Source organism: Labrus mixtus, chromosome 14, assembly GCF_963584025.1.
Source record: "Labrus mixtus chromosome 14, fLabMix1.1, whole genome shotgun sequence".
Classification (NCBI taxonomy): Eukaryota; Metazoa; Chordata; class Actinopteri; order Labriformes; family Labridae; genus Labrus; species Labrus mixtus.
The window spans coordinates 10,186,362-10,330,540 of NC_083625.1; the positions used below are offsets into that span (position 1 = coordinate 10,186,362).

General features: G+C 40.4%; 5 protein-coding genes and 1 non-coding gene across 13 annotated transcripts; 3 read left to right on the forward strand and 3 right to left on the reverse strand.

Annotated features, from left to right (window-relative positions):
• The first annotated feature begins 9,521 nt into the window (after positions 1-9,521).
• arfip2b (ADP-ribosylation factor interacting protein 2b) lies at positions 9,522-24,856 on the forward strand. 7 transcript variants are annotated; one of them, XM_061055036.1, is made up of 10 exons: positions 9,522-9,827; positions 11,867-11,977; positions 15,359-15,415; positions 17,034-17,142; positions 18,657-18,713; positions 20,352-20,467; positions 20,633-20,854; positions 20,978-21,135; positions 21,737-21,911; positions 22,029-24,856. In XM_061055036.1, exons 2-10 carry the CDS (start codon positions 11,879-11,881, stop codon positions 22,182-22,184), a joined length of 1,149 nt encoding a protein of 382 aa, XP_060911019.1. In that variant the 5' UTR covers positions 9,522-9,827; positions 11,867-11,878; the 3' UTR covers positions 22,185-24,856. The 7 variants fall into 7 exon arrangements, with proteins under 7 accessions (XP_060911019.1, XP_060911020.1, XP_060911022.1 ...); XM_061055037.1 differs by having other exon boundaries at positions 15,359-15,391; XM_061055039.1 differs by lacking the exon at positions 15,359-15,415.
• A 624-nt stretch (positions 24,857-25,480) lies between these two features.
• fhdc3 (FH2 domain containing 3) lies at positions 25,481-32,688 on the forward strand. The gene is made up of 12 exons (XM_061055025.1): positions 25,481-25,585; positions 26,324-26,858; positions 27,193-27,254; positions 29,463-29,565; positions 29,653-29,738; positions 29,936-30,036; positions 30,115-30,185; positions 30,329-30,436; positions 30,555-30,625; positions 30,792-30,909; positions 31,051-31,215; positions 31,419-32,688. The coding sequence occupies exons 2-12, from the start codon at positions 26,382-26,384 to the stop codon at positions 32,454-32,456; spliced, it is 2,400 nt and encodes a 799-aa protein (XP_060911008.1). The 5' UTR covers positions 25,481-25,585; positions 26,324-26,381; the 3' UTR covers positions 32,457-32,688.
• A 2,313-nt stretch (positions 32,689-35,001) lies between these two features.
• Positions 35,002-35,073, reverse strand: trnaw-cca (transfer RNA tryptophan (anticodon CCA)). Its single transcript has one exon. It is a non-coding gene; the product is annotated as a tRNA-Trp (tRNA).
• A 5,343-nt stretch (positions 35,074-40,416) lies between these two features.
• On the forward strand, positions 40,417-71,824 carry trim3b (tripartite motif containing 3b). 2 transcript variants are annotated; one of them, XM_061055026.1, is made up of 17 exons: positions 40,417-40,623; positions 58,512-58,687; positions 61,373-61,502; positions 62,235-62,345; positions 62,505-62,656; positions 62,888-63,068; positions 63,300-63,401; positions 63,564-63,662; positions 64,081-64,233; positions 64,499-64,877; positions 65,571-65,674; positions 65,773-65,940; positions 66,034-66,202; positions 67,222-67,263; positions 68,045-68,115; positions 68,236-68,376; positions 69,588-71,824. In XM_061055026.1, the coding sequence occupies exons 2-17, from the start codon at positions 58,542-58,544 to the stop codon at positions 69,738-69,740; spliced, it is 2,301 nt and encodes a 766-aa protein (XP_060911009.1). In that variant the 5' UTR covers positions 40,417-40,623; positions 58,512-58,541; the 3' UTR covers positions 69,741-71,824. The 2 variants fall into 2 exon arrangements, with proteins under 2 accessions (XP_060911009.1, XP_060911010.1); XM_061055027.1 differs by lacking the exon at positions 67,222-67,263 and having other exon boundaries at positions 40,418-40,623.
• A 1,560-nt stretch (positions 71,825-73,384) lies between these two features.
• Positions 73,385-79,851, reverse strand: trim47 (tripartite motif containing 47). The gene is made up of 8 exons (XM_061055033.1): positions 79,614-79,851; positions 79,043-79,254; positions 77,645-77,690; positions 77,397-77,492; positions 76,392-76,616; positions 75,761-75,783; positions 75,538-75,659; positions 73,385-75,167 (listed from the first exon to the last, which is right to left on the reverse strand). The coding sequence occupies exons 1-8, from the start codon at positions 79,794-79,796 to the stop codon at positions 74,638-74,640; spliced, it is 1,437 nt and encodes a 478-aa protein (XP_060911016.1). The 5' UTR covers positions 79,797-79,851; the 3' UTR covers positions 73,385-74,637.
• A 778-nt stretch (positions 79,852-80,629) lies between these two features.
• On the reverse strand, positions 80,630-110,751 carry LOC132987975 (FRAS1-related extracellular matrix protein 2-like). Its single transcript, XM_061055014.1, has 21 exons — positions 110,525-110,751; positions 105,966-106,091; positions 104,283-104,534; positions 98,416-98,565; positions 98,075-98,284; positions 96,818-97,015; positions 96,248-96,412; positions 95,832-96,014; positions 94,711-94,841; positions 94,125-94,283; positions 92,353-92,656; positions 90,451-90,582; positions 89,753-90,084; positions 86,007-86,199; positions 85,788-85,910; positions 85,534-85,661; positions 85,286-85,420; positions 85,028-85,154; positions 84,185-84,372; positions 83,907-84,053; positions 80,630-83,396 (listed from the first exon to the last, which is right to left on the reverse strand). Exons 1-21 carry the CDS (start codon positions 110,658-110,660, stop codon positions 82,854-82,856), a joined length of 4,062 nt encoding a protein of 1,353 aa, XP_060910997.1. The 5' UTR covers positions 110,661-110,751; the 3' UTR covers positions 80,630-82,853.
• Positions 110,752-144,179: the final 33,428 nt, after the last annotated feature.

Here is a 144,179-nt window from a genome sequence, read left to right on the forward strand (position 1 = left end):
GCGCTTTGATGTGGTTATTGCCCTGCTTAGTGTGTGTGGGCAGGCCTCTTACTACTGTGTGTGTGGCAGCGTTGAGGTGAGGGGGTACATGCAATCCACTTTTTACTCTGGCAGTGTTTAGATGTCGTGCGTGACCCGGAGTGCACTATAAACCAGCACATTCAGGAACAAATGCAGCTGTAAAACACCAATCTTGGCAACTCAGACAAACACTTCTGATCACAGCTCGCTCATTTGACCACATCTGTTTGTGTGTGTGTGTGTGTGTGTGTGTGTGTGTGTGTGTGTGTGTGTGTGTGTGTGTGTGTGTCCCATTATGCGAATGCACATTGTTTTTAACAAGCTTTAGTGTGTTCTGCCAAGAACAGGTAGCTGATATCAAAAGAAAAATAAACTCAGGAAGCATTAATAATGTCTCTGGCACAAATGGCAACACTGAAAACATTGCAAAAGACTCCATATGAATGAATTATACTTGAGTAGGAGTGTCAAACTACAGTAATATCATGTTCAACATGCATCAATAATAATATTTGTCACATGTGTTATCCATTGACATTGATAAGAAAACTCAGCATCTGACTGCCGGATTAAGCTTCAAAGTAAAATGCAACCTTAAGGCTTAAGGGTTTAGGTTGTATTCTATGATCAGTGTTAGCATCAGATGATTAGGATGACTGATGACCGTCAGATCAAGTTAACCTACAGATGAAAATATGAAACACATTGCACGAGAGTTAATTATTTGCCTAGGAAACAGTAGTTAAAAAAAAAACTGAACTCAATGTCCAACAACCACTCTGGGAGAGCTCCATCTGCATTTCCTTGAATTCTCCAGAGGATGGAGTTTGCTTATGATGTCATATTTAATACATCTGTTGCAGCTGACGAAAGTGTCAAGGAAGACAACTGGATAGTGTTGAAAACTCTTGAAAAAGGAAGGATCATTCTGTTTCACTTTGGTTCAACAGGAACTAGTCTATATAACTTATGTATTAATTAAACATTAGTTAACAAATATCCTTAAGTTAAGGTATTTCATTGGGAAAAAATTCAAATAAGGTTTTGAATTTTGATTTTGCGATATAGAAAAAGAAATAAAATGCCAGAAATCTGCTAAAAAGTCAAGTCTGGCTGATGGTGTTTTGAGCTTCTGCTGCTTAAAAAACAAAAGAGATTTGTCACTTCTCCATGGAAAAAGAAGGAAAGGATATAACACTGCTGTGCTCTGAAGGCTTCTGTGCTAATTTTACAGCTCTACAAAGCAACACACGCTGTACAATAACAGTGGCATGGGATCCTGCAAGGAAAAAGAAAAACCTTGAATGGCAATGACCTGTAATATTTATGCAGGGTGACTCCTGAATGGCTCCCTCACAGCTTCAGACGGCCCTGCAAACCTCATGGCCAGGGCCACTGTTTTTGTTGTCTGTGATGCAGAACAGAAGAACATGACTTTTTTTGTGACATTTTTGGTAGCTGTTGAAAAAGAAAACACCTTCCATTAAAAAGTGACACAACCTTTAAATCTAAATTAGAAAAGTATGTCTGTCTGTTTGTTGTGCTACTTAACAGGAGGTTGTCTTGTGTTAAACAACCACTGAGAGGTCAAATACTCTGGTTTAAAGAGAGGGTGGGGTGTCTCTTCACAATGTAAACACTTAAAAGAGCCCATTAGCAGATTTCTGATTATCTGCAAAGCAAAGGCAGTGGATGTTGGTGTTGTCCCTTGAGATCATTAATCACTGTCATTGGCTCAAGGCCTGGTAGTGACTGGCACATTCATTAAGTCTCCTGAGTAAAATGAGACGAGAGGCACACATGTGAAGTCAGCAGTTGATTCCAAGCAGCTCTAAAAGGCTGTTACTCATCAAAATGATCAGGAAACGTCTTAATCAGCATTTATCCGTTTTTTTTTTAAGATGAGCAAAGCGAAGCGTCTTGTCAGTTTGCAGTGGCTTATGGAAAATCTTCTCTTTGTGTATTCATGTCCTGCAGATATCTATATTTTGCTTTTTTTTTTAAGGGGGGCTTTGGTGCCATCATGAGGGCATATAAGGTACAGAAAGAACCAAAGCTAATTTTCAGTCATTGTTAGTTGATAGGGTTGAAAAAAGCAAGAAATTGCCCACATGGATCTGTGAATCCGTCTGCACGAGACGTTCCCAACATTTGCGTGACTCTTCCAATGATTCAACAGGTGAGTGTGCTCTCTTATGACGGAGTAAGGAAAAACATCCCTTGATTCCAGTAACTAGTTGTTCTATGGCCAAACTTACACTTAATGTGGTCGCTGACTAATGCAGGGATTAAAAACTTTCTCCGTGACTTTCTACAGCCAGGACATTTAAGAGAAAAATATCCGTGTCTCACACTGCTGACTCTGCATTTTCCCTTTAGCTGCAATAAGTGGTCCCATGCCACTGAGAGGGTGGTACTCTACTAATACATTCTATCCCCAAATGTTTTCCATTAAAAGCTCATTAATGTACTGTTTGATACAAAGGGACAGTTTCATTTGATTTTACTGCAAATAAAAATGAAGTTATATCATTGGGGCGGCTTTGGCTCAGTGGTAGAGTCAGTCGCCTCTTGATCGGAATGTTCGAGGTTTGATCCCCAGCTCCTGCAGAACATATTTCCGATGTGTTCTTGGGAAAGACACTCAACCCCAAGCTTCTCCCGCTGCGGCTTATAGATGTGTATGGATTAGTTAATACTGATGGACTCTTTACATAGCAGCCTCTGCCATCAGTGTGTGAATGAGCAAGCGCTCTGAGTAGTCAGAAGACTAGAAAAGCACTTTACAAGCTTAAATCCATTTACATTATTTTTTTTTTACATAAATAACCAACAAAAATGTCTCCAAATGTACACACAATCAAATGAAATATGTAGGACCCAGCATGGACAGCAGTGAAATGTTCTAAAGTAAAGTTTCTTGAGCTTTTGGTGAAAATTAATTAATTTTAAAATTCATGCTTCTGTGGAATAATCTCACCTCTGCTTTAGTATCTTTATGAAAAACATTTTTTTCTTCGAACCACCCAAATTGTTAAACTTTCTTTTTCACATTGGGCACAAAAACAAGACTAATATCCCCCAAAATAAATGTTCTTGAGGCCATCTGTACAGGCTGAATTATATATTTTTTTATTCTTGAATGAAAAATTCTGCTGACATTAATGAATAACTTACAATAAGCATAACTTAATAAGGTTCAGCCACTTGTATTGATCTTAAAATTGACATAATTTCCCTTAGATCTTAGTTTACTTTTTTTTTTTTATCAGTGAAAAAGATAGTGGATCACTTCACCTGACAATAAAAACGTTCTGTTTCTAAGCATCGCATTAAAAAAAAGCAGTCAGTAGTCTTAGTAGTCAGTCAGTAGTCAGTCCCACTTTTTCAACACTATGATGCAAATGCTCTCAAGTATTGTTATCTTTTCCCCTGATTCGTAAAAACACATGTTACTTATGTTACAGTGAAAGTGACTGATTATCATAATGAGAATAAATTGATGATGTCTTGAGTGTGACTGCTGCAGGCTATAACTAGAGTGGACATCACTGTACACTCACACATCTGCAGTAGCAGCAGCTGTGGCTAATTACGTTGCTTGGGATTATAATGTGCACATGTCTGCAAGCTGTAAATCATTTTAATTGTTTTAAGGTATTTAGCATATGAAAGAAGGATTGCAAAAAAACATGCCCACTGGAAAAGACTGGCACAACCCAAGAAACACACAGACAGCTGGAAAATTGGTACCGCATTCATTCACACTTCCATTTGTAAAAAGAAAAATCCAATATGGCATTTCATGCCCCTTCCAAAAAATACCATGAGAGTTTGGCTCCACAACCCTTTGAGCCTCAAATCTGTCCATTAATAAAAATTCTCATTCTTTCCCGGTTTTCCCAACTCCTTCTTCAGACTGACAAACTGCAGAAGCTGTTTCAGTCTCCTCGGCCTGTCAGTGAGTGTAGGATCTCATCCAGCACCGTTAACATTAGTGCATTATTCATAGCTTGTAAAAATGAGAGCAAGAAGCTTGTGCTTTAAGAGCAGATGCTATGTTCAACCATTTAGTACCATTCATCATATTACCAAAATAGAATTGTTCTTTTTCACACACTTAACCCATGAGCTTATGTGAAGCCATTTAAAATGGATTGTTCTCTGCCATGATTCACATATTGTTTATTTGAGTGCAGTTATGTATGTACTGGCTGATGCTTCTTAAATCCACAAATTATTAAATTACTTTGTTTAACAACCTCATCTGACTTTTTCATAATTTCTACCTAGCATGTTTTGTTTTGGTGCATAAACTGATATTAATGATGATGCAACTTTGCCTTGGAGGATGATGTCAACAAAAAACTGCCATTTTATTTTTGCATTGCTCTAATTTAAGGAGGGAATAGATGAGGATTAAAAAAAATGTGTAATTGTAGACCCTTGGAAACATCACCAGCTGTTGTTAATCTTCTGTGTTGTGTTACCATGGCGATACGAGTTCTAAATGATGAGTTCTATGTTGTTGAGTTGTACAATGTTATTGATTATGACATCACAGCATTAAACAGTAAAATCTGTTCCGAAGACTGGAGCTTCAACTCTTTTGGTCTACTTTGGAGTTTGTGGGTTTGAGATAGGCGTGAGAGATAGTTGTGAAAGAGAGTGGTGAGAGAAATTGTTGTATTCAAAGCGTTCGAAAGTTATTTGGTCTTGTTTGTTTGTTTGTTGTTTTGTCCGTGTTGTTCTGTGTTATCCTTTTCTGTATTTTAATACAGAAACAGGTTTATCATGGACTTCATGGAGGGAAGTAGAGGAGTCTACAAGTCGATCAGGGTGCTGTTTGACACACCGATTTATGAACGTGCCAAACAGATCTGTTGGCCCATTCAATCCTTTAAAGTGAAGGTTGCAGTGGTGGCTGAACTGTTAAACCTTCAACAGAAGAAGCAGCTTCCATCTGAGCTTACTGTTGAAGACATGACTGACCTGCTGCTGGAAGAGAGTAAAAAGTCCCTGAGGGTGCAGCTCTGGGAGTTTGAGATGGATGATTTTGACGAAGAGGAGGTGAAGCCTCTTCTCAAGCTGGTGTGGGAGGTTAACACCAGCATGCAGAGGAGAGATGTCGGGTTTCAAGCAAAAAGACTGCTTGACTCTCCAGAGGACATTCCTCCCTCCTATAAACATCAGAAGATCCTCAGCCAGGCACACGAATATGCCAGGATCCTGGTGGAGCAGCAACGGGATCTTCCCATCTCCAAACTGTTGAGCCCACAGGAGGTGGTGCTTGATTTGGTTCCAAGAGTCCTGCAGGGCCTCTGGGTGCCTAAAAAAACCACATCCAGCGACATGCCCTCCCAGAAGCTCTCTGAAATGGCTGTAAGCGTCACCAAAGCTGTTCTGGATGGAGTCTCCACCACCTTAATGTCTACCACTCACCATCAGGTCACCTATTCCCGATCAGAAAGAGAAGATATGGTCCTCTGTATTGAGGGAAGGGTCAGGAAGATGTATCCTCCAGATACTCTGAGGAGGAAGTTGAACAGCTTTGAAGCAGAAGTGTTGAAAGGCATCACAAGTGTTGCAGTGGAACACATCTGTGTGCTATTTGAGCCTCAGACTCACTCTGACATACCTGCTGACGAACTTCCAGCCATCACTGCTGTCCAGGGGTCATTGAATAGAAGCCAGGGTACACAAAGCCCAGCTCTGCCTGTAACCCTGCTTTCTGTAGCTAATGTCACGGCTTCAGTCTTGGAGGGTAAGGTAATGGATGTGAAACCTCTCCAAGAACTAGACTCTGCACACATTGCCCTTCCGTCCTCTTTTTTGACTCCTCAGGATAAAACTGCTTTCCCTCTGAGCAATGCTGAACTTCCTGGCATCATCAGCATGGATGAACAATCACAACAGACAATACCTTGTCCTGAACCAGAGCCTGCAAAGGTGCAACCTCAATCACTTCATGTTACCATGCCCCCTGAAGTATTTGTTAATGCTTCAGTCCTGGGTAGTGAGGTTGTTGATGAGCAGCCCAATCAAGAACCAGAACCAAATATGACTCTCTTCTCTGATTCTCTACCACTTCCTTCAGCCAAAGCAGATGAACCTTCTGCCTTTGAAGAAGAGCCTCGACTAGGCCAGGAATCAAACTCTGCTGAGACACTGTTGCCACTACCTCCTGATACCCTGCCAGCTGAACGTCCAGTTATGATTTCAGTCCTGGGGTGTGAGGTTAATGATGAGCAGCCCAGCCAAGATCAAGAACCTGCTGTGGTGCAAGCTCCAGCGCTTATTGTAAATGATACTGATGAACTCTGCGTAATTGCTGAGGCAAAACTACAAAATCCTTTACCAGACAAGGAACCATACTGCGCTGCTGGGATGTGTTCGCAACTACCTCCTCCTGATACCCAACCAGATGAACCCTCAGTCAAGGTTTCAGTGCTGTGGGGTCAGGTTTGGAAAAAGCAGCCTATCCAAGAAGCCGCCAGTTTGCCTGCCCTGCCACCTATTGTAACCGATGCTGATGCTGACAAAACCTCTGCTGTCACCCAGACTACACAAGAAGAGCCTCCACCAGAGTCTGCTGAGGTACAAACTCAATCACGGCATGTAACCCCAGAAGATGAACCTCCAGTATATATGGTGTCAGTCCTGGGGGGTGAGGTGATAAACAAGCAGCCCAGCAGAAGACCAGCTCTTACAATCTCCAATGGTGTGGTGCAGGAGGAGATCCCAGAGTCTGGAATTCAAAGCTGGTTCGGATGGTTTGGAAAAGCTTTCTACTGCTGCATCAAGCCTGAAAAAGAAGACTGAGAATTCTTCTGTGTGACAGTTACTGTCGTTATATATATCAATAAATATCACAATAATCAATGTGTGGTTCCATTGCAGTCAATTAGCATCAGCCGGTCTCATTTGAAGTTATCATGATGTTGCTTAGACAAAGTGTTAAGAGTAGATGATTATTATAGAACATTAATCGACAGCTAATGTCTAATGTCAGGTTTGGTAAAGTCACCTGTTATTTAATTTACAATAATTTTGTATTATTTATAATGTTTTGTAAAAAGAAATTGCATAATTTACATCTGATCCTTCATGTAAGACCACCTTTAAAAAAAACACGTGTCATACAAAATGCAGCTTTGTATAAGACGACACAGATACGCAGATATTTGGTCAGCAAATGTCAGGGACACACTTGCTGTAAGATCCGAACCTGCGCCTCCATCGGACTCTGCCTCATCAAGGCTCTGGAGCATGGCTAAAGCCTCTGTGGCAGTCATCCTCCTCCTTCCTGACATTTTGTTCTATTCTGTTCTAAATCAGATCCTAATTTACTCTATTCTGCCTTTTCAATGTTGATTAATTCAAATGTATGTCTTCTATTCTTTCTAGCCTATATGGTTTTGGGCGAGTGAGCTTTCTTTCCTCCTTGGCTCCAGCGTTATAAACAATAGTTGCTAGGCAACAGCGATGGGCACCTTCAAGAGCGGGAAAAAGTAGCAAATACTGAAATGATACACTGGCTATAATGCATGCCAATATGACCGCTATGGACTTTTAAGGTAGAAATACTCAAAACTCTTTTGTGTTTTGTGTTTTTGATAAAATAACAATGCTAGAATAAAATATAGACACATTTAGGAAAAGTCATGGTCCTGTAGTAGGTTTTATTTTCAGTAAGTTATTACATTGCAAAATTAAAAAACAGTCAAAATGACTGCCTTGGTTGTTCTAGTGTTAAGTCTGTGTGACTAAAGTTAAATAAAAAATGTAAGTGGTACAGTTGACTGCAACACTTCATACTGAAGTCCTAATAGTTCATATGTTTCACAAAGCAGTACTTTTATAAATTATAGTTAATAGAATGGCATACGCAAAAAAACGAATGTGTGCAAAGCATTTTTATGACAAAGTTTGACATATTTAAGAAAGCCTAGAAACATTGTAGTCCAGCACCTCAATTGATCAAACCTCATCAATTGATCATGTACTCACAGTTACCAAAAGAGGGCAGTATTGTAGCTATTTTTTGCTTAGGCCACAGGCAAGCAGGTTAAGGAAGATTATCACACAAGTGAAGGTGGTGACAAATCATACATTATGATTTAATTCTAGAGACTTGTGCAACCAATGAGCAGGTAGAAAATAAGGGAAGAGAAAACCATACAACAATATAAAATATGTTCTAAAGCATTTCTCCTGTAACTTGCATGACAGGTGCCCAATGTTAGCCCGGTACTGAATCTTTCATTTAGCCTACTGTATGTAAATGAAGCCATACAACTTTGGGGTTGAGGTGAGGTGTTAACTTGTTTGTTCCCACACAATAGATTCATTGTCTTTGTTTAACATCACTAATTGTCCTCTATCTGTGAAGAGGACACTGTGTTATTTGTTGTGTGTTGCAACATGCATTATAGGCCTCATCCAGAAAAATGTAAAACCTTCAAAAATAGTTGAAGGTTTATGTTCACACATTTTGTGATTTACCAAAAAGGCAATGTTATTTGTTTTCTCATAATACCGTTGTAATAAGTCACAAGTACAATTTCATTTAATGTTTCTCTTAGTTACTTCAAAGCACTTATCAACTCAAATCATTATGCTCTAATTATATCATCACAGTTAATTTGGAGTTGCAGCCACAGGGGGCAGGATTTCTTTGAATATTGGACTTCAGCATCCAACCACAGCAGTCAGAATTCCTAGCATTTCTTGGGGAAAATTTGAAAGAACTAATTCAACTTACACTTAACTGAGTTAATGTACAGCCACCAGCTGTGGGATTGGACCAAGAATGGACCTGCAAATCACCTGCAAGATCTTCCCAAAGATGTGCTGTAGTTTATTTGAGGAAAATGTAAGAACTCTCACTCCAATAAAGTGTCAATGTACAAAGTAATCATTCGAATTTTTCACATGGTTAGTTTTAAATATTTTAACGCACTCCATTGAAAAACAATTTTTTGGGGGTAAATTAATTTGGAACTACTACTTTGGAAGGTGGCATGCTTACAAATTATTAGTCACAAAAATGACGAGTATTTATTTGATATGCCTACAGTAAAATCTGTTTTATAAATCAGCCATTAAATGCAGTTAAAATGTTTTAAAAGGTTAAAAAGTTCCAGAAATATATTGCTGACCTAATATTTACACTCTATGATCACAGATAACTAAAAAAAAAACTCTTACATTGTGCCAGATCGTATACAAGTTGTATCCTGCCACTGCATCAAATAGCTCTTTACAAATGTTTCTGCTTTTAAAAAAAAAAAAAAACATCTCTTTGCAGAGACTCTACACAAGAGAGAAAAACAATCGTATTATATATGTAATATGAATATATATCTACAAAAAAAGTTAAACTGGCCTGGCACTTTATCACTTGGTATGATTACAGCAGGATTTGTGTTTGTAACTACAGATCCATCATCTTTCTAATAGAGGATCTTTGGATCGTAGAGCGTCTGCAAAAAATGAATCCGTCGGTGTCGTCAGTTCCGTAAAGCGTTCCTCTCGGCATAATTAAGGAACAGGATAGAGGATTATTTGTGTAGAGACAGAAGAAAAACCTTGTTAGAACAAGACTTTAAATTGACATGACATACAGGTATTTGTAGATAATAGCGCTGCGTTGTTTGCCACTTGTGTGTTTTATCCTGGGACGGACAAAAAGGCAAACCAGTCTCCAGCCGCGCGTGTATTGGGATGCACTGCCGCTAGCTTGATATTAGCTCGCTCGCTAGCTTCCAGATCAGCTCTGTTTTCACGACGGGACCAAGTACACCGTAAGTCACCCCGTTTCAAAACGATAATAAAGCATTATGTATTGGAAAACGAGTTTGAATCTTGCACAGTTAATATTAGCTTTATTTCCACTGTAAGCTTGCTGTTATTATTTGTAGTTTTTTTTTTTTTTTTAACCATCATCTTCTTAACATGTGAACTAAACGCAGGCCGTATTTATTTCCACCGTCAATAAAACTGCGTCAATATAATGCCAATTCTTAATAGATAGCGATTATGTGCTTTTATTTTTTTCAGAACTGACACTATGTTTGACTTATTGAACCCACCATATGTCTGCATGTCTGGAAAAACATGCACCTGTGCAGGTGCACCTGTCCTGGCGGTCGGGATATTTAGAAATTGCGCCGCCAGTCTCTTAGTACTTCTTTATTGTCAATGGTACTTTGTAACCTGGAAGCCTTAATAGAATCATTTGGTTATTTATTACGTTTACCGTAATTGAATATACGAGCTCAACCCGTTTCCATTTAACTATTTAAATTTGTTTTTTTTCAACTAATAAGGAAAGGTTATGAGGCTTTAAACATTCCCAACATTTGACATAGAAGTTGGTGTAAGAACTGCAGAAAAGTCAACAGAGACGTGTCATTCCTCAGGAAATGGACAGGCCATGGCATTTAAAATGAAACGCCCAGTTAAGCAAATGTAAACAAACTGTTCTCGTCTCTCCCATCAAACAACATCTATAATGTCTGTGCCAGCAGGTGATCTGACTGCCACTAACCTGCCATGTTACAGTCAGCTATACATGGCAGAAAATCTCACTAGGACACCAAGCTTTTTTTTATGTTAACTAATCCAAATGTTTGCCCTGGGTTAACTTTCATAATTCATATTCACACTCATTAATAGTTAAATGCTTCATAAGCGTTGTTTCCTGTAAATCCTGTCAGCCTCCCTGTTTTCCATTGGTGCTATGAATTAACGCAAATACATTTTAAATTGTATTATTTGTAAGCCTAGTATAGAGTAGTGATCTTCAAAGATTACATATCCTAAGTGTTTAACTTGTAGTCAAAACATGGCACGACCAGATTACATTTTGAGACAAATACAATTGGGAAATATATCATGTTTGTTAATCTTTTGGCAGCTACTAACTTTAATGTGCTAAATCTTAATATTTAATCCCGACCGCTGTTAAGTGGAAGCTAGTTGTTCTCCATCTGAAACGGAGAAAATCAATGCACCACCAAACACCCACAAGTTTGTACTCAATCGTATGCTGAGCTGTGGGCTTCCGTTTATCTCTTTGTGTGGAGCTTACAGGCTGAAGTTTTCCAGGTGTTTGGTTTACCAGGAATAACGATTGCATTTGCTGCCACGTTGAACCTCAACAAGTGTCTTTAAGGTCCTCAAATTGGCTTTGATTTTGTGGCTGTGTCTCTCACACACATATTGCAATACACACAAATTGGCCATTAGTGTTTGTAGGAGTGAATTCAGTAGGATGTGAATTCATTATTCCAACCCAAGCCAAAAATAGGGTCGATATTGCTTCTTGTCCAGCATTATTTTTTCATATGTTATCATGCATACTTGATGAGACTGAAAGAGGTGATTATACAGTATGTAGCATGAAAAATCACTTTGACCTCTTACAACATTGTCTGACTTGATATTTATGATGTAAACCATTTTGCAGCCTCCTCTCTAGTCTTTGTTTTTTTTGCAAAGTGAGTGCTGTCACAGTCCAGTCCTGTAATTGAGCTGCAGAGAAGAGTGGCCACTTCAACACAGCTCATTGTAGTGGGGGCTTGTGTGTTTGGGGCTTTCATAGGTCTGCTGTATTTATGTCTTGCCCTTTGAAAATCACCTCCTCCCTTGTGAGCAGCCATTATATTCCCATCTGCCTAATGATTTGGCTGTTTTGACTACGTTCTTTTGTCTTTCCTGTTCAAAGTAGCATTTAGGCCTCGCTGTTTTTCCATCTGTAACTTTTTCCCTTTATTTACGTGAAGCCATTTCTGTTAAAACCCATGCTTTATCTCTCTTTATCTCTGTTTCTTTCTAACAGATACAGTGCACTATGACAGACAGCATTATGAGTAAAGCTGCCACAATGGAGATTCCTATCAACAGTAATGGCGACACAGGAACACTACCAGAAGACGACAGCCTTGAACAGGTGGGTCAGTGTGTAACAATTTGAGACTCTCCTGTGTAGTTGTTGTTCACCTATTTTAGGACAATGACACCAAGGTCCTGACAGATAACTTGTATCTCAAAAACAGTAGAGTACATTTAATACTCTTGCTATAATTCTTATTAATTTGCTCTTGCATATTTCATCTAATTTTTAAATTGTTTAAGAAATCCTATCCATGCTAAAACATTTTTGGCCCTTGATAATTGTTGGCGATGATGCGATTTTGCGGTCTGTAAAAAGAATACATTTGTTTATAGTCATACTATTCATTTTTGTTAAGTTGCTAATTTTCTATTGGTTTAAATAATTATTTTATTTTTCAGTTAAAGTGTAAGCTCAAGTATATCTTCTGCGTCATCCGACCGCACAAGTCTATCGGCATGAGTTTTTCTCGAGGAAACATTAGCTTGATAATGTATTCAGTCATGCAGTGCTATCTTTGAAAGTCAAATCATTCACGTGAGAGTGCACAAAGACAATGAAACCTACATCTTTAAGCCAACTATCCGTCTGTCCTTCACAAATCTTGAAAGACCAGTCATCTGATTGACTTTACACTTGGTGTTTTTTTTTTTTCTGATGGAGTTCAGTGAGGAGTGTGAACTCGCGCTTTCTGCGTCCAAGCAACAGGGCCGCCCATCCTAATAGGTCCTCCTCTGTCAGCCACTGCACTGGCTCTTCTTAGTTAATACAGTTGTCAGTCTTGAACACTGGCTGTGTGAATGCAGCCAGTCAGCCACTTCATTTTATTCGTTCAATTTATGTATGTGTGTTCATTTACTCAGTACAAAAATATCAATCACAGTCTCTTTCTCTGAATTTGAATATTTTCCTCTGCCTGGGTAGATCTTTTACTCCAGTATGTTTTACCTGTCATAGACTCTAAGATCTGTCTGCTTAGTGACAGCTGTGGGGAGATTTCCTCCTGGGAAATCAGGTGTTTGAGACCAGCTGTCTCCATGGGAACCAGTTGTTCTCTTTAACAGCTCCTGTGGCCACATGTTCAGTGTTGCAGACACATCTAATGTGTATTTCATTAACCATATTACTATGTGTCAAAAAATTGCATTCTTTCTTACTATTCTAAGTATGATGTCACACTGTCTATAAAGTCCGTCCCAAATTCATTGTATGCAATTTTGAGCATGTGTGAAGCGCCCGGCTGTTAACTAGATTGGCCCTATTTTTTAGTATGTGACAGGAGCTCAATGATCGTTCTCCTCTGAATACAAAAGTTACAAATAAAAGTTTGCCCTAGCCTACAGCAATAGGTTTTATATGTGATCAAATAATATTAAAATAACTACATAGTTGTAAATGTAATACAGCTAAGGAATGTATAATGTGGTTAGATTCTATATACAGCCTGACAACCTGATAGCCTGGTGCTAGCTTATTCAAAGAAGCTTGGACTGGAAGTCCTTAAGTTAGAATGGGGTTTTGTACAAAGCCTACTGTATGTGTTCAGCAGGAACGCCACCTGAAGGGAGAGAACTACATCAGTAAGTTCAGCCTTGATGTAGTTCTCGCCCTCCAGGTGTTACCTGATCATTTGCAGAAGCTCGTTCGGCCTCATTTGAAGTCAAAGACGCTATGTTGCTATCACTCTAAGTAGTGTTATAGTCAGAGTCAGTTAGAATGAAGTAACATCAGAGTCGCAGGGTAAAATAGGTAGAACAGGTTCTTGCGTCCAAAGGCACACCTTGTTGCACAAACAGACTGAAGATCCTGGAAGAAGCACGGGCAGTTAACTTGGTATTTGCTCACCAAACTTGAAGTGGCTTCGTCACAGTAGTGAAGAAAAGCCTGCCTTCTCACGAAACTATCAAGATGTAGCAAGTGTCTAACCATTGGGTTTTTTCTTCCTCTGTTAAAAATGTTCATGGATATGAAGTGTTTATCTGCACTGTTTGGTGCTGGATATTAACCAGTTGTCATAGCAACTCCGCAATTAGTCTGAAAGTGGCTGTGCTTTGTCCTTGGGTGAAAGCCCTGTGAAACCAGATTGGTATCTGCCACGCAGCGTTTTTAGTTTAAGCTGCAGCAGTCTGTCTCATTTATGTGGAGATGAAGATTGGCTGATTTAGAAGGAGCAGAAATGTGGTTTTAGATGTCGTGGCTGTGCTCTTGTGTCAGGGCAGGGATGGTGACTGACGGCTTTGCAGTTACAGACAAAGGACTGACTGCAAGCAACATCCTGGCAAAGAATAAGATGCATCACAGTAGCTCTCTGGTTCAACAGCATTTAAAGATGTGCCATTACTTATAGTTTCTCAGAGGTGTGCTTTTAATTTAGAAATACCCCAATCGTGTGGTAAGGATTAAAAAAAGAAACTGCACATTTATTTTGTAAAAAAAAAAGTTGTCTGTGGCATTTTTATGCAGAGCCTCTCTTTTTCAGGGAGTGTCTACAATGCCATAGTTTCCTGTTTTTTTTATGCCATATCTCTATATAAACAGACTAAAAGACCGTAAGCCTCTTACAACTTACTGTTAAGATATGACAGCCACATTATTTCCTGATGACTTAAAGGTGCTGTAGTTTGCTTTATCTCAGGGAACAGGCACTGTGTCAACAAAGTATCCAGGGAGGGATCAGTGTCTACGTCACTTTTCTTCCACATCGAGCAGATGCCACAACACAAGGCTGCAGTTATATATAGACTGAAGCGAAGGAGGAAATGTAGTTGAAGAGGCTGTGTCCTTTTCTTCAGTTCCTGTTTGGTCTAACTATCCATCTTGACACACTTTGAATATTTAAATTATGATGTGATTTAAGAAACTCTAGAAATTAGGCACCGGTGCTAGAATGAATCTTTAAGGTATCGTGTTGAACCTCACATGACCAAAAAAATGAACTACTTAAATAGAAAATTGTCTTTCCTAGAAGGTTTTGTGTTTGTGTGGATGATTTTGTGTGTGCGCACAGTTCCTTCTTGATTTATTTTCTTTAATCTTAATGTCCCTTTTGATGTTTGCTCATGTCTTGTTAAATGATACGTTTATATTTTTTTCTGTTGAATTGGAACCCGTTCTTTCTTTGTGCAGACAGTGATGGAATAATATCATGGCAAAGTTGCATGTAGTCCATATCATCACAGATATGGACTACATGATCCACGAAACATGAACCTAATATAAACCAGCTCAATGACCTGACCTGCTCTGATATCACTCATCACTGCTCTCCATTCCCCATCCCTGCTGTCTGTGGACATTACAATGACCTTTTCTTGGAGTTCCTTTGCATCACTCTATCCTGTTTCATAATTTCAGTCATGGATTATTTTTCTTTTTGTCCCTTTTCCTTTTTGTTGTTGTTTTGTGTTCGTCTGTTCTCCCTCTTCCATCTCTGTGCAGGCTGCAAAACTGCAGTGGAGCTTAGATGAGAAGGTAGGGAGCTCCAGAGGCACCAGGGTGAGCAGGCCATTTGTGCATTTGTGTGTATGTGTTAATGATGGTGTGTAGTGCTGCTCAGTGGTTTGACTTTATGTGGCATTAAATTGCCTTGCATCACTTTTGTCGTTTTATAACACAAAATGTCACATATTTCATTTGAATGGCAAACCGCTGTGCAGCGTGACTTGTGCTTTCTGTTAACTTAGCTCCTACTTACACTTGATAGGAGTCTCTAGAAATTAACATGGTTTAGAAGATTTCCTTCAAAAATAATTTCCTTCAAGTAGATTTAGCAACAACAAAGAAACAGTCGGCTAACACTGAAATCTAAACCTTTCATTCTGTTTTCATTTGATTAACATATTTATAGTCTAGATTCTGTGTGCACTTACCTAACATGTGAACATGTTGGAAGGGGCTGGATTAACATCACACTGTCACACTAATAATCATCATATGATACTTTCACTGTAGCGGTGATTTGACTTACCAATGCTTGCTTTATTGATGTTTAAGTCATAATTGAACAATGTTGTTATGTTTCTGCAACAAAGCTAACAGAGCTCTTACAATGACTAAACACCTCATAAGCCTTCACACATTTCAGGTATATTCAGGCAGATTTGTCCTAGTAGATGCTGTTTAACCTCCAACAGCAGCACAGAGCACAGCAAAGTCACTTTTGCTTCCTCTTCTTAGTGTCAATGCACTATTTGTGTTAATGTTTGCACAAAGGAAATGGCTACCTCCCTTTCCATAACTCTTATGTTTCCTTATCACATTCCTACTGAAGAGTCCAAGCCCAAGGTTTCAGGAATCTAAATATCATGCAGCTGTTTACATTTTTACGATAGGCGCTATGGGTCTTTGTTCAGAGTTGAGTCACTGGGTGTGCAGTGTTTGCAGCAAATGATATAAGAGGCTTTCTCCCAGCACAGACAGGAGTCAAATTTAAACCTGTTCGTCTTAGGAACACATATGGCTTGCCTAAGTGAGAAATCTATTCAGGCTAGATTGTCCTTTTTCATAAATCCCTTACATGTTTTTTTTTTCTTAACTTGCTGATGTTTAAGAAGGAAGGCAAACAAAAGAAAGCTGTGAGTTAAATTAAGGAAAACACACAAGATGGATTGTGTGTCTCATAACACCGTTCCCCTCATGATTCAGAGCCTTACTGCAGCCTGTGATTATTTTGGCAGGAAAGAAGAGTTTGCTTGAGCATTTCCTGCTGCATAGATCATTAAGGTCACTGCTTGGGTTTGACTTAAGGTTGATCACAGCTGTGCTGTTGCAGTCTTCTTGCTTGCTCCCATTGTGGCAGGAGATTCAGTCCAAGTCATTAGTTAGGTTGATTATTAACAGGGTTCTTAAGTGCTGTGTTTGCTGTGTAGTTCCCTAAAGTTGGCTAACAGATAAGAGGATGAAGTTAAAGGTTGCTTAAAGATCGTGTACACACTAACCTTCCTAACATAGTAGTGTCTGTCTCCCTCTAGTGACTAGACTTTAACATACATTGTCTACACTGTCTGAATTTAACACTGATGTCATAATCTTCTGTATACGTGTCTCTAACCAAAACCCTCATCCCTCTCTTTGTTGTTGTTGTTCTTTTTTATTTTATATCTGCACTTTGCAGGACTTACAGCAGGTGATGGTATCAGGCCCAAATCTCAACGAGACTAGCATTGTGTCTGGGGGTTATGGAGGAGCTGCAGAGGGTATCATCCCCACCAGCTCAATCAAAGGTACAGATAAATCTCCTCAGTCTCCTCTTGTCTTACCTCCTCAGCTGTTCTGTCACTCTGTCCCATTTTGATTTGTTCTGTTGTCTCTTATTCTGGGAGTTTATTCAGAAGACAATGAGGTATTTGGTTTCTGTGGCTTCCTATCATTTTCCCCAGGAGATTGTGGTGGAAGTAATTTGCAGTGGTTGGGGGTCGATTGCAGTGGTTAATACATAGCCTGCCCTACAGTAAGCCTCCACTGTATCTCAAAATGTGCCTGTGGTCTTTATTACTCAGTGTTGGTGGTTCTATGTTTAGACATGGAAGGAAGCAGAGATGCAGATTGAATTTGATTGATTTAAAAAAAACATTTATGAGCTCTAAAGTGTTTGTTCGAATAGAAATGTATTTTCTGCATTCAGTCCCGAAAAGGATGTTTGAAATAAGATTGTTTTCTTGGGATGTAGACCTCATTTGAGAGTGAATGCAGTAGATAGCCAGGAAAGGTAACATTAGGTTAAATTTTGATTCCATGGGCCCTGAGGGATCCAAGGAAGATCTCTGGGGAGCATGCAGTTTTAACATTGCTGCAGGACGATGCGGTTAAAAGAATCACTGCCGTCCCCAAATTGTTCTTGTGTTAAAAATGAATCGACAAATGATGCAGGAAAGGAGATCAAAGCTCTTAGATTAGATTAGTTTTATTATTTGTTTGTCTGAACACAGTGTTTGTTGGTTTTTCTGAACATTTTACTAGAATTGTCAGAATCTGTTGAGGTGGTTTGGGCATCTGTTAAGGATGCCTCCTGGACGTCTCCCTTTAGAGGTTTTCCAGGCACGCCCAACTGGGAGGAGACCCCGGGGCAGACCCAGAATATGCTGGAGAGATTATATATCTCCTCTAGCCTGGGAACGCCTCGGAATCCCCCAGGAGGAGCTGGAAAGTGTTGCTGGAGAGAGGGAAATCTGGGTTGACTTACTGCGCCTGCTGCCACCGCGATCCAACCTCGGATAAGCGGAAGAAAATGGATGGATGGATGAATGCATGTCAGAATCTGTGCGGGTGTGGAAGGGATTGGACACAATAGGTGCGGGTACAGGCACTAAAGTCAAGCGAGAGTGGGATTAAGAAAACAGTCTGGCCCAGGGCTCTAGAATGCAGTAAAACACCTGTGGTGATATAAACCGGGCTAAAGGTGATAATAGTACCACTGCACTGGGTGAGCTACCCAAGCGCCCCACAGATATATTATTTAACAAAGGAAGCAATGACCACGGCGGTAATGGACAGACTTGATGGACAGATTGATTAAATAACTAAATAAATATTCCGAACTTGTTAATTCCACTGATGTCATTCAGACAATTGGAAAGGACTAGCTCTCCCCAAACAATACAGCTTGCTTTGTTTTGAATTGTCCTAGGCAGCAGTTCAGCAGTTTAACTGAAACCAAGGGAAACGGCAACTCTCTCATTACGACTTATTTGATACCTTTTCTAACATCTTTGTCCCACTCTCTCTCTCTCTCACTCAGGCCCCGCAGTGCGCTACAATGCTGAGTTTAACAAAAGGATCCCAGTTAAAGGATTAGGTGGATTTTTAGCCCTAAGTTTTGTTATTAATGGAGAGCTTGTTTCCAAAATGGGATGTTGTATTGTTGATGAGATGCTGAACAGCCACCATTTAGATAACATTGAGAATCAGTAAGCACGACCTGTGTCTGTTACAACACCAACAAACGTAATTATAATTGATTTTACTTTATTTAAATGCTCATCCTCTCATTGTGCATATCTCATTTTGGAAAGATGCTTTTTTTTTTACACTTTGTCTTCTTTATTCAGCTGGGAAGGATCTCCTCTTTCGCTTTAATCCTTTTATCTACCTCAAATTTTCACTCCATCGGTAGAGAGATGGCAGTACACTTACTTATGGCTGCTGCTCGTCCGGTCGGACATTTGGACTCTCTCTCTATGACAGCACTTCTTTTACAAGTTCTTCTTCTGGTTGGGGTCTATCTTTTTTTCCCCCTGAATTACTCTGATCTCTGAACTTCTGTGTACTAAAGCAGAAACCATCTTCATGCCTGTCAATGTGTCTATTTGTATAAAGAAATTCAGTTTTCATTACAAAAGTAAAATACTACTGCGAGCAAGTTTGTAAAGTGATTGTAAGAAAAGCCCCTTAAATTATCCACTTTGTCATTAGCATACATAGACTTTAAAGAAAGGCTGATCCATTTGTTTTAGTATCGCAGTAATAAGTACTGCTGCAATAACTCAAACTGGCCCCGTCCTCATCATCACCACTCACATGTCTGCATTTTTCACTGAATGTCATGCACTAAATGTTGTCTCTTCATCTTTTTTTCTACTTGTCTGTCCTTTGACCGTTCCCCTCCACATGTCCGTCATCCTACTCTTCTCCATTTTGACGTCCTGCTCTTCTGCTTCCCTTCCCATCCATCTTACTCCTACGTTAACTTTCCCTCTCTGGCATGCTACATCATCACATTAATAATAACTTCTGTCTGATAAACGAAATATCCAACCATTATTTAAAATCCTGACCGTATTGTAAATGCCACCCCACACTCTACCCTATTTTATTGTCACCCTGAACCATTCCTTCATCCAAATCCTCCCACCCAACCATCTGTCCGCTGTCACAGATTTGCGAATGAAGGCCAGGCGAAGTAGTGTTCCTTCATCCAGTTCTTTCCTCTGCCACAAAGCAAGCGAATCAAATGAATACAAAGGTACTGGGGAAACAAAGAGGACGAAGTTCGTCCTATTAGATCTACTTTGAGAATCAGATTGAGCAGTACCCCAAATATTCCTGCTGTCTAAAGTATTTTCAGCCTCTCTCACAGCTTAATATAAATATTATATCTTAAATATTTAGGCTGTTTTAATTGGTATTTCCTCCTTTGCTTTTCCTGCTGTTTACTTCCCACTGAACTTTAACTCCCATACTCATTCTATAATGGTTTAACGGCTTATGGTGATAGAAATCGCTTGTATAATAGCAGACCGATTTGAGAACAGGTTTAGTTTTGCTTTTCCTGAATTCAACTCAGTTTAAATCCCTTTATGAAGTAGTGGATTCTTTATTGGGTCTTATTCTATTAGAACCTTCCATAACCAGTTTGTTTGCTTAACTGTTTATTTGCTTCAATTGTTTTGATTACCATGTTGTTTTATTCATTCATTCGGGTCATATCTCTCAGGTTCCAACATGCACCACAGCAGCAGCAGCTCGTCAATGATGGCTGAAGAAGCGACCCGCGGTGTGGCTGTAGAAAAGCTAGAAACAGTGAAGAAGTGGGGTCTTAACACTTACAAGGTATCTGAGGTTCTGCAAAATGAATACAATTATGACTTAATTATAACATCACAATAACGAGCTACTGGGTGTGTTTTTTTATTGTGTGTCTATTGATGATCTGAAATCAAACATTTTTCCTTGAGTTTAATAGTTTTACTTCTCTGTGGTCCTTCATTGTTTTAGTGCACAAAACAAATGATCTCGGAGCGTTTCGGCCGTGGTTCCCGGACTGTGGACCTGGAGCTGGAGGCCCAGATTGAGGTGCTGAGAGACACTAAAAGGAAATATGAGAATGTGCTGCGATTGGCCAGAGCGCTCACCAACCACTTCTACAACATGGTGCAGACGCAGCACGCGCTGGGAGACACATTCGCTGACCTCAGCCAGAAATCTCCAGAGCTTAGGGTAAGACCTACAAAGTCTTAACTCATGTGTAATGAACAAGATCAGAGGGATGATGTATTTATAGACATTATTTAAAACCATTATCATATCATGTAATAAAAAATATCTTATTTGGCTTTAAAGGATGAATTTGGCTACAATGCAGAGACTCAGAAGTTGTTGTGTAAGAATGGAGAGACTCTTCTTGGTGCCATTAACTTCTTTGTGTCGAGCATCAACACGTTGGTCAACAAGACCATGGAGGACACCCTGATGACCATCAAGATGTATGAAAATGCCAGGTAAGGACATGAAGTTTACTTCTTATTTTTTCCATCAAACACACTGACTAGACTGACCCTTTTTAAAGGAGGATTGACTAAGAGATGTAAACAAAACTTCAACTGAAATGCTGATACTGTAGTGAAGATCACTGTGACTACTTTTCAATGAAGTGTTTGTATAATATTAAATACAAAACATTGCAAGGAATTTGAATGCGTTGATGTGAAAATTAATGGCAGTTTAAAAACACATTCTAATCATTCTAATAAAAGACTAAGATTAATGTTTGATGTTGACATATGAGCATAAAAGTCAAACAACACCCACCTTTTTTCTATTACCAAGATACATTATTTGGTATTATTTTACATGTTTGATTTTTTAACACTTTTTAAAAGTTAACTTGAAAAATGGTTTGACACGTATTGACTGTGTCACTAGTGATGCACAGAAACACGAACAATCAGAAACACAGTTTGTCTGTGGTGGGAAAAAAACTGTTAACGCATTTTTTTGTCTTAAATTGTTGTGCTCATGATAACTTCTATGCGCTTCAACTGATGAGCAGGGTTTTCAAGGCATTTAACACTGTATTCTTTTTTCACCTTTCACAAACAGACTGGAGTTTGATGCCTACCGGTCAGATCTGGAGGAGCTGAGTTTGGGCCCGAGGGACGCTGTGGCCATGGCCCGCATAGATGCTGCTCAGCAACAGTACCAGGTCCAGAAGGACAAGTATGAACGCCTCCGCTCAGATGTCATCATTAAACTCAAGTTCCTGGAAGAGAATAAGGTTAGTGGGCAAAAGAGGGGACACCTTTTTTATTAACTTAAAAATGAAAAAAATCTGACTCCTTTTTTGACCTTAAATGTTGTTTCTTGATTTCCTTATTCTCTCTCTCTCTTTCAGGTGAAGGTGATGCACAAGCAGCTCCTTCTCTTCCATAACGCCATCTCAGCGTACTTTGCTGGCAACCAGGAGCAGCTGGAGCAGACGCTGAAGCAGTTCAACATAAAGTTGAGGCCTCCAGGGGCCGACAAGCCCTCCTGGTTAGAGGAGCAGTGAGCAGCCTTTCTTCTAGACCACCTCCACCTGTTACCTGTTGAAACCCCCTTACTTACAGAGGGAAACACATGCAGATAAATGAGAGGATGACGATGAGCATGTGGCTAGATGATTGGACAGATGAAGGAGGATTGGACTGATGAAATGCAGGGTATTACTGACGAGTGGGCTAAATGCAGCTGGAAACCAAGTGGCCAGATTCATGAACAGTCTGGGGGCTTTTAGTGCCTCTCCCCAAACTTCCTATTTGTCACTCTGAACCTCTTCGAGCTTTGAACCCAGAGAAACCATTCATCTCTACCTTCCCTCCCTCCTAATTAACTCTCCCCCCCCCCCCCCCCCCCCTTCTATCTCAACACTATTTTGCCGTGTGAGCTTGTTTCAGTCACGTTCACAGTCATTACTGTACTCCATGAGTGTTCACAGTGCTCTGAGTTAAACCTCAACCAAACATGTTCTTGTGACCACAGATGGAGAAGAGAAAGGAAAACTGGCGACACAGTTAAAACCTGCTCAGATGTACCAAAACACTACTTCCAAAACTCCTCCAGACATTATCACTCTTCCAGTGTGCCTCCTCATGTAAGAGCTAGTTTACTTAGATTGCGGCCTGCAGGAAGAAAAGTACGATCAGACAAACATTTCAAACCATTAATGAAGGGCATTTGTGCGGTACACTGGAATGGAATGTCTAGAAATCAATCAATGTACATTTCAAATTAAGTAATGTGTCACTTTGAAATAACTGTTATATTTTTGTGTTTAATTATGAGAATATTATTTTATTCTGTTCTTAATTTGACTCTCATCTCTGAAAGTTTATGCTTTTTTTTAGTTCTAGTCAGATGTTTGTCTTGTGCTTAAGAGTGGAGTGCAGTTTACTGTTTAGGCAACATGTGCTGGTGTTTTACACTCCAGGTACCGCAGTGCTTAGTCTGTAGTCATTAGAAATGCTACAGATTTGAAATCGTAGCCGGAAAAATCTGACTCTTTATGCAATGATCATATAAGGAACACTGCCACAGCTTCACAAACTAACACAGGTTTGGGTCTTAAGTTATTTTTTTTAAGCTAATTTAGCCCCCAAAATGGAAAAAAAAAAGCTGTTTATAGGAAGCTTAACCCATGCTACAAGTTCATTGATGATCTGGGTTTCACTGTGAACTGAGGAGACGGTTATCTACTGAAGATAGGTAGGGCTGTTAAGATCCAACAAACTTGAATGGATTGGAATCAATTAATTATTGAATTGTTGCGTGATGACATTGACATGTGTTTTTGTCTTTTTTCATTTGTTTATCTTTTAGAGTTAATAAGGAACATTTCATTGACATCCAGGTTCAAATCTTTCAGTCCTCCTAAAATAATATGCTTGTCTAAGATGATCTTTCTTCACACTGAAGATTATATAGTAGTTGCCTAATATTACTAATCCTAATAATTCAACATCAAATCTTGTAAATGAGTAGTTTGGGAATGGGATAACACTAATAATACATGATTGTTTAGATCTTGTGAAATGTCATCTGAAGATACTGGTAGAACACAATCATCAACACTTGACAATAAGGGGACGGTGTTACCACAGAATATCTCCATGGTACTACCTACGTAATGTTCAATTTAATCATCACTGTTTTTATATGTTTCTGTGTGTTAACCAGGTGGAGTCAACATATTGTACACTGAAATGTATGATTGGTTTTTGCTTTTTTACAAATTACTCAATTTGAGTATGACATAACTGAGTTCAGCAGAAGACACACTTAGGTGAAAACATGCCTCAGGATAACTGTATCTTTAATGGATATCTTTCCAAAAATGATTTTAAATGAACTGATTAAAGAGTGTTAGCGTTTACTAGTGTTGAACATCTGAAGATAAATGAAGATAATCCAGGTCATTGAATGTTCAATCATGCTGAATTGGACTCATGAGAGCATCTGGAAACAGAACGGAGAGCTCTATCAATTCATGAGTTAGTCCTCCTGCTTATTGTCTCCTGTATTTGCATGGCAGGCAGCGTTCCAAAGTACATGTGCAGATATGTGTGAATGCACTGTCGCTCTACTCTTGGCCTTCTGCGTCCTGGTTCGTACATGATGCTTAAAAGTTTCTTGATTTCAAGTTTAAGACTGGCTGACACACTATAGAAGACAATGAAATGAAAATGGATCTCAGAAATTACTGTAATTCTTTGATTTGTTTGACTTGTGTTTATTGGACTTGTATGTACCAGTGTGTAAAATGAGTGTATTTTAATTCCAGCTGAGAAAGTCACTCAGTCACTTGGCTTTACATAGAGCAATGATTTGCCAGTTTGTGGTCCTTTTGACCACCACACAGCAATATAAAAAGAAAAATGTGACTCCTCTTTTCCAAACCTGCTCCTTTGAAATTCACCAAAATATATGGCAATAGGATTTTTTTTTCTTGTTCTGTAGATGTGAAACCTCCAGTTAATTGGAAAAAAAATAACATTTACTTGTGGCATTTAAAGCCACTCTTACTAGTCTAGCCTTTACGTTGTTGCCTAGAGAGAACCAAGATTTATAAAATGAGATATATTGTTTGTGTACAATCAATGTTTTCTAGGCTGAGCTGATGTATTGTACTCAATGAATGACTGCACATAATGATATTTAAGGTGATAAATGAAGTCTTGTCATGGATTGATGTGATTCTCTGCCTTCATTCCTCACTCAGACCTGAAAAGTCCCACCTTAACACCCCCCTCCCCCCCCCAGGGAACAAAATTAAAATACACATTTTCAAATGCTCTTGCTGTATTTTCTTTTGGCACTCTCATCTCATTTGCATTACATTGTAGGTCAATAACCTACTGTTGCTTGCAGACAGAAAAGAACCCATCTGGATCCTAGAATCTAGGGAATATTGTCTCATCTAGTTTAATCCTCCTTTTTGATCATTCAAACAACCAACACGTTTGTATATCCCATTTTTCCTCACTTTTCTACATTTTTGTGTGGTTTTGATAGAAATGTTCACCTGTAAATTTGAGGTTTAGATAATTCCACTTAGTTGTTTTATTGCATATCGATTCGCTGCCCTTTAATATTTAATTTTACCTACCTTTTTACGTGTAGTTGTAAAGTAGAATTCATAAGTCGAAGTCGATATATGAAAACTATCCTTCACCGTATGTGTAGGCTGAAAGTAGCGGGTCGGCCATCGCTCGTCACCTAACAGAAAGTCATTTATTTGGTTACATTTCCCCATTAGGGCGTCACCATACCTGACAAGTGACCTTAACGTGATTGGTTTAGGCGCGCGCTGCACCTGTGACTGCTGCTCGTGAGACAGACCAACATTAGGACGCTGCAGGAGCACGAGGCCATGTCGGAGGAGGTTTTTTTTGACAGCTACATTTTAAAAGCAGGGTGAGTAAAATTAACCTTTGCCGCTTTTGTTGAAAGTTTCGAGTGTATTGAAAGGACGCACATTTTGTCCTGTATGGTTTTTGTGAAGATATCAGTTCTTAGTTTCATGTAACATGTTCTGAAGAGCATTCAGGCATTATGATGTAGCCTAATATTTGTAAGGAGGAAAAAAGATGACTGCATTTTTAGACTACATTTTTCGGCATAGGCTACATTTAACCACTGATGACATGTTTCCGTATAATTAAATCTGATTATTATGAGTTTGCTAGTTGCCAGCTTCCCTTCTCAGAAATGAAACAGCGGCTGCAAACGTTGTAGGACCACATTACAAAGTTAATTTATTAAGTTATTTTTAATATAGCCTATTAAAAAGTATTTGAAGCTTCTGCTTATTTGCTGTGAAGAGTGAATCCTAAAAGATCTTGATTTTCCCAACGATGTTTCGTCTAATGTTGTGGGCTATTCGCATATGGAGGGACCAAATAGGGCTTTTTTGAGGAAATGCTACTCTATAAATTAACAGAAGCAAGAGGTGAAGCTATAGGCTACTGAAAGTTCTTTGAATAGGCTATGTGATAGTTTTATACATCTCAGAAATTTAGGCAATTAGGACAACAACACTGGCTTAGACAACTTTAAATGCGCTTTTGCAAAAATATGATATTAAATATCTTCTGCTAATCGATATTGTCCAGAATAGCTAATACAAATGTAATTTATTCTGTATTTCCTCAGATCTTAGTGGCCAGCAGAAGGACACTTCCTCCCATCATCTTTAAATTTGAGCGATCAAATGGAGGGAGAGCTGATTTTGAAATCTGCCTCTGATGCCAGCTGTTCCTCTCAAAACGCTACATCTCCTGTATCAACTGATGCCCAGGAAGATTCATGTCCCATATCATGTTCTCTGAAGCCTTCCACTATGTGTGTCACCTCTGTATCACCACCACCACCACCCCCACCACCAGCACCTCCACCTCCACCTCCACCTCCTCCTCCTCTTCCCCCAACTTCTCCTTCTCCTTTTGGCTCTCGAAGTGCCCAGCGTCGTTCCATGAAAAAGCTGAACTGGGACACCATCCCCAGCCAGCGGGTCCTGGGCAAACGTAACGTGTGGACAACGATGGGGAGCCAGAGAGACCTCGTGCTGGATATCCAGAGCATAGAGGAGCTGTTTAGTCATGTAGACAAACGGGCCTCAATCCGCAATTCAAGGGTGATGGGTCTAAAGAACAGTGACGGGCTGGACCTCTTTCCTCAGGAGCCTCAGGTGAATAGCAAAGATTGCATTTAGGCCAATTTGGAAACTTTTGCTAGAGAAGTAACTGGTGCAGACCATCCCCAGTGTTTGTGAGCATTCAAACTTAAACAGAATGAAGATAGGGAAGTAAAGAACTCAGTTACAGGAACTACTCTATGAAAGTTCCCCGCTAATTGTGTGATCAATGAGGAACTGCTGAATGCAAACTGTGTTTGGATTCTTCCTCAAATAACTTGTGAGTTATTATGTTGGGTTTGAACTTGTCATTTCGTGTAAATACAGGTGTTCTACGTTGGATATTTTATTTATTGCTAACTATAATTTGCATTTCTTGTCTCTTTAGGTCACAATACTTGACTCCAAAAAGAGTATGAATATTGGGATCTTCCTGAGACATTTCAAGAGGTAAGGATTAGTTCAACCTGAGTAAAAGAGGGAGTTCAGTGGAATGACAGAGTGATTATGAAAGAACACACCAGTGATTCAGATAAACAATGGACTAACAACTGGAACCTAACCCCTCCTCACCATAAAAACATAATTTCATGCAAAACATAGATTCAGAAATAAGAATATCCACACGTAAGTCACGTCCACCAAGTTTTTTCTAACCCATGCTTTATCTCAGCAGACCATATTCAAATAAATGGAAATGCCTTTTTTAAATTAAATTGAACGATATGAAACGATAGTGCTGACGAAGAGTTAGAGCTGAGAATAGAAGACACACCAGGCTACATTTGTAGCCATGTTTTTAGCCAGTTTTTGCCATTAAATGGAAAGTTTTTCTGTGTGTGTAGCAACAGGGACAAAAGTGCATGTTCCTGATCCCACACTCACATGGCTAATTGCGCCTGGTGGAGCCCAATGGAGTGATTCTAGGGTTTTCTGTACATCTCACTGTTGCCTATGTGTACTAAGACATTATTCCAAATATTTTCATCTCAGAGAGACCTGTCATTTTAATTAAGTGTAAGATGTTCCATTTTGGTCCCCTGTGTTTTATGGAGAAAGGAGGAATATGAAGTTTGTGAGCTAGTTAGCCTATGATACTTGAGGCTATTTTGTTAAAGTAAACTGACTTTACGTGAAGAGTATGTGAGTATGATTTTCAGCCTGAGTCGGGTCAAATCCATTTTCATCTGCAATGCCCTAACCCTGATACTTGGTATAGATTTAAGTTGTGGTTTGGTGCCCGACCATCTACTGGCAAAAAACTCTTCTCTGTGCTTATCTTGAATGTTGGCAGCCAATTGTAGAACGACTCTGTTTAGAGATAATGAAGAGTACAACTGTGAAAGCATGAGAGGAGTTTACAAAAAGAGGACCAGGGTAGGGGTCAGTGGTTATTAGTTCCTGTATGCACTTTAAACGTTAACACTACAAACCATATAGTTCCATATAATTGATGTTGGGGAGTGTAAAAATTATTGGAAAGATCAGGTCATAACAATTTCCTTTAAGTCTTTAAGTCTAGCTCCACGTTCATTAAAAACAGTTCACTGGTAAATTGACTTCAGCACTTGTGTGTGTCTGAACCTTATCAAGATGATGTCACTATCAGTCTGACGTTCACTCAGCTCTCACTTTGAATAGCAAATAATTCTCTCTTTATGTGTCGGCAGCTAACTGCAATGATGTTTGCTGTATCATGTTATTCAATTCAAATAACATAAACATATATGTGGTTTTAGCAAAAGTGATGATGCAATTAAAAATAAATTGAAGGTACACACAATACAAATAGCAGTGTTTCATGTAAAGTGTGGCGTGTTGACAGAATACCTCAACCAGTGTCAATATTTGCTTTTCTACTGCAGCAGAGAGAGCTGATTATATTGTTTAATATAATAATATATTATATTGTGTTTTTGTGTCTGAGGAAGCAGATCACTCCATTTACTTTCTGATGTCCATGTTTGCTGAGTTGCATTGTGTCAGCTCCTCCTCCCTGGTTATGTTTGCACTGTAGAGGCTTCCCAACAGCACTTCACTTTTGAAAGAATGACACCAAATGTGAATCTCAAAGTTGGAAAAGGAAGTAGCATGAGCTCGCAGAAAAGAGAGTATAACTCAGAAGTTCATTTACATAAGTTCTTATTTAAAACGGTTAAATTTGAGGTATCTGTACTTTACTTATTTTCTTGTTGCTTTCTACTCGTACTGTGCTGCTTTTCGGATCAAGATCTTGTACTTTTATGACACAAGTATTTAACAGCTAACACTAACAAGTTATGATGGGCCTTTGAACTAACAATGAACGCTAACACTTAAGGACCGCTCAGTTTAGAAATCAATTAATCGTAAATTAATTATGCAACACTCTACAGATATAATATACATATATTATTATTTTTGCTCTTACTGGGTTAATTTTTCTGTGCTTTTTCTTGTCATCAAGTATAATTTTCTTAAATGTATCAATTATCTTTAATTATTTGATCAGTTCTTAATCTATTACCGATTAGTTGGACACTTGTGACCAACTAAAAAAAAAAGGATCAGAATACTTCCTCAGCCAGTATTTAACAAGACATAATGTGTCTGACAAGTCCTGCTGATATCAGGACTGAATGCTGCACTGTTACTGTTGTCTTTTGTCTCCCTCTGCAGGCCAGTTGCAGAGATGGTGCAGGATATTCGTCAAGGGAACTGGCTCAGATTTGGAACAGGAAAACTAATGGAGCTTTGTAAACTGCTGCCAGAAGACGGGGAGGTAACAACGTCCCAATCCCATGTAAGCTATATAAAAAAAATAAAAAAAAATAGTTAGCATACTAATATTGTTGGTGTCAATGAACAGGTGAAGCTGCTGCTATCCTTCAGTGGGAACCTCTCTGTGTTACCTGAAGCTGACCAGTTCATGGTGCAGCTGGTCAAAGTGCCGGGGTGAGTGACCTTCTTTGTGTGCAGATTATTTTAGTCAAAGTTCTACCACATATGCACCGTGGACTTCACATGCAGCACATCATAAGATTAAGGAAACTTGTGTTCATATTTTTGTAATCTCTTGCTCAGTCTCATATAAATGACTTCTCACAGCTGGTGTCTATATTAAAAGGTATGATGATGTGTTCCGTCTGCAGCTATGAGGAACGCCTGAAGGCGATGGTGCTGAGGGAGGAATTCTTTCCTCTAATGGACGAGGTGAAAAACTCTGTTGCTGTCATGACTAAAGGAGCTAATGGTAACAGTCAACACACATGTATACTTTTTTTTTTTTCTCAATTATTTTTGTCTACATGACTTTTTTTTTTCTACTTAGAGCTGTTGGACTGCGATGACCTCCATTCAGTCATTCGGCTGGTCTTAAAAGCTGGGAATTACATGAACGCTGTTGGTATTTTTCTTTAAGAATGATGGTTTTATAAAATCCACTTCTGTAAAATATCTAATGCATTTAAGTTCCCCTTTCAGAATCGTTTTACTCAGTCTTTACTTCACCTCTGAATTGACTATTCATATGATTGATTACACAGGGTGGTTACAGTGCCAATGCCATTGGCTTCAGGATGACCTCTCTCCTCAAGCTGGCAGACACCAAGGCCAACAAGCCGGGCATGAACCTCATGCACTATGTTGCCAAGGTGAGGGAGAGCATTGTGATGAATAGATGGTTTGTATGAAAAAGAATGCTGCCATGCTTTTTCTCTACACCCTATCTTTTTATTTACAATAGCTTCCCTCCTTTACCTCCACCCACAGCAAGCAGAGGAAATCGACGCTGAGTTGCTGACGTTTCCCAGCCAGCTAGAACACATCGGCAAGGCAGCAAGGTCACTAGTTCACTGATAATCTATTGAGTTATTTATCTGAACATGGTTTGGTTTAGATGCTTTCTCATCAGTTTCAGAGTGATATTGATTTCTGTTGGTTTGATTCACTATGAAGTATTGCCTTTAAAAAAAACATCTTTCTAATTTATAAATGTTGCTATGACAGATTTTGTAAAGAGGAGGTCATTTCAGACTATGAGAGAGAAGCCAAGAAGATCAAAGAAGTGAAATTATACAGCAGCAGACATCCTGGCCTCTTACAACAAATGGAGACATTTTTCCTGGTAACTTTGCTGCTTTTTTTAATTGACCTTTTATTGCACAAAGGCACCAAATTGTAAAGCCAATTAACAAAAGCGCCTGTTATGACGTTATACATGTTGGGTTTCTCCTCAATCATTCCTTTTTATGTCGTCATTTCTCAGAGGGCGGAGGCCAAGCTGGCCGATGTTGAGTCCATCGTCCAAGAGCTAAATATTGTGAGCGACCATGTTGCTGAATACTACTGTGAAGACCCTGCTACCTTCAAACTGGAGGAGTGCTGCTCCATCTTTCATTCATTTTGCAAGCGGTTTGAATCAGCGGTACAGGTAAGCATAGAAAGAAATATAATCATACTCATAAGAGCTATGGAATAAACTGTATCACATGTAAACATTAAAGTATTAGTTTGTATGTAAAAATGACACCCTCAATTTTAAAGAAACTTTTGAAGGTTGAATTTTAAGTTCTCCAAATTATTATTAGTCTTATTTGTATCCACTGATTTTTTTTTTTTTTTGCATGTCTGTAGGACAACCGAATGCGAGAAGAAGCAGAGGAGAGGCACAAGCGGAGGGAGAGCGTGCGTTTTGCAGCCAAACGTCGCTCAACTGTGTCCCGCTCCAAACCTGACCCTAAAAACGACGACTCCAGCCTAGAGTCGGTCTTACAGAGCTTCCTCACCACTGTTCCAGAGGGATTGACCAGATGCAGGAAGAAGGAAATGCTGCCCTCAATCAAAGGATCCCCCTCAGCGTGCAGTTCTAAGACAGTTTCACCAGTAAAAAAAACACAAGCTTTGCCCGGCTCTGGACAAGAGCGGCCTGAGAAGAAGCATCCTAAACTGCAGGGAGAGGGGGAGCAACTTCTGGACAACAAAGACGAAGCCGAGAAGATTCGTGAGATTACTCGTAAGGTGCTCCGCTACCAAAACAGCTTTGATGGGGACAGAGTTCAGGGCACTCCTCGACAGTCAGAGAGGCCCAAAGACACAAACGCTTCCCCAAGAACCCCACAATCCAGAGTTAGACACTATTGCTTTGCCAACAATCCAACCTCCCCGTGGACTATCCTGAGCCCTTTAACCTCCTCTCAAGGAAACCCAACCTCACGAAACAGACAAGCTCAACATTGCACAAGACCCTCATCATCAGGTGGAGATGACAAAGACGATGGAGTCTGGGAGAGCAATTCCTCAAACCGTGGTACTCAAACATCTCCATCTGGAGGTTCTGCATCTCTTCCTGAGTGCCCCGATAGGAGAGCTGTGTCACGGGGTCCAATCATCAGGTCGGTTTCTGTTGATGAAACCAAACGCTCTCCAGTATCCCGAATTCGACTGGGGGAACTGTTCCAGAGAAGCACTTCTCAAAGGTCGCACTCCTCTGGATCAAGGACAGAAGTTTTGAGAGAAGCAGGAGGAGACTGTTTATTGCTCGGCAGTAAGACAGACAGTCATGAAGAGGGGCACGTGAGCACCTCTGGGATCAGATCCTTTTTTAGACGCATAGGAGGCAGAAGTAAGCCCGGAGATGTAGACGAACAGCACTTCAAAGGATCATATACTTGAATTTTCTTCTTTTTTTTTTTTAGAGACAGAGAGCAAGCTTTGTTTGTTTGTTTGTTTGTTTTTTCTTTTTAGATTGTCTGTCTTTTTTTTTGGCTTTACACTTTTACCCTTCAGTAGAACCAAGGCAAATAGGGACTTGCTTTGAACTGTATGGGTTTTGATTTTGAGCCAAAAATCCCAACATCTCTTAATATTTTTGTATTTTTGTGTGTAATAAATGATTATTACCTTATTATGGATTATGGCACTTAACAACATTTATTCTGGGTTGCTTTTCAGGTTGATATTTTGCCTCTTTTATCCTGAAATCTTTGAAAGCCTGTTTCTAACATTTTAGACTTCAGTAGAATTTATTCTTCCCGACAATCAGGAGAGGAATCTTGTTAGCTCCGACTGTTGGTACTGATGTAAGGCCCAGAGGAGGACTATGATAGCCAAGCAGAGAGAGAGATGACGCCTGAGCTTCAGTACAAATCAGAACATATTGTAGCCCTTATGGCAAATGTAAGCTAGCACACTTATGTTCACAGATAACTAATGGGTCAAATCATCATCATCATCTTTTTACTGCAAAGCATCATTACAGAGAGGGGTCACTTAAAGTGGTACTCTGACACACATACATTATTACTATCCTGAAGCATGTGATTTGTTAATATTGATCTGTGTGGATGTTTAAGATAAGCGAGAAGAACTTCTGTGAAGTTTCTTGTTTTGTGTGTGATACAAGCAGGACTTAGAGACTCCTGTACTCTGTGTCCCAGCCTTAGTGACGACTATTTTTCCAGTTCTTGCATTTCACTTCATCTATTATTTCTTCTCTCTGCTACCAGCGTAACTGCCTTCTAGCCAGACTGAGGGAGAAGAAAGTCATTTTACCTTCAAGGCCTTTTTCTACTCATGTGGTACTCACAACATGAAAACAACAAAAACAAAGATCAACCGTCAGATTGGTTAATTGAAGTTACATCCAGTTAAAAATCTAAAATTCTTAGCTAATTCAGTAATCACAATAAAGCAATTTGAATAGGACTCTTTGCTGTTGGGTGTAGCCAGCCCCAGTGCCACCACTGTGCCCCCCCCCCCCTCATTTCTCCTCTCAGCAGTAGCTTCGATTTTGTACAGAAAGAGAAGAGACATTCAGCTTTGTTACTTGGGAAACAGGGTTTGTTTACAGCCTTGTATTTGAGCTCGCACAGTGTAATAATACTCTCTTCAACAAGCTACTCAATACAGGCTCCTTCCTGACTGTTCTGTTGTCCTCCCACATCCATCCCTCCCACTGGCCAGCTCTCAATGGGGACATTTTAGCCTGGCATTTAAAAGTAAGGGGCACAAGGGGGCACTTGGAAAAGTGTGGTTTCTTTCGTAGGATTTGGGCTACTTTGTGACAGTGAAATGTTAGGCTTTTCTCTTTGTTTGAAGCATTTAACCTCTCTTTCTTGTAAGTCAAACAAAAAAAACCTTTAAAGTATGTCCTTGTTCACACGCAGAGATAACAATGTGATACTTGGAGCAGAGCGCTGCTGCTGAACACTCACTGACCTGTTTGATGTAAAATGAGAGCTACAGAGCACAAGCAGACCATTGTGATAGAAAGTAGAGTGCTGCTGAGGAGCATCTCATGTGAGTTAGCTCCTGAGGACTCAACATGACCTGTTGTCTCTCTACAGGGCTGTGTTAATCAACTGTGCGCTCGGTGTGTGTGTGTCAGTGAAAGATGAGAGACCGGCTTTAGGAAAGCGAGAAAGGAGGTGCAGTTAGGGAAACTTGGCATGAGTGAGAGAGGGAGGGAGAACTGCAAATTGTATTGTGAGGAAGCATTTAAGCAGAGGGGAGAGGGGAAGAAAACTTCTTAAAGACAGAGAGAAAACATACAGGACAAGAGTAAAGTGTTTTTACAGATGAAAGGAAACACCTGCACTGTGACAATCCAGGATTAACTTCTAACTTGGGAGCTGGCTGCTGGACCGAAAAGGTACATGCATATTCAACATGTTTCCTGAATGCATAATAACAGATTAGCAATGCATATTATTATTTTGTTATCTCATTTCTTAGCTTAGAGTCAACATGTCTTGCAGTGGAGGTCATTTTGAAAGAATTGACTGCTGGAATGTTCCCTGCTTGTTATTATCATGACAAAACATCACAAGGAGGGAACAGTGACAGTTTAATTGTGCTCTAAACTTAATACACCATAGCAGCATATTCGGCATCGAAATGTTTACAAACACAAAACAAGGAGTTTCGGTTTGAAAGGCAAACGGAAAGTGTTTATATTATTTTCCCACAGGCCTACTTTATATATGAACTTGCATTTGTAGCAGATGAAATGGGTGAAATATTGCATAGTCAGAATATTGTTTTGAAATCCAAGTATACCCGTATGTATTGAAAGAAGAGTTCCTCTCTATTTTATTTTGTCTTCATATTTATAAATTCAAGACAGTGCCACATTGATGAAAACTGCCCCTCCTAGTTATCCCCGAAGGTTTTATAGTCGCTCAAAGGCCAGAAAATCTCTTCTCTGGCATTAAATGTATGACCCCGACGTGATTTGAACACGCAACCTTCTGATCTGGAGTCAGACGCGCTACCGTTGCGCCACGAGGTCCTGCAAGAACACCTCAGTTTCCAACGTGAATCTTCTGTAATATGGACTATATGATTCGGTACGGCAAAGTGTCTAGTTGAATCATTTAAAAAAATATATCGATTAAAACATATAAGTAGCCTACATAAAGGCTACCTCTAGCGAGGTGACGTATCTACCAGACCTTATTTAAAGACATTGTAAGTAGCCGATACAATTTTTCCTGGGAACCGTCCAGTCGAAAGTGCCCCCCCCCCTCCTGTTGCTTCTCGAGAGCTAATTTCTGTCAAAAGATGACATCTCCTAACTCCATAACTACGTCATTTTCTCCTGATAAATTCAACTCGACAGGGCCCTGCAGTGTAAAAAAATAAGCCTGCAGAAGGTTTTTTTTGTACCCAGTCAGTCACTAGATGGTGCAATTCAACAAAGTTTAGTTCGTTTCTGACTTCTGGAGTTCAGTTTTCTTAACATGTTGATCACAGAACTACAAAGGCCCTCCATAAAATGACTGGTGGACCTTTTAAAGACTTAAGAAAGATTATCCATGAATACATCTGACTTAAGCATCATGCCTAATTGGTAGAAGAATGACTGGCACAGAGTTTTCCATAATCATATTTATTTTTTCAAAATCAGAGAAGAACTTTGTGAAAATGCTGTTGCTTTATTGTAACAAGAAACAATCGCCAGAATACTTGACACCCCTTTAAATCTGTTATGTCTGTTTATCCAAGCTGTTTCCTGCAAAGGCAAGAAGAGGAGCATCTGGAGAATCTAGGACATCTACGTGCTGAACTCCATCAGTGACCAGTCTGTTCATAACAAAATGGATGGGTAAGTGCACACATACAAAATCTGTTTGTGCATAATTGACGTTGTATTTTGTATGACTAATACCAAAGTAAAACTCCCTGAACTCTTAACATAATCTTTGTTTCTCTCACTATAGAAGACTTTGTTGCCATCAAGGTAACATAAACCAGTGATTATATTTGTCACCTTTAAATAGCATTGCTCAGTGCTGTCATGAGTGTCCTCCCGGCTCCATCTGTAGCCGCTCTGATTAGGATGCATGCTGTTCTCTGTCTGCACTGATGAGCCGGGCTTAAGCATCAGGGAGTTGGAGCAGTGTGGGGAACATTGATTAGCTGGCTAAATGTCACACTGTTGCCAGCAAGGTGAACTGATGGAGATGCTGTCAGTATTTATGTCTTTCCCATACAATTGAGTTATTTTATATATACACCAACGATACATTTCCTTTTCCTTTAAATTTTTTAGTTTGACAAAGATGAAGGCCGGGGGTTCAGTCTGAGCTTTGACTTAGACTTTCAGTGCTGCAGAAAGTCGTCTTATTGAGTTTACAGGGGTCATCTGTTCTTAAGTCAATTGTTAAAGGTCACAGGAGCTTGAGCCTTACTATGGAGGCTCATACTGTGTGCGTGTGCATGTGTTTTCCTGCTGTCAGGGTGTTTTTGTTGAAGTACAAGACGGCTCAAAATACTAAGAATATTGTGTTGTTTAAATGGTTGCTGGGGTTTCATTGAGTTTGCGACCACATTCTCTGTGCATACAGCCTCAGATAAACAAAGACAGCAACTCATTACGCAGTGAGCTACTGGACTGAGCCTGGTAGTGCCCTCCAGGCACACAATAAAGGGCGAGGTCATGGGCACAGTTTAGAAGTGGGATCTCTGTGAGGGGCGGCTGTGGCTCAGTTGTGTCTCTTAACCCTGGAAGGTCTGGTGTTCAATCCCCAGCTCCTGCAGCAACATGTCCGATGTGTCCTTGGGCGAGACACTCAACCCCAAGTTGCTCTCGCTGCTGACGAAGCAAGTGTATGAATGGGATTAGTTACTGATGGTCACTTTACATAGCAGCTTCTACCATCAGTGTGTGAATGGGTAGGTGTGACATGCGGTGTAAAAAGCGCTTTGAGCAGTCAGAAGACTGGAAAAGAGCTGTACAAGCTCAAGTCCTTATACCATATGAGATTTGCTTAACTTAGAACAGAAGATATATTGAAAGCTGTAAAATGTGTGTGTATACGTTAACAGTAAATTCCCCAACTTTCTCAGGAAACTACCACTTTACTTACAAAAATATCATGATATTTTCTCTGTAGATGTTTTTCTATACTGACACTGGGATTTTACGGTAAAACACAAAGAAGATTCCTGTGATAGAATTCTGTAAGTGTTGTAAAACGTCAAGTAATAGCCCGGCTGTTGTACGTTCCCCCGAAATGGCTAAGGGATGAGGGGAGTTACATTAATAATTGAAAATCGAGAATGAAGAAAAAAAGACGGGAATTTAGAAAAACTAACAAATTATTAGTGGATACACAATTTAACTGAAAATAAGATTGTTTTTAAGAATAACTAAATAGAAGCCAAACAGTGATAAAATGAAACACCAACATAAAATCCTATTTAAGACAAGAAACTATTAACTATGTCAACTCCCTTCTTCCCACTGGCCACTGCTTCCTCCTCTCTCCTCTTGTATTGCTGAGTCCCTTGATTTCTAAGTGGCATCAGGTGAGCTCAATCAGCAGCTGTAGGGAGAGAAACAAACACAAAACACACACACACACACACACACACACACACACACACACACACACACACACAACGGCACGTAACACCGGCCTTTTAATAACTGCAGTCTAAGATATTACCCTGCCAATATTTGGGACAGGCTTTAATACCAGACAGTCCTTGTAAATTGTAAATTTACACCAGAAAGAATATCTGTGTAGACTGGGATGAAAAAAAAAAATTTGAAATCACTCATTTGATCTTGACAGCCCGATCTATTCCAACCTGCTGCACTTCTTTTACCCCTTATTTTTACAAACTATTTAAACACCAAATGCATATATATATTTTTTTTTATGGAGACCTGACATTATTTGTCTCAATTTGCAGCATCACCAGGTTGGTAAAAGGGACTGGGCCTTAAATTGGGATGGGCTTCTAGCTGAAATTTTACGCTAAATGTGTGTTTGCAAAATAAAATTACAATGTTGAGGAAAGGTTTTAATCAACCTTAATGTTAATGAAAGCCATATAGAAGATTGTGTCAGACTGCAAGGAATTATACGTAACCTGTTATTTTTCAAAAGACATAATAGAGCACCTTGATGTATTAATGTAGAAATACTCAATTGACAAAAGATTAAACGATTAAAAGATACCCTAAAGATAGACATTACTGTTTTAAACTATGATTTTACAGTAAAATGCAAAGCAGATTCCTACATTTTTTTCAGCATATTGACGTAGAATTACTTCATTGAACTGTAATCGTACAGTACAGTGAACTACCCAGTGAATTACTGTGATTAGCAGAAAAACTCAACTTTTATAAAACTGGCCCTCAGTTTTAAATAAGTCACAACTGCTCTTGTTGCTGTTGGAAACAGAATAAGAAATGTAAAACATCCAGCTTAAACAGCACCCCGCACCCGCACCCCCCCCCCCCCCCCCCACTGCTGCTTTACAGCCAAAGCTCCATTACTTCCTAATTCTTAGGCTACTCTCTCACTGCTAATACCCATCTGACCAAATTCACAAGGGTTTAGCCCCATTTAGAAATCCATCTAAGACATGATCTACCAGTGAACTGAAAGAGCGCTCTTGGGAGTAGAACAAAAAGGATTTTATGGGCACAGATTTTGTGACAGAAAAGATCGTCAAGTAACAGAGCAGTATTTACCGGTTTTAAAAGTATGCTCATAAAGATAAATGAATCAATGGGACGCAAAGAAATACAACAAACTTACACAATAAAATGTATATATTTTTAATCACTTTTATTCATTGCAACATGTAACTTTGTTTAATATCATCCAGAGATGGGCTAGGAAAAGTAGTTGAAATTGCTGATGTGAAGACTTTACCAAATATGAAGCCATGAGTCCCTGAATATAGATTTTTATAAAACTGTATTCTGGCATGAACAGAATAGAATAGAAAATGTGCACAAAGGTAAACAAGACCACCGGTGAAGATATTGATTAATCCACTGTGTATCTGCATCACCTTGTCTGCTTCAGCTATCACATTAAGATGTTGTCCACACAGTCTGCATTCAAATGTAAACCATAGGCTGTAATCGCAAAGATGAAGCATTTGATGATCTTCCTTTTAAAAAAAAAAAATATTTAATGTCCCTTTATAAATTAGAGGTTTGATGAGTAACAGTTCATTAAAATACACCTGATGATTACCTTTTTGTTGAATAAACCTTCCCATTCAGTCTCTAGTAAACACAGGTGATAAATGGTCCCCAATCTTTTTGGTCAAAATAAAGCATGCTGAGTCAAAAGCTTGTCTCTACTTGAAGTTTTTTTTTTTTTTTTTTTACCTGAACATAGACCAGCTTTCATGATTTGCCCGTCAGGGATAAAGAGCTAACTGGACTGGAGAGAGAGAGAGAGAGAGAGAGTATGAGAGAGAGAGAGAGAGTATGAGAGAGAGAGAGAGAGTATGAGAGCGCAGCCATCTGCGTGATCTGCTGCACTGGATGCAGTCTCCATGGCAACATGGTGCTCCCGCAGCAAAATCCTGAGAAGATGGTTTGGTCCCCACCCCCATGCGCATGCACACAGTAGCTACACAGACACACACACACACACATGTGCGAGGATGGTGCTCTTGCATCCCCTATCCATACAGACGCATATTAACACACATAAATATCACAAGCGCCATACCTTCCCTCTCATAATATCTTACTTTTTATGTCTAATTTTAATCCCTTTATTTTAACCCCGCACCCTCAGTCACTTGTCTGCCACTCACTTTCATTCTGGATGTTTTTTTTGACGTCACTCTTTCAGCCATTACTTATCCATTTTAACCTCCACATGCTGCGGGAGCACCAAGTTGCCACTATCCACAGACCATCAATTATCCGAGTTCCCAGCAGGATTTGGTCATTTATCTCTATCATCTTCCCTGCTGTCTCACTTTGTATGTGAAGAGGAAAAAGAGTGCCAAACCTGTAATCATTCCCTACCACACTGACTGACTGACTAGTTCTTTCAAATGAAGCTTCAAATACTTCACTATTTGATAGCCTAGTTTTGCATTTTAGTTTTCTCCTTACACATGATATCAAAAGCAGAGACAGCAAAGGTAAGGGAGAGTGAGGACAAGAATCATAAAAAAAAGGAAAACCTCTGTCTCTTTGTTGCCATCTCCTCTTTACTCTGCTCATCTTGTACACTATTGGACCATCCAGCCCCCTCCCATTTTCACACCAGCCACTCCGGTTGTACAATCTCCCTGTATCTCTTGCCTCCTGTGAGCCCCCCTCTCTCCCTCTCCCTCTCTCTCTCTCCTTTCTATTTCTCCCTCAGTGCTTTCCCTCCTGCTAGCACACACATACATGGCAGTTCCTGATCGCACACACACACGCCCTACTCCTGCCTCCCTCTCTGTGTGAGGTGCTCTTTGCTCTGGCGATGTCGGGTTTGGTGGACGTGTATTGCTCCCTGTGGAGGAGGAGGGCACGCTGAAACTTCCTTGCATCTCTCTGCTCATCTGTCGGGAACCTGCTGTAAGTAAATCTCTACCTTTCATTCCTTTGCACTTTCCCTGCCTCGGTCCTTCATCCTTCACTTTCTCCATCTCGTCCCAGTCTCCCCTACGCAGAGAGTCCTTCTGTCACATTTCCCTCTCTCTCCCACTCCATCCCTCTCTTCTGCATCCCCTCCCTCCCACGTACAGCCTATGTTGTCTATGCAAAACACTACTGCAGGCCATTTGCTGGCCCATGATTGGTTTGGACTGTGCAGCACATAACCTGTAAATATTTGCTTCTTGTGTGTGTGTGAGGCAGACCTGACTGTGGTTATACATGATTGCTGAGACAGGCTGCAGTTATCTGTGCTGGATGGCATGATGTTCCTGTGATTGGAGACTGTCTGACACTCAGAATATTGAAGTGGTGACTTGATGCTGCATGTTTTTAAAAAGCTTTAAACAAACCCTTTTCTCATGAAGGGTGTTAAAACAGCGAGCTCATTGAAGTGCAACAAAAAGTAGCACATTTGTTTAAATGACCCACTACATTTTATTATAATAACTGTCATGTTACTGATATGTGAAAAACCTCCATAAGTCCAGAGTTTTTTATGATATTTTTGTTCAATGTCAGACTACATGCATTATATAGACTGCGCAATTTCTACAACTAGTCAGTCCCAGAAAAAGCCTCCCAGAACTCCCTGGATTTCATCAATAATGCATTGGCATCAAGTTGAAGCAAGACTGCCATTACCGAGTAAAGTTTTGCCGAACTCAGGCAGAGTGGTTGCGCAGTTTAAACCAAACCTCATGCTGTAATCTATATAAACAGTTAATAGTGTCGCAAGCAAAACTTAACATGGTCCCGAGGGCAGGACACTCATGAGAGTCTAAGACAGATGAATCCAGTGACGTGTTGTGTCAGGGATGTTGAACGAGAACGTTTGTTTGAAAAAAAAAAAAGAATAATGCTGAAACAGTGAATCTGTGGGGGCACCTCTGGGTGCTGTGGGGGAAGTGGAGGCTGGAATGTCCAGCTGGCATGAGAGGAATGTCACCGGAGCTACATGGAGGGCTAAGTGTCAGGCGAGGAGAGATGTAGGCTAAACCTCATCACATGCTTTATGATTCATTTAAAGCTGTCAGTACTGTATCTTCTGGGTTTTTTTTTCCAGCTCCCTTTGTACTTAATGGCACACACACCTTTCTGACTTTTTTCTTTAAAGGTGTTGATGTTTGATTTTCCAGAGAAATGTCCTTGTGCTTTGATCGTCAGCTTTTTTTTTTTTTGATGCAGTTTGCTGAATCAGGTCCAGAAAGAGGGACACAAAGATACATTTTTTCTTGCAGACAAATGGGTTTTGTTGTTTTGACACTTCTTATAGACACAAAGAAAAACATTCGGACCTTCAGTTGTTGATTTGCACTTTGAAATGAAGCTGCACCAACAGCTATAACCCTTTCAGTTGTTACAGTTGTAACCTGTGTGCTTGTGTGTGTGTGTGTGTGTGTTTGACTCTTCGTCCTCCTCTCAGACTTGACTCGCTTTAAGGTGACTGTTGTTGCCATGGGTAACAGCAACAGAATCCTCCTCTGCTCTGCATGGTTAGGCAAGTGTTTGTACAAGTTTGATTTTATCTTAAGGTTTTTTTTTTGGAACGTTACTTTGACACGATCAAGTCAAATACTAGAGAAAAGGTCTTTTGACAAACTTCTAATCACTGACAATCTCTAACAAGCTCAGACACTTAGTTTCAGCTTTGTGGAGTCTGAAGTAGAGAAAGTCCTCTGAGTGATGTAACACCTTGAACTGGGACTTTTGTAAGAGTCTGAGCTGCTAAAAAGCTAATACCCGTCACTATGACAGCTAATACAGCACTAGTGCCTTTTTTTATTTCAGTTTTTTTTTTACCCCCAGCAGATATGCATCTCTAACCACCTTCTTCAAACGCCATCGTGATGAGGCTGATAATAAGGTTTCACACTTAACAGTTAGGGAAAGTCAAGAATTCAAAGATTTTATTCTTCCATCAAATCAGCTCCTTTTGCGACATGAAAATTAAAGACAGGATAAAAAGATACATATGTTTGAAATTACATTATAACAACATAAAACAGTATTCAATACCCTTTGATGTACTGTAAGTTTAAAAAGGGATTAAACTCCATATTTATCTTATTTAGTAAGGAGCCCATCTGTGATTTTATGGTTATTATATTTATAGACTTTGTTTGGGGTAATGAACAATGTAATTGGTGAACATAAATAGGTTTTTGTTTTAGGCTGTTTCATAGAGTTTCTAAAGTAGTTGACCTGTAATCGTTGAACTGTTTCTCATTTCATGACTTACTCTTTAACTTTAAAAGTTTGTGCAAACACTTGTGCCACGGCACTGTATAACACAGAATCTGTGTCACAGATCAAACTGTTAAAAAAACTAATGAATAATTAGTCTACTTGATCCAAAGGAGAAAGTGAATTCTTGGTTTTGTCTTTTTGCACTACATGTCTATTTGTTCTTGATCCGGTATCGTCCAATATTGGCCCTGTTGTCAGACATCGACTCATCAGCATATAGTATATAATGTGGTTATAACGTTACATTTCACTTAGCGGATGCTTTTATCCAAAGCAATGTACATCAGAGAGTAAGTACTAATCCATTCATACACCGCCACTGAAGCAGCGGGAGCAATGAGTGTCTTGCCCAAGGACACTTCAGACATGTTGCTCAGCTTGGGATTGAACCCTTCACCTTCCGGTTGAGAGGCAACGACTCTACCAACTGAGATACAGCCGCCTTTCTGAGGTGATGTGGTATGAACGGACTTCAGTTTATACTGATGTTTATTCGTTGTGACAAATCAAGTGAATGCTGGCATCTAGTACACCTAACTACTGATTCATGCAATATGTATTTTATTGGGCAGATTAAGTCTCCTGTGAAACAAATTCTGACTTGTTTCCATTGTCAAACAGAGAAACTATAGACATTGTGGGGGTCTTACTCCTCAAGAAGTCATGAAACAAACAGTTTTCTCAGCGATCGGCTAAATTGTTATTGCAAACATCGGCGTCGGTAAACATCTGTTTTGGTCCTGATTTTCCCAATCGGTGCACCTCTATTGTCTACAGATGCTGAACACAGACTAAAAGCGTGAATCATTGTGATTAAATGTCTGAAGCTATGGGTAAATGCTCATGTGGGAGCTATTAAAGACTTATTTGTTCTTTGCTATAGTTCTTGTAAAATGTGATGTCACTTGTAAGACAAGAGCTGTTAATGTTAACACGGTAACAGCTTTGATTAATCAGAGACCTTAACACATTGATTGATTTTAACACAAAAGAATCATGTCTTTTCTGCTTCATATGCAAACTAACACATGTTTCATTTACTTTAAGCATCCTTTTTTAACAATATTAAAGAACTGTAATGCAGACCTGCAGAGAATGGGAGACCTGTTATCATACCTTGCAGAAGACGGAGGTGCATGATTACGGACTGAAGTGATGAAGCAATATAAATATATATTGTTTGATAGTTAGCATCATGTTCCTCTGCAGTTCTGGGTTATGAAACATCTGTCTCCTCACTGCGCTGCATTCTCTAAAGCACAAATATTTGTCTGAGTGGTCCTGTGTTTGAACCCATAATGCTGTGTAATAGGTGCTTCCGTAGGAGCTGTGGTGTGATGAACTGGATGGCCTTACATACTTTTGCCTGGCCACTTTTCAAAAAGTATTTTAAAATTGGGATTTATGTAATAGTCACAGCACTCTGCTGTAAATAATTACGATGAAATGTTGGCTCCATTGGAAGCACATAGTTTATGCACTTGAGTTCATGTAGAGTTTAAGCATTTGATGGGAACCAATTTCCTCATCAAATGCACAAAATATGATGTGTAAGTTGAAGATCTTAACTGTGCCTGCTGCCCGATAATAATAGATACTGCACAGCTGTGCCAGAAACGTCACCTGTGAAGTCTTGTTTGATTATAAAAACAGTGTGCATGTTTTGGTATGTAGGCATGTATACAATACATTGTGTTGTGTGTGAGGGATAAATATATGTCGGCATGTCTGCTCTTTGACTGTGGGCATTCAGGTCTCCAAAGCATATTCCACTACATTTAGCTATGTATTGTGGGTGGGGGGAGCCATGTGGTGAAAGCTCAGAGACACAGCTGAGAAATGCAGTCATGTCATGTTGGATATATTTAGACAGATCCCTCAGGGGGGTTCAGTAATAGCACAAGCCATATTGTGCCATTTCTTGAGCATTCCATACAGTATCTGCAACAACAAAAAGCCTTTGTTACACAGTAAGGTCAATTTCTAAATGTAGTCAAGAATTTATTTATCCCATGAGGGGCAAAATGCTTTGCGAACAAATGAAAAAAAGAAGAGGATTATAAAGGACTTGAATGTAGTTCTCTTTAAATACACTTGAGTTCATGTGCTTACTGATGTGCTTACATGGTATATGTCATATTTTACTTTGCCAAGAGTGTTTCACAGCAAACTGTCTCTTTTCCATCTAGCCTTGCATTTCTGACCTTTATAGTAATGCACAGATTTGTGTACTGATGCTCCATCATAAACTACAATCCAAAGGTCCAGAGCAGAGGATGTTCTGAATACCAATGGACACCATATACTGTAGCACTGATACTTCCCTGTGTGTACGAGGTGACGCTCTCACTCTGTACAAGTACAACAGAAAGGATTAGTTGCACTCAGTGACCTGTTTGAACAACGCTCCATCGATGTTACTGTGGCCACTGTATTGATAGTAATCCTTGAAGCAGTCATGCGTTGCTTCAGTGCTTCTTCAAGGATGCGTTCTGCCCTTGTATAAGTGCTGCATGTATGTAAAGCAGTACCCAAAATGTTTCTGTTAGCATGAAAAAATTAACCATGAACCTGAATTCTTGCGGTACTCCAGGACGGACATGAGAGAATAAAGGATAGTGTGGTTTTGTGCTGGGAAAATACATTTATGGGTGATTTAAGTTGGTCATAATGTTTCACAAAAGGAAAATGTTAAATGTATTTTAAAGCCAAAATTAGCAGTCAGCATATTTGTTTGTAATAATTTTAGTGGTGCGTTAAATACGAAAGCAAAGCATTAGTCGCAGGGCATTTAATGTCAGAGAAAACATGGTATTGAGTCATTAAGTGTGGATTAAGGATGATGTGTTAGAGCACTTTGTGTCAGGATGCTCCTCTGGGATCAGATTAAAAACACTTGTAATCAGCTTTAAACAAACTTCAGTAAACATAGATATAAAATAAACCCGGTCACCATGCAGTTTAGGAAGTATCTGTGTTTGGGAAATTTCCTGATTTAATATGCTCTGTTATCCTATTGACATGCTCCTGTGCTAATGCTGTGTGCTGCTATAGAGTTGTGCACACCTGTGTGTGTGTGTCTCTGTGTGATAGCGTGCTGGAGTGTGAGCCGTGTGGTAATATGTTGATTCAGGCGGTTCCTGTGACACATTCCTGCCCAGCTTGGCTCAGATCAGACAGGCTGATAATTTTAGCATGCGCTTATGTCAGTGAGGCCCGCTGTGTGTGGACAGCACAGAGAAGGTACCACTTCTCGAACATTTCTGTACTGCATCATCTTTGCCAAAGCACTATGCAGGATAAACATGTGAGTCAGGCCTTGCTTGTTTTTTCTGCAGCAGCTTTGAATGATGGCATCACAAAATGCATGGTCATGACATGCTTCTTTTTTTTCCCTAAAGACGGTGGTTTTTTCCTGCAAAAAAATAAAAAAGTTTCTGCAAAACAGTGCTTTTATTTTTCCCAGCAGGAATGTGCTAAAGGTCACACTTCTAGTTCTTCTGATCCATGTGCAGAGGTTTGCAAATGTGCAATCATAAATCCGCTGAGCAAACGGCACGACGGAACAAATGATGGAAACTCTAATCCCCTTAAGTAAATGACTCACCAGTCTGTAAGTAACACAGGTCATGATACACGTTTATGATTCAATGTCAGGGTTTGTATTCAAGTCTGTGGAAGATGAGAAGATCATGTTGCATGAAGAGAAAACATCTCTTACATCCTACACTGTTTGATTTTGTGTGTTTCTGTGATGTGAAGGGCATGTGAGCAAAGCACCCGTGGCTAAGTGGTATTCTGCTGCTGTTGTGTTTATTCTCTGGATATATGGCTCTTACATAAACCACGTTTTGACCTTCTTTTTTTTTTTTCTACAAGCACTCAGACGACGACAAACATTTCAACTTTCTACGTACCTGCATGGATAAACACTCACACACATACATGGAGGGTCTACTTAGCTGTACCTGAAACATTGTTGTGGGCTCATCTGACACACCATGTGTCGTGGAGCTGTTTATGTTAATATATGTTTAGCTCCAGGCATCTATTCCCTCAGTTATTTAAAGAAACAAATTATTTCAGGATCAGCTCGTTTACCCCATGACACAAGCTCCTCTTTCACTGAAATATCCCCTCTGTTGCATGGGAGAGAGAGTGAAGGATCTGTGCATCATGTAATATTCTCTTTGAATGTATTTGGCTTCAACATATTTAAGCTTTAAAACAAGGATGCGTGTTTAAAGGGTTATAACTGTCCACACAAATTGTTGTGATGTTCTGATAATGGATGTCAATGTCGGTTTAGCATTCATGATTCAGATGAGGGCAGAAAGAATAGGTGGCATTCCCCCCCAGAAATTTCTTGTGGTATCAAGAGGCCGTGACAGGACTGAGAGTGTGCACACTGGCTCTGCAGAGATGTGAAGGAGTCTGTATCTCTCTATCTGAGCTGCTCATGGGTCTGTTTTCTCAGGGCTCAGTGGAGTCGAGCTGCTGTTCTGAAGTCTGCCTTGATGTTATTAATGTCAAGAATATATCTTGATCAAAGTCTGTTTGTAACAGATGAGTACAGTATATGCAGGGAGATAAAACGGTTGGATGACAGCACACGGTCACAGAGACATATTTTGTTTGTGGCTCATTTCATGCATGTATAGTGTTGAAACATTGTTCATATGAATACTACCAAGCAAGTACAAGTAAATGTAGTGTTCTTTCTTAGATTCAGATGTCTGCAGGGTCCACAGTGATGAGCTAACGAGCCTGTTTGTGGTTATTTAAGATCGATAACTGTGATTAGACGGTTAAAACACTTTGTTTCAGCACCACCAACAAGGTTTGCCAACAACAAACTGATTGATTTGCTCTGCTCAGGTGTTAGAAAAAAAACAGATTCCTTGGTCATGTCATGACTTTGTAAAAGTAAATGAACAGCAAGATATAACTATGTGACCACATGTCTCACGGTGTATGCATCAGGGCCCGACCGATATGGGATTCTTGGGGCCAATAACGAAACCGATATTGAGGAGAGAAAAAATCGGATACCAGAAATCCGAGATAGATAGATAGATATAAACTCATAAATAAATTCATTTCGTTGATCCCTCGAATGCAGTTATCAAACAGTTGTTGAGCAGATATTGGTCACTCAACCTGGAAAGTAACTATGCATGTATGTGCATCACCGCTTGACACTCTGGAGCGTGATAATGCTTGTTTAAATCAATCACAGTCTGCTGATGACACCCATACAGTGAACTGCCAGTGCAATGAAACAATACTCACATGAAATGCCATTTGACTGGTGAATACATTTAGTAATATCGGCGGATATCTGCGATACAGATAGTCACTGGAAATGCTAATATAGGCCGATATTATGGGCTGTCTGACTAATCGGTCAGGCTCTGTATCTCATATATTGAACAGACGTATCTTATTCCTGTCAGAGAGAAAGAAGGCAAAAATACTCATCAGATTTGAATCATTTGAAATTCTGTTATAAGACTGACCAAGGCTATCACTGTGCTCTATAGTGTTATTCTTCTTCTGTCTGTTCTCTTCTTATTTCTGCTTTTTGCTCATCCTGCCTTGTACATGCATGTATAACATTTGCTAAAGTTGAATTTGCCTCCTTCCTAATTTAAGTGGCTAACTTAGGACTCACTGCAAAACTCTGCTTGAAAAAAATTTAAATTCAGACTCTTCTGGCCTGTGGGCAGTAAAAAGTGTCGTCTGATTTCACAGAAAATTGGACGTGATGACAGGCATAAAAAGCAACTATATTGAAACTGCCAATCTCACAGAGGGGCTGAATTGCTTATCTTGGCTTCTTTATTCAAATCGGGACTACTTCATCACCAGAAGAAAATCTATAGTTGAAAGTTGAAAGCTATGATAGACAATTAACAGTGGTTATATTTCAGTCAGACAACTCATGTTTGTATTTGTTTAGAATATTGCAGCAGAACATAGTTTGTGTTTGGCCTCTATAGGATCTGACCTCATCTCTTTTCACAGTTTTCATTTACACGCAGAAATTTAAGGAGAGTTGGGATGAAATCTTAAACCTGCAGCTGGGGCCTACAGGTGGATGCTGGGGTGGTGGTGGGTCAGAGCGACAGTACAGTATACTGGCGCAGGTCAGAGCTGGCAATGAAAGAGCAGAGTGAGTGACCAGAAATCATGCAGCCTAAGTAGACCGCTAATTGGAAGGAGGTGTTGTCAGGTGATTGTGGATACTGACGCATGTTAAGTGTGAAATCATTGTGAATACTGACGCATGTTAAGTGTGAAATCATTGTGGATACTGACGCATGTTAAGTGTGAAATCATTGTGGATACTGACGCATGTTAAGTGTGAAATCATTGTGGATACTGACGCATGTTAAGTGTGAAATCATTGCAGCTCGAGTTGACTGCCTGAACTAGCTCGCACGTGTCGCTTCATTTATTAATATACTCTATAAATGACAACAGTTATGAATAAATCAAAAGCTCTGACAAAAAGACTAATGCTGCTTCAGTCCAGCAGTAATTCCTTGGAATCCTTTCATTGACATTGACTGAAATGATTGGATGGCTCACCTGCCTGTCTATCAATGAACCCGCCTACCCGTACTCCCTTTGCCTATTAGCTTAAACTAGATAGATAATGGCACAGTGCAGAGAAAGGCAGTTAGATGTTTAAAGGTGCACTATGGAGTTTTTGTAGATACATTTAAAAGTTGGTTGAAATGTACAGATTATAGGGTATATGTTCATAACTCATATACACAAACTGTCCTCAGAAGAAAATGTGGTCCCTGGAACACTGTTTGAAGATAAAATGCTACGAGAGAAGTGGTGGTCTCCTGGTTGCTTTTTTAGCTCCAAACAGTGTTCCAGGGACCCATTTTGTTCAGAAAATATAGCACTTATGTATTCACTTCTCCATCTTTCAAATCTCACCACCTAATCTACATAGTGCACCTTTAAAGTAAACAACATTGCAATGTGCTTCTCTCCACAATGCTCTCTCATGGACTCATCCCGCTCCATAAGTAAGGTAGTGCATGTTCATGTGTTTGAGGGATTGACTTTGGAATGTTTACAGGGATGAGGTTTGGAAAAAAGCAGTTTATGTTCGGTGTGATTGTCTCGGCTGTGTTTTTTTTTTTCTCCCGCTCATAAACACTGCAAGTGTGCATGGGTATCACCATAACCATGTAAACAAGAGAAACATACAGGGGTTAAGACTACAGCACTTCTGGAAGTGATGGACTTCAAACTTGAACGGACTAAAGAATATAAGGAATAATTACTCCGCTCTTTCCCACGAATGTAAAGAAAACCACTTTGCATAAATATCTTTTACACACCTGCTTTCCCTGAGGCCAGCTGTGGTGTAGACAGCTGTGTGACAGAGCATGCAAAAGGAAGCGTCAGTATATCCATTTCCACCCGTCAATCAATCGCTGATTTGCATGTACAGTAAGCTGCGTGATTACGACCTCTATCTTTTATACATACCCTCTAATGATGCATTTATGACACATTAGCATATGCCATTAAACCACTTTTCAAACACAATACTTATTAGCAATTACGCCAAAGTTATGTAGGTCACTGTACCTGTTTTCCCTCCGTAATTGTACACAAAAACACGCATGCAGGCAGCTGTTAAAAGGCACAGGCTAACCCTGAGGACATGATGGCATTCTTTGGTATGTTAATGCTGCAATAAACTTACATAGATAAGTGTAAAAACACATTTTTAAAAGTCTTTATTATGTGTGTTTCATGTGTTGGAGAGTCATGAAGAATTGTTCAGCATGTAGATCCTTGTCGTGTGTTTCTGACTCATTACTATGCTGGTCATCCGAGGATCCCTGTGTGTGTGTGTGTGTGTGCAGCACGGAGCACGTGCCTGCCAGTGGTGTGAAGGGGATGAGAAGTGATAGCTCTATATATAGAAGTATATGTATGTGCAGGCTTAAGAGTGGACTGTGCAGGAGAATGGAGGCTTGCTGAGCATATCTAACAAGGGTTATACATGCTGCTCTGTGCACGCTATCTATTATCTTTGTGTGTGTTGTTGTTGTTGTTGTACTTATATCTTTGTGAGGACTTTTTCCATGATTGAACCCTCAGTGTGAGCGGGTTGTGCTTGTATTTGATTGGTGTAACCTGAGAAGTTATGGGGGAGATGGCCCTTAGTATGACTCAGATGAAAGCAGCTGACTGCTTAGGTGTCTGTCTGTGTGTGTGTGTGTGTGTGTGTGTGTGTGTGTGTGTGTGTGTGTGTGTGTGTGTGTGTGTGTGTGTGAGAGTGAGGGTGTCATGCCTGGAGCTGTCAGACCCCAACAGCATCACGGTAGCCCTGAGATATGAGGATCGTGCTCAGTTACACGGCAACCTTCTCCTTGTTCATCTTATGTGTATGCGTGTTTTTGTGTGTGTGTGTGTTTCTTGTTCCAAGGTCTTTTCCCCTATTTTCTTTCTCCCTCTCTCGATATTTGCCTTTCCAATCACCTAAAGGAAGACAAAAAGAAACAAAAGGATCCAGACCCAAAACATTAGCAAGACATCAGGTGTGCACCGCTGAGTGTTGTCACGTTTTTAGCTGCAAGCAAGCACAGCAGCACCCTTAACCCTCGTTACTCACTGTCACAAAACCTTTCTTGTCACATTATTTGTCATGTGACATCCACGAGGTACAGAGTAAAAAAATGTAATACCAGCCTGAGGTGCATGTGGATTTTGTGCAGAACATCACTATCATAACTGTAATCTTTCTGCCTCTTACTGGCCCTGAGGCAGAACGGTTTATTTCTGTAGATATTGCACAAGATGCAGACGTAACGACTGTCGTGTTTCTACTGTTGTTCTCGTGCTTAAGCCTTTGGTAATTTGGCATGAATTGAAGTGTGAATACAATGTGTGTATGATGATATAATACAAAGGAGTGTGTCATTATCCTCCCAAAAATCTGTGTGAAAACAAACTATTTGAATTTTTAATTGATAAACCAGGGGCGGATGCACGCTTTTGTAACTGAGGTGGCCCACGTTCTGTCTTATGCAGGGGTGGCCTCAAGTTTTTTGCACACATATGTATGATATGTATCTTTAAAAAGCAACAAAAAAGAGTGGTAACATATCCTCTTATCTCAGTTCTTACATTAGTAAAAAAAAAAAAAAAACAAGTTTAAAGTTCAAAGACACAATTTAAAGTGTAAAGCAAGGGAACTGGGTCACATTGAAATGCAAAGAAATCTACTAGCAGCCTCTTCAAACACAACCTGAATCCCTGAATCCAGAAAATGTCAGCACACACACACATCACTTATTCAGGTGCTGAGTCTTAAAAAAAACCCCAGTAGATATGATGCATGCAGACTCACAATGCTATGGCTCCCAAATATCTACTTATTTATTTGCTATGCATTAAAGAACACCACTTTTCAAGCCCGACTGTGCGCTTCATCAGCTGCTGTGTAAAAAACAGGTTCAGGTGTTATTTATCTAAGGAAATCACGGCGTCCCAACTGTGGGTGTGGACATCAGAGTGGAGCAAATTAGTAATTATGCATGGAAAAAAAAAACCTTACCTTGCTCCAGGAACCTAGAATTAATCAGAATGTAAATATTAGAAAGGTTTCACACATCTATATGTGTACAACAAATCTGTATGTACACATATAGATGTGTGAAACACGTGTTTTTTATACAGCGCCTGATGAAGAGCTCGGTCGTGCTTGAAATGTCGTGTTCTTCGACGCATAACTAATAAGTAATTGTAATAATAATAAAAGTATATCTTTGGGAGCCATAGTGTTGTAAGTCTTTGTGCATCATATCCTGCAGGTAAATAGCCAGTCATTGTTTAGGATTTTTGGGTGGCTGATCATATTTCTAAGGTGGCCCTTGCTCCCACCCGGCAACCCCTAGATCTGCCCATGATATAAACCACATATATCTGGAAGTTTGTATTATTTATTTTTTCCAAAGAAAAAAGGGTCTTTTGCGGAGGAAAACAGCCTTTTTCAAAAGCAAGGGTGTGAACCTTTCGATATCTAGAATGCAATGTAATACTTTAATAACATAGTAATACCCATTAAATTCACTGTACTGATTTCAGGAGACTCATCACGGATGCCACTGGTGGTTCATCTTCCTCTTGTTTAATAACTGCAGGAGTCGTATATTCTGATAAAACTGTTGTTTCAGCAGAAAGCGCAGCAGCAAACCAATAATGCAGTGGGTTGCTCTCTGCAGGGAAGACAGTCGGGTACTAAAGGCTTCCCACGCTGTAGAATTCGTAATTGTACATCAGTCATGTCATAAAACATTGCTCTGTAATTACTTACCGTGTAGCATGAAAACAAGACGTCCCGTTAGAGTGTTTTATCTAAATGCACAGCGATTGTGGAGAGTTTAAACAAGCTTGATCTTTTTTTGGTTATCGAGTATAAAATGATTCACAAATCAAATACTGATATGTTATTCTGTGCCTGATGGCTTTTCATCCTCTCATCTTTTACTTCCTGATAAGGCCACAACAGCAAGTCTGTCCTGTGAGTTTAGGATGATGGGATTTGGGGAAGGTGTGTGTGGGCGTGAGGGAAACGGAGCCGGAAAGAGAGGCTCAATTCTCACAGATTAACTGTAGATTGATGTTTTGGTCAGAGAATCGTCATCCCTGCTCCAGATGCAACTCTGCAGTTTAAGGGATTGCGTCTAAAATAATCCAAATCATAAAAGTCATGTTTCGACTTTAAAATTCAAAACGATATCCCCTTAAAGGGTTTTACTTCACCCTTACATATATGTGTGATTTGATACTGTTACTCTCGATCCAGAAGTAAGAGCCCCGTTTTAAGTTCTTTTTAAAAGGTGACATCATGAATTATGTAACTGCATGGTTTTGTTTGGCTTCACTGCGTGTGTGTGTGTGTGTGTGTGTGTGTGTTTCAGTATGTGTGCACTTGGCAGGCTAAATTATGACATAACTCATCACAACTGTAACTGGAGGCCGGATGATCCAAATGTTTAGCTGTTCGCCCCCCATCAGCTGACGGTTACAAGAAGCTACACGTTACAGATTTGGATTCATACAAAATTTCTCAGCAGATTGCCGCATGCAGTACAACATATTCCTTGGTTAAAGTTATTTCTTCTTTGGACTTTATTTCTTCTTCTTTGATTCAATCTCTACACCAACTCTCTCTGTCCAGCACAAATGTTTGCCCTATGACGCAATCCCTGCTAGTTTAACTTTCCCAGCCAATCAGAGTGCGGCAGTAGGAGGGTCATGCTTGTAAACAACACTGACAGAAGGCGGGACTTTACATTTTTTTACAGTCCCCTCCCTCTGTTGACATCCCTTCCTCAGTGTGGGTGTTGCATGGGAAAGGGGAAAAGCAAGAGAAGGAAAAGGGAAGAGGAAGAGTGGGCAGCAGGGGCGAAAGAGGGGGGATTGAAGTGGGCGTGTGTGAGTCAGGGCGTGTGCTGCTTTTTTTTTTTAAAGTTACACAGAGCTGCCATGGAGCCTACTAGACTGATCTCCTCCTCATTTCTGACAGTAGGTAGTCTTTCTGTTGACTGTGTTTGTGTGTTTGTCCTCATATACATGTTTGTGTACATTCATGAGTGTGGAGTATGAGCTCAGCTGTTGCCAGAGAGGAGTTTGTGTGTTTGTCCAAGCTGTCAGCAACACAACAATTGGTGCAGTACAGGTGCATGAGAGCTCACACTCTTGACTACATTCCTAATTTAACTGTCTCAATGTTCTACTTCCTGCCCTCGTGTTGAACTTGGAAGAAGACGTTTAATTTCCTGTCTTGCCTGCGCACATTTCCCCTGCTTTATTTCCATGTGCGTGTCAAAAGAGATACACACAAGCAGCATGTGAAGCATGAAGCAGAGGTTTCAGTGCTGAACAGGACAAAGAAAACTGTTACTTTTGTGTTCAGTAAAGCCAGCTCTGAATAGACTCATTGTGCGTTAACTCCACGCCTGTGAGCTTTTTTGTCACACACAAATACACTGCACTCATGACTTAAGCAAACACACAAACAATTAGATACACATTCAGCAGCTTAAATCCTGATATTTTGCTGACTTATCCAGGCTAAGGTCAACAGCACCATTACAGCTTTTATTACTGCGCGTATAAGGGCCAGAGGAATTATAGCGCATTTCATTTTGATGGTATTAGCCAGCAGCTCTCTGCAGGATGTGTCCCCTCATACTTCATTTTGTGAAGCTTCCTGCAGTCCTGCCCAGGCTTGGCTTTATCCTGTCCTGCTGCTTTTAACTGCAGAGCCTGAAATCTGTGTCTGCACGTCTTCACTCACTTTTCAAAAACTTTTTTTACACACTTAATTTTAGCCTGTCAGTTAACTGGTCATGGTTACTTTAAAGCATCAAACTAAACGTCATGGCCTACTTTAAGAGTTTAAGTGGGCATGGATGAAGCTGGAGCCAGGTCAGAACACAATCTGTTGAATACCTATACACATGCAGCACTCTCGTATACAGCCACTCATGTGCATGCATGCATGCATGCACGATTGTACTGTGTTGTCACACCATGTATGCATTTTGCAGTATGTCTCCATACTTCATAGTAAAACTTGAGTATGTAAGAGCTTTGACGCATCTGCAAGTTAAAAATGTTGTTTATTATTCTTGAATTTTTTACATCTTTGAATACATTTACATACTGAAAAAAAGATCAGAGTTTCTCAACTCTGTGACTACTGATTTGATTTCATTGCTTTGAGCTGTAATATTCTAGCTGTGTTTGTGTGTGTGTGTGTTTATTTTAGATGTACTGCTCTGTTATTCTATATTGTCTGTGGTGAAGACAATTCAGGGTGGTTTTTAATACTGGTTGGATTTTTAATTGTGACCTATTTAGGAACTGTGGATATAAATAGCGGTATAAGCCAAGTCCTCTACAATAGGTCAAGTGCTAGATAAAATGTTAAATATTCATCACGGTCCCTTTTATAATAAAATATAACAATAAAACATGATTTCCATTCTAATGTTTTGACAAAGCCACAGCCACATCACTCCCCAGTTAGTCCCAAGACCTCTGCTCTTATTTTAGTTCCACTGTCACTGCTTCCCTAACTAAAACATGTGTCTAAATATAGACAGACGTCACTGAAGAAGATATTTGTATCAGTGTGTACTAGTACAGAATGATAATGATGAAGACGTGTGAGAACTGTGCTGAAGTAAACAAGTACATCCTTGGGCTGATCCCTCTTTTGGTTCTACTTGCTATCCCACTTCTTTTCATCTGAATCCGCCAGAGACAACAGGATACTCTTGAAGCGCCGGTTTCACATGCAGGATTATTAGAGAACAATGAATATTTGGATTTAGACCAATGTAGGCTACTTACATTAGCCTGTTTGTAAAGAGAGTGTGAATGAGGCATGTCTTTCCCATGGTAGACAGCTTAAGAAGTGACCTGTACCCTCCCAGTCTGGACTCTCTGTCATTTGATCCTCAGTGTGTGTTTGAGTGTGTGTGTGTGTGTGTGTGTTTGTGTGTGAGACTGTTTGTGTGTGTGTGCAGTGGTCAAACAGCACACAATAGGGCCTGAGCAGAGATGGGACGCAGGGGATTGAGTGCTTTATTAGATGTAGCAGTGACAGATGTGCAGACGGGAGGAGGGGGGGAGGGGGGTTATGTGGGGTTGATGGTTATCAGTGTGTGTGTGTGTGTGTGTGTGTGTGTGTTCTTGCGCATGTGTGTGTGTAAGCCTTCCCAGTGAGTCTGTCATGTTCATAAGTATACAGTGCATGTTGAGGCCGGACATGTTTGTCACTCCTCGCTCATCCCTGCATGTGTATGCGCGGCGTGAGTGTGTGTCTGTGTCTGACACATGAATTAAACATGTGTTGACCTACTGAGAGCATGAGGCTAGAGCCGGTTATCAACACAGAGATAAAAACAGCATACACAGGGTTTATCAAAGGCGCCAAGATTAAGCCATAGGTCAAGTCAGGCCAAGCCCTTATCCAACAATGACATGTAATCACGACTTTTAGTCTCTTTTATGACAAAAAAAAAAAGTGTTTGCTAATGACTTGTATTCTTGTTGGGCTTTCATTACTTAACGCCTGATCTTTCCTCTTTGTTGACACTAATGAGAACACACAAAACTAACACGTTTAACATAGTGTTATCACTGTGCTATGTGAGCAGTGGCTTGCACTGATGAGCGTGAAAATGGGGCCATTTAACAAAACAGCTCTGTTGTGTGTTGCTAGGCAGAATTTATCCATACCTCTCAGCTGTATTTCTGTAAAGCATGAGATCATCAAGAAGCAGATAGCTCCTTTGTTCATGGCCTCATCACCTGGTTATGCTGCTATTTCAAGATGTTTCTTCAATCGATTCAGTGTCTTCTTACCAATGTGTTCAAGCTTCAATTTGATCAGTGCCAGCGTGAGGTTTGTTGTAATATTTCATTTATGAACACAATTTGATACACTGACAGAAGTGTGTTTGAATGAATCTCGATCTGTTACAAAATGAAAGCAACATGACACCGCTTACAGCCACCAAGTTAAAGTTCAAGGTTTATTATACTTTCACTTTAAATCATGATAACTTAATAAAACTGCTGTATTTTTAATTTTCTAGAATATTTGTGGAATATATACAAATTTAAAATGTTCGAGTCTGTCAACTCCCAACCATGTTATTTAATTGATATGTCATTTTTTGGTTTCCCCTTGAGAGTGTGTGCTAGTGTTGTAGCACGCGAAATCGGTCTTGGTCTTGTCTCTGTCTCGGACTGGGTGGACTCTGGTTTTTTAAATCAAGACCGGTCAAGACCACCACTAAAAGAACAAATAACGTCAATTTGTTTGATTATTATTCCCGGTGTTACGGTCTAAGTGAGTGACAAGCCTGCTGCAAACAAGTTGATGACTTTTCATTGATATTTACGGTCTCGGTCTTGCCTCGGTCTTGATCCCTAAATGTCTTGGTCTGGTCTCGGGTATGTCTTGGTCTTGGTCAGTGTGGTCTTGACTACAACACTAGTGTGTGAGTTAAACTCTTCAGGAAAGTGTTTCTTTATTTTGTTTTATTGTTCTGTGGCTTGGAAAGCTTGTTTCAGTGCAGTATTTATTTGTAATACAGCACTCCTTTTTAACCACAGTCTGCACTTGTTGTTATGTCACAAAACCTGTTTTTACTTTTATTTTGCTGCTTTGCATCAGCTTAGAAGCTAATCAAAAATCCAAGCACATGGCCTTGCTGGTTTGTCTATATATGCTGTTGTCTGCACACCGGGGGCTGCTGCATGCTCCTATTTCACACAGTTCTCTTTCAGGCGGATTGGCTGGTATTAGTCCAGATATAACACCATAACAATGGGAATTTATTTTAAATTAATCAAGGAATTAAACAGCTTAGTTCACTTCGGTTCCTGGCACCTCTTGTGCGGGGTTTTGCTGCACATTAGAAGCCCTGAGAGGAAAAGCCTTCCCAGCTAAAATATAAGCAAATATTTATGCATGTATCTTTGTCTCTCTGCAGGATAACGGCTGCCGTCGTGCGTGGCTATAGATGTCCTCTGTCATGGCCAAGCGAGAGGCTGGGAGCACCAGCCCTGTGGTGCGTCAGATAGACAAACAGTTTCTGGTCTGCAGCATCTGTCTGGATCACTACCGCAACCCCAAGGTTCTTCCCTGTCTGCACACCTTCTGTGAAAGGTAAATAACATTTGTGCTCTGCAATGACAACTGCCAGAAGTCCTGATTAACTACACTTCTTTTAAACCAGGCCTTTTCAAGAAGCATCCCACAAAAGGCTGCCTTCACATTAGGCTGGTGTGTCAGCTGTATGATAAATATTACTAAGGTCATGTACATTAAACTGAGCAACTGTGAAATATCTGAACTATATACTGTAGGCAGAACCAACACAGGGCGTACTGTAGATCCTATTCGTGTTATGATTGGCACTCTAAACATGAAAAATGCAACAAAGAGGAAGGAAATACTTGTAATACTGCCCATTTGAAGTTGAATATCCTTGCTAAAGCCCTCATAGACCTTCTACTAAATGTAGCTTTTTCTAGTCATCCATAGAAGGTGGAAAAACCAAAGATATTTACATGGTAGTACTTATCCTCTGGTCCTATCACAGAAGCATTCCTGTCGTGTTTATAAGTTCCCTATAGAGAAGCCTCATCTATTGTAAATCCCTACCCACAATTAAACTCAGAGCACTTCTCATACCGTGTCTGCTGGGAGTGCATTCCTCGGCTTTCGGGACTGTTAAAGAGTCTGAGAAAAAGGCTCATTGTTGGGGAACACATCTACAATGTTTCAATTTACCGTTCCTCAGAAAGATGACACCCCCTCAGGCCGTACTTACAGCGGCCTCTCATGCAGAGGAGGCCTGTGAGACGCCTGTGTTGTTGGTCTGAGTGGGAGGATGGAAATAGAAAAGGGAGGTATCTACTCTGTACCAGAGGATGACTGACTTCATGCTTCAAATTGGTTTACTTCTCAATTCATAATCAGACCAATATTTATTGAATAGTTTTGAATAGCCACACAGAGTGCAGGGTAAATCCTTTTTCCAAGCAGTGTGAGGGGCATTTGCTCACCGGAGGACAATATAATCCCCGGTTTAACTGGAGGGCATGTGATCTGGAGCCCTGCTGAGGTGAACAGATTTTTGTCTGGAGCTGAACATGATGTTGCCGGACAGATGTTGCTAAACCAAATGGGTTGATGCAGTTCGAGGAGGGGGGGGGGGAGGGGGGTTTAGGGCTGAGCTAGGGACCCCATGCTGAGCCTATAGTCTGTTTGGTATGGCCTTGTATCGCTTTTAGTTCTTGTCTCTTTGTGTGATTATCTATCTTTGGGCATGCACAACTGTGTGCTCACAGGTCAGAGAGCAGGATCATGAGTAAGCCCTCTGCTGTATAAATAACCCCAAAATAAATGACTTACACCAAAGGAAGGTGGCTGTTTGCACTCATGATTGGATTTCACTTCAAAAGATGAGTGTGGCAGTTTTCACTCCATGGCCATTTTCCTCTGACATTACACTAACAGTTAGAAGTATAAATACTACTATCTCTGGTTTACACTCCGTTATTAAGAAAAATGCTTTTTACACACAGGCCTGAAATACACACATATACAAACATGGCCTGTGGAAATGCATTAGTGGAGAGATGTCGGAGTGGGGCTTCTACACAGTGCTATGTAGGGAGCATGCCAGAGCTGTTGGGGGGTTTGGTGCCTTGCTCAAGGGCACCACGGCAGTGACCTGGCACCCCTCCAGCTACCAGAGCAACTTCCATATTTTGGGCGAAATGTTGCCAGTCTGTAAGTTAACCATCCGGAGTCTGACAGATGCTATCGCTAAGTGAAAGGGTCTTAATGCTGATTACTGAGCTAACAAATCAATAAGGAGATATGAGACAATTAATAAACAACAACTTGCTAATCAATCAATATTTTGAATCTATTTGACTATTTTTAAACATATTTTTAATGTCAATTCAAGTTAGAATTTTATGCTTGTTCTAATGCTAAAAAAAAGACGAGGATTGATCAGTATTTTATTTTTCACTTTTTTTCTCACATCTTTTTTCAGTAGTTGTTCCTCAACTTGTTGTGTGTCATTGATCCAGCGTCAGAGCATTACAGAGCTTTTGAAAAGCGCTAAGTCGAAATGATATATATATTTTACAGCCCTCTGTTGTTGTGGGGACTTTTGGTTTCCACTGGTCTGTGTGGTGTCGTAAATTTAAGAGAATGCTGTAAACAGTCTGCGACCAGACTTCCTTGTGTACAACAACTGCCCTCAGGATTATTTTAACATTAACAACCACTTTAGTGCCAACAGAAGCTAAAGAAAACATCTGTACATCACTCAGCCGGGCTGTCGGCCAGGAGTGCGGTGCAATCTGCATAATTCAGCTGAAATGCTGACTGTGGGTTTGGTTCGGCTTCAATTCCTTTCACTGTTAAACACATTACCTCCAAAGGTGAAGAAGTAAAACATCCTCAGCCTATCTGCTGAAAAAGTTTGTCTCTTTGAGTCTCTGTTAGGCTAATTGGTTTCTTGAGATTCACTTATTTAAAGAGGAAGTGTGCGTGATTTCTCCAGAGGCTGTTGTTTTGTCGTATCGACTCTGGTTCACACATTTGCTCTATTCATTGTGACACGTTTACTGTTGAGGCAGAGTCACTCCATTATAGTGATAAAGTGACAGCTTTCTCGCTCCCTCCCCTCTGCTGTTTTCCTTTCCTTCTGTTTTCTCCTGTATCATTAAATCTAATATGACTGATATTATTATGCAGAACAATGCTTAGACATGTAGATATTAAACTCTAATTTTGGCTTTCTCTATTTTTTCACTCTCTTTCCTCCAGTTGCCTCCAAAACTACATTCCCCCAGAGTCTCTGACGCTCTCGTGCCCGGTGTGTCGACAGACGTCCATCCTGCCAGAGAAAGGCGTTTGTGCTCTTCAGAACAACTTCTTCATCACTAATCTCATGGAGGTTTGATTGACTTAATTTTTTTTTTTTTTAAACTTCATTTCTGACACAAATGTGTTGTCCAGAAAGATTTTTTTAAGGTGCATCATGGCCGATCATGTGGTTTAAAACAAAGCAACGATGAATCAAAAGGATTACAGACAAGTAATGTGATGTGAGGTCTGTTTCTGTGCTGATGCTTTTCTTAGAGCCACTTTGGGTGTTTAACAAAGGGAGGACATTTTTGTAGCCTGACATCATTCTGGACTGTCCTTTTTTTTTCTTTAAGGGGCTCCTTTTAGGGTTAGTTTCAAAGTTAAGTCTATAAGGTCTTAACACTGACGTTTCCAGAGGTCTTGTAGGGCTGAGGATAAGGGTTAACATCTGAAATTGAGGGAAAGAATGCATTCAACTAAAGGTGATCAAAGGAGAAGAAATAAAAAAAATGTGTGTTTGTGTCCAGAAGAGAAGTCTGCCACAGAAATGATGACCTCAAAAAATAAGCTATACATATACTGTTCCTCCAACGTCCCCAGTTAGTTTGATTTCATTCTTGGCGGAGATCTCTGTTCCTTGTCATTCCCCTACTTTATCAGGATCTTCATTTTCTCTCACCTCTCAATTGTCCATGGTACAGGAAATGCAAAACTGCTCCGTAAATATGTGATAAGACGGTTACAACTTGATGCCAAACAGTACACAACAACACTACACTTTTATTGAAGTCTTTTTTTAATTGAAACTGTGTTCTGTCAGGTTCTTCAACGAGACCCAGAGTGCTCACGGCCTGAGGCCTGCAGTGTCCTTGAGTCAGTCAGCGCTGCAGTCGCAGGGAAGCCCCTCTGTTGCCCAAACCACGAGGGAAAGGTGGGTGATACCTCCTCCCTGTCATCACCTCACCAGAGTTTCCTAATCTCTTCTGTTTTGATTAATTATTAACGATGAACTAAATCAAACTCTTTCCTGCAAAGCCCAGGAAGAGTGAGGGGTCCCTTTTCCCTGACTCGGTTTTGTCTCCCCCTGCAGGTGATGGAGTTCTACTGCGAGTCGTGTGAGACGGCCATGTGTTTGGACTGCACAGAGGCCGAGCACCGGGAGCATGTGACCGTTCCCCTGCGGGACGTTGTAGAACAGCACAAGGCTGCTCTGAAGACGCAGCTGGATGCCATTCACAGCAGGTGGGGGCTTCGTACCTTAATAAAGGTTTCAGAATATTGACATCATGTCACGGGTTTTGGAAGCTTAAGTGTCAAGACTTTTCACCTGAATGGCAGAGTGATAACGTTTTTATGGCTCTCCATCAGATCACATTTTATTTAGGGATTAGTATGGTTTTAATTTTAGGATTTTTTTCATTATGAACTCCTCAAAAAGTTTTATAAGCAAATTTCACATTGTCTCCCCTTCAGGCTCCCTCAGATTACAGCAGCCATTGAGCTGGTGAGTGACATCTCTCGCCAGCTGAATGACAGGAAGATCGAGGCGGTGGCAGAGATCACATGTACATTTGAGGAGCTGGAGCGGGCGCTGAATCAGCGCAAGACAGCCCTTATCACAGACCTGGAGAACATCTGCAGCGCTAAGCAGAAGGTTAGCACTGCTGCACATGTTCACTACACATCATTTGACTTATACTGTGCAGTATTTGCATGCACAGAGGCGCACTTATATCTTTGCAGCCTCATTGTCTAATGTAGTTTGGAAGTTCTGCCACATTCCTGTCGAAACTATTCAGCCTGCTATCTTAATGATTTTGACTCTTCTGCCTTTCCTCTCCTCCCTCTCTTACTCTTCTTGTGTCTTCCACTTTCCCGAGTGCAGGTCCTTCAGGCCCAGCTCTCATCTCTCCTGCAGGGGAAGGATCACATCCAGAGCAGCTGCAGCTTCACAGAGCAGGCTCTCAGCCATGGCAGTGCTACAGAGGTGAGCTGGCAGGTTTTTTTTACTGGAACAAACCAGCTAACAAGCAGGTTACTGTACATCACATTATGGAAATGAGCTAGTAAATGTGTTTGCAACCATCTTTTTAAAGAGGCACTATTGGAAGTAAAGGGTTTAAGACGATATGTGTTTCTGCAAGTACAGGTGTTGCTGGTTCAGAAGCAGATGAGTGAGCGGGTAACAGCGCTGGCCAGACATGACTTCCCAGAGAGGCCGCATCAAAATGCACATCTGGACTGTCAGGTATCCATTGTTGTTTATTTTGAGTCCCACTGTTTATAATGTCTTGGAGGAATTATACAATTTAAATGAAAAATTATACATCTCTGATCAATAATTTATTTCAATATTAATGTCAACTTTTCAAATGTTGTGGAGGTTTTCATTGTAAGCCAAGCCATCTGACAGATTAGTCTTTGATCAGACTTAAGAATCACCTTGATGTATGATTGTTGTGTGACTCTCCTCACAACCTAACCTTTTTTTCAAGGCAGCATGCACTTGGCTTACTTGAGCTTAAAGGGATTACACTGTAGTTGTTCCGTAGAGTTGCACCGTTCAGTTAACAAGAACCGCCCGTGGAAATGGAAAAACTCAAGAGAGCAGAACAGGATTCTGCTGTGTAAAATGTGTTCATGCTACCCGTGGTTTACTTCTCCAGGTGGAGACTGAAGGTTTGCGACGCTCCATCCAGAATCTTGGCGTTCTCCTCACCACAGCCGCTGTGGCTCACACCTCTGTGGCCACAGGAGAGGGCCTCCGACATGCAGCAACTGGACAGCACCACACCGTTACCGTGACAACAAAAGACAAAGTAGAGTCTTAGTTTTCACTTCACATTTGCCATATGTTCACTTTTAATTGTTTTCACTCACATTAGTTGCTCTGTTTTGTTTTTTATTCGAATTCACTATCAATGCTGTTTTCCCTTTTTATTCTCCTTTTATGGTCACATGTTGATTTTTATTATTATCCATCTCATGTCTTTAGAAAGTGCTGGCTTTGCTATGTGTGCATATTGCTTGATCTACAATCGCTTTTGTGTTTTCTCAAGATGAATCATTGACCTCTTTCTGCAGGATGGCGATCTGGTACGGACAGGAAATGCAGTTTTAAAAGCAGAGATAACGTCTGCCGACGGGGGCCGCGCTGCAGAGACAGAGATAGCGGACAATAAGAACGGGACGTATGAAGTGGGCTACACATTGCGTTCGGAGGGGGAGTACTCCTTCTCTCTGTTGCTTTACGGCCAGCCGATACGAGGCAGCCCTTTCCGTCTGCGGGCGGTCAAACCCTCAGATGTGCCACAATCTCCAGATGACGTGAAGAGGAGGGTGAAGTCTCCCAGCGGGACTGGGGGCCACATACGGCAGAAAGCAGTGCGACGGCCTTCCAGCATGTACAGCACCACCAAGAAGAAGGAGAACCCGATAGAGGACGAGCTCATCTACAGAATGGGTAAGACTGATCCGGAACATAAGTACAAAAACTCTTAGTGGAAATGTAGACCTATACTTCTGCAAAATGTCCTCTTTGGGGACAGTCCTATGTCTCTTGGCGTGTTATTTTTACATTAACTGCAAACCCGAAATAAAAACAATGACTTCAAACTTATATATACATATACATACATATAACAAGTTCAAGTGTTACATCAGCAGCCCCTCTGGGCAGCTGCTGTCTCCTCTTCAGGCCAGTATAAACAGTGACAAAGTGAACGGTTTGTGACATGATCGAGGAGTGACATCCAGAAAGTACACTGCATCCACAAACATTCACATGTTGTCAGAGGACAGTTGAAATAAAATAAGGATTTCATCTGGTGGTTTCTACTTATTTAAACCACCTTATAATTTGTATGCTGGAGAACCCCTGTCATTTCCAAATAATGTCATTCCATTACAGTACAACATTCTCAGTGTGAAGGATATCCTAGCATAAGCAGGTCACTTCAAGTCTTTGCAAGTTCAGTTTGAGAAGTGCACTGGCATGAGCGCAGACCTGCATTTACCCTGGAGGTAGACTCCTCTTTTTGATTTGCATTGAAAAATGATCACTATCAGCAACATACAGCACAGCCCCCCTACTATAAGCCATTTACAAGCTATGAGAGACAGGTGAAAATGTCGAGTAAAAGTTTTTTTTTTACAGGTACCCGCGGCAGAGAAAAGGGGGAGTTCACAAACCTGCAAGGAATCTCTGCCACGAGTAATGGCCGAGTGGTGGTTGCAGACAGCAACAACCAGTGCATTCAGGTGAGACACACAAAAGAGGGGAATGCAGAGGAAGATAAATATATCATTTCAGCACTGGGATCAAGACTCAAATTCTGCTCTAATGGAACCACTTACAGGTTTTTACCAACGATGGCCAGTTCAAGATGCGTTTTGGGGTCAGAGGACGTTCTCCTGGGCAGCTGCAGAGACCGACAGGCGTCACTGTGGACATGAATGGTGACATTGTGGTTGCCGACTACGACAATCGATGGGTCAGCATTTTCTCCTCAGATGGCAAGTTTAAGGTAAGAACTCTGGACTCTAAGTTGTTAAACATTGTTTCTACACACTAAGAAGTTGCTCCCCTCTTCAACCCTCTCCGTCTTCCTCCCTCATAGAATAAGATCGGTGCAGGCCGGCTCATGGGTCCTAAGGGCGTGGCTGTAGATAAGAATGGACACATTATCACTGTGGACAACAAAGCCTGCTGTGTCTTCATCTTTCAATCAAATGGAAAACTGGTGACCAAGTTTGGAGGCAGGGGGACGTCTGACAGACAGTTTGCAGGTGAGGAGCCGGCCTCACATGTTTTTTTTTACATTCACAGGAAATCCCCCTTTTTATCTATACCACTATCTGTCAGTGTCAGGTTGGAGATCTGTTGGTGGAGTAATGTTACAGTAATGTCAGATATAAAAGTTAGCATGGGGCAGCCAACAGGAGGAAGAATTGTTAATGTTGTGCAGGTAAAGGCCGTTAAGAAACTCAATGAGAGGAATGAAAAGGACGAATCCCAATCAACATGTGGTGTTGGATAACATGGATGAATTGTTGAACTTATGTATAGTGACGTATGTTGTTGAAAAGTCAAAGAAACAACAAAATACAACCCTAGATTTATGCAAAATGATGTAAATCAGAACTACTTCAAAGAGAGAAAAATAACAAGGTAACACAACAACAACAATACAGACACAAAAACAACGTCACAGGAATGAATATGACCAGAAATGGACACAAACTAAGAACAAGAGGCACTTAGAGTTGCACCTGTCATATCATTATGAGACACTATCCCCACACAGTGATACTGAAGTCCTCGTATGATGTTCAACTTTTTTCAACTTTATTGTCCCAGAGGGGAAATTTGTTTGGATGGTTGGTTGGGGGCCTTCTTCAATATCAGTGCTGGGGGCCCTTACTCTAAAATATTTGCTTTTATCCTGCAGATAAAGTATATATGTAAAGGTCTTCAATATTAGTTTGTAAGTCGCAGCCTGATGCAGAAATTGGTTTGACTTTTGTCCTTTTTACTCATTTTTTTGTTGACAGTTGCAGAAAAAAAAACAATACTTAATGCTTGTGCTCTCAGTCTTTTGCTTTATTTTCCCTTTAATGCTTTACATCACATGTTCTGTTCAGTTAAAAAAGTGTTTCTACCCACAGGCCATGCAGTGTCCCCCTTGCTCCCCCCTGTGCACTGCGCCTGCGCTGACTACCCAGCTCTTTTTTATTCCTTACTTATCCTTTATCTCTGACCTTCAATTTTTCTTTCTTTCTGTTCTTCCTCTTGTTTTTCGATCCAGAAAAACTTGGCCCAAACTATAATAAATCTGGCTCAGTTTTCAGTAAGTACTAAGTGTGGCCTTGCTGGAACCTTTAATCCCACAGTGCAGTGCCCCCCCCCCCCCCCCCCCCCCCCTCCCTGTCTAACCCGACTCCCTGATTATGTGTCTGAACCTCCCGAGAACTCCAATTGTGTATGAATCGTTGGATCACGCTGTGCAAAGTAATCATCACAGATACAAATGTACAGTGTGCACACTACAATAACCCCTTTCCTTTTAATATAATGAACGTTTAGTCACTTGCATTGTGTAATTTGTGTTTATATGAAAAGATCAGTGTGAATGGTTTGACTGCATCGATTTAAGTGCAATGAAACTAACTGTTGATCACTTTTTTTACAAGACAATCAGAGTTACAATCAGAGATCATTCAGGGCTAATCAAGCCAACAAGCCTTCAATTCACTTAACTACATACCCAAGATATGTGTTTTCTTAACCATTGGTATAGCCAGTTATATCAGATTGAACTAAACATTCTTTTGGGGAAGAAATAACAGATACAGTAGGTTGACTTGTTGCTATGTTAGCATTTGGAAAATCACAACAACTGTGTTACTCAAGTGAGAAGCATCGACTAATAATGCATGAAAGAAATGCCTTCAAATTACTCCCCACCAATCAGAGCAGCCGATCACCTGATTCATCTGTTCAAACACAACTAGTTGAAATTAGTCGAAAATGCCTACTAACAACAAAGAGAACGGAGCACGTGTCAGGGATACGTTTCTGTTCCACTCAGAGCAGATTGCACCTTAACCCGCCTCTCTCTCCTCACGCAGGTCCACACTTTGTTACAGTGAACAACAAGAATGAAATTATTGTGACGGACTTCCACAATCACTCTGTAAAGGTAAGACGTGCTTTGTGTTATGACATCATAGGTGTTCTCTTATTTGGAGACAGTTTCTATAACATACCTGAGTTTACATGGACATTTGGACGACGTGTTTGTTCTGACATCCTGTCACAGGTGTACAGCGCAGACGGAGAGTTCTTGTTCAAGTTTGGCTCCCACGGTGAAGGCAATGGCCAGTTCAATGCTCCCACTGGTGTGGCTGTGGATGCTAATGGAAATATCATTGTAGCTGACTGGGGTAACAGCAGAATACAGGTGAGACAGAGCTATGAGGAGACATAAATCTTTATTTTATAGACTGAATATAAAGTGTCTGTATGACATTGCAGACAGTGAGGTCATGTTTCATAAAGGTAGAGACACTTTTTAATTAAGTCTTGAAGTGGAGGAGAATAACAGAACAATACGATCTTCTTTCATAATATTTAGCCTTGAAAAGAGAAAACCCTGCACCGCTGCTCTTGTTTAGCATCACCATTTAATATAAAATACAGTGATTCTGAGCAAGAACACTCTTTTCAATCCACCGGCCTTATTGATTGTTGTGATAGCACAGAGCTAAAGCATTGTCCAAACATGATCCAGTTTAAAAAAATGTACAAAGCAATGATTTTCAAAAGGTACAGGGATGAGGGAGAGCTTTAAGAAGGAAGAAAATAATAATAATAATAATAATAATAATAATAAAATAATAATAATTGGGTTTAGATAAGTTTTACATGTGTATTATATATATGTAAATTGTACATATAGTAGCCTATATCAAATTGTATATATATATATAGATTGCATCAAATGAATAATTGTAAACATACTATACCAAACTGTATAGATATACGGATTGTATAAATATATAAATATAGTACATCAAATTGTACAAATAGATATGTATATATAGATATATGGATTGTATAAATATATAAATTATAAAAAATCACAGTATATCAAGTTGTATATATGTTTGGAAAATCATTGGATTGTAAATATCAAATATAGTATCATAAATATAGTATAGCAAATTGTATATATAGAGAGCTTATAAGGAGCACAGGCATTTAATTTAATAAATATTAATTATTGAGCTGTGGAAAAGGGGTAGGATTAAATAACTTTTATACTTCTTTCTACTCCTTTTCAGGCATATCAATTAAATATATGTAATTTTCTTTTTCTTTTTCTTTTTTTGTGAAATAATTTGAACATTGTTTTTTTGTTTATTGTATTTTCGTGCTTTTCATTTTGTTTTGTATTTTTGATATGTTTGATTTTATTTGATATGTCTGAAATAAATTTAATCAATCAATCAATCAATCAATAGTTTGATGTGCGAACACGTCCTTTAAAACATTTATAATATTCAGCACAGCAGCATGGTGAACTGCCCATTGAAGCCACAGTGACTAGAAACTTGCAGCTTTTGAATACCTTGGAGTTTGTAAAGACTCTTACCTTTGTTTGTCTTTCAGGTGTTTGACAGCACAGGCTCCTTCTTATCTTACATCAACACCTCAGCAGACCCTCTGTACGGCCCCCAGGGCCTGGCCCTCACCTCAGACGGACACGTGGCTGTTGCTGACTCCGGCAACCATTGCTTTAAGGTTTACAGATATCTCCAGTAGGCTGAGCAAAGACATTCTCTGACACACAACTCCTGCTTTTACTGGTTGAAATCACAGATTGCTTGTGGACATAGAGCTGAGACATATACCTGCATCATTTACGGTGATCCCAGGTTTCTTTTGCCCAAAACATTAATACGAGAAAAAGTGTTTTTTCTTTTTTACATAAACCGACAAATTCAATAGTAATTCACTTGTCTACTAAAGACGGAATGAGCACGTTATTTATTCATTCCTTTCTGTGAAGACAAATGTCAAGAAACTGTTCTGGTAAAACAAGGACTAGTAAAGGAAGATTTCAATACAATTCCTGTAATTACATATTATATATTTACTCATGGTCTGTCTATTTTAAAATGTAGAACCTTGAGTATATATTTCAAAATCATATTTAAATAATGAACTGGTAATAAACCTCCCGTCCTGGGTGCTTTAGGATGAGTTGGACCTCACCGTAAATAGCCTGCAATCTGAAGTTGGCAATTTTTTCAGAGCAATGCAGATGAGCAGCTTAACCATCAACCAGCGACACAAAGGGACACACAAGAGAAAAAAAAGTCTACTTCTTATTTCCTGGTGCAAACACCATGCTTTGCGATTGAACAATGCTCAGGCCTTTCCTTGAACAGGTTTGCATGTCTGTGCTCTTGAAAACACTAGACCCTGTCGTCACTGCCTTTTTCTCCTGATCAGTAAAACACCACATGCAAACAGGAATGTGTAGATTCATGAAATGATTTCTTCTTCTTCTCATTCTGCACCTTATCACTCTGACAAAATACCTGCACGTGGATATAGATTGATTTTGTCCGGTCATTCAAGTTCATTTGACTTGTATGCAACTTTTTCTTTTCTTTGGGCATTTTTAGTTCCCAAAGACAAGCGACAAAAAAAGCACAACAGCAAATGGATCAGCAGTGTTTTTGAGCACATCGTAACCAGCTCTTTTAGCTCGACTTTTCTCTTCTATTAAACCAAACAAGCCCCCACTAGTACCTGCACTTTTGTGAATCATATCTACAACCTATTGTACTTGTAAATATACATATTATGGTGTATATATGGATTTGGTGTCCTTGTTATTTCACTAAATAACCTACTTATCAAAGATTTCAACACTGGAATATTTACTATCCCATCACAAGGTCATGCCAAGTAGTAGCCAGTGACAAATGACATCAATGGAACAAAGTTGTATGCGCTTTATTTGCTGTGTTTTTATTTTTTCAAAGGACTTAATTTATTTTTTATTTTATTTTCTACTTAATTTGTTCTACAAAATTATTTTTCTAATTGGTGCATTTTTGCCAAACATTCTTGTACATAGGCCTTGTGACTTGTAGCACTGAAAGCTGTTCTCTCTTGCGCCTCCTCCCCAAAATCTCACATCCAGTTCAAAAGGTCACTTTTTTCCTTCTGCCAAAAATAACCCCCCCCCCCCCCCCCCCCCCACCCCCACATTGTCGTAAGTTGTTGATGAACAATGCAAAAAGAAAATAATCACGCACTTATTCTAAGAGTTCTATCGTTTGCAAGAGTAATATATGCCTCTGTGTATAGTTATCATTGAACATAATCAGAAAGCGTACTGTATATTACAATCATATTCTTGTTGTAGCTGACAAGCACCTTTATCATGAGGTCTTTTGTATTCATTTTTCTTGGTAGTTCAGTGTTTCAAAGGTTTTCAGTGTGGAGCGACACAACACCAGCTAACATGCAGTAACACAGACAGTTTGTCACCTGTGTTTTTATGAATAAACTGTCCCTTCTTGATTATAGATCTATATTTAATTCCTGTTTCCCCACATCTCTATTTCCTGTTTATTGAAAAGTCTTTGTAATGACAGAGTAAGTTTGACGTTTCCTTCTGCGTTACTGTTTCTTTTTAATCCCCATCTCACCTGTACGCCCCCTCCTCATGTCTGTGAAATAAACGAAGCACATTCAAATTGAACACTACATGAATCATCATGTGTAGCCTGCTCTGTACTACAAGAGGCCAGTCCACAAAACATAAAGTACTGCATTTATGTAACCATGGCAAAGGTATGCTTGTAAATATTAAAGAATGACACTATGAAGTGCTGTGCTAAGAGCCTGTTTTGTATTTAAACAACTTTTAATTCATTCATTCCTGGAAAGGTTAGGGGGATACATTACTGACAGTTTGTTAAATGCTCTACACTGCCCCCTTGTGGCTGCCTGGATAAAAGTTGAATTACAGGTAGCTGAAAACATGGTCGTTATGTGCTGTAGAAGAGGGCTAAAATAGGTAATGGGAATTCTCATTTTGTAATACAATACATTTGTAAAAGAGTTTAACAGACGTAAATAGTGAGTTTAAGTCTTAATCCAAAGGTTATTGATTTTTAGTCTAAAAGCAGTTATTTCAGAAACGTATAATAAACATAATTTGCATGGTATTTCACAACACTTATCTTCCTCAGAAAAAAAATCTAAATCATTAACTATTTTTTTTTTAGCAATGAATATGCAAACCACATTAGTGATCATAGTTCTTTCTTATGGGTTTTTGCATAAGTTCACATTTGCAGCCAATACAAGTCAAACTCCTAAAATTGAACCGTTTTCTTCCCGAGGAAGATATATCGATATGAACACCAAGTTGTCCCCTGTAGGTTATTTCATTGTTGTCAGGGATTTTTTTATAGAGACGTCCCTTTTTAAAAAATGAAATCTCTGCCAAGAGACAGAAGCAAGAAAAGAAAAAAAAAGTCACCAGTGAGTCATAATTACCGAAGTCGGAGGAGGAGATGGAGGGAGCAGTTTTCTCACCTCCTCCTTAAATGTTCTGGCTGGATGGAAAAAGTGAGTCAGCGACACTAGCCTGTGTCATTCAGGATGTTAATTTAAGATTCTGGACCATCATAGCAAACTGGGAGCATCAGGCCTGTTGAGACATTTGTGCTTTGAGCAAACGGCTAAGTTCTATAGCATTCTGGACATGATTGGTTTCAGATCAAACTTAAGGGAGGCTTTAATGGAAATACTGTAGATAACAGTTCTGGAGTAGAAATCCTACGACAAGCTAGAACAGCTATTGAAGCTAGTCTGAGGGTGAAACAGCTGAACTAATTTTACATAATAAAGAATAAACATCTTCCTAAAGACAACAAAGCCTGATAAATGTTTTGATTCCTACTAAACTGGCTAACAGATGATATCAGTAGTGACCTCTGCAGCAACATAAATATCAAATGCTTAACAGACGACTAGTTTTCAACCGATATCGAACAGATTGTTGTTCTGCTTTGAGTTAGTCACACTGTAAGACCGGGTATCTCAAGAAAGGAAGGGGAAAAACACAACAGATTTTTTTTGTGTGCCTCTTTTAATCTCATTCAAGTCAGAGAGAGACTGAGCAGGTGGAAGGGTCACAAACTGGGACTACCAATAATATTTTAGTCACGTCAAAACACAGCCCAAAAATAGCAAAGCTGAATACATGAATAAAAGTCAGCGGTGAAAAGTATGTAAAGCGGTTCAATGAGGTCTCACATGTTGGACAAAACATGTTTAAGTTAAAGTTGTTCAGTCCTAAAATGACACATTGGAAGTCTCAAAGTAAAAAGGAATGGGAGCCACTTGAGATGGTCTTCTCTACAGCAGAGATCGTCAAGTGTTTTTTTTTTTTATGCTCCTCTATAATTTAAAAAAAAAAAAAAAAAAAAAAAAAAAAGAGTCACTTCACAGCCATGGAAGATGCAAACATTTCAGTTGATGTTCCATAACCGCTTAAGCAAACAGTCTCAACGAATAAAAAGTTTAAATCAAAATTTAGTGAAGCAGAAAAAAAAAAAAAGGTACATATGATTGTCAAGATACGTGTACTATATAATCAGAACCAAATAAAAACACACATTACAGATTCTAAAATAATCAGAGTGATCAGTGTTTGATAATCAACTTGAAAGATGACAAAGATGTCAGGACAGAGATGCAGCACAAGGACCGACAGTTAGTTAATTATCTAAAGCAAGATTATTAAAATAATATTAACAGATGCACCTGGTCATGTGTCAATCCCATAAATTCTCATTTTAATCCAACAACCTCCTGGCCATGAATGGTGAAAGTTTTAGCTGGATTTTAAGTGAAAGTAACACGTGTACAGGTCGACCCGTCACTGCCCACTTTAAAAAAAAGAAAAAAAAAGAAGCGAAATGTAACTGAAAGCAATATTCAGAAGAACTGACAAGTCCAAAGTTGTTAACAAAGTACAGATTAAACACAGAAGACGAGTAAGATGACTTTAAAAAGGCTTGAGATAAAATTCTCCGCTTACATTACCGTCCACAAAAACAAACAACTCATGCTATTTGTCCTGGAAGTCAAAGCAGAGTCTGAGAGCTGAACGGATTGTAAGTCGATTCATTCTGTTTACAATCAGCACAGACTCGCCGCTCTGCAGAATTAATGGGGGACTCTTAACTGTCAAACACTATCAATGTGATGACATGGGGAACAGCCACCTGCCTCTCCAAACTAGGAGTTTATATACAGAGGAATGGCATAGCTGGTTCTAATAGGATAAGAGCCGTGTGTGTCCTCAACTAGAGCATCTGAGATCCTGCACAGACACAGTGATAGAGACAGCAAAGCACCTCTCCCAACCCCACAGCTACTGCAGCCAGGGGTGTAAGCCTACAGTGTGTGTCTAGCTCAGAAGATACCGAGTTAAATTAGAAGTAACAAAGTTCTTCCTCACAACCATTTTTTTTCCCTCCTCCATCCACAGAGACCAACGAGTAACAGCTGAAATGCGTACAGTACAAGGCTCAGAGTGGCAACTCCAGCCTGATAAAACTTTACTAAGTTCTGAAACCACCAGCGCACAAGAGTTTTCCCGTTTTTTTTGTTTTTTGTTTGTTTTTTAGTAATAGTGACATATCTGCAGCCTGCTGCCCGGATCGTTCTTCCCTGGGCTGAAGAAAGGATAGACAGGCTCCTCAAAGCACGTGTCAAACATGAACAGTCTCTTCATGGTGACGGCGTCATAGAAACTAAGACGCCCGTTGTCATAGTCCAGGTACACGCCAACCCGAGGAGAGTTCCAGTAGTCGGCGACAGGGATACGCCCGTCCTCTCCGTTGGCGTAAAGCCGGTCCTGCAGACACAGGCTCCAGTATCCCGCAGAGGGAGTGAGGCTGACGAAGCCCTTCCTGTTGCTGCACTCGGTGGTGACTCCCAGGTACCACACGCCTTTGTCCTTCACATCCACCTCCCAGTAGTGCTGGCCGCTGGCATACTGGGCTGTGGCGAGGACACCGCAGAAGCGGTTGAAGCGGGCTGGCAAGTCTGGCTCCTGGATACGGACACGCCCCTCCTCCACCTTTGTGTCAAAGTCTGAGATGAGCAGGTTTGCGTGGGCGGTGTCTGGGTCCAGGGTGAGGTTCTGGGGCACTGCAAACAGAGGGGAAAGGGTGATATCAGGACCTTTTGATCTTATGGAGGGAAAATGCTGGAAGTTCTGAAAACAAACAAAACTCAAATTTAACTTGTTCATACCAGAAAAACTGCAGATTTTCAAACCAAGAGGCTCATGAACAATTACAGGAGTAGGCTTAGCAGTCAACTTTGGTCAAATGTAAGTGCATCAAACAACCTGTAATTAGCTCCAAATGAATAGCTGCACTCTGCTGTAGGCTACACTGTGTGTGTGATCTTTGAAGTCTTGTCCTTCAAAAAAAGGCACCGATGGACGAGGGTTGACCGAAAAAAAAGAAGTGATTGAAAGCATCATAAATCATTCGATGTTTCTGCTCTGACTCACTTGTGTGCAGCACATGCATCATTTTCTTCCACATAATAAGCTGGAAGGGCCCTGAGAAGTCGGTGAATTCAGTCTGAATATTCACTGGCTCGAGAGATGTGAACGGCTTGCTATGGATGACTCTGGAGAGGATACAGAACAGAGAAAAACAAGATTAAGCAAATCATCTTTTCTTTGTAAGTCACTTTCAAATTGAATTTTACTGCAACTTAAAGTTACTCACTCGTCGAATGTCTCAGCCAGGCTCTGTTGGAACAAAACACATCTTTTGATTATCATAAAACACACTTCATATCCATCTTACAATTTCATGAGAATTTTGTTAATGTGGTCGTTTGATGCGTGTTATAGAAATGTTTACTTCTTTATAGAAAATTAAGCTCATTTTGAACTTCAGTGTTACCAAAAACATGTCTCTGGGATTCAGCCAACAACTTCATTCTCACCAGATAGAGGCAGAAAACCATCTTTGGTATAAAGATATAAAAAACAAAGCTTTGAATGGACAGGAGGAATGATTTAGAAGACATCTTTGTTAGGCTTATGAGGCTGATAAATGGGAGGTATTTTTGACACGTCATTATCTTTTTGCAGCATCTCACAAGCTTGGGAGTCCCATTTATAAATCGTTGACTGAATCATGTACACAAAAAGATTTTGTCTTTTAAATCCAGCACAATTCTAAAGAATTTCAACACCACACGAAATTCAAAGTTATAAAATAAGATGTTGATATATATTTAAATGAAGAAAGACGACAACATATTCAGTGAAGTACTGCAGTATAATCTTCATCGAACATGGACAGAGTCTGCGATGCATCTGAACTGTAACAGCTGACATTTCGGACTGACCTCAAAGCTAGTCTTCCCACTGATGTGACTGTGGATGTTCGATATAGCTTTGTCCACAGCTGCCGTCTCCGTTTCCACGATCTTCAAGTTTTCGTCTATTACAGCCATGGTGGCCACTTCCTCGGCGTCCAGGCTCTCCAGCAGAGAGTCTCTCTCATCCAGCAGGAACTGGACCAGGGCCCCGACGTCTGCCTCGATCTTTTCCTTCAGTCTCTTTTTCTTCAACTGCAGGACAGAAAAAAACACAAGATGCTGAAAAGTGCCAGTGACGCGTGTCTAATGTTAAAGGTCCCATATTATGCTTTTTCTGGTTTTATATGCCCTTTAGTGTGTTTTCCAAGTATCCTGTGCACGTTTAGGCACATCTATTTGCAAAAATTCAATGTCCGCGTAGCTGTAGCATTAGCCGCATGTAACGCTCGGTTCTAGCCCCCCTCGATAAAAATTTGTCAGTGTGACGTCATTGTCAGTGTGAGATCACTGATCTAAGCCCGTTGGCTCGTTGTGGCAAGCCCTGCAGCTCATGTTTGAAATTTCCGAGGCGCATGCTGAGCAACTGACCAATAACGACAGAGCGGATCGGCAGACCAATCAGAGCAGACTCGGCCCACGTGGAGTCTAACAGTGTGGGCTCAACAGAGTGCAGCTGACGGACTCAGAGCGTAGAGGGAGCAAGGAGGAGCAGTACATGAAAACAGAAACTTTTTTCGAACTTTAGCTATTGTGAACGTACAAAAGTAGGTACATACATTAAATATAAGAACCCCAAAAATGGCATAATATGGGCTCTTCAATGTAACATTTCAGTGCAGTGGGACGCTATGGTATAGACATAAAACACTTTACTACTTATTTGGTATCCACACTGGTTTGCAATATTGAATTTTAAAGAACTTTAGAGACTTAAGAGGCAGGATCAAACACTGAATTTCAGCCTGGTCTGCAAACATTATTTATTTTTGGAAATCTAAATACATATATCAGAAAAAAAAAGTTGTTTCATACCCTCGCTTCACTTCTGGTGCGCTCATCAGCCGTTAGAACTTTTACACATTGAGACTTTTGCCAGTTGAGCTCCATTAGCCTCAGTTTCAACTCCATCTGTTGCAAACATGGAAATAAACGAACAAAGGGAAACAGGACACAATGAATCATGACATCACAGAGTACAGAAGATTATATATATAGCAAAGGCAATTCAACCTCTTGATTGAGTACCGTAATACACAGCAGATTCATACATGTAGACTTACCTTCATGTCATTCACAACTTCTGGCACTGGTGCTACCTCATGGTGTCTGGAATGACAAGCAACCAAGTGACCAGGCAGTACATGTTTCACACTAACCAAACACGCTTAAGTGCTTTATTGCAAACAATGAGACGGCAATGTTTACATTCTGGTTTCTTAAGGGGACTCACAAAAAAGAAACATTGCTTCACAGCAGTAGATAATATGGTGAAAAGCTCCCAAGAGTACATTAAAAAAAGACCAAAGGGACTCTACTCATGGTGCATTTGAACAAACTGTAGATCTGTGCATAAACATACATTACTTAACACATCTGACTTTCATCCCTGTTAAAAAAAAGGTGTGAATAAAAACGCCAAGGGCCCTGTTGCTTAGCAATGAATTAACCCAAGACTAAATTTCAACAGCCCTGACATTTGCCAACTCTCCTGGGTTGTCCAAGTGCAGGGGAATGAGATGTCCTCCGGTCTGGAAGATGACATTGTTTAGACTTTTGTTTAACATCTTTATCCAATCACAGACAGCCAAATGTCAGGCTGAGATTGTCATGGAATGTAGTCAAGGACATGATCCAAATAAATAGTGGTAAAAAGCAATCTTTTACTATAGAAACTACACATTTAAAATGTAAATATAGTTTAGGTTACTTTCACTAAATATCTATACACTGCCTACACGTAGGCCTACATGAAGTAAGTTTAGGAAAATGACAGCTCATATATTTAAGACTTACTTTTATTGATCCCTGCAAGGGGAAATTTCTGTTTTTACACTCTGCAAATCATGCAACACACACATAGGCTGAAATATACACACACATGCACAAACAGGATCCTATGGACATGCACTAATGGAGCGATGTGGCTGCCCACAGTGGGCGCTCCTGAGCTGGTGGTGGGGAGGGGGTTTGGTGCCTTGCTCAAGGGCACCTCGGCACTGCTCAGGAGATGATCTGGCACCTCTCCAGCTACCAGACCAACTTCCATATTTGGTCCACACCGGGACTTGAGCCGGCGACCCTCCGGTTCCCAACCCAAGTCCCTACAGACTGAGCTACTGCCGCCCCATCTTTGAAGTCAATATTGTACCGTCTAAAACAGTGGTTTTCAACTGGGTAGCTTCAGGACCCACCCCCCTCAACTTCTTCATGAAAAACACTGACACACATTTGCGACCCACTAAAAAAAGCTCCACGACCCACTTTTGGGTCCCGAGTACTGACCCACCAGTTGAAAACCACTGAGCACATTTTGTCATCAAAATATTTGTTAATAAAAATATATATGCATTTAACTGGCTATATCTACACTGGAAACTCAACCTGAGAATTTACTCTGCAACTAAAAAAAAAAAAAAAAAGTCACAGCCTGACAATACTGTTATGAGAAGACAACCCACCTGTGTGCTCTAGATTCTCTGCAGACAACACAGATGGGCCTCTTATCAGTCTGGCAGAACAACTTCAGCTCTTCGCCATGTTGGTCACACTTCCCATCTACGTTGACGGGCTTAGACGGAGTAGGACAAGAGCCCAGACACTCCAAATCATCCAGTTTGGACACCAGGTTTTGCACCAAGTAGTTTTTAGTGAAAGTTCTCTTGCTGAACACCTGAAACAAAAAAAAAGCAAAAGCAAATGAAAGACAATCAGGAATGTGATTTTAGTTGACTCGAAATTTGCATTTATTTGCGTGTCACCTGCATTACAATATATCAATTGCAAGATGATTGATGGTGAGGTAATCCACTGACCTACTGATAACTTAAAGTTATCTTATTACAGCCATCATAGCAACGGTAGCCACAAAATGCACTGCGTAGCTAATGCCATATTTTTCGAGGACCAACCAACAACCAGCTCTTCCGGTTTCGCTGATAAAAACTTCCCTGTGCTTCTGACACAACTGTCACAAGATATTTTGCAGAAACGAAAGAAAAAAAACCACACAGATTACGTGCATTTACATACCGTGCGGCATTGAGGGCACTGATACCCGTAGTCTCCGCCATTTTCATCCCAGTGCATGCAGATACAAAACCGGCAGAAATTGTGGCCGCATTTCAGAATGACAGGGTCTTTGAAGAAGTCCAAACAAATGGCACACGTGAGCTCTTTCCTCAGGTCGTCTCCAGCTGCTCCAGCAGTAGCCATGTTTACAAGCCAGCACCAGAGTGCCACTGCAGGAAGTGAAGGAAGAGAAGGGAGGGGAGCGGGCTCATTTGTGGTGCGTCATACTACCTCTTAACCAATCAGATTCTTTCCCCTCCCTCCCTCTAATCACAGTCTGATAAAAGGCTACAGGCGATGAAAAAGATGTTTCATGTAATCACACTTTTATTTTGGTTACGCATTTTCAGTGTTATCTCTTTAATTCATGCATTGAACTCTGTGCTTCACTTTTTCGCTCAACAAATAAAACCAATGAGATTTAAATTGGACTTGTTTAAAGGAAGCTATAGGCTACAACTGTGTATCAATTTGTGCATCAATTTCAACTTTCCCAAGTCAATGAATGCTGCATATTTATGTTTTTGAATTTAAATGCTCCTACAGTTTTTTTTTTTTGCATTGCTGACACCAAGTGGATTTTGTGAAACCAAAGGAACTCTACAAGCTAAAGCACAAGGCCTAACTGTAATCGTATATTCCACAAATTATAGTCACAATAATCCTATTTTGAAGTTACTGAATAAAGGATCTGAAGGACCTGTCCCTGTTTCGAGTGTCGCACAGAGAACATATTAACTGTATTTTTTTGTGTCAAACAGTTTTCTGCCTATATACATTATTTACCAAGATTTTGCCAGGTCTAAACATGACCTTGAAATGTTTGTTGCTTTCACAAATCAAGCCTCAAGTATGCCAGTTCTGTGGTGGTGAATTCCATCAAGTCTTTTAGGTTCTCACTTGTTAATCTTACTCAAAAAGTCTGAAGGTCAACCATATCGCTCTCCATAAAGAATGAGTAAAAAAGCAACAACCGGTAAGCAACAATATTTATTCTTAAATACATATACATAAAAACCCATTCATAAAAAGACACAAACTGAATATCAAGTTTGATTGTTTGTGCTAAAATTGTCATATACACGGGGTAAACTGGCTGTGGGATATACATTACATTGCATAGCTTGGATTGGCATGTGAGGGATGTGATTAGAAAAGTGCATTTCATGTCAGACATGTTGTTATTTCCAAACTATCAGGGCCCACCCTCAAAAAGAAAAGAAAAAAATCACAGCTGGTTTTTAGCAGACTATTGAATGTATCATCATCGCATCCCTTGCTGAGTTACACCTCAGTTGGTTTCTGGTTCATCATCATATTAGCTAGCCCTGATAAACACTGGAAATAATTATACAGTGATGACTGATGACACCATAATAAGACAAATATTCAGGCACACTGACATCAGCATGTTGTTTACCATCACAGAGTAGGACAAAGGTTTAACAACACATGTAAACAAGGAAATTTCACCAGTGATAGCAAAGAAAAATGAGACAGCAGGTAAATGTTAAATGGCTCAAACATAACACTTGTCATGGTGACATACTCATTTGTAAGCAGCTATTTTTTTTGCATCCTTTGTTACAAAAACATGACTCAGAACATTGAAATCCCACACAGCACTTGCGACAACAGAGCTCACAGGAACATGACGTGAGAAGATTAAGGGTCAGACCTTCAGATATGGATACAGCATTTGCATGTTCACAGCACCACACTTATTAGCAGTGTAACACAGACGTGGATAGTGGCTCTGCAGAGATTCTCTTCAGTAGTAAATAGTGTTACAACACACAGTCCATTTTGTGTAAAGCAAATCACACCTGAGTGTCTTTAAACATACCAACTTTAACCAGTGTCAATAAAAAATATATGAAAAATTATGCCCAAAGTATTGATAAGTTGTATAAATATTATTACATCACAGAAAGACATAGTGGAGCAATAATGCCGCAAAGATGGATAGTTTTAAATATTGTGGTAACAGAAGCAGTTATAAACTGTCAACACATTATAAAGTAAATATGAGCTTATAAAACACAAAAAAATAGATTAATCAACCAACGCAGCAACAAAATAAATGCTTAATACATCCATGGAAACATTCCTCATCATATGGTTAAAGAAAATTAAAAGTGACTGGAGTTAAAAGACGAGCTGCAGGCTCAGAAACACATTATGTAACTGCAGAGGTATCCATCCCTTTCAAGAATGACGTGTAAGGTCGGGAAGTTTTGCTTACAGATTAGGGGAAAAAAAGTGTTAGAATCTTGTGTTTCTTATTATTTTGAGTATATATTGTTTAATCAAAATGTTTTAATATGTATATGTATAATTCCAGCTAAAATGTCAAGAAGAAAATGAGCCCTAAAGGCAAAGTTTACCCAAAAAATGAATATTCATCTGCCTAAAGCAGCATGTTCCTAAATATTTGTGGCCAAACATTCTGAATAGCACCCAAATTAGACTAAGTCTAAGTCTTACCTTTGAATCCCCAATAATAACCAAAACAATGTGATTATATAGCAATGAATCGACAGTAGGTGGCAATATAGTCAACAGCTAGACTTTTGCATGAATTACACATTTAATGAGCCCCTAAAAAGTTGACTTCAATTCATTGCACATTAAATCAACATTATTTTTGCAGTTTGTCTAAAATATGGTGTTTTGGCTACTTATACTTTGATTAACTTCAGAGAAGTCTTGACTGACGTAGGGAGAGGGTCGTTTTTTTAGGTCAACATTTACTTTCTGAATGAACATAAAATCAAGCAGTGCCCTCTATCAGCGCTACATCTGCAGCTCTTAATCTCAGACTTGGCCTGCGTGACACTAGCTTTATGGTTAAAGATCTCTCCGTGACTGGGACCGGTTCTGAAGGGTGGAACTGCTGCAGGCACTTTAACACCAGGACGCATGTGAGAAAAGAAAATACCGGGCTACCAGCAGCACAGATAGGAATGTGAAGTGAAGACACACAGAGGACCATGGTGCCGTTGCAGTCGTCATGGTACATCATGTAAAAATCCCCCCACAGACATCATACACATACCCAATAACCAATATGATCCGTCTCAGATTTTTGGTGTTATGACAGTAATTCAATAACAGTTGAAAATACAAATAAAAAAATTACAAAATCCCCTCACATACTCTTCACCCATGTGTTCATCTGTCCATCCATGCATCTGTTTGTCAGACCTCCGAGCTGTTGTGGCAGTCTTGCATCCTCACCACCAACATGGGCTCCGTACTGACAGACCCTTTCACCACCTCTTGCACGCCCTCCCTCCATCCCTCCTTCCCGTCCTTCTGTCTGGACCTCAGCACCAACACGATGGTGACAACGATGAGCACAGTCAGCAGCAGCCCCACCAGTGCCCCCACCACGGTCACCACACCCTCCTCTTCCTCCTCTGCGTTCAGCTCGCTCGGTTCCAGCCCACGGGAAAACAGCTCGTTGGAACCCCCACGCTTGGTACGGTCCAAAGCGATGTGCATGATATTGGTGCCTCTGCTGTTTTCCGCTCCGATATCCTCAGCCACCACGGGGACTTCGTCGCCGGCCGACCTCCTGGAGCGATGACCTTTGCCGCTTGGTGAGGTCAGAGCAAGATCGTTGGCAGCTGAAACAAAGGAGTGATACTCCAGGCTGCGCTTTCCGATGCCTCTGTTAGCATTCTCTTTGGAGCGGACGGTGTAAATGGTGTGGATGTACCACTCACGGCCTGCAGCAACCTGAGGAAATCACAAGAATATGGATATCTCTTAAACATGATTTACAAAAGAAAACAGAAAGGAAACAGTTCTCCACTCAAATTTGTTAAGCAGACACTTCTGGATGCTCAATTAGCTCCTCATTAGACATTCTAGACACTTTACTTCAACAACTACGCCAGTCTTGAATGGATTGGATTACACAACAAGACAAACAATAGCTTTGTTCAGCAGTTGTACAAGTATTTCAGGATTAAATAACAAAAAGTCTGATAGTTTGTTATATTATACAACAATTGAAACAACATAACAATGAAACCACTCAAAGACAGACATAGAGTAACAGTGTGGTGGCAAATTCAATTTCAGAGCTATTTCTCTTTTTTATATCTGTCCAGAACAACAATAATATCCTACAACAGCATATCAACTTAAGGTTTTAAATATTGGATGGCCAGGTAACTTATTAAAATAATGAACAAATTACTTAAATGATTGACTGTCTCTTAGGAACTGTACAATTTAAAATACCTGGAACATGGCTGTAGAGTCCAGCTTAAAGCCATCAGACCCCGGCTGTCTGACGAGGGACAAGGCTGAAGGGTCATCCACTGCCAGCACAGCATTAAAACCAACATCACCAAACACACGCGCCTGAGTCTCTGGCTGAGCCTTGTCCTGTCAATGTGCAAAGGTTCATTGGGAAAAGGAAGTGAGGATGTTATTTGTGTGGCTGACTGGAAAAATACCACTTTGCATCTTTTCTGCAAAGTCAAATCGCAACATTAACAGCGTGAATATATACTCACAAGAATCTTGAATCTATAGAGCAGTGATGGAGAGTCAGCCAAGCAGCCGAACTCAAACTTGGTGGGGTTGTACTTTGGTACGTATCCATCCGCACCGGTGCAGAGGAACACCTTCTCAATGCTACAGAAGAACGAGTCCCCCAGGTTCTGCACAGGGTCCACCATCACACGGCCGTAGATTGTATCACCTGAAATACAATGAAATATCATGAATCCTACAGCTCGCAAAGTCATTTACAAAGTACTCATACTTCTGAATTCTATATTTAACCAGTAAAGGGAAATACATTTTAAGAATAATCTTTGAATATTTGATCTAATGAACTTCAAGCATCTAGTTTACAGTTAACTACTCATCTAAAGGAAACATTTCTTCAATATTAACACTCTTCCATTCAAATAGTAACATCAGAATTCACTTCATAGTTTCCATTGGGTCAGTGTTTGTATATTTATTGTGTCCTGTGTTTCATGTATAAAAACCACAAATTCTTTGAATACATTTTTTTAAAGATTTATTTTTGGGCTCCCCCTGTGATCCTCTGGTTCTCAAAAAAATGTCAAAGTCCACATCTCCAGTGTGGAGAAGGGGAGGGAAGCTCGACGCTGGTTTACAGCGATTCATCAGCTACAGAAGATCAAGCAGTTTGCTTTTTTATTAGACGTTTTTTTTGTATTGTGCTGACATGATCAAAATAATCCAACTTCAATGACAGAAAATCGACAGACCTCATACAAAGTCAGTTGTACCTTTTGTTGACGGGAACATACATTGACCAACATGAACTTGGTCTGATAACTCACGCTGCAAGGCTCATAAAAGTCTTGAAACCAAGGACTTACCCTCAGAAAAGGCTTCATCAGTCTCCTGACCGAAACCCATGGAGCCGTCAGAGAGCCACAAGCTCCTCTTGGACAGCAGGAACATCTGAGTGTTCAGACTGAACTCCACTGCAACTGGGTCGCTCACCTAAAAAAAAAACAAAAAAAAAAACAAGATGAATAGCAAAAGATAGCATGACTTTTCCTTTTTTTTTGTATCTGAATACAAAGAAACATGTCACTTATAAAATGTGAAGGTTCAAACGCAGATGGCCTTACCTGTTGGAATCTGATGTCCAGGTCGAATGTGATTGGATCTCTGGGGCTGCAAACAGGTGGGACAGTGTATTCCATATTCTGGGCTGTTGTACAGGGGATCAGCTTCACGGTGTAGGTCCCAGAGTAGTCTCTCACCTGTACAGAACAGAGGGAACAGATTCTCAGACATCTGTCTTTGTCCTTCCAGCTGACTGAACACACACATTTACCATGTGGGGAACAACGGTAGTTCATGAAGTCATACTTACAGCAAAATCAGAGGTGAAGGTCCACTGCTGGACTGGCTGGTTGTATGTGGGCTCACTCCTCACTAAGGTGATGTTAAAAGTCAGGCCCGGGTGGTCCACACTCATCACCATGGAGGACATGGAGGTTTCTTGGTCACAAATGTGGAGAGTTAGAGAGTTTACACTGATGTGATAATAGAGATCATTTCACTGATCATTTCATTTCTTCAGTGGTGGTAGAACTTGAAAAGGTTGAAATATGCTGTCTGTCTCACCTCTTTTTATTCTGCCTCCAGAATGAGAATGCACAAACAGACCCCTGAATCGAGCCTTGGTGCGGAAGTTCACCACCAGCCGTCCCTGCTCGTTGATCCGCATGCTGGTTGGATACAGCGCACCTGTCAAAAAAAAACAACATTAACACATCTGTTCTTAAAGAAACCGTACAGTCCAAACACACAAACTGTAATGTTACCTCACTCCTGTGAACTCACCCTGAAGCTCGGCCTGCGGGGGGCTCCCGATGCCGTCCTTCCACAGAATGGCCGTGTCGTACACAAAAGTGAGGCGCAGCTCTGACTGCAGGTCAAAGTGCTGCCAGCCTCCGGTTCCCACAGGAGAGTGAAACACATAAGACACGTAGAGAGGCACGCGCAGGGTCACATAGGACTGGACCAGGTTCAGCACCTGTTAAGTGTTTTAATAAATGATTAACGTACACGTAGAACTAAGACTTTCAAAATCATATTAAATGTAATTATCGATAATCAACAGTTTGGTATTGGTCGTAAAACTGGCAAGAAATTCTCAGAATGTATGACAACAAATGTTTGACTTTTGTTTTGGAGTAATGGTTGACTGTAGGTTGATCATCTATAATAAGAATGAGAAGATGAGAACAGATTGTTTGGAAACATTGCTCTCCTCCACAAAGTGCAGGAACTCTCTCACTCCTACTCAGTTTGGCAAAAATGCAGAGAAATGAAAGACTTGGTGTTGTGAACACAAGAAAACAAACATGTTTGTGCTATGTGCTTGTGTTACTCTTATCTAACTCCCTAAGTCTCCCTAAGAGCTGGATAATGTTGACCATTATGGAAGCACAAAAATAATCTCTAAGATTTAATTTGAATAACAATAAAACAAACAAAACAACTAAATGAAGTATATCATGATTTTTTACAAGCTAAAACAAAAAAATACTCCAATTCTACCTTTTCTGAACAATCTTCTACTTTACTTGAACCCTTGTTAGTGTTTGAGCTCTGATGTACTTCCATCAGTCAGCCACTAGGTGTCTCTGCTCACCAACGTTTTATTAATCATTTGTGGGATTTGAAAGATTTGAGCCATGCATGTGCCCCACCAGTTTGACAATGTCAGATATTTTTATAAAAACTAACACAAAATTCATCAAGTTCTCCTTGTTTGACTTCAAGTACGGACACATCGACTTGAAAATGAGTTACCACGTTTAACACAGGCAATGGGAAATAACTAATGACGATGTCAGAGAACCTAAAAAGGCCAAGCATTTTAGAGGATGTTAAAGGCATTTCTCTGATCACCCTTCTTTCTCACTTGTTTACATATTTTGTGGCATCAACTCTTATTTAAAAAAAAAAAAAAAAAGCATTTCAATAGGGATCACACTTGATATCTTATGACACAAAATCAGACCTTTAATTCACTGCACTGCAAGTCTTTGTAAAGTTAAATGACTGAATCAGGATCCAAATGAGAAATGAAATGATTGTTATCTGAGTGTCAAACTATCTCATCCCAAGGGGTGTCAAAAAAATCTTACTTGAACATATTCTTAACTAGATGTGACTGACTGAAGCAGAATTAAGATAGCAAATGTCACAGTGAGATTCCAACGGAGGTTCTTGTCTTTTCCTGTTAGTTCATCCTTTCAATTACTGTAAGTACTCGTCAGGAAAAAGAACTTACTAAGCAGACATGCAAACCAAAAGAAAGCCGTAGTGGAGGTCTTCACAGCGCAAAAAATGTAGTTGTTTTTTTTTAAAATTTATTTGGTCTCCTGCTTTTCAAAAGTAGCTAAAATATTTAATTCTTTCTGTGCTTTTTGATTATTTGAACCCCAGTTAAGCTGCAAGGCTATGGCTGATTTTTGTTCTTTTCCACAATAAAAATAGCCAGAAGTGACAGTGTGACAGTGATCTCTGTTAACGAAGAGGACCTGAGGTCTCATGGATGAAGGGCGTCTTGCGGAACGGTGTGTACAAGCTGTCACTGGGGACAAGTAAATTAATTTACAATTTCATCTCTCTCTCTCTCTCTCTCTCTCTCTCCCTCTCTCTCTCTCTCTCTCTCTCTCACACACACACACACACACACACACACACACAGACACACACACACACACACACACACACACACGCATACACACACACACACACTCGGCAGTCTGATCAGCAACAAGAAGCTCACAGATCAAAGGCTGGAGGAACACAAAGGAGCAGCAGGACATGAGCGAAGGAGCAAAGGGTCCGTTTCCTAATCCACAACAACAACAAGAGCAGTGAGAGTGCTGCAGCTCTGTGCGGTATACAATACAACAAAAAAAAACAACAACCACAAAATCAGCTGCAACAATGCTACAAAAGTAGCTAATTGACAGCTGACCATGATACCAAAATAATACAGCAATGTGATGTCTAACTTTCCTGCTGAGCTAGACTGTCAAAATCACAAAGCCAGTAAAGAAAAATTCAGCTACAAACCCTGACAGTAGGTATGTGTACACAAGCCATCATTAAAGTGACTGTCCTTTCATGATTTCAGATATTATTCTAAAGCCCATTTCACACATGCACTCTTGAAAATTCCCCAAAAGTTCATGAAAAGCCATACCCTTGACATTTTCATGAGTTTTCAACCATGTCTGTCATAGTGGCAGATTCGCTGTCAGACAGAAGGGGGATGTCCCAGGAGGTAATACATGGCATTAAAAAGGAGTCTGCAAGTATCACCATGTAATGTCTACAACATATTCAAGAAGGTGGACTAAGCAACAGTCTAATGCTACGACGACAGTTTTTGCTTTTATATCAATGCTGTGTGTGATTAGTTGTTGCAGCTTCTAGAAGCTTCATGACATGCACAGTTTGGCGTTGATTAAGAAACTAAAAAAACACCATCATCCCTGCTTGAATTTCTCTAATACTACTGTCTGTATTTGTACATCAGCTCACCCGACTTATTTGGTTTAATAGATTTAATAGGAGGCTGGCCAAAAAAAGTCTGGATATAGTCAGGGTTAAAAAATTTTACAGCTTGCGTTCACGCACCCAGCTCACCTTGAAGAATCAGGGGTGAAATGGAAGGAGTGTGGTGCATGTGTGTGAAAGGGGCTTTGTGTTTTATATTTATAAGTGATAGCAGCAGAGTGCATTAGGGGAAGTGGTTCCCCCTTTAAATAAAAAAAAATGAAATTTGAAAATAAGAAAAAAACTGTATATTTTACCTATTTTTATAAAAATATACAACAGAAATAGTTCAGTTTCAAATAAAATCGTTAAGTGAAATTAAAATTACATTAATAACTGTAAGTGTGAACATGACATTTGGAGATTTTCCCATCGTGACATCACAAAGGGCATCCCCTCCCCCAGGTGGGTGACAAGCAACAATGTAGGTGTCTGCTGCTTTTTACATTTACAGATGCACACACCTGTGTGTCTATTAGTTTATTAGTTGTATTTGTATTGTAGTCAGGCTGTTGTATTATTTTGTGTTCTTTTGTGGGTTAGGGTTTGGATAGGTCTATCATTGGGTGTGTGTGGCGGTGCACTACGATATATAACAACCACCACCAGGGACAGTTGAGGTCCCCAGTATATGGCCTCCTCATTTTGGGGGTTACAAGCTGAAAAGTTTGGGAACATTAGGAGGAATGGATGACAGGCGTTTGTGTGTCTGTGTGTGTTTACTGTGCCTGCACTCACTGAAAGCTGTCATTCACATGCTGGGGTACAGAGCTGGCAAACACAAACACACAGTGACTGAGACGTAAAATACAGGCAAACAGAAACGGTGCCTTTGTGTCTGTGCTTGTAAATAGACTGATCATACACACAGACACACACACACACACACACACACACACACACACACAAAGGCTGACAGTCAAACAGATGTACATACAAACCCTAGATTGGAATTTATACATTGTTGACATAAACACACATACACATACAAACACAAACACAAATACCTGTCCGTCGGTCCCTATGGTGCCTCCACAGTCTGTGAGCAGCTCAGACATGTCGTAATAGCTGCTGAACTCCCACAGACAGGCCTCCAGGTTCAGGTTCCTGTAGAAGCGCAGCGTGCTGTTCCCTCGCAGGGAGTCGCTGAACTGGTAGGGCGCCGTGTCTCCCATACTCTCAGGGCTGCGCGTCGAGGCAGTGATGAAGCCGTGACCTGTGGTGACCTCGTTGTAGTCGAGCAAGTTGGAGCAGCGGTGGTTTCCAACCCGGGTTCCGTCGGGACTGAGAGTCAGATCAAAGTTCATGAGGGGGCGAGTGGAGATTACCGGAAGCATGCCTGCGGGGCAAAGAGAGACAATGTGATTCAGAATGTGTCCGACTACCTTTGATACAAGACAGCGTTATTTAAAAAAAAAACTTAGAGGAAAGAAAAAAGTTGAGTGAAAAGGGAGAAAAGAAGTGAAGATAGGTAAAGCAGCGGGGCAACAGAAAAAAGCAAGAAGGAAATCTGAAGCGGAAGGAAGCTGATTAAAAATCAGGAAGGGAATGTTAAGTCGAGGCTCTGCTGGTAGGTTCCTACAGCGGGGTTTGATACAACTCGGCAAGATCCATATTCTGGCTGTCACGCCTGAAGATCCTCAGATGTGAATATTACACACACTACATCACACTCCGCTCCATCCTGCCTCCAGCTCCTACCTACCATCCATGTGCGGCATGGTGACAGTCACTTTGATGAGGTTGGGGTGTTTTGGGTCGTCCGCTCCAGTGTAGCGTAGCTTGGCGGAGAAAGGCTCGGCGCCGACTGTCCCCATCTTACGTGGTTGACACATGCCTGAATATGACAGGGGAGGAGGAGACATTTTGAAGGACATGGTGTCACACTTTGGAGGGAAGAAAACCAAACGTGTGGCTGTGATTGTGTCTACAGGTTATTACTCATTTCATAAATCCACTTCAAGTGACTTTTACATACTCACTTTTGACACCCTTATGTTAGAATCTAAAACACATATAAATGAGACAGTTTTTACATTTAACAGACACCTTTGACCAACCTTAGAGAGTGTTAATACTTTAATGATGCGAAGGTGGGCAAGTGAAGTGCCATTTGAAAATACTAAGAGTGATAAGAAGAATACATCATGGGGGAGCCAACTACAGGACTGTGGTACTAGACTTTAACATACCTGTAACACAAAGATGTGTACACCATGAAAGGCTTTAGGAGTAGCATTAGGTTTATCATACAGGGTAGATGGTATAGACCAGAAGCTATCACTTTAAAAGAAGAGGAATTCAGTTACTTGGGAGGAAACACACAAGTTTAGATTTGGTCACTGGTATCTCCGAGGAAGAAATATGGTTTTGGAACATCTCTAGAACTTAAATGTCTGAGAATATGATACATTGTTATGGATTCATATTTTACTTGATTCTACTTAATTCTACCTGAATTCATCTGCAACAATCAAATCCAATGATGTTTAAACAGCACTTACAGGGGCCAATTTTCATTGCACTTTTACCTTTTAACAATGTATTTAAATTTTGAGTATAATACATATGCTAATGTTAACTAATGTTAATAAACTAATGTTTGAATGCATTCTAGTAGGGTATTTTTACATTGTGGTATCGTAACTTGAAGCTTTACTTGAAGCTACTTTGAGTAACATTCATCTTAGCGTCAAAGTTAAAGCCTAATATGTCTTTGTCAATCTTGCCCTGTGTAGGTGAAGTTAGTGTTTTTTGAAGAAAATTACAAGTCTGATTATTTTGAACAGTAATGCACACCACTCACTGTGAATATGTAGTCAGAGAGACAACATGTTCCTGTTTTTAATCCAGCTTTCCTGCGTTAAATGTTCATTTATCTGCCACATATTTTGTACCTCAAAATAACTGTGTTCTTCTCTTCCTGTAAAATGTTTGTCTGAGGACTCATCCTACACTCAGGATTTTACTAATTTGTTCGATCAATTAAAAAGCTTTGTCGAAGCTAACTATCCAATTTAATTCCTCCAAATGTTATGTCCCGCACTCTACCTGGTGATTGGTTCTATCCCGTTTCAATTAGAAATACATTATGACACGGCAGTTAGATACTCTCGAAGTTCTGTTTCACGGGGACTTTAAATCAATGGAACTTCCTGAATGCTGTGAATCAATTCGACTGACCCTGACCAGATGACAGAAGTGACTAGTATTAAAAATACAGACTCAGAACTTGTATTAAATATTCTCCCTGTGGAGGCTTCAGTATTAATTTCAGTCAGTTTCATAAAAAGCTAAAAACTCTGAGTGACAGATTTGAGGTCTTTTATAGGTGAAAAAAGAGAAAACAACAATGTGGCACCAATCATTTTGCATTGTTTATCATTTTTTGAGTGATTCAAGTGTACTTTTCTGCGAATGTGTCTTTTGTGCAGGTGTACTGTACAGAAGGTACTGAAAGAAGCCCTTTTCCTCAGCATTCACGGTTCTTGGAGCAAAAAAGCCCTTTTGTTCCTCACTGCTACATGCAGCCAAAACATTTTTTTTCCTCACCAAGAAACCTGGCAATGTCAGACACAGAGACAGATATTCATTGTTCTATCCTCACCTTCCTGCATGTTGATGGTGACAATGGGGCTGCTTAGCTCTAAACCCTCATCCCCATTTGAATTAACAGCCCTGGCTGCACACTGGATCCTGGAGCCTGCGTGGAAGTAGACCGAGTCCAGTGTGATCATCTTGGAGGATGTGAAGAAGGTGTCAAAGTCCACCTCCCTCATGGGACTGGTGACGCCATCGGGGCCAGCTGGGGCGCTGATGAGCCAGCGGTAGCGGGTGAGAGTGTTGTTGATGTGCTCGCTGACACAGATCGAGCCCGTCTTGTCGTAGTCTGGGTATTTTGTGTTGCACGCCTGAGGGACGGATAAGGATGTTAGCAAGAGTGGGCGGGTGGGCAGGGACAGCAGAGAGATGGGAATGATACAGCAGATGCCAGAGGACAAACGGTGAGAGAGCGAGGTGCAGAATACAAACTAACAACCGAGTGTGGCAGAGGAAATCCAGATGTTTCAGCATGTTGTGTTTTTATATTTAAGTTTTTAAAATTTCTTATTTATAGCAAGAAAGAGATATGGGACTTAGAGGTAAGCTTTGAAGTACTGCCATGGATATCCTCTTAAACCTGATGACACCGCGCCTCCTGATGCAGCACTCAATATTTCAGTTTTGACAAGACTACTTCATTTCCTCTCCCTGGTCACAACACACACTGCACACACACACACTGCACACACACACTCTGACACACACACACACACACACACACAGGAGCCACCTGAGGAGCAATGTCTTTACACATCAGGGAGAGCCATTGAGTTGTCTCTCTCAATCTGCATCCAAGAGCAGAAGTAATTCTCCTGTGAGTGAGAGCACGAGGACTAAACTGTGTGTTGTGTCTGTTAAAGACAGACTTGGCGAGTCCAGAAGGACAGATTAACTTTGACTGAAGAAAAGTATAGGTCTCCAGGTCCTGTTACATCATTATAGAAAAAAACAATACACGTTTAACTGAAGAAATGTGCGACGCTTGTAGGCTGTTGGGGCGACAAAGGCAACAAAAATATAAACTTTCTATCCTGTGTTTAGAATCTAGGAAACTCTTAATGGTCTACAACATTTGTATGAGGTCTGTCAGTCAGAAGGCATGGCTTCAAATTGATCATGAGCTCTACTGTAAACATACTGTACCACAAAAAGGCCAATCTCTAAAGTTACGTATTTAAAACCACACAGTCTGAATTTATATTAATGCACAGACTTTAAAACACAAGAGATGAGTTTAGCAATTTGATGGCTTTTAAATAAAAACCGTTAAAAAATCTGGAGGTGCAACGGAGTGAAGCGATGGTTCTCAGGTTGAGAGAAATTGTGTCTTTGGTCTGACGCACACACTGGGTTTTGTAAATGATACACAAATATATTGTCCATCAACTAAAAATATCCATATAGATATTTCATACCATAACACTTACAGAGGCTTATTTTCATAGTATTATCTTCAAGTTTTACTTTATTTCAATATTTACAAATTTTGATTAGGTGTCTTTTTACAACCTTTTACTTTAACAGAGTTTTTATACATTGTGGTATAGGTACCTCTTAGTGAAGGATACTTCTTTAGATCTGTTCATCATTCTAACCACTGCTCATTTAATAATGGTCGAGGAAAACGAGGCAAAAACTCTTTCAGAGGAAATGTTCAAATTGAATTGTAGTCTGTCAAGTTTCAGTTTTCTGAGTGCTTTTAGACTGCTTTTGATTGTGAAAGTTTCAATTCAACCGCACAAAAATCTCCCTGAATGCGGTTCTCGTTTGACTCACCGTGACACAGATGACTGGGTATCCAGCTGGTGGGTGAAGGTTGTCTGAGGTCATGGCGACGTCGTCGTAATGGAGCAGCGACAACACATGTGGCAGCGAGGGGAAGGTGACGTCAGCCATGCTGTTTGTCTCCTCGATGTACACTATCACTTTAGTTACCTGCTTCCAGAGAAAACGAGGCATAATGACACATTGCTGTGTGTGAATCGTGACACTGCAAATTAAAATGATTAGAATCAAAGCGTCAACAATCTCACAGTCATGGCTTCCCTCTTTTATCTCTGTTTTTTTTTTTCTCTCCCCCTGCTTTTTCTCTTCCGCCCGCTGCTTTTTTTCTTTTCATGGATAATCTATTATTTATTGCACATTTTTTTCATCGTTCTTTTGGCTTCAACTCCAGCATAGTGCCACTGTTGTCCGAGCCATGGCAGACTCATAAAAGAGATGTCTGATCTCAGAGGGACTAACCTGGATGAATATGGGTCAAAAGTTTTCCTTCTCTTTACTTTTTCATAAAGCGGATAAGTGTCAGTTTGGATTCGTGTGCGATTGTTGCGTGGTGGTTAGGCACGAGGATGAATCTGACCTGAGTTTCAGCCACCATGTTTTCATCCGGCTTCAGGTGGAGAGTAAAGGCTTCCCTCATCTCTCTGACTCCATCAAACAGCACCTCCACCTCCACGATATGTTCCTTATCCCCCTCTTTGAACTCAATGTCTGAGCACACACAATACAACACAGAACACGTCATTAGAACTACTGCAGAGCATTGACAGAGGGTGTTTTTGAAGCGCTAACAATAGTGAGGTTACTTGATGTCAAAGTTTCTCTCTTTTTCTGGTGCCTCTAGGTTTTTTAACAATGATATGAAAAGCCTCTCCGGTCGACTAAAATCGTGATTTCGTGCTTCAGAGTAAAAAAAAACATATCACTTAGCTAAAAAGCATTGCAGGGTTTCTATTTGCATAGTGCTTAAGGTGGCCCCATCTTCTGTGCGAGATAAGTAACAGAGCTTTGCATTGGAAATGTGCTGCACTGAGAAAATACTGTGCAAAATGAGAAATTCAACGGTGTATGATTCAAAACTGCTGGAAAATTGGCACTTTGTGAACGGTGGCTGGGCAGGTATGATTTGAATAGACTGAGAGTATTTATATAAATATTTCAAGCCTTGATTAAGCTAGGAAAGGTTCACTGCTTAAAAAGCTGAGTGGATAGAGAGGAAGATTTCACCCTGCTGACAAAGCATGAAGAATGCTGAAATTCAATTTTAAATTACCTGACCCTCCATTGGACTATTGCAAAAAATTACCTTTTTCCCATTTGGGATGAAATTAGAAATCAATGACCCTCGCTGAAATAAATCCCCATGCCGTCTTTTATTTATTCCACATTCCTCTGAGAAGCCTTGTTTCAAAACCTTTTCATTACAGTCACTGCTACCCATGCATAATGGAAACCTTTAAGAAGGATCTCTGCAGGATAGGTGGAACAAAGATGGCTTCGTTTTATGACGTCTCTTGAGGTAGGACATGCGGTAAAGCTCATTTGCAAAACTTGATACTCATGTTTTAGATGTTCATATAATTCACTGATTTATAATTTATCTTTAAAATTCTTGTGAAAATTAGATTTTTCTGTATTACTTTTCTTTTTTCTTTTTACTTTCAACAAAAGGAACCACAAGGGAATGTGTGTGATGATCACCTTGAGACACGGGGTAGTAGTCCTCTCCTGAGACAGCTGACCCGTCTTTGGTGTGAACGCGAACAACGGACACCTTTGATGTGTCTCCAACTCGTACCACAGGGACCCTCACAGTTGCTACTGTGCCGGCTTCTTTCGGTTCACTGACACTGAACTTTGATTCCAAAAATCGGATGATGGGTTCTAAGGTACAAAGAATGAAGATAAATAACAGACTGTTGAGTTATGGAGCGAAACCTTGAATTATCACTGCTAATTAGAAATCAAAGCTGTGCTTCGGCATGAGTTTCATATTAATCAGACCAAACTATTCTTCTATTCAGAGAAAACACGCTGGATTAACTGCTTTTAATTCTAGTGTGTTTCTCATTTCTGACTTTCCTCCCCCTCCGTCTCCCTCTCCTCAACAAACTTACTGTCAGCCGTGTCCTTGATTTTCAGCAGGGTCTCACTCAGAGCTCCCACTGACGCGCCAAACTGTGAGTCGCTCTTCGGGTTCCCTAAGACCAACCGCAGCTCCTCTCCTTCCTCGTACAGCGTGTCATCAACCAGTGACAGAACACAAGGCTTCTCTGTCTCGCCTAGAGTGCACAGCGAGATAGTGATGACGGGACATGTCAAAAGACAGGAGATGAGAAAGGAGAGAATAAAATCTAATACATTTTTACATCATAACACGTTGTATTTATATAACTATTTCTCCCTTTGTTTGGCTCCTCCAGAGTTTCCTGAAAGCTTTTGGCACATACTGTGTAAAACTTTAGCTGACAATGAGCACAGCAGGTAATGTGTGGAACATTAAAAAACCTGCAAGACACACTTGCAATGTCTGCAAGGCAATGTTGATTTTTGCAGAAAATGTGACAACAAAAAAAAAAGGAAAGCTGTGTACTGTTCAAACCTGCATTTGATTAACAAGGTGTCAACTTTCTAAATCTTAAGAGAAATCTTGAGCGAAAACTTGTGAGATGTGATTGCTGAAGCACCTGGCAGGAAAGTGATGATAGACGCATCCGTGTTGGATCGCTCATCAAAGTCAGAGGCGACCTCCGCAGAGCCCTGCCGGGTGTAGCAGCGGGCGGTGGATTTGTGTCTGATGTCTCCGCTGCGGTACACTGTCGCTGTGATCTGACCGTCGCTCTCCTCTCCGGTGTACACGGGCTCACGGAACTGGACCTTCGGCACTGTCAGTCAACAGGAGAGTTCAATCATTAGAAACGACAAGGAAGTGTTAGAGTCTCCCTCTGTGCCTGGCCTCATTTTAACAGAAATTATTTGAAGATCATATCAAATAATATCAAGTAGCTTTGACATGCTTGTTTTTCCGACTGAACATCTGTAATGATCATTTTGAAACTATAAACACACTTCAAGAGGAAAGAGTTATTTTGGGTAGTGGAGCTAAATTTAAGAGCAAAGAAGTTGTTAGTAAAAGCTACAGGAACTATTTTGCTCTTAAACACTTGGAGCACGATGCTTATATTCACTTCAATGCAAAAACCCAGATCTTACCATTTGTCTAAACTCTAGTCAGAATATCTTATAACACTTACCATAAACCACATTCCAAAACAAGCCCAAATGTAACATCTTACTAAGATATTACAAGCAAAAAAATAAGGCCTGAGATCCTTGTAATAAGATGTAATATCTAACAAAATGTGCTTTTAATATCTTGAAACAAGATGTTACATCTGGACTTGTCTGGTGAACTTGGTTTATATAACATGTAATGAGATATTTTGACTAGAAATAGAAAATGTGACTCTAAATTGCCCGTAGAAATGAGTGTGAGTGTGCCTGGTTGTTTGTCTCTACATGTCTGCCCTGGATCTGCCTGGCAATCAGTCCAGCCCCCCCCCCCCCCCCCCCCCCCCCTTCCCTCACCAAATGACAACTGGGATCGGCTCCAGCCACCTGCAACCCCGAATAGGATATGTGGTATAGATAATGGATGGATTAGACAAATGTATTTGGTAAGATTTGAGTTTTTTTCAGTGTGACAAAAAAAGCTTCAAAATGTTGAAAACTGACTTTTTCCCCCCTGATGATGGTGCTTAAAGAGAAGTCAAAGATCACCATTTCAATCTATTCTGGGAGTGACATGAAGACCTCCACCAAACTTTGTACCAATCTTTTTGCAGTAGATGTGGGTTAGAGCTTTGTAAAATGACGAATACTCAGGACGAGAAAAGACACAGTAAACAATTGTAAGAAAAAAAAACCCTAAAATGATCACTTACAGTCAGACACTGAGTCATTGATGAAGACTGCAGCTTTCCCGGGTTCTCCCAGAATGCCGTTCACTGGCATACGTAGGACAAGCTCAAAGCTCTCCATTCCCTCCAGCTCAGGTTGTCCCAGATCATCCAGGATGGTGACCCTGAACGTCTGCATGCTTACACCGGGGGCAAAGTCCAGGTTACGGCTGATGCCCACATAGTCAATGCCGGCTTGAGCAAGGATAGTGAGGGGGAGAAAGATAAAAAAAAAAAAAAATCAACAACAGGAGAGGATGAGTACAGATAACAAACACAGATGATCTTAGAGGTATTTACAACAAGACTAGAATTAGTCGCACTACCTTCAGCAGAGACGGGCTCGGCCTTGCGAGAGCGCACGGTGACAGTGCCGGTCTTTGACAGATCCGTTCCTGTCCTCCACACTTTGACCTCCACAAACCCATCACTCTCATCCACGTTGTACTCCACCTCTCCGAAGTAAAACACAGGAACTACAGAGTAGAGAAGAAAGGAAAAAATTGAATAAAAATTAATGAGCAGTATTTTTTTATTCTTTTTTAACTATACCCTGCTGTTTCAACTTGCAATCTCATCCCTGTTGTTTATTGATGCAGCTTGACTTCACAGTGAAACCCTGCCTTGTTTGTGCAGACTTTGTTACATATTGAACTAAGGTTTTTTTTATAGAGGGGTGCACATTTTGCCACTGTTGGTTTTGCCTTTCAGTTCTCTGCTTGTTTCTTCACACTGTTTGAAATTAACTCAAACTCCACATCAAAGTCCTGCTTGTCACTAAAGTCATTCAAGCTCAGATGACTCACCTTTGCAGCAGTTTAGACTTGCAGTCTGGCTTTCTGTAAACTTTACTTGTCTTATCTCCATATGTGTGCACCTGTGGTAACAGGTAACAGGTGCACCCCCCCCCCGCAGTCTGACATGATTCAATTGTAAAGCCAGTAGCCGGACACGGGGGTCAAAGAGCAACAGCCCATTAGTCTCAAGTTAAACTGCAGGGGAGCATAACCTTCCAACCTCTGCTGGCCTCCAATCTAACCTCATTGTTACCATTCTTCTGACGGAAATAACCACTTTCAACAAAAAAGGATGCAGTTAGCGCTGGAAAAAAACAAGACCTGTGTGTGTGTGTGTGTGTGCTTATGTGTCTTCCCCCGAATGTGGCATAGGGAGATGGTGAGAAAGAGAGAAACAGGCCTCCCAGACTGCTCAAAGGCCTGTTTGAACTGGCATTGTTTCCTGAGGCAGCAAAGTGGAGGCAGTCCAATGTGTATTTGACAGCTTCATCTCTCACAACCTCCCTGTCAAGTCCAAAAAAAGCTGGAGGAATAAAAGTTCCTCTGTCTCTGTTTTAAGTCTCTCGCTCAGCTTCTTTTCTTATATTCTGCTGGCATGTAATCCAAAAATAGCAGGCCTATTATCTTGTTTTTTTAGTGTCATGATCAAATACTTCAGCAGTCCAGAGATAGTTGTTTTTGCCGTTATACATACTTTAATATTTTATTTATATACTTTAACTGGGCCACATAACAAAAGCTAAGAATAGTGCATATAATGAAGGGAACGGTACAAATTACCGCAGTAATATTTTGACTTTTATTTTTGCAAAATAAGTGACAGCCCAGGGCAACAATATCCACAAAGTCTCACACATCAAGTGCAGCCTGTGTCCTCCCTCTCAACCTAAACATTCGCTTTCTCAATGAAACTATTTTCTTTTTTTCCTCCTACACAGTCTGCCTCACCTTACAGATGAAGCGCAGGTTTATTATGCAAATGAGAGCTTTGCACAATAGCAGTGTAAACCCGATTGTGTAGGTGGGAAAAACAGATGGATAAAAACATCAGTCCAAACACTCAGGTAACAGTCAGGGAGCTGCTATCTGTTTTTTTTTTTTGTGATGATTTTTATGGTGTTGAAACATGTCACATATCTGTAAACACTGTGTTTCATATCTGGCACACATTCCTTTTTATACACAAAGACACGTTTGCTCAAGTGCTAATATACACGTCTGCGTTCACACATCCCGACTGCGCCCGGGGACGACAAATTCTTAACACCATGACAGGGAGACTGATGAGTGATGAGTGAAAACTACATCCTCTCTAACCCTCTGGGTCCACGCCTGTGGTTTAGCACTCTGAAGTATGTGTGAGGGCCGGGACAGGTGTAAAACCCAAATTGTGATAATTATTATGTGTGGGGTTTCTGTAGCCATTTGTGTGTCACTGTTCCTTTAAATGCAGTTTATAGAGCATTCTCAGCTGTCCTCTGAAGGAGGCCCCTGCTTTTGGAGGCAGGTGACTTATAGGATCTTAGAAGATTCTCTGTAAACACTGAGGAGCTTTTTCTTCGAGTCGGAAACTTTCCTTTGGCTCAGGAGGTTGAAACTTGTGCATTAATGGCTAAGGACAGCCATTGTTTTGATGATTTTGTGTTTCTTGATCGAATGTATGCTTTTGTTTGTATGTCAAAGTACTTTGAAAACCCTTGTTTTTTATGTGCTACAAAAAATAAAGATATTATTATTGCAATTTCCAAACTTAATCATTCTTAGGCCTAATTTAAAATCTCACAATATTCAAGGTCCAAATTCACACTCTGATCAACACTGAAAGAAGGCAATACGCTGCAAATAAATAATAATACACATATTCCTAATATAAAGTCATAAAGTAAGTCCAAACTAAATATACATTTATAGCTTCTGGCTTAGGAAATATAAAGGAACAAAAATAGTAAATGTAAACGGTCTTGATCTTCTGAACTCTCAAAGTGCATTTACACTGCACGTCACATTCAAACCATTCACACACTGACTGCGATCAATACATATCCACATACTACTGGAGTAGCAGCGGAGTAACTCTTCAGTGTCTTGCCTAAGGAAGCACACATTCATATGTAACTGCAGGACATGGGGATTGAACCTTCTATTTGAGAGGATAAACTTTCATTTTGTTTATTTTACACGACTTTATCTCATCTGTGCTTTTAAGTAAGAAGACAGTTGGACAGTTTAACCTGAGAAGAATTCCAATGAAACATCACTCATTACCAATTTGATTAATAAGATTTACAAGCCGTCAAAAGGAGTTTTCCAGTAAATCCCGCTTCAACAGCAGGCGTTACAAGACAAAGATCTTGGGGAACCAAAATCCCCAAATGTGGTAATCTTTGTATACATGGGTAATGCTGTTTTTGCATCCTTTATGGGAAATGTTAAGAGATGGTTCTTTTTTTCTTTAAAATGTTTAAATTAGAATATTTTGTCTCTTCAGATTAACAGTAGGAAAGATTAGGAGAGAGGCCTGTCATAAATTGCCTCTTCCATGCTAACTGAGGGTGTGTGGTGGAATATGGGATGAGATGAAATAATTTGGTTTATGGATGGAAAAAGTGCCAAGATAATGACAAAATATGTGAAACTAAATTCCTTCATCTCTAAGCCTGCAGCAATTCACTTTCTGAAGTCGAAAAAATGTCCCCAACTTTTTCCTATACTGTACGTATGAGCAATGGTTGACCAAATCTGCTCCCGCTGCAGTGTGACCAAGAGTAAAGCTGCCCCAATATTGAAATGAAGGACTGGGGTTTCCAAGAACTTCTCTGAGCTAATCTACAATTCCACAAACTCAGCTGTGGCCGTATGCACCCGGCTGAGAGAGTCTGACAGTCGTCCCTCCTTGGCAGGGAACAAGGAGATGACAACACTCACTTTGAGTCAGAGTGCGCAGCCATGCGGAGCCCGACACTCAGGGAGACAGGTACTGTAGGGTTTAATCTGATAAAGTACTAAATCTAGCAGACACCCCTGGGTCTTTTTTTTTTTTTGCAGCTAAAGTGAAAGAAAGTGTATGTGTGTGTGAAAAAGAGAGAGAAATAGATGGAAGGAAAAGAGACAGACTGAACTTGACTTTGACCTGGGGGAAGGAAAAATAGGGCGAGGGAGAGCAACAGCACGCGCGCAAGTGCTTTTCTCACCGCTTATTTTTGATGCTTTTGAGGTCCAACCTTACACACACAAATAAAACACATATTCACAGCACACAGGCATCAACACACACACACGATATCTTCTATGCTCATGTTTCATTATTTTCCTTGCAGAGTTGAGTTTTGTGCAGGAGGCTGCAGTCTGACTGTCTGTGTGCAGGTATCAGAGCTCCGTCAGACGGTGTGTTATCCTCTGGGAGGCTAAAAATGACACAACATCTCTCACTGGAGTTGGGCCTTCACAAACACATTCCTTTGAACTCAGCGTCTCGACTGAAGTCTGCTGACAATTTACGAACAATCAGACAGTGTGTCATGTTTCTTGTTAACTAGCCCCCAGATGCCTCCACACACACACACACACACACACACACACACACACACACACACACACACCAACACACACACACACACGCACACTGAGTTTGGCACAATTGCTCATATCCCTAAATGAGTTCTCAGTTGTAAGTCGTCTTTGTTTTATTTATCCCCGTCTGCCATCTGCCAATAGTCTGACAAGTCCTCTCTGACAAAAGTCTCCTCGGTACAAATTATTTATGACGATTTAAAAGACCTATTAAAAAAGAAGAAAGGGAAAGAATTTAAACTTTGGTGGAAGAAGTAAAAAAAAAAGATTCAGGATTTTTTCTAAACCTGGCCCACATACTTAAAAAAGCTTTTCCGGCGGAAGAGAATTGTGACAATGAAGATGAAAACTTGTCAAAGTTCAAACCACTTTGCCTGGAAAGGAAGCGCATAATACTTCTCATCTCATTGTTGTTTAGATGTTTTGGAAGGCAGCCAAATGCTGCTAAAGATTATGATGAATAATTAGGTAATTTCTACTTTAACGAGGAGTTACAGACTGGAGCATGAAAAAGCACACCTTGAGCAATGAAGCCATTGAAAACTAACTAATGAGTCGGAGGGGTTCAACTAGATCAAATGTTTAATTATCCATAGTATTCAACATTAAAATATTGGCTAGCACTGTGGTACTAAGGAGGCTTAATAGGAAACAACAACTTTTTTTTTTACAGTTTGTATTCTCTTAGATTGCCAGTTGGGGATGTGAGTTTATAATCATGGACATTGAGAGATAATGTTTAGGAAGACATGATATACCTATTTATAGCATTGTCAATATGAGGTGACCACTGAGCATCAACTGGGACTGCAAAATAGATTTTTGGTTGAAAAAAGGGTGAAATTAGATCCCTTCCAGCATTTCTGTTTTGCTTTTAATTGATGTTCATTTGGTCATCAGCATTGAAGGGTGAGGAGAATGATCATTTAAGAGGCTCGGCGAAATCCTGTCCATGCAAAGGTGTCATTTCAACACTTTTTAGGGTTCAGAGACATGGTAAAGGGAAGTGTTTAAGGAGAACTCATTCAATTCAAGTTGAATTTTTGCTCTTGTGAGATCGGGTCCAATTGTTAATTGCTATTATTTAAACAAAATATAAGACACATGCTAATAGGCATGACTTTTTATGTAATAATCTACAGAATGGCATTTAACAAACAATATTTTGCAGCTCCTCTGTCTATAAAGTAAATCAGTGCTGAAAAGTGAGCTGGCAGAGATGGCCAGTGGACTGGATTAAGCATTTCCCAGCAGGTATTTCTTTCCCGAGGTAAATGCTTTAAACATTTATTTTCCTGTCAGAAGATCAAATCTACCTTCTCCATATTAAAAACAGAAAACAGTAATCCAGGGACTGGTGGGATAATGTAGTCCCACTGGACTCCTGCGTGAATCTCCACTGTAATTAAAACCTTCCTGAACGACAGCCAGACAGAGTTTGATTCCATCTGTCTGCGGTGGGTGCAGGGTGTATGTCAGTGTGTTTCTTTGCTGTTTTCGATATACTCCGTTTGTAAACAAGCTTAATTAAGAGAGGGTCTTTGAAATGAAGGCTCTGACAACAATTCAAAACAGCAGAGCTCACAGCATTGTCAATTTACAACCTCACACTGTGTTTATTCGAGCTTGTAGGTGTCCCTGTCCATGTGTTGTTTTAGTTTAAAAGAATGCGCAAACACACACCTAGCAGAAATAAATTAATCTTGGTAGACCTCCTATTGAGACGAAACACATTTTGCAAAGTGTTGTGCAACCTCCCATCCGAGTGATTTTGGATAAAGAAACAAGGAGTTTTAAAGTACAAAAGAAGGCACAGATGGTCTTACCGTCGCCCATGTCCTCCAAGATATTGACTTTGGTGGTTGGGTAGTGCATCCCGAGACGGCCCCCGACAGGCAGCGACAGAGTGACGTTGAAGCTCTCCTCGCCCTCGTACAAAGAGTCGTCGATGACCACCACGCGGCAGTGCTTCTCCCTCTCGCCCTTGTCGAAGCGGAGGATGCTGCCGTGCTCCTCTGGACGGGAGATGTAGTCCGAGTATGAAAGGACGGTGGTGGGAATGGTCCCAGTGGCTGAACCTTTAAAGAGGCCATCAAAGAGTGAGGACAGGACAGAAGAAAAAAACACAAGATATCCAAACTGGAAAACATTAAAATAATTTCATATTGCATAATTAAAACAAAGTTTCAGGAAAACAAGATGATCAGCACCTTTTTTAAAAATTAATAGATCCACTTTATTTCCATTTAATACAATTCAGACTGTTAATGAAGCCATTATGGTTGCTAAAGTTTGACCTTTAATTACAAAAAGCCCGTCACGTGAGTCAGTGGCTTATTTTTAATGCCAGAACACTATGGGATCAGACCACCCACACAGGTTTACTCACAATCAAACCTGCGGTGGAGCAACTACAGACTTCTGACATTTAACAATGTTGCCCTCATTAGGCTAATAAATGCAGGAATTTTGCCTTCATGTTTTGTTTAAATGTATTCCATGACATTTAACTGCATGAGGAGAAAACACATGCGGAAATTTGTATGCTATACTGAAGCTAATTGAAATGATCACAAAGAGAGGGAAGCTGATGTGAAAGTTTGTTAATGATTTGAGTAAACTACTGTAAAAAAATAAATAAAAAAAAACTTGGAAAAGGCTCAGGCTAAATGCTAATGCTTTGTGACTGCTGCTACTTTTGAAAATGCTAATTTGGTGTGAACTGTATTTCTCCCAGTGCCGTCCTCGGCTGCATATCCAGCAGATTTTCTCAAAAAAAGATGCAACAGGCGAACCAGACGATGGTATGGATACATTTAAATCAATATAGATGCCAGATTTAAAGGCTGTGATCAAAATTTGAACACAATTTCAGTTAGCAATGTAATTGGTAGCCAAAATGAAATTAATAATTACTTTGGAATGCAGGATTAAAAAAATATATATATATCTCAAACATTAATTGAAAAAAGTATATATATTTATTTATTATTTCCATATTAATAAAGCTCCTGTGAAGAGCTTTTGTTATGTGTTGATTTTGGCGCCCCCTGTGGACAATGCAGGATGATTTATCTATTTGCTGATACTGTGCATGTGTAAGTCATTTTTTCCCCAAAAAATATGCATCCTTATTTATTTGAAATGTTTAACATGCATTTCATGAAGAATCTTTAGCATGGATTTTTTTTTTTTTAAGGCTGTTTTCAGAAGCATGCTTTAAATTGCCTCGTCTGACACCTACCCCCGGCAGGAGTGAAAGGTGCATTGTATAGCCTCATTAACAGTCTCACAAAAACAGTACCATCGCTCTAACGGTCTAGTATGCTCTTGTAGGTGATAAAGAGACATCAGTATTAATTTCAGTCCGTTTAATGACCTGCTAAAAAACTCCTCACATGAGCTTTAAACAATGACATACAGCACATGTTATGGGCAGCCTGTACTCGTCAATGTGGTGGACAGGAGGATAAGCGGGTGAGATGAGGTGAAAAAAGGCGAGTTCATACCCTGCTGTGTGAAGCAGACCACCATGAGCTCCTGGCTGATGTCTCCGCTGCGGTGCACCGGGATGAAAAGCTCCCCAACATCCTCCTCCACTGAGTGCATCTGCTCCGGGAAGAACACAGTCGACTCTGTGTGTGCAGGAGAAAAGAGAACGAGCGGCGGGAGTCAGGAAAAGGAAGAGGGTAATGATATGTATAACAATCTGCAAAAATCCACAGTACATTAGGCCGTCAAGGACACAGGCTTTTCTTCTGCCTCTGCTTCACAGACTTTTTTTTTTTTTCAATTTCTGATCTACTGGAGTGGTGTTCCTGTGGTGTGTTTATTCATATTCAAAAATAACTCTCCATCGCAGTTTTTCGGGGGGTTTAATGCAACCAGAGGTGCTCTTCAAAGAGGCCCCCTCTGGAACTTTCTCTCACTGCCTGGTGTGTCGCACACAATTGCACATGGAAGCTCTTCGGTTCATCCCGCTGAGTGAATCAGCTGGGAGTTTCATACACCGACTCCGCTATGCACAGAGGGGTCAGCCAAACCGCCTCTCCTGTTTTTTTAATCCTCTCTCTACACTCTTCTCTTTGTCTCTGAGAGGAGTTTATGATTGAGAGAGAGACTGAGAGCCAGTGAAAGCATCATCTATCATGGAGAAGAACTTACAGGCCTAACAGAAACAATAAATGTTGGAGCTATTTTGCACAGACGCACAGGGACCAATAAAAATATAAACAGAGTGGGCTGAGCTTATTCTCAGCCCATAATTTTGCCACTTTTCCCAAGTCTGTTTTTCAATGAAGGCATGAATGATAGGAGCTTCAGGACACTTGTGGCCTGCTTGTGCAACAAAAAACGTTCTTTAAATGGAGAGCGATAGAGCTGAAATATCAGAAAAGAAATAGAGCTTGTGTTGACACCCAGCATAAAAAGACATCAACACCTGAGATGGATCTTTGAGCCCAGAGTCATCAACATAAAACAATCTTACACACCACATGGGGTCAAACATTTCTCTCCTCTTACAGTAACTCTCTCTAAATCGTTCTAGCTTCTCTCAATCTTCTCCCCTCGCTTCCATTCCTCTTTTCTGTCACTGCCCACAATCTGCCACTCCCCAGGGGGTACAGGGACTCATTGCAAGGGATTAGGGTCTATTGCTTACCTATTGCACGCACACACACACACACACACACACACACACACACACACACACACACACACACACACACACACACACACACACACACACACACACACACACACACACACACACACACACACACACACACTCTGGTTTCATTCTTGCACATCTACACCTCTCCTTACGGTTCTTTTCACATTTCACCTCACACCTTTCTCTTCAAGTGCACCCAGGATTTAGAAAAGCAGAATTTTCAGCCAAGTGGGTCAAGTTCACCTCCTGGAGGAAAACACACAGAGTCATCTTAAAACATTCATGTGGAGAAAAAACCCCAGAAGCTTTACGGAGGGTGTTATAAAGTGAATACTTGCACCTGATCCGGCTTTTGTCCTGCAAACAGATAAAACCAAAATATAGTTCATGAATATTCTATGTGTTGCTTTTCTCCAGCTTTGTTCTTGTTTGCAAAGTTACCAGCTTGTGAAACTGATTTTTGGCCATGGGCTAAATGCATAAAATGTAAAATATAATGCACAACAACACAGCCTCTGAAGACATGTAGTTAATCTAACTAAACCCTGCACAATAACACGTCACAATTTGCTGCAACAGCAACCTCGTAGCCTGTTTGATATTATAGTCTTACTGAGACAAAGCTCTTAGAGTAACACAAGGATGTACATGACAGCATGTTGCCATGAGATGTCACCGATAGAAACCAATAATTCAGCATTTGCTGCAGCACTGATGTGTAGCATCCTCGCTGCAGAGGAAGAAAGAAAGATATCACTGAAAGTAACAAAAGGCTGCAACTGCCAGAAGCAAACATTTGAACGGTGGGCTGCCGTCTTCAACTTAAGCCAGCACTGTAGATTATATTTGAAAAAGTCAAAGTTTTGCAGGAGAAAAGCAAAGCTATCACTCTCTGTAATTAAACAGTTTGTGTGCTGAGCTCTAACAGTGGGAGAACCACGGGCGATACGTGCCACAGGACAAGCCCACTGCTTGTTGTTAATCAAAGTAGCAACATGCTAACACAGAAGGGTGTTATAGTGCAGCTTTCCAACTAAAATCAACAAAAACATAACTAAAGACAAGCTTCAGGCACTCGCACAGACAAACAGACTTTCTAAGCCGTTAGAACGAACTCTGCATATCGTGTGCGCCTTAATTTGGCTTTTGGTTAAAGCTTAGCGATCCCCTCTCCTCCCTTAAAGCTTTTAGCCTAGCTGACACGTCGTCATGGGAAGGGAATCTCCAGGCTGGAGCAGAAGACCAGACACAGCCAGTTTTCATCATTAGAGACAGAAGCTAGAGTATGGCTAATGCAACAGGCATAGCTGCGGCTTCACTGGCCCATTAAAGCTCAGAGTGGCACATCTCTGTCACGTTAGACAATCCCCCTGAGATGACAGAAAACAAAACAGCCCCTGTCCTCCTCACACACACCATAATTAACCCACAGGGGAGAATAGATTGAGCTGGAGGGATGTGAGAGAGGGATCACAACATAGAGGACTGAACGAGGAGACAAATGATGAGAGAGGGAGCGATGAGAGTGGCTGCTGTGCGTCACTGTAATGGAAGCTTCAGTGTTTCCATCTTTGTTGCACGGCTATAATTATTTAAAAGTTGTACAGAGGATGGGGCTAATGCATACAGAAGAAAAAAAGTATGGATTAAAAAGCTGCGGAAAGGTAAATCAAGCCGTGATGGAGGAGACGGACGGTTTGTGGCACTACTCAATAATCCATTAACGTTTCAATTTGCACGCAACAACGTACAGCATGTGGCGAGTGAAAATGGCAGAGAGAAGCTATTTAAAGGGAAAGCCTGAAAGACTTGTGCTTGAGTGAAAGACACTTTCTGTACTTAATGATGAGGGTTTCGACAAGTGATCAACACTTTACAGCAATATCAATAGTGTAGAAGAAGATTGGAATGAGGCCTGAGGGCTAAATTTGATCCCTTGACAGCACTGACATTGGACGTATAATAAACAATTAACTCCTAAATTTCTTCTTTTTTGTTTAATTGGTGTCAGAGGGGTAAGCACTTCTGAGTACTTCAGGTAAGTGTGAAAACACAAGCTGTCAAGTCAAGTCAAATCCGTATCCCTACTCCTTGCCTGAGGACATATACATGACTGTGGATCAACAGTCGGCATCGTTATTGACAATTCCTCATTCTGTGTGTTCCAAGTTGACTGATACTTCACACAAAAAATGTGATTTGGAGCAAGGTGAGTGTTTTTCCTGTGCTTTGTAACAGGAATACTTGAGTGACAGGTGGGATTTTGTATGGTGAGCATTATAAACTTCACTGTAGCTGTTGACATATTTGCGTATTGAGCTGGGAAAAGTAAACACCTCTGCTTTGGGTACAAAAAGTGTCACTGCATTTTGCATGCTGGGCCTGCTGCTTATTTCCTGTACTGTCTCATGCAAGTTCATACATATTTTTCCTGCTGTCATTGTCTGGGGCTGTCAAGTGAGATATCAGCTGTTCTTATCAGCTTGTCAAATTTATCCAGAAATATTTTGACACACCCAACATGAAGGGAGACGCCGTGTAGCTTAGAGAAAAGATATATGAACAAAATCCTCCCGACTTTCTGACGAGACTTAATTACCACATAATCTGTTAGAGTGAATTGTTATCTTTAGTTTATCCATGTGTCTTCCCTTTTTTCTGGATTATTTTCTGGGCTTTTTCTTTAATTTGACAGGACAGATATACAACAGAGATACAGACTGAGGAATGACAAGGATCAGGACCAGGGTGCTGTAACCAGTGCAACTATAGGACCTACGCAAATTGAGACTGTTTTTGATGTTTCATTTTTAATAATAGATTTAAACTGGGATAAAAGCACTAAGCTGAGTAAACACCTTTATAAAGAGAGAAGGAAATTGTCTCTGGACAATCTAATTCTTACTCATCTTAGCTGGCACACTGTCTCAAATCAAGTTGAATTTCCTGAACCCTTCTAAGAAAACTTTGGGCATCAAATGTTCAACACAAGTCCTGCCAAACTCATATCTCCTGTCATGCTGAATGTGACTACCTGGCTGCGGTGGAGCTTTATTTATAATATCGCATTTTGACCTTATATTTCTTGAAAAAAGTTATGTACTGTATTTACAAAGCTATCAGCCAGTTGTGTACACATATCTGTCCAATAAAGCTGATTCTAGCTAATGACTTGGCTTAAATAAATTGTTATAAGCTCAAATTCCCTCCAAAATGGAGTGGATGTTTTTAGTAGCTAATGGAAAAACTCAGGTAAGTACCTTAGAGGTACAGGAAAGGATAGACGTTTTCAGACTAAAGACTAAAAAAGACTATTTGGTGGTTAAACCCTCAGAGGATCTGAGTGTGCTCAGTAGCATTACATTGCTCATTGCATTGCTTCACTGTACTGACCGTCATTAGGATCCAGGATCTCAACTGTTGCCGCGACAGGAAACTCCATTACACCCATCACCGGCTCTGACAGCAAAATTTGGAAGGTCTCAGCCTGCTCATACTTCCCATCAGTCAGGATCCGAACCCGCCACATGGCTGTGGTCTGCCCCGGGTTGAACTGGACCTGCCTCTGGGACTTGCCCTTGAAATCCTCATCCTTTTTTGCACTGCCATCCTGGGTGCCAATTCCTGGAAGGTACAGGTAAAAGTCAGACGTTAAAAAAAAAAAAAAAAAAAAAAGAAGAAGAAGAAAAAAAAAAGCAGGCTAGACAGGCAGTAATACAAAACAAAGGAAGCGACCATGAAAGGGTGACAGACAGGAGGGAGAAGCAGATGAAAAACAGATTAGATATTCACACCCTTTAATGTTCCTCAGACGATGGTGAGAAAAGAAAGCGTCCTCTATTTTTCTTCACTGATCACTTGCAGAGCCTCAGGAATGTGTGAAATGAAATTGTAAGTGAGGCATTTAAATAAGCAGATTCCACCTTACCGAGACGGATTAGTTACCATGATTATTTCCCAAAGATTGAGTATGCATGCGAGTGTCGCCTCCTTTTCTCTTCACATGTCTCTTTATAAAAGCTCTTTCATGTAAATCTTCTTCACAAAGTCGAAAAATCGAACATTCATGCTTGTCGATATACTTTCTTTAAAGAGCGTACTGGCACCACTGGGTTTCACATCAAACCAACATCAAGGAAATCCAGGTGGTATAAGCCATACAAAGATGCATTACACTTGGTTAAAAGAAAAAAAAAAAAAAAAAAGGCTTTTTATTTCCTTTTGTCTACATTCACAGTTCCTTGTGGGAACAAGTTGAGCAGAGTCAGGCTGATGATGCATGTGCCTGCAAATACAAAGGATTTCATCCTATTTTCCAGACACATACAGTGAGAAAAGGTGGTGACAAACTCATGCAGATGAGACTGGATGTATTAGATCACACACACAGAGTACGATCTTAGTGCTAGGTATATTGTATGCAAAATGTTTTAGAGATGACACTTATTCATTTTGCTGTACCTGTGAGGACTTTTGGTGATCATTGAATCCACCAATATAAACACGAGCTGTATTTAAATGGAAGCCTTAAGACTGTGATGATTAATTGTATTTGATATGAAATGAAACATTTCTTTCTTTCTTTCTTTGGCTTATGAGTAACTGGCTGAATCTAAGAAAAAAAAGATTATATGGGTTTTGGGTTTGACCCTGGCAACTGATTAATTAAAACATTAGTCCAGCAAATGATTCAGTCTAGAATCCCTGTTTTGGAACATTTCTAGATAAAGGCACAGACAACTGAACGAGTGGACCCATGTTACTATGTGAACCTAATACCTTACCTAATTAAAAAAGTAACAATTTGATCTTACCTGCAACACATTTAATACGACACATTCACTCATTTCATTTTTGTCGGCAACCTCGCAACTGTGATGTCTCAACTTTCTTCTTCTTTCCTCGAACAGTAAAATGAAACGATGCTATTTCTCACTGCAGCTGCACTAATACAACTCATAAAATATCCATCTCTCAGGGGGCTGCTGAAGGTCTTTCTGGGAAATCTACGCCATGACTAATGGAAGTTGGTCCTGGACAACTCTTGGTTCATTTGCTGAGTGGTCCTGTCAGCTTAACCTGGGTCAAGTGTTCTTATTGAGGATTATACAATGCAGCGTGGCAGAAGTGGGTACAAAAAGTTATGAATTAACAGCACTCCAACGCAGGTGGGAGTGAAAGTAACGGTGGAAATTTGATGCCCCAAGTCTAGTTCTTACTCACATCATCGAATGGAGAGAAAAATGAATTGGTCATTAAACTTCATGGCAATCTGCCGTTATATTTCAGTTTAACTTGTAGCATTATTAAATACAACAAGACTGTGGTGCTATAGGGGATCAGCTGGGCCTTCAAACAAACAAAACAGTCAAATATCATGACTATCTCCAACAGATGTCAATGCTATTCTTGGAAAAAATTGTCTAAAATGTGGCTGTAGACAAGACAGCAACACGTGTATCTGTTTGTAGCGGTGGGGGGGGGGGGGGGGGGGGGGGGGGGGGGGGGGGGGGGCAAACCTCAGGCCGAGAGTATTAAAAAAAAGATTTGGACCTTAGTAACATTCTGGATATGAATAACAGTACATATTCAATATTCTCTATACATAATGTGTGTATATATATATACATATATATATATATAATTTAATATAAAAAAGAGCTATCGATAAAATGATGGTTCCCAGAAAATGTCTTCCTGGTGAATGCACGTGTTTGGTCCTCTGCAAAGCAAGTGATCCACACACAGCATGTGCTTGGAACATTATTTCCAGTGAATCCCTTGTTCATTGATTTCCAAGAAAGACAGCCACCAACAGTGTTGACCTCTATAAAGACTATCAGAATGAAATTGGTTGAAAAAAAAACAAGGTGACATAATAAAGTTGAGAGAAGTACATGGTTTCTATAGATCCTCTCTTCTCATCTTTCTATCCTGATGATCAGTCGTTCCACATCAAACAAACACACAGATGCCTTCAACAGAGAGGAAGGGTTGATCTTAAAAGGGTGGAGCCTCTTTGCTGGACTCCCTGGGGGGAAGGAGGCACGCCTCACCTAGGGTCGGACCGGGGTTCCTTCCCAGCGGGTGGAGATGCACCAACCCGAGGACTTTTTCATCTCTGTTCCTCAGAGCTACAGACCCTTGTGTTTATGTTTCTGTATCACACACATTCACAGTCACATACACAACTGCTCACAAAGACCCAATGTCTATTCATAGGTGCAAACTTTTCTTTCTTTTGTTTTGTATTGTAGTTTATCTCTCACTCTGAAACAAATGCTGCAATATGCTACATTCTGCTGAATGCAAAAAATACTATTCATTGTAAACTTTATGATTGCAGCTACTTTTATGCTTATTATAAAAAGGTCATTTCACACCAAGGTAGCTGAAGTGGAAATCTGCAGAAAAAAAGGGTTCAGGGGGGGTAACAGTTTCAATCCTCTCTAGGTGAAATTACATTATCTCTCCATCCACCCTGCTTGGACACAATAATGAGGCTGAGAAAGATCCCACAGGAGATGATTAACCTGGCCTATGCAAACTTTGTTAACTATCTTCAATTTATCTCTCAGACCAAGGACGGACCAGCAAAAGGACAGAGCCGAGGGGGGATGAGACTCTTCAAGGAATGAGCTACGAATTATGCAAGGAGTAGAAAAAAAAAGAAGAATGAGAATTCAATTCCATTTTGTTTCCCCATGGGGTTTGTCATATTAAAGCAAAGACGATAGAGAAAGAGAGAAGGAAGGGAAATGAGGAGAAATGTGTGGAGAAGGAGGACTTGAGAGAGGAAGTTGAAAAATAGAAGACAATAGCGAGAACAAACAGGGAACAGGAGCGTCGATGGAGCAAGGGAGAGAGGAGAGAAGAAGGTAGATGGAAGACAGATAATAAATTAAGAGTGGGTGGAGGAACAATATAAGACACAGCCTATGGCACACAACCAGGATTATAAGTCAGTAAGAGGGCATGAAGAAAAGTGGATGGGTTTTTTTTGATTCAAAAATACGGTGGCCTACAGCGGCATATGAGCTGCAACAGCTTAAAAGACTTGCAAATACAGAAACAATACGTATCCAAACAGCAAATACAACAACAAAATCGTGTTACAAATGTCATAGCGTGCTGAAAAAAAAATGCATCAACAGCAAACATGTAAATGATGCAAAGTCCAAACATACACTACAAACCTAGAAAACACATGCAACACAAAAAGCTGCATATCAAGTCATCACAACTGAGGTACGGCAGGCCTGTAGAGGCTGATGAATGGAAGTTGGGCTTTGTTAAATGTATTTGATGAGGAAAGTAAATTATAAAGGAGATCACACAACTCAGTCAGAATTGGACCCCAGAAATACTCAGATTTAGAGACATCTATCGCAGTCTAATCATCAACAGTTTCAGTTCTCTAGAAATAAAGATATGATTACTGGATATACAATTTTCTTGGTTGCATTTGTTTCTTTGGTTTGGGTGTTTTTTGACTTTCCTTTGTTTATGTATTTGCAGCATATTTTATGTACACACTTTGTGATTTTTCAGCCCATTCCTACCAATAGGCTATTGAAGGGCAACACTCATTGTTGTCCATCTTGGATAAGAAGGCTAGAAGCAAACAATCTCCAAGTTGAAGTGGCATGCAGAGATTACGGATGAAACAGAAAAGGTGACGCAGGTTAAGCGAGCTGTATCACACGTACAAGACCGACAAAGTTACTTGATTAAAAGAAGACACAGCTGGAGGAGGAAGGGCACACACCCATGAAGAAATAAGCCGAGGGCTGATATTGTAGCCATGCTTGGCTAGTGTGGTGAGAAACTGAGGTGTAATTCTGTAGATCAGTGGCAGAGCATCCGATCTGATCCCCCCGTGCTCTCTGGCCCCATTCAGCCGAAGCTCTGCTCTGCGGGGGCGTCTTTGAACCTTGATCTTATCTCTGTGTGCCTCCTTCACTGATCCTCTCTACCTGTACTTCCTGTTGTGATGGACATGTATAACAGCTCTCCTCCAGCATGGCCTCACACTGCAGCAGCTTTCATTAGCTAACCTTTGCAAAGGCTGCAAACTTCTGAAAACACCTCCGGGTGTCTTTCCCACTGCTTGTCCATCGTCACACACTCTGTCAAATCAAATTTAAACCGTCAATCTATCTTCCTGCACAAACAGACTCTACTTCCACCACAAATGCATCCTGTATGTGTTACATTCTTTTAACCTAACTATCTTTTGTTCAATATTTAGTGTTTTTTTCTGCCACTAATAATCTCTTTTCTAACAGCTTTTTAAATGTATTTTTGTACTGATCCTTGTTCATACCTCTACATTACCTCCCTTAGGACACCTCACACACTTTCTTGCACCTAATGTTGGAAAGCATTAGTAAAACAATGTTATTAATTGTTTAGTTCATTTTCACCATTCTCCATGAAAAAAATGACTCTAAAATTGAAAGGGTTGAATTGTCATTTTTAAGGATGATTATTGGCTTTTCAATTCCTAATGACTGGACAGACTTATATCCCTAATAAAAGCTGAATCAAAAAGTTAACTGAAAGAAAATCATTGGCAATGCCTATAGTTACGTGGCACATGTGTAATGTGGGTAAAGTGCAGTACGTGCCATTTGTGGTTGTTTATGTGCTACTCTGTTCACTTGTTAATTGCTGTTCTTTTAACGTTTTTGATTTACAGTGTTTGCACTTCTGTTGAGACAGCTAGAGTATGCCGCAAGTCCCAGACTAAAGTCCGAACTGGGACAAAAAGTCTATCGATTCATGTTCTTAAAATATTGTATCGTGTCGTGTCATGTTGTGTTGTATCGTAACGTATTGTTATGTATCGTAACGTATCGTAACGTATTGTAGCATGTCGTATCACATCCTGTCATGTTGTGTTGTATCGTAACGTATTGTTATGTATCGTAATGTATCTTAACGTATTGTAGCATGTCGTATTATATCCTGTCATGTTGTATTGTATCGTAACTTATCGTATCGTAACTTATCGTAACGTATTGTAGCATGTCGTATCACATCCTGTCATGTTGTGTTGTATCGTAACGTAATGTATCGTAATGTATCGTAACGTATTGCAGCATGTCGTATCACATCCTGTCATGTTGTGTTGTATCGTAACGTAATGTATCGTAACATAACATATCTTAACGTTTTGTAGCATGTCGTATTATATCCTGTCATTTTGTGTTGCGTCGTAACGTATTGTATCGTAACTTATCGTAACGTATTGTAGCATGTCGTATCACATCCTGTCATGTTGTTTTGTATCGTTACATAACGTGTCGTTATGTATCGTAACATAACATGTGAATACGACATTTTGTGTTGTGTCGTACCATATCGCATCGTAACGTATCATGACTTATCGTATCCTACCGTATCCCATTTGATCAAATTCTATCCTTTTATCTTGTAATATTGATGATTAATTAATAATCTTTTGGCAAGCAAATGACGATTGTGCTTTCTATCTTTTTAAATGTAGGAATAACAACAAATAACACATGTATTTAAATATTGTAGCAGTTTAAGCTGTTTGTTTTCATGAGAAATTGTGAAGACATGTCTCATGCATTTCTGACATTTTATCAACTTTTCATTGATTTCAGGACATTGCTGCCAGATCCACTACAGACAGCCAAGGCAACTTACAAGGTTTTAGTAATTTACTGGTGAAGGCCTGACAGACAAAAAACCTTCAAAACATGCGGAAAGAGAAAATAGCTGCCATGATTCAGGTAAAATATCAAACCATCACTTATGTTAATTATTTATGATATATCTGATTATTTTGTGAATATGTAAGATTGTTCAACAATTTTGAATCATGAACTTCCTGACTGCTGTAACTGTTTTTTTTTGTTTTTTTTTACAACGGTAACATATGAAAGGGTTTGCATTATGACAATTGGATTTTAACATTTAAGATCCCTTTGCATAGCCAGGTGGTGATCTCTTCAGTATAAGTATAACTTAAAGTGACTCAAACTAAATCCTTGAAACGACCTCAGTTTACACTAAACATCAATCAACAAGACAGTTATTGTTGTGGCAGTATTGTATTTCATTGCATTGGACATTGTGTGGTGTTGCAGCATTTTTGTCCACCTTGAGTATGTCGCTGCACTTATTATTGGTTCACTTGCTTCATTCTTCTGTGCACCCGCCCAGCAAATTGAAATCTATGAAAGTTATTAGACTTTGATCAGTTTCTGTTTTCCATTCCGTGTTGCTCTAAACTAGACCATATTTCATCATCAATGCCTGAACAGATCGACACTTGGCTTATAGGCACAAATGCACAGAAATACGTGCTTGGACGTTATCTGCACATACAGATATGCCAACATACTGCCGTTTAAATCACACATTTTTGGTGCCTTTGGTGCAAGAGACAATTTTTAATGTGTAAGTATTCCTTTTCTGTGATCTTGTTTCAATGCTGCACTTATACATTGAAACGCCTCATCCTAACATGTTGTACCTATGTCAAACTAGATGTAAAGCACCGTCACATGGATACATTTAAATGCAACATCAACATGCCGCGTTAGACATTCATTGAAAAAGAGAACTTGAAAGTGGCGGCGTGTGTATGTGTCATGTTTGTGGTCTGAGATAATCAGGTGCTCACACACCAACTCTGCAAAGAGATGAGAGTCAGAACGCAAGCTTTCATGTGTGCCCGAGAGATACACTCAAAAGCTTCCAGAGAGGTACACACACAGCCACACACACAGGTAGATAAGTCTTAAAGCTTTCATAAAACTGCTTCACTGTGATGACAACACCTGACCCAGCGATTAACAAGGATCAGAATAATGATGAGAGGTGGAAGAGAGTAAAAGCTGCTTACGGCTGCTGCCTGTCCCACAGCGAACGAGCTCAAGCGTGACAAAGTCAAGGCTAAGAGCAGCATTCAGGGACAGCACCATCATCCTTTTAACTTTAAAACCTGCACAAACACTCAGACATAAGCACAAAACATGCTGGGCTGTTGTGTGTGCAACACAAAGTCTCCTACATCTGCTGCTCAAAGAGCTATTAAAAACTGTGGCAATAACATTTGAGGCCGGACGTGAGATTGGAGCAGCACAGAGCAAGCAAAGCATCCTCTTCCTACTCTGTGCTTTTACAGTGATGAGAAGTGTAGCAACCAGAATTATTATTATTTTTTTTTTTTTTTTTGGTTTTTGTGGATGATTTAGTTGTTCTAGTTTTCTAGACACAACAATATACTGTAATGCTGTGATACTGTAATTCCAAAATATTTGAAAGCTGGGACCGGTCATTCATGAGTGTTGGAGAAACCTAAGGCCTACAATTGACGTCTTAATGTCATCTCTTTCCACCAGACCTTCTTGTACAGTACAATAAAGAGCCCCTGCACATTCAAGCCCCCCCCCCCCCCCCCCCCCCCCCCACCCCTCATGACACCACTTGACAATGATTGAATGATGCATCGACTCATGTTGCTTTCACTCTAAAGTTTAAACTATGCTTGACATTACAGACACGTGTATGAAGACTACAACCAACTATCAGTATGAAATAAATGTAAATTTCCCCATTGTGGGATAAATAAAGGATTATCTTGTCTTATCTTATCTTGTCTTAGAACTCGATTGTCTACTCTTATTACCCTGGAAGAGACAAACTATGAAAACTGACAGATAACAGCGTCAAAGCACAAGGCAACACAGTACCAAACTGATTGGCAAACTGTCACCCTATTTGTTCCACAGCCTCCAAATCAATCAGATATAAAATGTTAAAGATAATGGATGGATGGAAGTTTACAGGTACACTTATGATTACGTTTATTTGATCAATTTCTTTCTAAACTCAGTTCCTTCAACAGTAATCATGCTCTGTGTTTTGTTTGTAGATGTGTTTGTTTAATCTGATCGTTGCAAATCACTTTAACTGCTTTTATTTGTTTACTTTTATGCCTACTTCCTGTCCTCACTGTGATAAACAAAGATGAACTGTGAACATCAAGGGCATGCTAATTCACAAGCACTCGTGTTCCAAGTCCTTAGACATTTTCGGCTTGTAAATAGAGGGTTAAATCTCTGCACAAGACTCTTCACTGACCTTCCAGCCATCTCATCTACCCTTCGCAAACTCAAAAAAAGAAAGAAAAGAAAACTGGTGATTTCTAAAATGGCTCAAGGCCAAACAAATTACTCTGGCTTTGAGAATAAATCTGGTTAAAGAGTGTGCTGAATGAAAATGTTGCAACTGGCTTTTTAGATTGACTTTCAGAGACATTGTTTGGTTGGCACATGAGAAACAGTAATCATCACTCAAGGTAGATGGGAGGCACATAGAGTTGAGTTTGTTCGTAGTGTTGACCTAGGACAGTTAAAATGGATTGGTTTTTACACTATTTTCCTATCATCAGTGAGTTTATCAGAGATTTTATTCAAAAATGGGAAGTTAGGGATGCAGGTTTGGATCCTGGCCTCTGCCCATTGGTGAATGTTAAGCCCTCTATCTTCTCCTCACATATCTTGTCTCTCTTTAGGACTCTGTTGCTTGGTCAGCATCTTCCGCGTTGTTCTTTTTGCATCATGCTTGTGTAGGACAGGGATAGTCTCCCACTGTAAGGTGCATTATGTGAACAGCCAGGTTAGGAGAATTCCAGCAGCAGTCCTCCTGAAATTATCTAGATATTCTCAGGAGCGCGTATGTGAAAACAGCTTTAGAGGCTGCAGTCATGCTAACAGCTAACAACAGTGCTTTTAGCTTAATGCTAGTGTGTGCATGCTAACATGCTTGAAATGAAAATGTTTGCATGTTAAAATGTTTAGTAGCCTATATTATTTGATAATTAGATGCTTCACAGGTATAGTTTTCACCATGTAAATCATTTTCCTTTAACATTTGCCATGTATCCCAAAACAATGTGCAAAGCTAAGACTAATTGTCATCAGTTTTTTATGTATCTGGTACAATAACTTAATATGGGACTAATAACATTTTGACATTTAAAAGGGTTAGAGGAAAAGGCAGGACAGTTTCGAGCCAATCTATCATTATTTATTGTTGTATGAAGGATTAGAAAAAAGTGTTGCTCAAAACCAAGAAATGTGAACCTCATGGCCACCTCAGAGAAGAAGTCACTGGATGATAGGATTCATCTTTGGGAACCGTCCATTTCTGTGCAACGCTTTGGCAAGGCTTCCCGACAGATGCCTTCTATTGTGGCTGAAAACACAAAGCAGGTCTTCTGTGTTCAGAGAGACAAAACCGACAAACAGACTCACCGATGAAGGATGTCTCTCCCAGGTAGCCTCTCCGCTTCAGCACCACCTCCAGGAACTTGTCCTCCTCGTCCACAACGTAGTACTCCTTCTCCAGAGAGATCCAGGCCCAGTCCAGACGGAACTGCTGTCCCTTCAGCTTGTTTCCACCTGGAAAAAAAAAAACACATTAACACATGTTTTTTTTTTATATTCCTAAAGTAAACCCTCTTAATAAACAGTTAACCTGAACTCGACGTGTTGCTGCTGAAATAGCATCATGGGTTCAGCTCTCCTTTACCGCATGTCATTCCCCATTTTCTCTCTCCCCGATTTCCTGCTCTATACACTGTCCTCTCAAATAAATATTAAGACAACAGAATAAACCAAAAGATACATTTCTTATTTATTTAAAGTTATGTTTGGGACACTTTTGCCTTTATTAGATTGGAGAGCTGAAGAGAGACATGTCAAGAGGAAAGAGTGGGGGATCTTGCAGCGAAGGACCCAGGTCGGATTTGAACCCATAACCACGGCGACGAGGAGTATTGGGCGGGCGGCAAAAACGCTAGGCTATGCAGCGCCACCAAAATATAGATAGACTTCCGTACCTAATCTGTCATGTACTGCTTTTCAAATTCAAATATCATTTCATCTCCTTTGTGCAAAAATAACGTATACTCACAATTGAGTGGCAGCCTATCAGTGTCATTAAAGAAAGGCTTGCAGATTAAATGATCTTGTCAGCGCTGGTCTAACAGAAGTACTTAATTAATGCCCCTGTAACAAGCAGCAGAGAGGATGCTGCTTTGCGTGGCTGATTTACCCACCTGCACTGCAAGACAATTGTGATAATGAAAGGAAATAATGTGAGAGCATTGTCAAAATTAACATAAAAGAAGGAAAGGGGGGGGAGGGGGTCTTTCTCTGTGTTACTGTGTATGAATAATGCACATCTTTGCGAGGCATTCCTGTGAATGTGTGAGTGTTTGTGTTTTTATAGCAGAAGGAAATGCAGAGCTGGACTACATATGCAAACATTATGTGTTGGCTGTCAGACAGTCTCGAATGCCACACGAAGTAATAGCAACATTTGCAGAAATATTTGCTTAAACCACCTTGTGCAAAAAAGATGGTGCTCATCTTGCACTTTAGTGCTCAAAATACAAATGAAATAAGAGTATAATTCCTTTCCCGATCAATATAATAATCATAAATAGTGTCATAAAAAGTGCAGAGAGATGTTACCTTCCACCTTCACAGCTTAGTACATATAAAGGTTCAGCTCTGTGATCTCATGCATGGTATACTGTCATGGTGTTAAAACGCAGCAGAGGTGAAAAGTTCAGCACTTTCCGGTTTGGCAGACTGAGCTACAACATGCCGAGGTGAGGAGACAGCTAATATAATCAGAGCTCATGTATCCTCCAAAAAGCCTGCAGGCCAAGTTCGGGCTCCACTTATCTGGTGTAAATACAGAATTACACAAATACACCAACGCAAACACACACACATTTTCAATGCCAACTTCACTGCAACCTTGGCTTTTATACCCCTGATAGTAAATACAGCATAAGCTGCCTGAAATCTTAGTGTGTGTGTGCGTGTTTGCTTGTGTGTGTACCAGTCCTTCTGTGTGACCTCGGTGAGGAGCTGTGCACAGACAATAGAGTTTGGAGTCAGTAGGCTTCTGACTGTCTCGTTCCTCCAGCCTTTGAGAAGGATAAAAGACCTCTCACATGTGCTGACCAGACCAAAAAAAGCAGCTTTGAAATCATCCTCAATAGAGCTAAATTCACTTTACACCCACTTTCAAAGGCTTTCGCAACAAAAACTCACCACAAGGGTTTTTCTGAACCAATTAGGGATCAGAGTTTCGCTCTTGAAATTTTCAGGGATCAGGACACTCTGAGAAATCTGGCGAGAGAAACTTTGATGCCACAGTTTTGATGCTAGCTTGTGATGTAGGACGGACTTTGTGGAATAATCACCAACAGCTGTCGGAAGGGTTTCTCTTATCATCCCGAAGGGTAAAAATCTAAAGACTTGTAACTTTTATGCTTACCAAGAATGTTTCTGTTGTTGGTCTGTATGATGCTCTTCATCAGCGTATAATATTGATTAAAATGTGTTTTAATTGTAACACTTAAGCTTAGTTTGAGCATGTTGTTTTGTTTTAAAGGCACTTGATTACAGTACGACTCAATCTTAAAGCTATACCTATATTGCAATACTTTCAGTTGCAGCATTGGGCTTTCATTGATAGGACAGCTAAAGAGAGACAAGATATGTGTGGAGAAGATTCAGGGCTTAACATGCACCAATGGGCAGAAGACAGGATCCAAACCTGTGGCCGAGGACTGTAGCCTCATAAGAGGAACCTGCTCCGCTGACTGAGCCAAACTAGCATCCCTAACTTCCTTTTTTGAACAAAATCTCTGATAAACTCACCGATGATAAGCAAATAGTGTACAAACCAATCTATTGTAACTGATTGCATTTCTGAATACAAAATCTGTTGTAAGATATTTTCATACATAGCTAGAAATAGGACCAGGAGGCATGTAGCAGCCATGCTAATACCTACACTAGCATTTGAGCTTGTATTTACTGAGCGAAAACAGGCAGAATGTATTTTCTAAAGTAATCCAGGAACACATTGGCTGTCTTCAGCTGTTTACTAATCTCTATAAAACACGCATCTGCATTTCAAACTTTCAGTAGCATGTGTATGCAAATGTCTTACTGCTGAACGCTGATAATTAATTGACTGATGTTAATTCAGATTTTTCTTTAGTCTGTTGTTTGTTCTTTATGTAAATCTCTTTCTTTATGTAAATCTCTTTCTTTTGAAAGAGATTTTACATTTCACTGTGGGTAAAATCAAGATGAAATAAAATCTAGTCATTTCACACCTCCAACTGCATTCTCCCTTCTCAAGTTGCTCGTCAGACTGCAAACCAAAAACTCTCTGAAAAGGAGGTCTTGGCCAGAACCTATTTATTCTGACTGCATCAGAATCCATCACTTCCTGAGGCCGTATCATCATCAGAAAATAACCAGTGGGTCTCGAGATTGTGTACCCACTAGCTGGTGAACAAATAAGAACATGTATGATAAACATCCGAATGTATTTCTAATCAGAGCTACAAGCAAAGTCAATATTTGGATTGTTCCTCTATGGAGGCCAGAAACATGACTCTATAAAGACATTTTTTTTCCAGGTGCGTGCCTTCTGTATAATTTCCAGGTAGTTGTTTGCCAAACATTCATGATGGCATTGAACTAGAAAATAATATCCTCAATTTATTTGGCCAAAAATTTCTCAATAAAAATATTAGAAAGTTCCTGTCGGGTAGCCTCGAAAGAAGTGTTTTGGTGTTCAACAAAAATGTAGTGCAGTTCTTAACTAAATGAACAAAGAACCATTTGCTAATCAAATGGAAATCTTCTAAGAAAAAAGACCAATTCTCAATCCATAGTGCCAGCTCTCTCTTACCTCTCAAACCTTCTTTTTCTTGAGATATATAGATCTTCAACCTCTAACCGAAGGCTTTCATGAAGGTACAATCACTCATTCAAAAGTGCTATGGACCTTCATATACTCCTGAGTACTCACTCTGCTGCTGCGTACGCTGCCAGGCAACAGCAGAGATTCTCACACTTAAGGGAGAGGATTGAGTCTTTCAAGTCATAAAAACCTGAGGCAATGTAAAGTCTAGAGGCATTAGTTTTAAAGTAAGAGAGGAGGTTTAAGTTATTTCAGATATTGTAAAGCAAAATCTACTGTCATATTCGAGATCTGATTTTGATCGTGAGGAAAAAATAAGCATTGTATTGGCTCATATGATCCAGTTCTGGAAATTAACATGATTTTGACTTGAGTTAAAATCCTTGGCAGCGTAAGTTCAAGCAGGGGGACTGTTTTTATTCTCTCACGCATTCATTCTTCTTCTTTCATTCAACTCAGCCACTACCTCTCTTCCTCCGCTTCCCTGCTCTGGTGATCAGCTGATTATGGGTGTTTACTGATTTAAGTAATGAACCAACCACAACCCCTCTTAACCAATCATCCTGCTGCTGCCAAATTTTAAAATCGTCTCTCTGTTCTGCAGTCAGTCTGTAATTTCAGTGCAATCGCTGCGACCCTCCTCCGCCTCTGTCAACTCCATTTCAGCTCAGCAGAGTTCAGATACAGCCTCAGAAACCCACTCCTCATCACATCCTGCATTCATCTATCACCACCACCACCACCATAGACTCCATCAGGGGGGTTATCCTATCCTGCTGTCTGCCACTCTGAGTACATGAAGTCATCATGATGGCGTGTTATCGCGAAAGACATTGCATACTTTGTCTTTTCTTAAACTGTTAAAGAAATAATTGTTCAGTCTTAATTAAGTCTCTCCTGATTGAAATTGAGTCTTCACAACTTCTGCTTTTTGGATCAGCTTGGGATCAAAATGAAACAAAAAATCAAAGATTACAAAAGAAGAACCTTGAATAACAAGGTAAAAATTACGCATGTACTAAAACAACTGTTTCTCGGATATAAATGGAAACACACTAATAGCTATTATTAATCATTTTGTATGCTTTTGTTTGTACATCTAATCATAGTTTAAAAGAGCCTAAAAAGCATAATTCCATGCTTCTCAAAGCGAGCACTCTCTCTCTGAAGACCATTATCCCTGTGTGTGTCATAACTTTAATGATTGCAGGTTAATGTATGTCAGAAGATAAAGTGTGTGCATGTGATTTCATACACAACATGCCCTGTAACATGTTTTTTTTGCGGCATGTTACATTTTGCAAAGCCAACATTTTTTCTTACTTGTGAAAATTAAGAAATTAGACTGATTTTGTTTTAAAGTTATAAAGTCTGTCCTGGCCAACTCAAACCATATAGCAGAGAGAGATGGAGCGCCCAGCTTGCATCCTGTCAGCGATTACACTTTTAAAACAGCCACATAAAACTTCAGATCAGATTTACTGAAATAAAAAATATTTTTCTAACACAGATTCATACTCAATCAAAAAAACATGACCTCATATTCATGTGTAGCACAAGGATTTAAACGTGGAACTATCATTCACAGGTTTGTGGCTGTGTGAAGTAAGTGTTGAAGTGTGTGTGTGTGTGTGTGTGTGTGTGTGTGTGTGTGTGTGTGTGTGTGTGTGTGTGTGTGTGTGTGTGTGTGTGTGGTTGTGAAGAGTGGACAGAGGGTGCTTATGCTGTAGGACGTTGCCTCTCTTTGTGCCGGATTGTTGTACGCTCCATAACAGAGACTGCTGGAGCATGTAGTACAACAGACAATGCTGAATGATTTAAATGAAATCCAGATCTGAAACATCATTGCCAGATAAAGAAATGTAGATTATTACTTATTTCATTACTTATATCAGAATAAACATGACTATGAACTCTCAGTTCCTGTCTGAAAATGTTCCACTGTGTGTGTTTATGTGTGTGTGTTGAGACGACGAAACCAAAATCAAAGGCACTTTTCACAGCAAGACGGCATTTTTCTCAGTACATATTCTGCTTCTGGCTTCACAGCCCTCTCCTCACTGTTACTTCTCCATCTGCCGCCTGTACTCCTCTGTACACGAGTCCCCAACTCCCTGTGCTTCTGCCAACCTAACAGCTACATTCACCCAACAAAAATGAGCTCCCTTTGAATGGGAGAAGAAAACCTTTCTAGAAGCACTGAATTAGGAAGCAACCTTTAAATATGCTGTTTATCCGGTTGGCACTCCTTTCTTACACAGGGCATAGCAAGTGAAGCCTTTAAGAATTCTTCTTATAAAATAGACTAGCTGTAGCGTCGCTGTGGTAATAAAAGCTCATACAGAGTTCTCATTTTTGAAGATAAGCAAAAATCTCACTGCCCCTGAGGATGTCTTAGTCACTTTTGGTATGTGGTAGCCACTTTACTTTTACTCTGATCACTTGTTTTTTTCTTCATTTCAGTGTGTGTGTAGTTGTGTGTATGTACATGTGTGGCCATGCATATTTTTTTTGCATGAAACAGGACTTGTTATGGTCTTTTAGTAAATGGTAAATGGACTTGTAAATGATGCTTTTCTAGTCTTTTACACCGCATGTCACACCAACACATTCACACCCATTCTCCCACTAACGGCAAAGCTGCCATGTAAAGTGTCCATCAGTGTTAGCTAATCCCATTTACACACATTGATACACCACAGAACAAGCAGCAGGAGCAATTTAGGGATAAGTGTCTTGCCCAAGGACACATTGGACATGTGGTTGCAGGAGCTGGGGATTGAACCCCAAATGACTCTACCACTGAGCCACAGCTCAGTGAGAGAGTTGTGTGCCTTACTGCATTGTATCCCACAATTGTTTACATATGGCCCCAGGCGATCAGCGTGATGGTGGCTATCTCCTGAGGTTTGATAAGATATCAGCTGGCTGACCAGGAATTCATGGCCCCTGGGCGAGGGAACACACACTTTTGAGACGCAACTGGAGGGGGCATGTTGCAGCTGATGTGCCAGAGGTTTCATTTTGTTAATGCAGCAAAAACAAGCACATTTAGACTGGAAACAAATGGATCACATAACCCCACTGGTTAAGACACTGGGAAACTATTCCTTTAAGATTTGACTTTAAAGTTCTGGCTTTAAATGATGATTTTCTTTCAAACATACCTCCTTTATTTTATGACCCAGGCAGATCACCGAGGTCCTCTAATGCTTCTCTTAATTATTTCTGATGTGTCAAACGAAAGTACCCTGGAGACAGCCCTCTGTTGTTATACCACTAATCTGTAAAACTGGATATCAAAAAGCGAAGCTCTCTGTGTTATATTAAAAGGTATTTAAACACCAATCTTTTAAATCATGCTTTAAGAACCTGAGACTGAGTCAGTCATCATTTCTCAGTCGACACATCTCTGGTGTTTTCTTTGTTGTACCTTGATGGATTTTTTTCGGGCTTATATTTTCTAGTTTTGAAAGCTGTGATCTTTTAGTCTTTAAAGTTGTATCTGTCAGTCTATCAATTTGTGTTCTTATTGTCTGTCAGTGTGATCCTATTTGCACCACTACGAGCAGAAAAGAGTTAAGTTGAGCTGTGACTGCTGCGTTACGTGTGTGTAGGTCACTGCATTTCATTTGTCTCATTACAGGATGTTGGAAAAAAATGTAAGATTGAATAATGTCATGCTTCAGGTGTAACATACACTAAGCTAGTTTGTGCAAGGTTGCCTGAAGGCAACAGAGGAAGTGAAGTGAGAATGTGGTAGCCCAAAGAGATAAAAGTTGCTGCGACAGAATAATGTTTCCTCCCTACAGTCGTAGCCATCAGGCATGTCCTGCAGAATCACCTTTGGCGACATCGCACATGAAACCAAATGAAACTGACATCGAGGCCCCAGAATCCTCCCTCCTTTCATGTTCTTGTGATACTAATAATAAACGTGAGCTTTTTCACTGATGTCTAAAAAGCAAGCTGTTTCTGACCCCGGGCGTTGCTTGAAGGGAGAAGGCTCGAGGACAAAGAAAATGGTGGCTTCCTTTCAGTGTTGTGTGCGCGTGCGTGCGATTCTGTGAGCGTGTCAGAGAAAGGATAGCGGCTAAAAGCTGTTGCTCTGGTGCATGATTTGTTTGCACCACGCCTATCACTCCTGCTTGTCCCCACACCGCAGATACAATATTTAACAGAAGGATGGGTTTTATGTATCGCAGGACGTTTTATTGGCGCTCCTGAGAATAAAATGTGTCAGAGCACGGAGAAGATAAACTAGCTGCTGAAATCTTCTTTCTCCTTCCTAGTTTTTTTTTTCGATGCTCTCATTGCATCCATTAACTTCTTCAATCAAATCAATTTTTTTCTTTTAAGATTGATGTTTTTCATTGGAAGGAATCAAACACAAATAAGTCAGAGCTCACAACAGCTCCCTGGCACTAAAAACGTGTGAAGCACTTTATGTAGTGAGGTTCATACCATTTAAATATAAACTAAAGGTCCATTAAAACCCACTGCAAATAATAGCAACAAACATATGATTAAGGATGAGACAGAAAGGGAGTAAAACAGAGAATGAGCTTTTATGCGAGCTGTTATTGTCACTTCCTTACAGCTTGAAAAAATTCAGTGTCGGTAATGTATTCATATAGTCCCAAATGTAAATGGTAACATTTTAGTGACAACATAAATGTTGAATTGAGCCAGTGTTTTGTTTACCCCTCAGATTACTTTGGTGTTTGGCTTTGCTCGTGTGTTTACATGTCGAGCAATGGCTGTCAAGCTTTGAGAAACGCACGAATCAAAGATGATTAACACGACGAAAAATCCCTTCAACAAGTCTCACGCGCTCGTCTCTGCGCTCTAATGAGATGCAGATCATGGGGCGAGCGACATTCGCGGCAGCAGAACGTGCTGTAATCCTACAACAGAGAGATCCATCAGCGCCGAGGCTGACAGACAAACACGTCAGGCGGGGAAAAAGACAGCGAGGGTGTGACAGTGAAACTAAATCCCGAGACAGAGCTGACACTTGGCACAAAAGACCTCGGCATACTTTGAGATGGAACTAGGCAAGACAGGAGGGCAAAATATTACGCGCCTACCTGGAGAGAGGAACAAAAGGACATTGATTGGCGGTGAGACGGACAAAAATAGCACTCAGTATATAATGAACATGCAGGCTGAGCAGGGTAAAAAGAGTGGGAAATGAATAAAACACATGGAACAAGATCCTAGACTAACAGAGTGAGGAGGGAGACATGAAGAGGATAAAGATGGGAGAGTCGAGCCCCGGGAGAAGTGAGTGACAGTAAATTCCTAAATGCAGACAGATAAAGAGAATCCTCTTCCTAAAGCTGTGGAACGTGTTCGTGTGTGCGCTGCATGCTAATGTGTTACACCTCCCCAATCAGGAAACTTCGCTGGACAGGTTAACAGCAACACAAGAAAGGTCAAAGGATTAACCTACTCCATTTGTAGCCATGGTAACAACAGTTTTAAGCCTGTAAATGAGAATGAATAAATAGCATTTATTGGGGCGCAGGTAGCCTACTGATTAGTTTGCCCGCCCCATGTACAGTACAGAGGCTGTAGTCCTCCAATCGGGCGACCCCGGGTTCGAATCCGACCTGTGGCTCATCTCCAGCATGTCATGCCGCACTCTCTCTCCATGATTTCTGACTCTATCCATCTATCTAAATAAAATAAAAAGCCCAAATTAAACCTTTAATAAGTAAATAAATAACTTTTATTTACCCATTTTGTCTCCACTAAATAAAGCTCCTTTAAAGAATCATACAGATGTTATATTTATATGTATAACTTTTTACTTTAAAAGTTACCCAACAGAAGGGCAACACACACAGCTTCTAATCTTAATATTATGAGGACTCAAGAATGTACTAATAGGTTCATCGTAGCACTAACAAAGTGTATAAGTACAAACCAAGTACTTACTTAAAAAGAAATATGCAACACTAAATTTCACAGAAAGCTACAAGCCTGTTGCAAAACAGCCGAAATAGTTGATTTTAACATGTCCCGCCTCTGTTGAGGCAAATAGCCAATCATAGTTAAAGATTTGGAGGTGACCACCAGGTCTGGCCTTCAATGCTCATTGGTGTGCCCGTTGCCACTCCTCTGGATGCGGCCCTGGGTAAAAGATCAGCTCTGTTAAACAAATAAAAAGCTATTTTCTTTTCAAGTAAATCCCTGAAAAAATTGATGCATCCAAAATTGGATTATCACTTTGAAATTCAATGTTTTCGAGAGTGACTTAAAACGTTTTAAGCTGAGACACAACTAGACTCTGTGAGTCATTCTATTGAGCTAAAGTACTTAAAAGTTATTACAGAAGCTGTAATGATTTCAATCGTTTATGTCTTTTCCAGGCCGGAATTCTGTAATTCATTAGAAAGAAAATCAGTATGTACATAAATTATTTTCTTCACTTATCATCTAACAGAGAAGAGGGCAACAAGAGGAGGACGATTCATCAGCAGGGTAGCCATTGCTTTTATGAAGAAAAGTCCCATTGAAGTGAGAATAAAAGTCACAGTGACATCACAGATCCACAATCACCCACAACAAGAGTGATGACGAAGAACAAGTGCCCTTGCTGAATAGTCTCTATTTATTGGTGCTCTAACACTGACAAGAAAACTTAACACACAGGGGACTGTGTTATATAGATAACATGCCTGCAAGGATGACAACAATGCCTGTACAATGAGCTGTATGCAGTGACATGAAGATGATAACAAAGACATACAGGTTAAGGATGTATTGTTGTAGAAACTTCAAATAAGGCAGATTTGTGTCTATGCTGCTCACAGGCAATGACATGAAATCATTATATAACAGTCAATACAATGTTCAGTCTGATGTGACACAGGATGAAAGGAGAGGTCAAGAGGAAACATGGCAGACTTTTCGGCAAAAACCTTCATGTCGGAGATTGTAAGAGGAATCCAGGCATGCAGAGACCTTTGATGTTATTTGCTCAGGTTTTTAAAAGATCAACTCTGAAACTTCCTATGCACAAAAACTCAATTGAGGAAATATGATTTTGTGTTTGGTGTTGAAACAAGTCACTGTAATCAAATAATGATCTGCAACATCGATGATTCTTTTTTTACTGGGCTGCAACTTTGATTGGAACTATCAACAGTGAGCTCTGTTACCCCGAGTAACTGCTTCATTGCTCATGGATAGACACAGTGTGTTTCTGTTATTCTTTTAAATGCAGGTTTCAATGCAATTCAATTCAGCTGTACTGTATCCCTCCTTTGGAAGAAACGTCAAACAAACATCTTGAAACCTGGACAACTAAAACCAAGACAATCTGCACAACTACAATTAAGAAGAAAGTGGATTTTTGTAATGTCAATGACAAATAAAACAAAAAGTTAATTGAATGGTATATTTTGGACATGCATTAATGGATAGATGAGTGAGGGGGCTTCACACAGGGGCCGGTTGAGAGGAAGTTGGAGTACACTATGGTCTGCCCCAGGACTTGAAACTGCGACCATAAGGTTCCCAACTCAGGACCCTAGACTGAGCTATACCGTCAACACAAAGTGGTAATTGATATATTGTAATATACAAAGCAGAAATAGAAAACATCTTAAACAGATCAAATATAAGGATTTCCTTTCTTGTTTGGTTTTCATGCTCCTTAAATCAGCTTCAATGTAATTTGTTTCCTCTGCTCCATTACCACTTTGTGAACATCTCTCAGTCAAAGAGAAGCCTGGGAAAGAAGCCATGTTCCAGCCCATTACAGTTAACTATAGAGATCCCAGCTGCTCTCTACCTGAGACATAGGCAGCTTCCTGCCACTCTTCCTCTGTAGATGAGCCTTTAATAGGGCCACGTAATTACCAGTGGCTGCCTCAGAGCTCTGCCCAGCTCATCCGCCCAGGGCTCTCATTACTCACAATGCTGCCTGGGCTCTTAAATATCAAACACCTCTTTGTGCTGGAGGCCAGACTGCACCTTAGCCCACGGCTATGCCTCGGAGCTCTTCTGTGCATGCATGTCTGGGATTGTTGCGTGAGGGTTCACAAGTGCACATCTGGAATACTGTTTTATCACATCTTCCAATTGTATATACTGTAAATAGGTGTTCTTGCTTACAGGTACATTAATGTATGACAAGAACATGATGTGCACGTCCTGCAAAATACAGGCTTGTATACTTTAGGGGATTTTTTTGAAGACACTGAGAACTTTGATGGCCTGCAGACATGACCCACTATAGTTCTGCTTTTTAATGGCATGTTCACAGTGTGTTTTTTATACTTTTGTCCTTCCTCTGCAAATTTTTGTCACTATTTTGAAGAAACACCAGTTCTCCTGAGAAGGAATTAAAGTCCCAGCTGATCCAGTTCACTTGTGGATTTATGCCATAAACTGCTTTCAAAGCCTCTGCCTCTTTTTATTTAGAAGAAAAGAAAAACAATTTACAGCAGCATGGACAACCAGTTAGTCAATGTTTCGTCTCTCATGTGCAGAAAGTTATTCTTATACACGTTATGATTTTCTTCTAAGTACCGTGAGTGCCATAGTGTGAAAATGACTGCAGAGAAGTGGTTCTAAGGCTAATTCACAAAAGTATGAGTCCAGGTTTAGTAACAATCTTGATAAGTCTAAATCAATTCTTAATAAAGAACGCACACAGCCCTGGTGATGCACAAAATAACCTTGAAAAGGGACCCGTGAAGTCATCATTTTGCTTTCATACTCATTCATTCTTTGTATAGCGATACACTGAGTGCATTTTGTTTTTTGGCTGCAACTCTGAATGTGAATCTTAGAACTTTTCTGCCAAGTCAATTAAATTGAAATACCCACATAAATGGAGGCCGACGGGTTGTGCGTCAATTGTTCTGTGAGTGCTAAGTCTTTTACACAGGACTGTAAAATCTGATGGTACTGAAGGAAAATGAACAAACTGAGAGAACTCAGAGTGTGTTGATGTTTTTTTTTTTCCAAAGGCATTCTGTAGCTGAACCCATGTGTGCTGCTGTAAGACAGGAGTCGATTCACAAAATTGGGTGACGTGTGTGTTATAAGTGTGACTGTTAACTCTGCCAGATTTGGCAAATGCAACACAAGGAATTAGGTGCACGCTTGCACCCGTACTTAGAGGTATGATGATTCTGAAATGATTAAATTAGTCTCAAATCTGTGTCACCAACAGTGCCAGATACTTTTTTTTTAAAGCCAATAGAAGCCAATAAACCCATAACTCCCTCTGTCATCTAAGTGCTTCAAAACCTCATAAGTGCGTGGTGGGAGTTGTGGCTCCATGATCATGACACTTAAACCACAATGTGAAGGCTTCATGAAAGCATTAATTGTGGGTGGTTCAGTAATTTAATATGAAATCCAGACATCAAGCCATTCATGTATTTCTATTTGATTATTAACTTATACCGCATACAACACTATGAGTCACTTATCCTTATTGTGCAATGGCTATGGTGGCCCCAGAGGACCAAACACATAAGAAAACAATAAAGACACAACAAGATGAAGACAACCAACTTTTTGTACGTGTTCTAGCATTTGCAATGTGTCCCACTTTTTTATGCTTCCACTCTTGTTAGATGTTTGCAGCATTTATGAAGTTGGAGTGCACTGCTCTCACTGTTCATGCTTGTCGTCTTGTATTTGTTTGTCTAATATATTGTTATTTCACTGTAACATTTTTCCATTGGGTATTAAAACATTTGGATGTCTTTTCGGGGCTTGATGAATTCTGACAGAAAATGTCCTATTTCAGACTCTCAGTTGCTGATTGCTCATCAGCCTCCGCCTCGGTAAACAGATGGTAATTTTATAAGCATTGCAAGCAGACATTAGGAATGAAATGCACAGAATTTAAAGTGGCCATTTTTTTCCAGGCACTTAAGGGGAAGTGAACAACTTGTTCCACCTCGTGCTTCTCATAACACAACGGTTTCTGTAGATGAAAATATGTTTTTAAATACCTTTACGTTTCAAGAACTAAATGCTCATTGTGAGAGGTATTCTAATTTTAGAAAGGGAAGAAGTAACATGACAACCATCCATCATTCTGTGGGTAGGAGGGGGCATGATGTATACCTTAGTTTGTCTTGTTTCTAACACATCATATACATGTCCATTAGCAGGCCAACCTTTCTTAAATTTAGAGAAGCAAGTTTCAGAGCATCTCTACAGTCAGTAACCCTAAAGTTGTGACATTGGGCAATAGTCAGTGACCTGTGGGGTGGGCTGAATTTAGCCGAAATGATCAGCAAGTCAAGGGGGCGTGCCATACACCTGTCAATCATTTACACTACAGAAGAGAATGGAAGAGGATGCTACAGTTCTTAAGCTTTTAAAAAAACGCCCATTAAGAGATATTGCACGTTTTACTTGTAATTAATAAGTATAGTTGGGACTATAAGTTCCACCAAAATGTAAAACAATCTGTTGTAAGTTATTTGAATAATCATTTTCTCATCTTTATTGTATAGGAAAGGGAGGCCATGCCAGCCATCCCTGCAAACATCCATGTGTACAATCTAATCTAACATCCTCTCTATGCGTTCAGAGTGAGAAATCCCCTCACGTCTAGATCTTAGTTTAACACTAACCGACACATCCTGCAGTCATATTAACAAAGAGGTAGTCACATTAAATCATTGGAAGTGTGAACATGACATGAGTTAATATCAGCACCACAGAAATATGAGTCTATTCCTGATAAACCTGTTAGCCTTACCACTAAACCTTTTAGCTCCAGCAGATTTATTTGCTTTTCAGCATTTTTGTCAGAATTTAAAACTCTGACCTTCAAATGTTAAACTGCTCTAAATGGCAGTTTAGTGCACAGGTAAATCCTGGATACAATTCAAATCAGTACAGATATCAGTCAGCTCCCCAATCGGAAGCTGACAGATGGATTGATCTGTGTAGCTCAGTGATTATTTACGCAAACAATAAATAGAAAGGATTGTTTGTTAAATCTGTCAAGACTAATTAACAACATGAAACCTATTATTAGCAGAACTTTGATGCTTAACAAATCAAAAGTTTTACGTTTCTGTTTGAGTAATGAGTGATCCTCTGCAGAGAGTTGGGAGAAAATAGCAGAGTTACAGAATTTCCCCTAAAGGAAGAGTCTAAAGGTTAGAGAGACCACACAACTCCTAAAAAAGTGACAGGTGTGATCTTCACCTGAGACAATTTGTCTCTATCAACATTTTGTCGAAATGTCATTTGGCTACACACTCAGGACCTCTCTGCCCGTTGTGTTTAAAAGACTGGGTGCATGAAAAAATAAAAATGGCAAAACCTCTGCAGAGATAAGAAGTAAAAAATGTTCAAACTTACTGTTATCCTCCACAGAGAAATGGAAGACATCCGTTGTGGCATTTTCTTCATTCCGTAACACGTAGCAGATGTTCAGGTCATCAATATCGGCTGCAACAGGAGACAGACTTTAGTTTTATGGACGAATAAAACTTAATGAAAAAATCAGGGCTGGAGAAGGCATTGCAAAAGATTTTGTTATTCAAAAGTGGTTAAAACTGACACCTCAAGAACACTGAGGGGAGAAAAAAAAACACTGAAATGACAAGCAAATATTTTTGATCTAATCAATGCTAATGAGGGCCAGTGTACTACTGTGAATTTGAAACTAAAAAGGGTAACACTGTTATATTTGTGTGACACAGTGCATGAATAGAATGTTAATTATCACCTCAGAGTTAATGCAAGGTGATAGCTATGTTAGAAATTGTATATTAGAAAGATTTGCCCTTGTTAAGATAAAAAAAAAATGTATTTATGGAACAATTAGCATTTTAAGATTAAAACATGTTTCATGCTGGCTGCAGAAAGTGCCTCAAACACACTTTGAAGTTGTATTATGGACTGTTCAAACACTCTCCCTGTCAAATAATTGTTCAAAGATAGAAGCTGTCCCGCTTCAGCCCCCTATCAGCTACAGAAACAGCAGGTCTCTAGTATCACACTGATTCTGCTCCTTATCAGCACTCAGCATGAACAATTTCCTACCAGAGAAAACATTCGGAAAGTCATGCATCTGTAATACAGGACGATAAAGCCACCACCTCAAATCTAAGAGACGGCTCGAGCTAAACCAACAGTAAACGTTTAAATCCACAAGCCTGACAGTTCTCTGTGTCAACAGCCCTAAAAACCAGGTGACAGTGGATTTTCTAATGACAGGCGAGGGCAAGAATGTTAAAAACAGGCTTTGCAGCGGAGACACTTCCACAGCTGTTTTCCTAACTTCTCTGAATTACAGGGTTCACTGTCCTTATTTTTTTTCCACCATTCTCAAGAAACATCTATTACAGTGTAGAAAAATCATCAAGACTTGTGAAAGGGCTTGGCCCCTGCAAACCACCTCCTTCAATAATAGATGTCGGAGGAAGGAGCTTCATAAAAGTATAAAGCCCTGACTGGGGCGAGTTTTAAATCTCTTAGGTGGCTTCTTGTCACAGCTGCCTCTCCTGCCTACCTTCAAACATGAAGACACAGACAGAAATATGTATGACAACTTTTCATTATACATTATAGAGCATTTTTTTGGGAAAGTACTTCTACTTTCGGGGAAGAGCTCATCTTTTCAGGCTGGTGACCTTTAAGTCGATCGCACAGGAGGGGGAACAAGTAAAGGCTGTTCTCCGGAGTGTGGTGATGCAGCCTTGAACTCGAGGACCTTGCAAATTTAAAGTCAACACTGTGAACCGGGGGCAACCATGTTCATCAAATATTTAACGGGAAAGCCTCGTGGGATGTGCCCTGGAAATAAGCACAGTAAATAAAGAGCGAGGGATTGTCTCTTTCACCTGACTGATTCTTCTGACGAGCCTGTTTGCTCTCTCTCTCTCAGTCACTCTCTCACGCCCCTCACCTCATTCTTTATTTCTCTCATGCCACCTACACCTCCCCCCTTCTCCTCTGCCTGCTTTGCACTCTCTTCCACTTTACTTGCTCTCTCAGCTGCCTCTTCTGCCCCTTTGCCTCTCTCTCTCTCGCCGCCACTTGTCTCATCTGTGCCTTTATTTTTCAAAGGCTGCAGCCGCACAGTGGTTGTCAGAAGTGTCCGTCCCCTGCACACTGAAGAGCTGTTTTTCTCTCTGGGTTTCTCAGCCCGTGTGCTTACGCCAAGCTGTGGCATGAGCAGGTGAAATCCTTACTTGTTTGTTTAATTGCTGCTGCGCGGCACAAAATACTGCTTTGATTGCATCGCTTTAAACCTCAATCAGTGGCATTGTTGTCTTGATTTGGTCGTCATTATAGACCAATAGACATGCACACGTGATGATTGCAAATTCATAATTGACGTTACACATCTGGCTCCATATGTTTGTGGGGAATATGGGCGGTTTGATTTTTGAACAAATTTTTTAGATGCAAAAAATTGCCATGAATTGAACTGACCCTGAAAATGCGTTCTCACTCAAATGCCATGCTGTCACTAAAAGGTCTGCACTGACCTTTTCATACGATCCTCTACTTCTGTCCCGCTTCATTTAACAAACCACTGTAGGGAACATCGGATGTGAACATTTCTCCAGAGATGCCGAAATTATAAATTATTCATCTCAAACCGTCTACAAGACGTTTGCGTGAAACATCAGCCTCTGACTTCGGTCTGCTAATTATGATTTGATGAGCAAAGCACATCTAAATCAGGCCCACAAATTAACTATTGAAAATCCCAAGCCTACACTTGTCACACATACGAATAATTATTACTCCATAAATTAAAACCTTTGGTATGCAGTGTGAGATATTAATAAACGCTTACTGATTTGCAGGAGAGTTTTAACTTTTAACTTTTTTCTGAGGTTAGAGTTTCATATCATACATCAGGGCACTATGATTTTAAAAGTATTATAAAAAACAGATTCAAGCATAGATATATTTTTTTTTATAATGTAAATATTGAAAGGCATTTTGATCATATCAGATTCACACTAATGATATTTTACTAAAATTGGTTTAATTTGTTTTAACATTAAATAGAGTAAAATCTGTCAGATTTGATATCAGATGTCACAACTTTAAACAACAATTGTTTCTTTTTTTTGTGTGTGTTTTTATGATCACTCATCCAGGGAGTACCTTTTCACAAAACCATTTTCCTTTTATAAATTCATCCACATATACTTGTGCAAAAGGCAAAGTCAAACTCTGTTTGGTGTTTTTTCAGGGCTTACCTTGACTAAATGTGTCGATGGAGTTGTTTCCCTGTCCCAGATTGACGATGTAGCCATGTTTGGGCTGGGTAGTGATGTGGAACATCAGGGAGGGCGGTCTGCTGTCTCTGTCCTCGGCCCTCAGCCCTTTGGAGCTAATGGGGAACCCCAGGTAACCTGTGGCTAGGATCTTCAAAGTGTGGGCACCCTTATTCACCACAATCTGGGGGATACCATTGTCGATGGCCACAATGGTGATCCTCATGGTTTGAGGGCGCCGAGTCTCGAAAACAGTGTCCGGGAAAATATAAAAGTCAGTGTGTGTGCCATCAGTGACAGTAAATGAGAAGGAGTCTTCTGGTGACTCGGTTCCGTCGTGTTTGTAGCTGATGAGGTTTTCATTGAGGTCTTGTTTGGTGAAGGTGGTGACAGGAGTGGACTTGTTGTAGAAAAGTTTACCATGAACAGGAAGCTGGGTGACGGTGAATTTCAACAGTTTGTCCACTGTGTCCTGATCCTCAGCAGTGAGCTCAAATGGTGTAATCAACTTATTTTGCCCTTCTGTAACAATTAAACCATTGACAGTGACTACAGGTTTCTTGTTGTCAACATCAACGATTGAGACTCTGAATGTTCTGAAGATAGGATTGTAGCCGTCAGTGACTTCAAATTCAAAGCTGTCCATTTTCACCTCGTCGTCTGATGTGTGGATGTAGTAAATCTTACTGCCAGCCAATTGGAGTTGGGTAAAAGACACAATCGGCATCCCAGGAGTATCTGTACACTCCAAGTGGCCTCTGACAGGAGCCCTTGTCACAGTGAAGACTAAGTTCTCATCTGGGCTGTTGAGGTCAGTTGTGCTTAGAAGATCGGTGGTCAAAGTCACTCTTCCACCTTCTCTCAGTGACACACCTTTGCTGACAACATCAGGGAACACCATGTCAATACTGCCTATAGTAATGTAGAAGTAACGATCAATCAGTGGGTTCATTCCATCAGTGACATCAAACTTGACCAGGTCTCGGATGCCCTCCTGACCGTCGTGCGAGTAAAGTATAAGCCCTGCATCAATTTCAGCTTGTGTAAAATTCATACCTAAGGTGATGTTCTCAAGAGACCCAGAGGGGGTTTTTCTCTGCAGAAGACCTTGACCTGGCCCAAACCGGATAATATATGTGAGCGTACTGTCATCAGAGTCTAAATCTGTTGCTTTGAGTACTTTGTTGTTGATCTCTTTGGTCTCCCCAATTTCCACCTCCAGGCCGTCGTTGATAAGCATTCTGGGGGTCTCGTCGTCAACAGAGATGATCAAAACCATGGCTGTTTGCTGCACAGAGTACATTCCGTCAGTCAAAGTGACATCAAAGCTGTCCTCTGTTGTCTCTGAGTCATCATGCTCATAAATAATACTTGATGCCTCCCTTATCTGCTCTAAAGTGAAATTAGTCACCACAACTGAGCCTGTGGGTAGCTGGTTCAAAATGGCACCATGTTTAGGAGGTTTGGAAATGATGAACATCAGCTCTTCAGGTGGAATATCTGCATCCGCCCCGTTCAGAATAGGAGTATCGATAACGATATTCATTCCCTCCATCACGACTATCTCTCTCAGATAAATTTCTGGCTTTTCATCATTTGATGGGATGATTACAATCGGGAAAAAAAGGTTCTCTGAGAAATTGACGCCATCAGAGCACCTAAATGTGAACCTGTCTTCCACCGGCTCTACCCCTTTGTGGATGCTCTGAACAAAGTAGATATTCCCCTCCCTGATGTCTCTGATGGTGAAAGCACTGATAGCTGTTCCTGACCTGGACTTTTCTGAGCCCGGGGCCGGTGATATATTCTCCACATAGCCGGCAGTCGGCTGGACAATGATGGTGCAAAGGATATCATCTGTTGGAGTGTCATTATCATCAGCGTCCAAGTGCTGAGGGCCGATGGCGTATTTCTCCCCTTCAATGACACTGAATTGAATCCCAACTCCGACCTCAGGGGCCTGGCTGTCAACAGGAAGGATAGTGACTCGAATGTGCACTCCGTTGACCTTATTTCCACCTACCGTCCATTCATCGGACATGTCTGTGAGGGTCAAATTGAAACCATCCAGCTGAGAGGCGAGACCTATCTCACCACCTGTATGTGCGTAAATAACAACACCATTAATAATGTCAGCCTGTGTGAACCTAGAGGCAGGCACTCCTTTGACCAATATTTCACCCATACGTGGGGGATCTTCCACAATAAAGGTCAGCTGGAGGTCATCTGTGTCATCATCATGGCCTTGGATGACATTAGTGGTGATTTCTGTGGCTCCGTTTTCCAGCACATCCATAAGAGAGCCGATTGTTCCAGCAGGCAGGCTGATGGTTGGCGTTTCATCATCGACAGGCTTTACATTAACTTTTACTGTCACTGTTACAACGTGAATCCCATCGCTTACATCCAGCTGGAATTCATCACTCACCGTCTCCTCCCCACTGTGTGTGTATGAAATCTTTCCCTCTGAGATTTCCTCAAGTCCAAAAACCCCTTTTTTCTCTAGGTCAGTAAAAGCGACCTGGACCTGGCCATGATTAGGGAGCTGGATTAAAGTGAATGTAATCCCTTCCTTTTCTGTGTCTAGATCTGTGGCTTCTAGCTCAGCTATACTGATGATGTGCATACCTCGTTCAGCCACCGTGAAGCCAGTGTTTGTAATCTGAGGGGGCTTGTTGTTGACTGGCTGGATGAAGATAGTAAAAGCCCCTTCGACGCTGTTACCAGCCGTGTCTTCAACAGTGAAACGAAACTGAACGACGTGGGCAGTAATTCCAAGCTCCACATTTGGGGGACCGTAGGAGATCTTATGGTGGTTTATTTGAGCTTGTGTGAATTCTGTGACCTCAGTGTCGGGGCTGTCTGTCAGAACCAGGGAACCAAAAACAACAGGGTTGTTTTCATCTGTGTCTATAGGGGGCTGGATCACAGTGTATTTAAGGTCGCGGTCTTCAGAGTCCAGATCAGTGTAGCGCAGAACTTCTTTGCTAAAGTGCGTGAGCTTGTATTCCTGCACGGTCATCTGCAGGGTGGTGCCTGGGAAAAGCTCGGGGGGTACGTCGTCAATGGGTAAAACCCGAATAATAAAAGCACTCTCTCCTGACTCATTTGGGGGGTCATTGTCATCCTGAACTGTGAACACAAACTGATCCATGATGGTGTCTGTGTTGTGGGGGCCGGTGTGCTTGTAGAACAGCTTGTCATCGGTTATATCTTTCTGTAGCCACTCGGTCACTTCTTTCTCATACACTTCATCCTCAGCATTGAATTTCCAAGAGGAGGGGTCTTCTGGGGCATCAGACTGCCTTAAGAGAACTGTGCCAATGGTAGAAAAGGGAGGGACGATGGTGAATTGAATAGTTGAGTCCTCAGAGTCGATGTCAGCAGCACTAAGCATGAGTGGCGATATTGGCATCATCTGGTTCTTGAACAGCACCAGGCCAGTGTTTGCATTTATAATCGGGGGCTCGTCGTCAGTGGGAACAATTGTAATGGGGAACAGGAATTCTACTTCATTTTTCCCATCCGACATCTTGAACACAATGTTGTCACTGTATGTGTCACTGCCATCATGTTGGTACACAACAACCCCGGTTATAAGATCAGCAGGCGTGAATAATTTCCTCTGAGAACCCAGCACCATGAGGTCCCCATGGCGCAGCCCATCCACTACTGTGATGGTGACGGAGTCCAGGTTGTCCTCGTCGCTGATCTCCAAGTTGTGGGCGCTGAAGAGAGGCCGAGATTGTCCCTCGTACAGCAGCTGACCCGTGTTACGTGTCACAACTGGGGCCAAGGAGTTCATCGGCTTCACGACTATCATAAAAGCAAATGGGTCTGAGACGGCCCCGTCTGTGTCCACCACCTCAAACTCAAGCTGGAAAATCCTCTCTGTGTCTGAGTCCAGGGAGGGGGGCTTGTAGGCTATTTTCAAATCACGCAGGTCTCTCTGGTAAAAGGATGTGATGGGGAGGTTTCTATCATCTGTGCTAACAATGTAGCCCTCCTCATAAGACAGAGGAGAAGTTATGTTGAAAATAAGCTCATCTGAGTCTGACTCGGCATCATCAGCAGCGATCATATCAGGAGTGAGTGCTGTCATGACAAACTGACTGACCTCCATCATCATCATGGACACAAAGCTGGGTTTGGGGGGAGTGTTTTCTTCTCCCTCTTTGATACGAATCATTAGATGGAAATACTCCCGTTTCACTAGGTTGCCTTCTTTATCGTGCAGCTCCACAACCATGGGCACATAGTCCCTGTTTGGAGACTTCAGCTTAAACGTGTGCTCGTAGCGGATGTCAGCTTGTGTGAATTCATCACAGTCCATCATCTTGGAAAGTTTACCCGCGTCAACGAGTCTCCCATATCTTGGAAGCGTGCTGCCACTGGACAGGGAGGACACCTCGCATCTGTGTGAGTCTCTATCATAGGTAAACTCTACAATCTTCTTATCAATAGGGTTACTGGTCCCTTTGAGATTATCGACAGTGAGAGGCATGTTTTTGGTGAGTAACTCAAGCTGAGTAAAAACTACTTCAACCTCCATCATAAACGGGATTATAACGGTTTCTGTTTGCGCGTCATACCTGAGCTGCAGCCTCACTCTGTCTTTGGCCGGACTCCTCGAGCCGTAGTGGGAGTACGTCACGTCATTGGGACCGAAATCACAAGGAAACTTTTTGGGAGAGAGATGCCCCGGTCTCTGTGAGAGCGGATCGTTATCCAAGACGGTGATGCTGCACCGGTCTCCCGGCTGCGTCTGAATCACCAAATCATTGATGGGATCGATGAAGACTGCTCTTCCGAAAGGCACGCGTATTCCGTTATTTGCCACCAAGATTGCATCCTCTGACAGTTCAGATCTCAGTGCGTAAAATAATCCATCGCTGTCAGGCTGCGTGAAAACGATACCTGTGAGTGAAAAACACAGGAGAAGTCTATGGAGCATCTTGGCAACGGATGAGATCCAAACCATCCGAAAACTGTCACTCTGCACAATGAGAGATTGAGCCCTACTCCGGTGCTTTTTTTTTTTTTCCTCAAAAAAAGTTTAAATCCCAAAAGTGTTGGGAGTCAGCTGGATGCCTACACGGTGGTTCCCATGCATCTATCCTCCCGGACCCTCGACATGCTCAACGAGAATAGCGCGCAGGATTTTTAACTTCAGACACTTGAGAGCCTGCGTAAAAGTGCCACCGCCCATCTCTGCGCACATTGGAGGATTTTTAGGGCTTGTTATCTCTGAGTTTCTGCCACTGGGCAGAACAGCTGACAATCAAAGGGAGGCGGGGCTGTGTGATGTGCTGAATTACACAGATGCAATTCATTAAGGTTTTGTCTTATAATTCAGTTACTCCTGTCCGGAATATACTTATTCTATACTTATACTTACTTGTTATGTAGAGTACTAATCTTTGTGGACATACAGACTCTGATGAAATTGAGAGAAACGTCCAAATTGTTACCCAGAGGAAAGATTGTCAATATTTTACTTATGAATGTCCGAAAGAAAAAGTTAACTTACTCTACCTATTTAATTATTTAACTGTCTTGGTTAATATGAAGGTTATTGGTCATTTATTGCTTGCACACATATACATACGATTTATGCAGTGAATTGTTTGTCTTAAATTACCTTTATTCATAATGGTTATGATTTTTTTTTTTTTCACATAAAAGCTCAGGGACATCCTGTTTCCAATATAACATACTGCTTAATTCTAGGTCTGCATTTCCAGTGTGATCATTCATCATTGTTGGATGTCATCTCTCTTTCTCTCTTCCTTCCTCGCTCTAAGTAATCCTGGACTTTCCAGAAACAAAAAGAAGCTCATTTATGCATATCCAGTGAGCACAAATGATTTTGCACGTCATGGCATGTCCTTGGAATCTTGAAAGTTTTGAGTACATTGAAAATCCACTGAGAGCCAAACTTTATTATACAGGACACTTGAGCACAGAAAATAGATTTTTGCTTGGGTGTAAAGTTTTATATTTGCAGTAACCTGGCCTTGAGAACA

Coding starts and splice junctions, on each gene's coding strand:
- fhdc3 (XM_061055025.1), top strand. CDS start 26,382: ATGGAGGGAGAGCTGATTTTGAAATCTGCCTCTGATGCCAGCTGTTCC. Junction 30,437..30,554: donor TCATGCACTATGTTGCCAAG/GTGAGGGAGAGC, acceptor CTCCACCCACAG/CAAGCAGAGGAAATCGACGC. Junction 30,910..31,050: donor AAATGGAGACATTTTTCCTG/GTAACTTTGCTG, acceptor GTCATTTCTCAG/AGGGCGGAGGCCAAGCTGGC.
- trim47 (XM_061055033.1), bottom strand. CDS start 79,796: ATGGCTACTGCTGGAGCAGCTGGAGACGACCTGAGGAAAGAGCTCACG. Junction 79,255..79,613: donor AGTGCCCTCAATGCCGCACG/GTATGTAAATGC, acceptor TTTTTGTTTCAG/GTGTTCAGCAAGAGAACTTT. Junction 75,168..75,537: donor GATGCATGTGCTGCACACAA/GTGAGTCAGAGC, acceptor CTCTGTTTGCAG/TGCCCCAGAACCTCACCCTG.
- LOC132987975 (XM_061055014.1), bottom strand. CDS start 110,660: ATGTGGCGGGTTCGGATCCTGACTGATGGGAAGTATGAGCAGGCTGAG. Junction 85,662..85,787: donor TGGAGGCAGAATAAAAAGAG/GTGAGACAGACA, acceptor TTTGTGACCAAG/AAACCTCCATGTCCTCCATG. Junction 85,155..85,285: donor TGGACATCAGATTCCAACAG/GTAAGGCCATCT, acceptor TTTTTTTTTTAG/GTGAGCGACCCAGTTGCAGT.
- trim3b (XM_061055026.1), top strand. CDS start 58,542: ATGTCCTCTGTCATGGCCAAGCGAGAGGCTGGGAGCACCAGCCCTGTG. Junction 62,657..62,887: donor CTGGATGCCATTCACAGCAG/GTGGGGGCTTCG, acceptor TCTCCCCTTCAG/GCTCCCTCAGATTACAGCAG. Junction 64,234..64,498: donor CCGTGACAACAAAAGACAAA/GTAGAGTCTTAG, acceptor CTCTTTCTGCAG/GATGGCGATCTGGTACGGAC.
- arfip2b (XM_061055036.1), top strand. CDS start 11,879: ATGACAGACAGCATTATGAGTAAAGCTGCCACAATGGAGATTCCTATC. Junction 20,468..20,632: donor GGGGTCTTAACACTTACAAG/GTATCTGAGGTT, acceptor TCATTGTTTTAG/TGCACAAAACAAATGATCTC. Junction 20,855..20,977: donor AGAAATCTCCAGAGCTTAGG/GTAAGACCTACA, acceptor TTGGCTTTAAAG/GATGAATTTGGCTACAATGC.